The sequence below is a fragment of the Pristiophorus japonicus genome, chromosome 6 (genome assembly GCF_044704955.1).
Source record: "Pristiophorus japonicus isolate sPriJap1 chromosome 6, sPriJap1.hap1, whole genome shotgun sequence".
NCBI lineage: Eukaryota > Metazoa > Chordata > Chondrichthyes > Pristiophoridae > Pristiophorus > Pristiophorus japonicus.
Window position 1 is genome coordinate 50,626,925 of NC_091982.1, and position 144,179 is coordinate 50,771,103.

Consider the following 144,179-nt stretch of genomic DNA (forward strand, 5'->3'; position numbering starts at 1 on the left):
CAGCAGCAACATCTTGCTTCTGGCTCGGAGCACGTTCCCACCTCGGGACCTTCCTCTCCCGTATCCTTCCAAGCAGCGTTTCGGCCATCACCCCTGCTGCCCACCAATGAAGCATCGCCTGAGGAGCTCCTCGGCCAGGCAGCTTGGAGTCAGGAGGGGTAGGGGGAACGGGTAGAGGTAGGGAGGAGAAGCCGGGGGATGGGGGGGGGGGGGGAAGGGTTGGTTTGTACAGAAATACTGATGATTTCAGACTAATGTTCGGTTTAAATGTTTTCTATTTAACAAAATCTTGTAGCGCATTGGCTCAAATAGCTGCACCGTTACACGCTGGTGATTCCATATCAAAGGGTATAATTACACTTAACTTCAATCAACTTAAACTTTAACTGTCACCAAGGTGATGCCCACCATTGATGTATGACCTGCACACCGAGCAGTGTGTCAGTCTTATAAATAACACCAACGTTCTTTCAGGCAAAGCGCTCATTGATGAGCTCCTGATGCAAGGCTCTTGCAGCTATCATGCAACCACGGGCCCTTTCGTGAGGTCTACATGGGGGCGAGGGCATGGCTTCAGCGTCAGCCTGATTGTCTGGGCCGATGTCAGCGTCCGCATGCTCGTTCTCCTCTTCCTCTCTCTAGTGAAGTGGACTGTCAGACTCATCAGGCAATTCTTACAGTTGTGCAGCATAGAGCACACCACCATGAATTGAGCTACCTGGTCAGGGTAGTATTGGAGCTCGCCTCCCGAGTGGTCCAGGCATCAAAAGCGCTGCTTCAGCACTCCAATGGGTTTCTCCACGATATTGCGAGTTGCTCTGTGGCTCTCGTTGTATCACCTCACGGCTTTGGTGTGGGTGTCACGCAGGTGGGTCATCAGCCAGGTGGCGAGGCCATATCCTTTGTCACCAAGCATCTAGCATTGATCTTGTGGCTGATTGTTAAACAAGTCAGATACAGTGCTCTCACACAGGATGTGAGCATCATGGATGCTGCCTGGAAATTGAGCATTCACTGCCATTATAATTTGCTGGTTCTCAACAACCTGTTGGACATTCAGAGACTGGAATCCCTTGCGTTTCCTGAAAACCTCTGCATCCTGAAAAGGTGCCCGGATCGCGATGTGCATACAGTCTATTGCTCCCTGCACCTTGGGGAAGTTTGCAATTCTGGAGAATCCTAGAGCCCACTCACTCTGTGCCTCACTGGTCATAGGGAAGCTGATCAAGTCCCTCCTGTGTGCGTACAGGGCTTCAGTGCCCTGTCTAATGCAGTGATATGTTGCATGTTGAGAAAGTCCGCAAATTTCTTCAGTTGTGGCCTGAAAAGAACCTGAGGCGTAGAACGACAGTGCCGCGGTGACTTTGACCTCGGCGGACAGTGCAGTACTGATGGTGCTGGCAGGCTGCAGATCTGCCCTTATCAGCTGGCATACCTCAGTGATAACCTCTTTGTGGAAGCGTAGTCTCTGAAGACAGGTGGTGTCAGGCAAGTTGAGGCAAGAATGCTTCTCCTTGTACTTGCGGGGGGTATATCGTCTGGGCCTCCTCATTAGTCTGTCATGCCTTACCTTGGGCACAGTGGAGCGTACCTTCAGAAATGTCGAGTCTGCTGCATGTAATTGGTCACCAAGAGAAGGTGAGAAAGGACAGGCCTCATTGCAGTAGCTCTCTGTTTTTCACCGATTGCTCACAAAAATGGAATGTACCGATGAAGACACCTATTCAATTCCAATCGGTCACTGTATGGTCAAGATATTTGTAGAGATGTTCACATCAACTCCAACGGCCTCCAGAGTACATCCGAACTCCGCCGAGGTTTTTAAAGGATGCGACATATGATGAAGAACATGGCGTCCATAACGCTGTGATTAGTTCCGCTTAGTTCCACTTTTTCTGGGCGTTTTTTTGGGCGAGCGATATTGTGGGCGATGTGTGTGCGAGGTGGTGAAAGTGACGCTGGGCGATCTCATGGCCGCTAGTTTCGGCAAATATGCTCTTTACGACAAAAAACAGTGGGCGGGCGTTAATATTGAATCTCGGCATTAAATCAGTGTGGAAAGTAACGCTGGGCGATATTATGGGCGGTGATTTCGCCGATTCTGATGATTCCGGGCGGTAATATTTTTTCCAGTCGTTAAGCACACGAGGAAAGAAATGCTGGGCGATAAGTTCCCTAAAAATGCTCATCAGTTTCCATTTTGTGCCAAAATGGGCAATACATGGGCATTATACGTAATTTCAGCGGTAAAATGGGCGTTAAGTGGGCGTTAAGCATGCAAAAAAACTGAAGGTTCTAGCCCTATGAAACTTCTCTGTCAACGGAATGGATTTGACTCTAACCCGGCCCTTTGCTAGGAGAAAAAAGCAACCTATAAGGTACTGGTACAAAAGGAAAATACTGCAGATGCTGGAATCAGAAATGAAAACAGGGAATGCTGCAAATCTCAACGCATCAGGCACAATCTGTGGAGAGAAAAACAAAGTTAACATTTCGGCTCGACGACCCTTCGGCAGAACTGCCGAATGTTCAAAAAGATCACATTCTTAACCACTGAAAGGGGGAGGGGAAGAAAGAACAAAACGGAAGGTCTGTGATAGGGTGGAAGGCAGGAGAGATTAGAGAGACAAAAAAGGATGATGGGCGGAATTGAAATAGTAATGAAGGAAGTTAGAAAAAGGTTAATCCGAATAGGGTGCGAATGGCAGAGTAATGACCGGCTGCCATTATAGACAAAGAGAAAAATAAGGGGAAAAAAACATAAGATGGGGGGATGGGGAGCACGGGGAAGGGAGCCAAAGATGGCCAGAGGTTATGCTCTGAAATTGTTGAACTCGATGTTGAATTCAGAAGGCTGTAAAGTGCCTAAACGAAAGATGAGATGCTGTTCCTCGAGCTTACATTGAGCTTCATTGGAACAATGTAGGAGTCCGAGGACGGAAAGGTCACAGTGCAAGTAGAGCAGAAAATTAAAGTTACAGATGACCGAAGCTCAGGGTTACACTTACAGACTGAATGGAGGTGTTCACCAAAGCAGTTGCCCAATCTACGCTTGGTCTCCCTAATGTAGAGATGACCACATCGTGAGTAGAAAATACAGTATACTAAATTAAAAGAAGTACAAGTAAATCGCTGTTTCACCCGGAAGGAGTGTCTGGGGTCCTGAATAGTGAGAAGGGAGGAGGTAAAAGGGCAGGTGTTGCATCTCCTGCGCTTGCATAGGAAGGTGCCGTGGGAAGGGGAGGGGGTGCTGGGGGTGACTGCGGAATGGACCAGAGTGTCACGGAGGGAGCCGTCCCTTCGGAACGCTGAGAGGGGAGGGGAGGTGACGATGTGATTGGTGGTGGGATCATGCTGGAGGTGGCCGAAATAGCGGAGGATGATCCGTTGAATGTGGAGGCTGGTGGGCTGAAAGGTGAAGTCAAGGGGAACCCAATATATTATATAACATACTGGACCGGGCTTTGGCCAGCATTCAGCAGAGTAAAGCACCAACCCTTGTCTCAGGTTTGGGTGGCAAGGAATATCCTCAAGATGTATGGTAGTGTGATAGACATGGTAGATAGAGAGGTCTCTTTGCCAGATATGAACACAATGCTGATAGAATTTCAAAACACAGTGGCATTGACAATGTTCCCCATTTTGAAGCAACTCTCGCTTTCCTAGCTAGATTAAATTACATCTGCGTCACTGGCAAAGGCCAACTGGTTTATTGCTGGTTAGTAAACGGTTTCATTTGTTATCTTATGTTAAAAATGCATACGCGATCCTGGGCTTTACGAATAGAGGTTTTAGCAAAGAAGTTATGATGAATCTTTATAAATCACTGTTTCGGCCACAACTGGAGCATTGTGTCCAATTCTCAGTACCACACTGTAGGAAGGATGTGAAGGCTTTAGAGAAGGCGCAGAAAAGATTGACAAGAATGGTTCCAGGAATGAGGGAGTTCAGTTAGGTGGATAGACTGGAGAAACTGGTTGCTCTCCTGAGAGCAGAAAAGATTGAGACGAGATTTAATAACAGTATTCAAATTCATGAGGTGTCCAGGCAGAGAGAAACTGTTCTCATTAGCGGAAGGGTCAAGAACCAGAGGACACAGATTTAAGGTGATTGGCAGAAGGTCCAAAGGCGACATGAGGGAAAACTTTTTTACGCAGCGAGTGGATAAGACCTGGAATGCACTGCCTGAGATGGTGGTGGAGGCAGATTCAATCATGGCTTTCAAAAGGGAATTAGATAAGTGCCTGAAAGAAAAAAAATTGCAGGGTTACAGGGAAAGGGCGGTGGAATGGGACTGGCTGAAGTGCTCTTTCAGGGAGCCGGCACAAAGTCGATGGGCCGAGTGACCTCCTACCGTGCTATAACCATTCTATGATTATATATCTATGTCCCATTGTGTGGCCAAATGTATTGCCAAACACAAATGAAAATGAGGAAAAGCGCTAACGTTTGGGTTAAATGTTCTAAGTGTCCTGCATTTACTGCCCAAAAACCCTCAATGACTGCAGATAGATTCATTCTTAATCAATCCATTCTCTTACCAGTTTTAATCCCTGTATCAAGTTTAGGAAAAAACTCACAATGGTTTCAAATGGATTGCGATTACAGTCCAGTAAGAATGGTCACACAGATGTTATGGATAACTGAAAGCGTATTTATGCCATTTGCTTCATAACAGTATACACATTACAGTGCAGCACAACAAATCTTTCAACAAAGGCTGTGGTACAAATTGTTCAGTGATTTCACTCTGGAAAACTTCTGTCCCATTCAGCATTGCAATTACTTTCACCTCATCAGCAAGAGAAAGAACTTTCTTCATTAGAGGTGGCATTTCCATTAGCTACAGTTTGTTGACAGAGTTTGTATGCTGCTAAAACACAGGTTAACTATAAGCATCACAAAGCTTTTGCATTAACACCTGATTTTCACACCTAAAGATAACTGTTTGTCACATTGATTGCCAAAAGTGTTTGGGCTCGATGTTCACTGCCTTCGCCTGGTGTTAATTACCTCAAATTTGGGTTAGTAGCCTTAGCCGGTAACACTGGCGACGTGGCCAACTCCATTCTGAAAGGGGCCTAGCACCGGGTGTCCAAAGTACCTGCCTGATTCAGGTGATAGACCCCTTTTAATACAAGCCGATGAAATAAATAGGACTCAGATTGCCATTTTGGGTCGGAACTGGTGCAGGCTACGACCAGTTCCACGAGCAATGGAACCGAAGAAATCACAATGCATCGAATTATTTTTGTGGGCTGCGGAGGAGCAATATTGACTCTCCTAGTCCACAAGAATAATATTGGCCTCTGCCATTGACTTCAGTGGAAATGAAAATAGGGACAGATGCATAACGGGCAGTTAAATCGGCATCATCCATTTTCCACTGTCGGCCAAAGTCAAAATGAGCCCCCATTGAATGTCTTCCTTCAATGCAATCTGGTCCTTGGGGTATTGCTAGTGGACTGCCACTCACTTCCAGGTTTTTTGGCTGAGGATTTTTAAGGAACTCCTGCCCACCTTGTGAGAAAAGCTCTTCCCTTATGGTCCTGACCTCTGCCAACAGCACCTCCAGGGATTGGGAGCGTCAGAGAACCTGGGGATACAACCTTTCCTCTCATTGTAGTGTGTTCCAACGTCCAACAGAATCAAACTCTGAACTACAATGCAGTCGTATTGTGAAGGTGCGTCGGGAGTCGCGCCGGTGGGTCGGCTGGCAACCTGCTGCTGACATGATTGGCCCGGCAACCTACCAATCAGAAAACGAGGCTCCGCCGAAAACGAGGTCGTCCGTTGCACCGTCCGGCCCACCCCCTCCCGCAAGGATCCAACTCGCCGCCAAACGCCCCTCATTAAAATCAAGCAGCAATATCTAAATTATCAGATTCATTTCCCTCATAGCTCATCCAAGACCTAAATATTCGTAATAATCGACATTATAATTTTGAGAAACAATTAAAATAGGGAAAGAGGATAGTTTTAAAAATAAATATAAGGCCGAATTCGCAGGGGCTGAAATTATCCAGAGAGGTTAATATAAAGATTACGTTTACTTAAAGGGTAGATCGAGTCACCTCTCATTTTATTTTTCTTCACTGTGAAACTGATGGAAGATCCTGTGCATGCTCTGGTGATCTGCAACCATCCAGTTCTTTGATTGTAAGATTAGAATTGCGTAAGGTCTTTGCGTCCAGTTAACTCATTTTGTTTGAAATGCTATCGCTTTCGCTTCATTATTCCAAAGTTGCACCTCATTTAAATTAAAGTGATAGGTCCTGAATCAACAGTAACATGGTGGTTATGGACTGGGCTAGTAATCCAGAGACCTGGACTCGTAATCCAGTACACCTGGGCTAGTAATCCAGAGACCTGGACTAGTAATCCAGTAGACCTGGGCTAGTAATCCAGAGACCTGGACTAATAATCCAGAGACTTGGGTTAGTAATCCAGTAGACCTGGACGAGTAATCCATAGACCTGGGCTAGTAATCCAGTAGACCTGGACTAGTAATCCATAGACCTGGGCTAGTAATCCAGTAGACCTGGACTAGTAATCCAGAGATTTGGGTGAGTGATCCATAGACCTGGGCTAGTAATCCAGAGACGTGGGCTAGTAATTTAGAGACCTGAACTAGTAATCCATAGACCTGGACTAGTAATCCAGAGACTTTGGTTAGTAATCCAGTAGACCTGGGCTAGTAATCCATAGACCTGCGCTAGTAATCCAGTAGACCTGGGCTAGTAATACAGAGATTTGGGTTAGTAATCCAACAGACCTGGGCTAGTAATAGAGACTTGGGCTAGTAATCCAATAGACCTGGGCTAATAATCCAGTAGACCTGGACTAGTAATCCATAGACCTGCACTAGTAATCCAGAGACTTTGGTTAGTAATCCAGTAGACCTGGGCTAGTAATCCAGAGACTTGGGTGGGTAATCCATAGACCTGGACTAGTAATCCAGTAGACCTGGGCTAGTAATCCAGAGGCCTGGACTAATAATCCATAGACTTGGGTTAGTAATCCAGTAGACCTGGACGAGTAATCCATATACCTGGACTAGTAATCCAGAGACCTGGGCTAATAATCCAGAGACTTGGGTTAGTAATCCAGTAGACCTGGGCTAGTAATCCAGAGACCTGGACTAGTAATCCAGTAGACCTGGGCTAGTAATCCAGAGACCTGGACTAATAATCCAGAGACTTGGGTTAGTAATCCAGTAGACCTGGACTAGTAATCCATAGACCTGGGCTAGTAATCCAGTAGACCTGGACTAGTAATCCATAGACCTGGGCTAGTAATCCAGTAGACCTGGACTAGTAATCCAGAGATTTGGGTGAGTAATCCATAGACCTGGGCTAGTAATCCAGAGACGTGGGCTAGTAATTTAGAGACCTGAACTAGTAATCCATAGACCTGGACTAGTAATCCAGAGACTTTGGTTAGTAATCCAGTAGACCTGGGCTAGTAATCCATAGACCTGCGCTAGTAATCCAGTAGACCTGGGCTAGTAATACAGAGATTTGGGTTAGTAATCCAACAGACCTGGGCTAGTAATACAGAGACTTGGGCTAGTAATCCAACAGACCTGGGCTAATAATCCAGTAGACCTGGACTAGTAATCCATAGACCTGGACTAGTAATCCAGAGACTTTGGTTAGTAATCCAGTAGACCTGGGCTGGTAATCCAGAGACTTGGGTTGGTAATCCATAGACCTGGACTAGTAATCCAGTAGACATGGGCTAGTAAGCCATAGTTCTGGGCTAGTAATTCAGAGATTTGGGTTCGTAATCCAGTAGACCTGGACTACTAATCCATAGACCTGGGCTAGTAATCCCGTAGATCTGGACTAGTAATCCATAGACCTGGGCTAGTAATCCAGTAGACATGGACTAGTAATCCAGAGACCTGGACTAGTAATCCAGTAGACCTGGGCTAGTAATCCAGAGACCTGGGCTAGTAATTTAGAGACCTGAACTAGTAATCCATAGACCTGGACTAGTAATCCAGTAGACCTGGGCTAGTAATACAGAGACTTGGTCTAGTAATCCGGTAGACATGGACCAGTAATCCAGAGACTTGGGTTAGTAATCCATAGACCTGGACTAGTAATCCATAGATGTGGACTAGTAATCCAGTAGACCTGGGCTAGTAATCCAGAGACTTGGGTTAGTAATCCAACAGACCTGGGCTAGTAATCCAGAGACATGGGCTAGTAATCCAACAGACCTGGGCTAGTAATCCAGAGATCTGGGCTAGTAATCCAGAGACTTGGGTTAGTAATCCAACAGACCTGGGCTAGTAATCCAGAGACTTTGGCTAGTAATCCAACAGACCTGGGCTAGTAATCCAGAGATCTGGGCTAGTAATCCAACAGACATGGACTAGTAATCCAGTAGACCTGGGTTAGTAATCCAGAGACCTGGACTAGTAATCCAGTAGACCTGGGCTAATAGTTCAGAGACCTGGGCTAGTAATCCAGTAGACTTGGGCTAGTAATCCAGTAGACCTGGGTGAATAATCCAGAGACCTGGGCTAGTAATCCAACAGACCTGGACTAGTAATCCAGAGACCTGGGCTAGTAATCCAGAGACCTGGGTTAGTAATCCAATAGACCTGGGCCAACTATCCCCAAAGAACGTGAGTTCAACTCTCACCATGGCAGTTTGAGAATTTGAATTCAGTTTTAAATTTTGTGAATAAAGAACTAGTATCAGTAACAAAAAATGACCATGAAGTTGTCTGGTTTTGTGATAAAAACTCAACTGGTTGACTAATGTCCGTTAGAGAAGGAGACCTGCCGTCCTTACCTGGTCTGACCTATATCAGACTCCAGCCCCACAGTGTAGATGACTCCTAACTGCCCCTCTGAAGTCACCTGCCACTCGATTGTATCAAACTGCTGTATTACAGAGCAATCGGGAAAATGAATTACATTTTTTAAAAGTAACGATGTCTTGGACGCACATTTCCTTTTGAAATTCCTCTCTCCCATATTTCTCCAGCAGCACTAATGCATTTCCCATTTCAATAAAAGGAATTGGCATAGCAAAGTGAGGAAGTTCAGATACTGGTATCAAGCATTTGTGTCCAATTATTCCATGGCGTCATTTCGGGGCCTTAGGGTTGCTTAAATTGTAGCATCTTCTCCCTGTCCTTGGAAACTATGCAGCAAGGAGTGAAATCCTCATTTGGATAAATCCACGGTCAGTTATCCGATGATTGAATAACTGATGAACTACTGTGCGTTATTTTAATCTAGACTCTGCCTTCAGCACTGATTACAGAGTTCATGAATTGTTTTATACATGAGGTCTGAAGGATTAGGAAGATAAATCCGCACATTAAGCAGCCTGAAAGGTTGTCTGTGAAGAAAATGGAAATTAGGCTCATAATTAAATCTTGGAGCAAAGAACATGGATTTCTTTTTTCAGATGTCATTAAATTCACTGGGATTAAACTGTAACAACTCTGGACGATAGTCGCTTATCAGAAACTTTCAGCAAAGAGGAGTCAGGCTGCAATCCATTCTCTTAACCGTATCAATTCTTCATTCTCCAGTACAAGATCGGGAAATACAAACCCGAAAAAGCTGTAAATCTCAGCGGGTCAGGCAGCATCTGTGAAGAGAGAAACAGAGTTAACATTTCGGGTCTGTGACCCTTTTGTCAGAACTGGCAATAGTTCGAAATGTAACAGATTCTTAAGGAAGTGCTGTGGCCCTGAAAGAACAAAAGGGAAGGTCTGTGATAGGGTGGAAGGTAGAAGAGATTTGAGAGACAAAAGGGATGATGAGCCAAATTGAGATGGTAATGGCACAAGTTAAGAAACAAAGGATCAGTCTAGACAGGGTGTGAATGGCAGAGTAATTACCAGCTGCCATGGGAAACAGAGAAACAAAATAAAAACAAAAAGGGGGGAGTTTTTGTTAAAAAAAAGGGAGGAAAGGGAACAAAATATGGACAGAGGGGTTGTGGCCTGAAATTGTTGAGCACGATGTTGAGTAAAATGCCGAAACGAAAGATGAGGTGCTGTTCTCTGAGCTTGCGTTGAGCTTCATGATGTCGGGAAAGTTGGGTGTAGCATTGTAGAAGGATTCGCAGGCGATAAACCTGACAGGGTCTGCAATGTGAACTCTCCTTCTATGCACGGTCAAAGGATCTGCAGACAAAGCCACACAAGCTATCTTTTGATCCAGGGGAATCTCTTCCAACAGAAGCCAGCGAGACTTGGCCTACTTGGCGGTGTCTCAATCGCCTCAGGACTGGTGTCGGCCGCTGCGGAATCCTCGTGCAGAAGTGGGGATACAACCAAACTGAGACGACCCACTGTGACTGCAGAGAGGCATCTCAAACAACGGAGCATCTCCTAGATTGCCCTCTCAATGCAGACCTAAAGATCTGAGGGACTTCAACTCTCAAGTCAGAGCCTGCGGGGAACAATGGCGAGGGAAGGTGTAATGACATGACACGACGACGACGGTATCAATGCTGCTAACTGTTCCACTTTTTCTCTCCCTAAAATAGAATCAGCGAACCTTATAGCACAGAAAGAGGCCATTTGGCCCAGCGTGGCTGTGCCAGCTCTTTGAAAGAGCTGATCATAGGGCTACCCTCTATTTATTGGCTTGGAGAAAGCTATTGAACCTTATTTCCATGCAATGTTATCTGTATTCATGGTAAAAGGATACATTTATCATTATTATCATTGTTCTCCTTAGAGCAGAGAAGGTTAAGAAAGAAAGAAAGACTTGCATTTATATAGCGCCTTTCACGAGCACCGGACATCTCAAAGCACTTAACCATTAATGAAGTACTTTTGGCGTGTAGTCACTGTTATAATGTGTGAAACTTGGAGATTTAATAGCGGTGTTCAATATTATGAGGGGTTTTGATAGAGTAAATAGGGAGAAACTGTTTCCAGTCACAGGAGGGTCAGTAACCAGAGGACACAAGGACACAGATTTAAGGTTATTAGCAAAAGGACCAGAGGGGAGATGAGGAGAATTTATTTTACACAGTTTGTTACTATGATCTGGAATGCACTGCTTGAAGGGATGGTGGAAGCAGATTCAATAGTAACTTTCCAAAGAAAGACTTATATTTCTATAGCGCCTTTCACAACCACTGGACATCTCAAAGTGTTTTACAGTCAATGAAGTACTTTTGAAATGTAGTCACTGTTGTAATGTAGGAAATACAGCAGCCAATTTGCACACAGCAAGCTCCCACAAACAGCAATGTGATAATGACCAGATAATCTTTTTTTAGTGGTGTTGATTGAGAGATAAATATTAGCCATATCACCCCTGTTCATCTTCGAAATAGTGCCATGGGATCTTTTACATCCACCTGAAAGAGCAGACAGGGCCTTGGTTTAACGTCTCATCCGAAAGATGGCACCTCAGACAGTGCAGCGCTCCCTCAGCACTGCAGTGTCAGCTTAGATTTTTGTGCTCAAGTCCAAAGAGTGGGACTTGACTCCTCCACCTTCTGACTTAGAGGCAAGAGTGCTACCCACTGAGCCACAGCTGACACACGAATAGCAAAAGGGAATTAGATATATACCTGAAGGGAACAAAAATTACAAGGCTATGAGCAGGAGAGTGGGACTAATTGGATAGGTCTTTCAAAGAACTTTCAGAGGCACGATGATCCGAATGGCGTCTTTCTTTACTTTATCATTCTCTGATTCTCTCGGGTGAACTCACAAAGCTGTACTTTGCTAGTCAGGTGCACAGTTCAGAATTAAGGCTGCAACACTGCAGCACAGTGTTCTGACCTGCATTCCCATCCAACAAGGTTCAGTGCTGGGAGCACAGCATCACTGAATTTACATATACAATCCTCATCTGTTCATTCAAAAATATTTTAATTCTAATTACTGAATGATCCAAATTCAAATTAAAAAAGTATTGTCCTTAACGTGGATTTCTGGATAATTTGGGGGTTTTCGTAGTGCAGAAGACAACTTCAAATTAACAGGAATAAACGGTATATAATTTGATTCCTAATAGGGAGGGCTGCACTGTCAGAGGTGCCGTCTTTCAGATGAGACGTTTGTAAGAATTTGGCGAAAACACTTTTGGGAGGGGTGATTCGAAACCACAGGGGCAAAAACATCTACACTTTAAACCAAGACCCTGTTTGCTCTCTCAGGTGGACATAAAAGTTCCCATAGCACTATTTTAAAGAAGAGCAGGTTAGTTATCCTTCAACCAACATCTGAAAAACAAATGATCTGGTCAATTTATTTAATTGCTGTTTGTGGGAGCTGGTGTGAGCAAATTGGGTGCTGCATTTTCCACATTACAACAATGACTGCAATTCAAAAGTACTTCATTGGCTGTAAAGTGTTTTGGGAAGTCCTGAGGTCGTGGAAGATGCTATATAAATGCAAGATGTTTCTTTCTCTCTGTAGTAGCCCAGTAAGTAAGCAGCCCTGAGCTCTCGGTGGTGGATGCATTCATTTGCTCTCTGATTGCCTCATAGGAAAGGCGTGAGGCAACCCAAAATCTTTACATTTTACTTGACTTTATTTCACAGAAAACCTTTACCCGGTGAGATTTATACCAGCCTAAAACTCCAGACACAAAGATGAGTGGTAAATGATAAATGTGAAATGTCATAATGTTGAATGGGCGCAGCATGAGTGTGGTAACTGTGTAGCAAAGTGACAACCAGCATTGTGGTGGACCTCAGTGAACAATTAGCGAGCTGAAAACAAAATTCTCTGCTTGCAAGCAACATCTTAAATCTTCGATCCTTCACTGATCTGAGGAAAGCAAAGATTCAAGTTCCTCTTTAGGATTTTTTTTCCTTCAGGGAAAATCCAAACATTGTCTTTTTCACATTTGTACCTCAGTACAGAAGATAATAAGCACCGAGGAGCTGTGAAAACAGAAGCTGCGATTTTGTGTGATGACACAACTCCTGACTGGATTTGACATTTAATTCTTTCCCCTTCACATCTCACTAGGTGCAGCAGAGCCAGTAAATTATATGCACTTTTCTAGTCATCCCCAATCTTGAAACAATGATTAAATGCCATGACAGCTCACCTCCATCTATATCACACAGGGTGAAGAAAGGATTTCAACTTCAGAACAGCAAATTAGACTGTAAAGTTTGCAAAGATTTGTTTTTGAACTGTTCTTGCACAGTTGGATCAAAAGAAGCAATACATATCTAACATCGAGGAGACATTTGGGGCTCTATTTCCTTCAGTATGAAAGAAATCTGGAAGGATTGGCTTATTTTTCTTTTGGTTTGAAATGTGCACGTCATGAGTATGGAATGTTTCACGAAGAATGAGAAAAAATAGCAACTGGTAACAAAGCACCTATAACAGTTTCTCAAACAGGCAATGAACCAATTAGCTGGTATCAATTTACATTTTTTTAATTCACTGTGAAGTATCCATTATTTCTTAAATAACTCAACGATAATTCAAAAAAATATCCCAATTAGAAATGAAATAAAAGAAAGGCTTGCATTTATACAGCACTTTTCATGAACTCAGGATGTCCTAAAAGACTCGACAACCAATAAAGTTCTTTTGAAGCATAGTTACTATTGTAATGTTATCCACAAGATCTTCAATGCCAGTATTAATTTCAGTCACGGTTCAGCGCTGCTTCCCTTTCCTACTAATACAAAAGCAAAATACTGATGACGCTGGAAATCTATAACAAAAACATCTCTAACTTTTCCAGTTCTGATGAAAGGTCATCGGCCTGAAACGCTAACGCCGCAGATGCTGCCTGATTTGCTGAGTATTTCCAGCATTTTCGGTTGAAATTCCCTTTTCTGCATTCAGTTTTAATTTCAGAACAGTGTAATTAGCCTTGAAATTCCACAGGTTGCCTTTTGAGAGTGAACCTGGGGCCTTGTGACCCATTTTATAAGGACCCCCCCTTCTCCCACCCCCCCGCACCCCAACGCACTGAATGCCAGGGACACACAGGCACTGCACTGTGTTCACAGCACTGTTAGGATGAAAATGCTGGGAAATATTTCACATAATACTTTTAGGAACAAGAGAAGATCATTCCGCCTCTGGAGCGTGCTCCGCTATTCAATTAGATCATGGCTGATCTATACCTCAACTCCATTTAACTGTCTTCGCTCCATATCCCTTGATACCCTCCGCCTAACAAATATCTATCGATCTCAGGCTTAAAAGCTCCAGCTGATTCAACATCCACAGCCTTTTGGGAGAGGAGAAGTTCAGAGTTCTACTACCCTTTGTGTGAAAAAGTGCGTCCTGATTTCCCTCATTTGTATGTTATTATGAACCCTCCTGGGCAGCTATATTATGATTATGCACCTAAAATAGAGAGGGGCCAGTCATAACAAGGTCCCACTCAACTTTTTGCTCCTGCCTACCCAGATTACACCATTTGTATGCTGGATTAATTGAGGAAATTCAGAGCCAAGTGCCTCGGAATTGGATCGGACCCAAATCGGGGCATAATCCTGATGTTGCACATGTCTAATGACACTGGTGGCAGGACGAAGGGAAATTGATTTGCTAGCCGTATTTGTCTGAAGGCTCAAACCCACTGTCCTCCTTTCTCCTCCTAGCTCTACATCTTCCTGTATAACCTAACAACAGCAATGTGCATTTGTATATTGCCTTTAACATCATAAAACGTCCCAAGGTGCTTCATAGGAGCGTTATCAAACCGAATTTGACACCGAGCCACATGAGGAGATATTATGGCAGATATTGGCCAAAGAGATAGGTTTTTAAAAATTCGTTCATGGGATGTGGGCGTCGCTGGCAAAGCCAGCAGTTATTGCCCATCCCTAATTGCCCTGAGAAGATGGTGGTAAGCTGGCTTCTTGAACCGCTGCAGTCCGTGTGGTGAAGGTTCTCTCACAGAGTTGTTAGGGTCCAATGACAATGAAGGAACAGCGGTATATCTCCAAGTCAGGAAGGTGTGTAACTTGGAGGGGAACGTGGGGGTGGTGGTGTTCTCATGTGCCTGCTTCCCTTCTGCTTCTAGGTGGTAGAGGTCGCGGGCTTGGGAAGTGGTGCGCGAGTTGCTGCAGCACATCTTGGAGATGGTACACACTGCAGCCCAATGGTGGTGGAGGGAGTGAATGTTTAAGGTGGTGGATGGGGTGCCAATCAAGCAAGCTGCTTTGTCCTGGATGGTGTCGAGCTACTTGAGTGGTGTTGGAGCTGCACTCATCCAGCCAAGTGGAGAGCATTCCATCACACTCCCGATTTGTGCCTTGTAGCTGGTGGAAAGGCTTTGGAATCAGGAGGTGGGGCACTCACCACAGCATACCCAGCCTCTGACCTGCTCTTGTAGCCACAGTATTTACGCGGCTGGTGCAGTTAAGTTTCTGGTCAATGATGACCTCCAGGATGTTGATGGTGGGGGATCAACGATGGTAATGCCGTTGAATGTCAAGGGGAGGTGGTTAGACTCTCTCTCGTTGGAGATAGTCATTGTCTCAAATGTTACTTGCCACTTATCAGCCCAAGCCTGAATGTCATCCAAGTTCATTATCTGTGGAGTTGTTAATAGAACTGAACACTGTGCAATCATCAGCAAACATCCTCAACTCTGACCTTATGTTGGAGGGAAGGTCATTGATGAAGCAGCTGAAGGTGGTTGGGCCTAGGATACTACCCTGAGAAACTCCCGCAGGGACATATCTTAAACGAGGAAAGACGGGTGCAGAGGCGGAGAGGTTTAGGGAGGGAATTCCAGAGCTTAGGGCCTCAGCAGCTGAAGGCACGGCTGGAAAGAGTGGAGCATTTAAAATCAGAGATGAGCAAGAGGCTAGAATTGAAGGAGCGCAGAGATTTCAGAAGGTTGTAGGGCTGTAGGAGGCTACAGAGATAGGCAAGGCCATGGAGGGATTTGAAAACAAGGATGGGAATTGAGAAGTGTCGACCCCTCTGAGGTCTAGCTCATATCTAGTAATTATTGACTGTCGATTGGGTGTACTGTTTGTAGTGCATCTATGCTGCTGTCAACAATGAAATAGTTGCTGGGAAGACAGTCTTGGCTCCGATGCCCCAGCTTCAACAACGTGGCATTATTAACAGGTCTCTGGTCCAACCGTTCACCCGCTTCAGAGCTCAGGTGAGCACAGGTATGAACTGTTAGTTGTACAAAGTGTTGACCCATTGCCAATGAAGTGACACCTACGGTTGTGTATCTGTAAAGCATGCAGTCCCATGTTCCGCCAACATGGAGTGCATCCCCTGAAGTCCCAAGGGATCCAAGCATCCCTTGGGAGCACTGTATATAAGCCGGCCCCTAAGGCCTGTTCCTCACTCTGGAGTGTCTTAATAAAGACTGAGGTTACTGTTACTTTAACCTCCCTGTGTGCAGTCTCATCTGTGTTAGGAACACTAATACCTGGCGACGAGTATACGAATCCAATGCAAAGATGCAGCAAACTGTGGGCATCCTGGAGAAGTTCTCAGAGGGTGAGGACTGGGAAGCCTATGTTGAACGGCTAGACCAGTACTTTTTAGCCAACGAGCTAGACAGAGAAGGAAGCGCAGCAAAAAGGAGAGCAGTCCTGCTCACGGTCTGCGGGGCACCGACCTACAGCCTCATGAAGAATCTTCTGGCTCCGGTGAAACCCACAAATAAGTCGTATGTGAAGCTGTGTATACTGGTTCGGGAGCATCTTAACCTGAGGGAGAGCATACTGATGGCAAGATATCGTTCTACACGTGCCAGCGATCTGAAGGTCAGGAAGTGGCGAGCTACGTCGCCAAGCTAAGGCGACTTGCAGGACAATGTGAGTTTGATGGCTACCTGGAGCAGATGCTTACAGACTTTTTTGTACTGGGCATTGGCCACGACACCATCCTATGAAAACTTTTGACTGTAGAGAGACCGACCCTCAGTAAGGCCATTGCAATAGCACAGGCGTTCATGTCCATCACTGATAACACCAAATAAATCTCTCAGCACACAAATGCTAGCAATGTTCATAAATTAACTGGAACTGTGTTTGCGAGCAGAAATGTACAGGGCAGAAACCACGAGTCTGCAACTGCCAGCAGGCCTCAGGTGACCCAGATGACTCAGAGTCCGCAACAAAGGATGAATGCAAGGCAATTCATACCTTGTTGGCGTTGTGGAGGCATCCATTCAGCCAATTAATGCCGCTTCAAAGGGTTATGTTTTCAAGAGCTGTGGAACAATGGGGCACCTCCAACAAGCTTGCAGACGAGCTGCAAGCTTTGCAAAACCTGCTAACCACCACGTGGCAGAGGAAGATCGGTCCATGGTGGATCAAAGCAATTTCGAGCCTCAGAGAAAGGAGGCAGATGCTGAAGTACACGGGGTGCACACATTTGAGACGAAATGTCCACCTATAATGCTAAATGTAAAATTGAATGGCTTACCTGGAGCCATTGAACTGGACACTGGCGCTCGCCAATCCATCATGAGTAAAAAGATGTTTGAGAGACTGTGGTGCAACAAGGCATTCAGACCAGCCCTGAGTCCCATCCACACAAAACTGAGAACGTACACCAAAGAGCTCATCACTGTCCTGGCAGTGCCATGGTCAAGGTCACCTACGAGGGCATGGTGCATGAACTACCACTCTGGATTGTCCTGGGCGATGGCCCCACAGTGCTTTGAAGGAGCTGGCTGGGCAAAATCCGCTGGAACTGGGATGATATCCGAGCACTATCACATGTCGATGAGGCCTCATGTACCCAGGTTCTTAACAAATTTCCTTCCCTTTTTGAGCCAGGCATTGGAAACTTTTCTTGGGCGAAGGTGCGGATCCACTTGGTCCCCGAGGCACGACTCATTCACCACAATGCATGAGCGGAACCTCACATGATGAGGGAGAGAGTGGAAATCGAGCTGGACAGGCTGCAACACGAGGACATCATCTCCCTCGTGAAATTCAGCAAGTGGGCCAGACCGATTGTTCCAGTATTCAAAAGTGATGGCACGGTCAGGATTTGCGGCGATTATAAAGTAACTATTAATCGTTTCTCCTACAGGATCAATAGCCGCCACCTAAGGCAGACGACTCATTTGCGACGCTGGCAGGAGGCAAGACGTTCACCAAGCTCGACCTGACTTCGGCGGACATGACACAGGAGCTGGAGGAGTCTTCGAAGGGCCTCACTTGCATCAACACGCACAAGGGACTGTTCATCTACAACAGATGCACATTTGGAATTTGATCGGCTGCAGCGATCTTCCAGAGAAACATGGAGAGCCTACTCAAGTCGGTACCACGCATGGTAGTTTTTCAGGACGACATATTGGTCACAGACACCGTCGAGCACTTGTAAAACCTGGAGGAGGTCCTCCAGTGACTGGATCGCGTAGGGCTGTGGCTGAAGAGGTCGAAATGCGTCTTCATGGCAACAGAAGTGGAGTTTTTGGGGAGAAAGATCACGGCGAACGACGTTCGGCCCACAGACGCCAAGACAGAGGCTATCAGGAACGCGCCCAGGCCACAGAACGTTACGGAGCTGCGGTCGTTCATGGGACTCCTCAACTATTTTGGTAACTTCCTACCGGGGTCAAGCACCCTCTTAGAGCCCCTGCATGTGTTATTACGCAAAGGTTAAAATTGGGTATGGGGGAAAAAAAACAAGTAATTGCTTTTGAGAAAGCCAGAAACATTTTATGCTCCAACAAGCTGCTTGTATTGTATAACCCGTGTAAAAGATTTGTGCTAGCATATGAAGTGTCGTCGTACGGAGTCGGGTGTGTATTACAACAAGCTAACGTTGCGGGGAAGTTGCAACCTGTCGCCTATGCTTCCAGGAGCTTGTCTCAGGCAGAGAGGGCCTACAGCATGATTGAGAAAGATGCATTAGCGTGTGTGTTCGGGGTAAAGAAAATGCATCAGTACCTGTTTGGCCTCAAATTTGAGCTGGAAACCGATCACAAGCCCCTCATATCCCTGTTCGCTGAAAACAAGGGGATAAATACTAATGCCTCAGCCCGCATACAAAGGTGGGCACTCGCGCTATCAGCATATAACTATATCATCCGCCACAGGCCAGGCACCGAGAACTGTGCAGATGCTCTCAGTCGGCTACCATTGCCCACCACGGGGGTGGAAATGGCGCAGCCTGCAAACTTGTTGATGGTAGCGCAGCCAGCTGACTTGTTGATGGTCATGGAAGCGTATGAAAATGATAAATCACCTGTCACAGCCCGCCAGATTAGGACTTGGACCAGCCAAGATCCTCTGCTGTCCCTAGTAAAAAAACTGTGTACTGCATGGGAGCTGGGCCAGCAACCTCGTTGAAATGCAAGAGCTAATCAAGCCGTTCCAGCGGCGAAAGGACGAGCTGTCCATTCAGGCAGGCTGCCTGTTGTGGAATAACTGCGTAGTGCAACCCAAAAAGGGCAGGGAGACGTTCATCTCGGACCTCCACAGCACACACCCGGGTATAGTAATGATGAAAGCGATAGCCAGATCCCACCTGTGGTGGCCCGGTATCGACTCTGACTTAGAATCCTGTGTATGGCAACGCAGCGTGTGTGCTCAATTGAGCAACGCGCCCAGAGAGGCACCACTAAGTTTGTGGTCCTGGCCCTCCAGACCATGGTCGAGGATCCATGTCGACTATGCGGGCCCGTTTCTCGGTAAAATGTTCCTGGTGGTGGTGGATGCTTTTTCAAAATGGATTGAATGTGAAGTAATGTCGGGAAGCACTGCCACCGCCACCATTGAAAGCCTGAGGGCCATGTTTGCACCCACGGCCTGCCTGACATACTGGTCAGTGACAATGGGCCATGTTTCACCAATGCCGAATTTAAAGAATTCATGACCCGCAATGGGATCAAACATGTCACCTCGGCCCCGTTTAAACCAGCCTCCAATGGGCAGGCAGAGCGGGCAGTACAAACAATCAAACAGAGCCTTAAATGAGTCACAGAAGGCGCACTCTAAACCCGCCTGTCCCGAGTACTGCTCAGCTACCGCACAAGATCCCACTCGCTCAGAGGGGTGTCCCCGGCTGAACTACTCATGAAAAGGACACTTCAAACCAGACTCTCGCTGGTTCACCCCAACCTGCATGATCAGGTAGAGAGCAGGCGACAGCAACAAAATGTAAACGATGGTCGTGCCACTGTGTCACGGGAAATTGATCTGAATGACCCTGTGTATGTGCTAAACTATGGACATGGTCCCAAGTGGATTGCGGGCACGGTGATAGCTCAAGACGGGAGTAGGTTATTTGTCGTCAAACTAGACAATGGACAAATTTGCAGAAAGCACCTGGACCAAACGAGGCTGCGGTTCACAGACTGCCCTGAACAACCCACAGCAGACACCACCTTTTTTGAGCCCACAACACATACCCAAAGGATCAACGACACCACCCCGGACCAGGAAATCGAACCCATCACGCCCAATAGCCCAGCAAGGCCAGGCTTACCTAGCAGCCCTGCAGGGCCAACAACATGCCAGCCAAAACACCAGAACAGACATTTGTACCGAGGCGGTCCACCAGGGAAAGAAAGGATCCCGACCGCCTCACCTTAGAAATAGTTTTCACTTTGACTTCGGAGGGGAGTGATGTTGTGTATCTGTAAAGCATGCACTCCCCTGTTCCGTCACTAGGGAGTGCATCCCCTGAAGTCCCAAGGGATCCCAGCATCCCTTGGGAGCACTGTATATAAGCCGGCCCCGAAGGCCTGTTCGTCGCTCTGGAGTATCTTAATAAAGACTGAGGTCACTGTTACTTCTATCCTCCTTGTGTGCAGTCTCATCTGTGTTAAGAACACAATACCTACAGCCCTAGATTCACTAATAGCGATTGTAATACCTGTGATAACTCCTGTGGTGTGATGACGGCACCTGCTGACTCTGAGATTGTGTTTAGGAAGTGTACAGAGATATCATCCATCAAAATTCCGCATAGCGCTCCTCACCTATGCTTTCAATATTGTGTATTTATTCACAGGAAGGCACTCACACAATGAACCAGCAAACAAAACAATTTAAGAACTGAACTGTCTGGAAATAAAAATAAACAAATCCATCATCAGCATCATCATAGGCAGTCCCTCGCAATCGAGGAAGACTTGCCTCCACTCTAAAAGTGAGTTCTCAGGTGACTGCACAGTCCAATACAGGAATTACAGTCTCTGTCACAGGTGGAGCAGACAGTGGTTGAAGGAAAGGGTGGGTGAGGAGTCTGGTTTGCCACACACTCCTTCCGCTGCCTGCCCTTGTTTTCTGCATGATCTCGGCGACGAGACTCGAGGTGCACAGCACCCTCCTGGATGCTCTTCCTCCACTTCGGGTGGTCTTTGGTCAGGGACTCCCAGGTGTCGGTGGGGATGTCGCAATTTATCAGCAAGGCTTTGAGGGTGTCCTTGAAATGTTTCCTCTGCCCATCTGGGGCTCACTTACCGTGTAGCAGTTCCGAGTAGAGCGCTTGCTTTGGGAGTAAATCCACAGGTTAGCTCCAGAACTTCAGGTAACCTTTACGAATAGAATGAGGAAAACAGAGCAAAGAGAGAAGGAAATAAGACGAAGTTCTAAGGAAGAAGTTAAGCTAAAAAATGAGAAGGATAGACAGGGAGGACACAAAAGAGGAGGGAAACACAAGGGTAGCTTTAAAAGCAAGGCAAAACTACACAAAACTAAGTCTGAGACATCAGTGGGTCCTCTCATCTCCTCATTCAGCCCCTTCAGTGAGTGGATCCTGACTCTCTTCCCCTTTATCTATCTCCTTAATTCATTTGTAATGATCAACGAGCAACCGCCACTAGGATTTAATGTGATAACAACACTTGCAGAAATATACCTGAAATAAACCAAGACAGTCAAGAGCATTTAAGTTGCTGCAAACATTTCTATAATGACCTCTCACGAGGTTCATCATTTGCAGGATATTATTTCACCTCAGAGCCTCCAGTTAGAAACAGAGAAACATAGAAAATAGGTGCAGGAGTAGGCCATTCGGCCCTTCGAGACTGTACCACCATTCAATGAGTTCATGGTTGAACATACAACTTCAGTACCCCATTCCTGCTTTCTCGCCATACCCCTTGATCCCCCTAGTAGTAAGGACTACATCTAACTCCTTTTTGAATATATGTAGTGAATTGGCCTCAACAACTTTCTGTGGTAGAGAATTCCACAGGTTCACCACTCTCTGGGTGAAGAAGTTTCTCCTCATCTTGGTCCTAAATGGCTTACCCCTTATCCTTAGACTGTGACCCCTGGTTCTGGACTTCCCCAACATTGGGAACATTCTTCCTGCATCTAAACTGTCTAAACCCGTCAGAATTTTAAACGTTTCTCTGAGATCCCCTCTCATTCTTCTGAACTCCAGTGAATACAAGCCCAGTTGATCCAGTCTTTCTTGATAAGTCAGTCCCGCCATGCTGGGAATCAGTCTGGTGAACCTTCGCTGCACTCCCTCAATAGCAAGAATGTCCTTCCTTAAGTTAGGAGACCAAAACTGAACACAATACTCCAGGTGTGGCCTCACCAAGGCCCTGTACTAACTGTAGTAACACCTCCCTGCCCCTATACTCAAATCCCCTCGCTATGAAGGCCAACATTCCATTTGCTTTCTTAACCGCCTGCTGTACCTGCATGTCAACCTTCAATGACTGATGTACCATGACACCCAGGTCTCGTTGCACCTCCCCTTTTCCTAATCTGTCACCATTCAGATAATAATCTGTCTCTCTGTTTTTACCACCAAAGTGGATAACCTCACATTTATCCACATTATACTTCATCTGCCATGCATTTGCCCACTCACCTAACCTACCCAAGTCACTCTGCAGCCTCATAGCATCCTCCTCGCAGCTCACACTGCCACCCAACTTCGTGTCATCCGCAAAATTTGGAGATACTACATTTAATCCCCTCGTCTAAATCATTAATGTACAATGTAAACAGCTGGGGCCCCAGCACAGAACCTTGCGGTACCCCACTAGTCACTGCCTGCCATTCTGAAAAGTACCCATTTACTCCTACTCTTTGCTTCCTGTCTGACAACCAGTTCTCAATCCACGTCAGCACACTACCCCCAATCCCATGTGCTTTAACTTTGCACATTAATCTCTTATGTGGGACCTTGTCGAAAGCCTTCTGAAAGTCCAAATGCACCACATCAACTGGTTCTCCCTTGTCCACTCTACTGGAAACATCCTCAAAAAAGTTGTTATACAAGCTACAACAATTTTGTGGCAGAGGGGTTGATATTGATTAATAATAATGATGTTGGTGCGTGTGCAATCAGCCAAGGCTACAGAGAAATCCGAGACAAAAGTAGGGAGTTTGTTCAAACTATTCCCCTTGTCCAGTCTGTGAAGATGCATTCATATTTCAACATTTTCCTCTTTGATGGCCCTGACCTGGAGTGAAGTATTTTTCAAATCGAATGCAGCTGCAGAATGACATTGGAGTTCATTTTTAATGCAAGTGAAGAGCCTCTGGTTAGATAGGAATCCTTAAATCAGATCCTGAGAACACAGAAAATATATGTTAATCAATCAGCACCACAAAAACAGAGAAGCTGGTCATTCATCTCAGATGCACAACTGAAACATTAGCACATGAATCCCTTATGGTGGTTGCTCATGGATCAGTACTACTGAATGAAGGAGATAGATAAAGGGGAAGAGAGTTGGGATGCACACACTGAAGGGGCTGAATGAGGAGATGAGAGGACCCACTGATGTCTCAGACTTGGTTTGATGTGGTTCAGCCTTGATTTTTGAAGCTTTCTTTTTGTTTCCCTTCTTTTTCATGTCCTCTGCTTCCCTATCTTTTTCACTGCTTCCTCTTCCTCTTTTGAGGAAGACTTCACATCCTGTTTCGAACTTTCTTTTACTTTCTTTCCTTTGCTCCATTTTCCTTGTTCCAAAAGCGAGGGTTACCTGCAATGGAGGAGCTAACCCATGGATTCATTTATTTTCAATTTTGGACAGCTGAGTTCTTAAATTAATTTCTTTGTTGGTTCATTCTGCCATCCTGTGAATTCAATGTCAAGGGCAAGAAATTGGCCTCCTTTACGCCTCGCGTCAGCAGCTCTAGGGGGCGCTAACGGGGCGCTACCGATCCTGTAACCGTGTGTGGCGAGAGTACCGACGCTCGCAAACTTGCTGTGCAGGCTAGTGGAGGCGGTAAACCCGAACACCACCACCTCCTGCACCCCGGAGATCATGTGGCCATCCAGTGCACAGCGCCCCAGTATCGCCCCGGATGCAAACTTCACTTCCGCCTCCTGCAGCATTGCCGGGCGTCAACACCAGCAGCTGCAGGTAGTCTTGTGAGGTCGGCTGACCGCAAGGGATTGCCGGTGAGGTAAGTGAAAAAATCTTTTATGAACTCTCTGTGCATTTTTTTTAGGTTTTCTTTCGCTGCGATTGATGAGCCCTGCATTCTGTTCGAGTGCTTGGGGCTGATCATCAAGGATCACGGGTGCCATCGATGAGCAGGGGATTCAATTTCTTGCAGAGCCCGTAGCAATGCCCCTTCCCATTAAGGGAGGGAAGAAACCTCTGATCCCGGCAGCACTGCACTGGACATGGTGGAGCGATCCAAGGGAAGCACTTGATTTAGCACTCCACGTCCCTCCTGGAGCACTAAACCAGAAGTTTGCATCTGCTGTAATTGGGTAGCGCGGGGCAATACTTTTGTGCTACCGCAAAAGTTATCGCCCCAAATGGAGCGCTACGTAATTTCTAGCCCCAAGTGTTTTGGAGCACAGCACCACTCAGTGACTTATAGGTCAGTGGAATGACCACCATATCAGGCACATTGTGTTACGCAAGAAAGAGTAGAAATATAAGAAAATGGAGCAGGAGTAGGCCATTCTGCTCCTTGAGCCTGCTCCGCCAATCAATACGACCATGGCTGATCTGATCTTGGCCTCAGCTCCACTTCCCTGCCCGCTCCCCATAACCCTTCACTCCCTTATCAAACAAAAATCTCTATCGCCGCTTAAATATATTCAATGACCCAGCCTCCACAGCTCTCTGGGGCAGAGAATTCCACAGATTTAAAACCCTCTGAGAGAAGAAATTCCTCCTCATCTCAGTTTTAAATGGGCGACCTCTTATTCTGAAACTATGACCCCTGGTTCTAGATTCCCCCATGAGGGGAAACATCCTCTCTACATCTACTTTGTCGAGCCGCCTCAATATCTTATATGTTTCAATAAAATCACCTCTCATCCTTCTAAATTCCAATGAGCATAGACCTAACCTACTCAACCTTTCTTCATAAGTCAATCCTTTCATCTCAGGAATCAACCTAGTGAACGTTCTCTGAACTGCCTCCAATGCAAGTATATCCCTCCTATACCTCACCATTACCCTGCACAGTTGTAGCAGGACTTCTCTGCTTTTATACTCGAGACTTTTGCAATAAAGGCCAACATTCCATTTGCCTTCCTGATTACTTGCTGTACCTGCATACTAACTTTTTGTGTTTCATGCACAAGGACCCCCAGTGTTGTGGAGTATTACAAAGATACTCAACACACGTCTGCTTTGGAGAAAATAATCATTTATTATAAAGTTCTCAGCTTCTATATGAATTCAGTAACTCAGTGTTCCAAGCAGCTGTTCTCACCAAGCAGCTTCAGACTGTTATTTTTATACAATGAAAATACATACAAAATCATGAAGCATACGTGCAGAAGTTTTCCATTGGTTGTTTCCCTTAACACATCACAAATCCTTGCCTAGTTACAATTTTATTGGTGCATACAATTTCATTTCCGTGCGCCTGTTATCTGATTAGTTAAGTGCTACATCATTACTTTTCTACGGTTAAGTAATTCCTACAAATTTCTTCCCAGACCTATTTGTCTTTGACTATATTTTTTGTTATTGACAGACAAGCTGGAGTGTTTCAATTCTTCTTTGTATCGTTATCTTATACCATGCTATGTGAACTAGCTGTTCTTACAGCTTGTTTTTGTACAATAAGCCTGCTTTCCCATCACATAGAAACATAGAAACATAGAAAATAGGTGCAGGAGTAGGCCATTCGGCCCTTCTAGCCTGCACCGCCATTCAATGAGTTCATGGCTGAACATTCAACTTCAGTACCCCATTCCTGCTTTCTCGCCATACCCCTTGATCCCCCTAGTAGTAAGGACCTCATCTAACTCCTTTTTGAATATATTTAGTGAATTGGCCTCAACAACTTTCTGTGGTAGAGAATTCCACAGGTTCACCATTCTCTGGGTGAAGAAGTTCCTCCGCATCTCGGTCCTAAATGGCTTACCCCTTATCCTTAGACTGTGACCTCTGGTTCTGGACTTCCCCAACATTGGGAACATTCTTCCTGCATCTAACCTGTCTAACCCCGTCAGAATTTTAAATGTTTCTATGAGGTCCCCTCTCATTCTTCTGAACTCCAGTGAATACAAGCCCAGTTGATCCAGTCTTTCTTGATAGGTCAGTCCCGCCATCCCGGGAATCAGTCTGGTGAACCTTCGCTGCACTCCCTCAATACTACATTCTTGAGAATTACAAGCTTAGCTACAATACTTTTTAGAAAATACTATGGGCTAGAAACTCCACTTTTATGCTCATCACCCAAAAATGGGCAATATTTCCGGCATGGGCGGTAAAAAAGGGTTTTCAGATCGCCGGCTTCTCGTCCATTCTCAAAGCGCCTAGACTCCATTTTTGAAAATGGGCGTTACCGCGAGCGATATGAATTGGGCGTTAGCATTAAATTTTTTTGACCTACTGCCATAAAGTGTCGCCGTCCTTAGCAACGGCATGGCAACGCCTGATCCCTGTGATTCAGGAGGTCAAGGGTCATCATGACATGCACAGAGAGAGGGAGCTCAGAGGCACTGAAAGCGCATGTGGCTGTGTTGTGTGCTTGTCTGGCTGTTGTGGGAGGCACGAGGGAGATTCACCAGCAGCAAAAAGCTTAATAAGCACCAAGAACACAGTTGACACTGAGTTTTTGTCCAACAAATAAGATATAACATGGAAGGGATGGAGGAGGCCCTGGAGCTGGTAGCCAGGAACAGTGGTGGCAGAGAGCTCCAAGTGGTCCCGGAACACGGCACTGTACCCTAAGGTGCCGCATCCCCATTGCCAACCACACGAGAGCCAGCAGCAACATCTTGCTTCTGGTTCGGAGCACATTCCCACCTCGGGACCGTCCTTTCCCATATCAGTCCAAGCAGAGTTTCGGCCGTCACACCACCCTCCCCCACCATCCCTCCAATGAAGCATCGCCTGAGGAGCTCCTTGGCCAGGCGGCTTGGAGTCAGGAGGGGAAGGGGAAGGGGTAGAGGTGGAGTGGTGAAGCTGGGGGGGTGGGGGAAAAGGGTTGGTTGGTTCAGAAATACTGATGATTTCAGACTAATGTTCAGTTCAAATGTTTTCTATTTAACAAAACCTTGTTGTGCATTGGCTCAGATAGCTGCACTGTTACACGCTGGTGATTTCCTTAATATCAAAAGGGTATAATGACACTTAAGTTCAATCAACTTAAACTTTAACTGTCACCAAGGTGATGCCCACCATTGAAGTATGACCTGCACACTCAGCAGTGTGTCAGCCTTGTAAATAACATCAACGTTCTTTCAGGCAAAGCGATCATTGATGAGCTCCTGACATAAGGCTTTTTTAGCTATCATGCCACCACGGGCCCTTTCATGTGGTCTACAGGGGGGTGAGGGCATGGCTTCAGCATCAGCCTGATTGTCTGGACTGCTGTCAGCGTCCGCCTCCTCATCCTCCTCTTCCTCTCTCTGGTGAGTTGGACTGTCAGACTCATCAGGCAATTCTTGTCCCCTCCTGATAGCCAAGTTGTGCAGCATGGAGCACTCTACTACGAATTGAGCTGCCTGCTCAGGGTGGGATTGGAGCTTGCCTCCTGAGTGGTCCAGGCATCTAAAGCACTGCTTAAGCACTCCAATGATTTTCTCCACGATATTGCGAGTTATTCTGTGGCTCTTGTATCACCTCTTGGCTTTGGTGTGGGTGTCATGCAGGGGAGGTCATCAGCCACGTGGTGAGGCCATACTCTTTTATACCAAGCATCCAGCATTCACCTTGTGGCTGATTGTTAAACAAGTCAGATACAGTGCACTCACATAGGATCCCGGAAATTGAGCACTCACTGCCAGTATAATTTGCTGGTGGATGACAACCAGTTGGACATTCAGAGAGTAGAATTCCTTGTGGCTCCTGAAAACCTCAGCATCCTGAAAAGGTGCCCGAATACACCAGTCTATTGCTACCTGCACCTTGGGGAAGTTTGCAATTCTGGAGAATCCTAGAGCCCTCTCACTCTGTGCCTCCTTGGTCACAGGGAAGCTGATCAAGACCCTGCTGCAGGTGTACAGAGCTTCAGTGACCTATGCAATGTGTGGCATGTTGAGAAAGTCCGCAAAAATCTCCAGCTGTGGCCTGAAAAGAACCCGAGGCATAGAGCGACAGTGCCGCGGTGACTTTGACCTCGACAGACAGTGCAGTACTGATGGTGCTGGCAGGCCGCAGATCTGCCGTTATCAGCTGGCATACCTCAGTAATAACGTCTTTGTGGAAGCGCAGTCTCCAAAGGTAGGTGGTGTCGGGCAAGTCGAGGTAAGAATGCTTCTCCTTGAACTTGCAGGGGGTGTAACGTCTGGTCCTCCTCATCAGTCTGTCATGTCTTACATTGGGCACGTAATGCAGTGGAGCGTACCTTCGGCGATGTCGAGTCTGCTGCAAGTAATTGGTCACAAGGAGAGGGTGAGAAAGGACAGGCCCCATTGCAGTAGCTCTCTGTTTTCCATCGATTGGCCACAAACAAGGAATGTCCTGACGAAGACATCTATTCAATTCCAATCGGTCACAGTATGGTCAAGATGTTTGTAGAGATGTTCACATCAATCCAACGACATCCAGAGTACATCCGATTTCCGCTGAGGCTGAAGCACAACAGCCTTTTAAAGGATGTGACATGTGATCTAGAACATGGCGTCCATAACGCTGTGATTAGTTCCAGTTAGTTCCACTTTGTCTGGGTGTTTTTTTGGGCGAGCGATATTGTGGGCGATATGTGTGCGAGGTGGTGAAATTGACGCAGGGTGATCTCATGGTCGCTAGTTTCGGTAAATATGCTCTTAACGACAAAAAAAGTGGATGGGCGGTATTATTGAATCTCGCCGTTAAATCAGTGCGGAAATTAACGTTGGGCTATATTATGGGCGTTGATTTCGCCCATTCTGATGATTCCGCCCCAAAAAAGTGGGCGGGTGGTAATATTTTTTCCCGGCATTAAGCACATGGGGAAAGTAATGCTCGGCAATACGTTTCCTAAAAATGTCCGTCAGTTTCCATTTTGTGCCTAAATGGGCGATAGATGGGCGTCGTATGTCATTTCAGTGGTAAAATGGGCATCAAGCATGCAAAAAAAGTGGAGGTTCTACCCTAATGGTTTTAAATCATATGGTTAATCTAATCCAACGTGACCAATCATTCACTTCATCTGATTCATGTGTACTCCGCCAGTCTCGGTGATCAGGCAATAGGTTGGGAATCACCCACAAATCATATCAGGTATTCATTCTGCAACAATTTGACTAGTTCCCTAGATTGTAGCTTTGCTTGGGTATACTTCTTCTGCCTTTTAGAAACATAGAAAATAGGTGCAGGAGTAGGCCATTCGGCCCTTCCAGCCTGCACCGCCATTCAATGAGTTCATGGCTGAACATTCAACTTCAGTACCCCATTCCTGCTTTCGCGCCATACCCCTTGATCCCCCGAGTAGTAAGGACCTCATCTAACTCCTTTTTGAATATATTTAGTGAATTGGCCTCAACAACTTTCTGTGGTAGAGAATTCCACAGGTTCACCACTCTCTGGGTGAAGAAGTTCCTCCGCATCTCGGTCCAAAATGGCTTACCCCTTATCCTTAGACTGTGACCTCTGGTTCTGGACTTCCCCAACATTGAGAACATTCTTCCTGCATCTAACCTGTCTAACCCCGTCAGAATTTTAAATGTTTCTATGAGGTCCCCTCTCACTTGTTACATAACATCACCAACCAACTCAAGGCTATAACTATCTGTACTGCCACTAGGGTGTGTGAAAGGATCCTTATCCACAGATGCATTTAAACGTTCATTCCCCAAAGCCATAGTCTCAAGTACCAAGGCGGGTTTTTCAGGTTATCCTTTATTTCACTGTCCAGTTCTTTGCCTTTAACCTTTAGCTCATAATATCTTTTAATGTTATTTCATATTGGTCCTTTGAGTTCGGTTAAATCTTCAGGTAACAGGGGAATTGGTGGTGCTTGCTCTTCCATGTAATTTTGCTTAATCTCATCACTTATATTTAATGTCATTGTCTTCCTAGCGTGTACGTCATGCGTGCTCTTCCCCTGATACACTGGGAGTAAAGCAAAAGTTAGGGAATTGTAAAGTTACAAGTCAAGCCGCCATCATTGTAAGTTCCCAGGCTAGTTACCACACAATATTCTCCTCGTCCTTGATAGGTATAATGCGTGGGTTCGTTTCGGGCAAGATTTATTTCAATGACACATCCTTCCGTAGTATTGTCAAACCCACAGCTCTCTTCGCTCCTGTCTCCCATTGGGTGAGGGCATATAGTTAGTCTTCCTTCTCTCCAGCACCTGGATAAAGATATTCCCCTTATGTTTCCATTCTTTTTGACCGCATCGGGTAATGGCGGATGTACTCTTCCCCTTATATTATCCCTATGTTTTCAACTTCATATTGAGGACATGGGTATGAGTCTTGGTTTATTACAGGGATCACTAGTATTATCCCAACCATAGGGGTTTGTTTCCCCTCACATCCTCCTGTAACCACATACACCCTAGTCATTCCTTCAGGGTGCAGGCATCTAATGGCCCAGTGTGCTGTGCCATTTCTTTCAATTGGGTGCTATTTATCCAATCTAGGACTTGTCCGGTTTGTATCTGATCCATATTGTGTCTCACCTGACTGATCATCCATCCCCATAGGCATGACATGTGTCTCTTTTCCTGTCCTCGGTATCATCTTCTCATTCCTGCTTATTTCACTCGTTAATTGTTCGTGCATGGCCTTCTAATACGGATATACCCTCTAGCAGTATTTTGGATGTTTTAGATCCTAACTCTGAAGATTCTATCCTATCCCAGCCTGCTTCTGCATTAGGACCTCCATCATTCCCCTCAAACTATCTACTGCTGTTTGGATTGCCTGTATATCTAGTGCATTTACTGGAGAGATCCCTGTATTTACTCCAGTTAATACGTCATTTACTATCGATCTCCTCTGTCTTCCTCCTGTGTGTCTCAGCTGCTTGTGATACTCCCTTGCTCCTGATGCATCCCTAGCTTTTCTCAGGACTGTGTCTAGCAACCGCGTGCATAACGCTTTAGTCTTGGGGCTACACTTTTCTGGCAGGTTAAATTAATGATCACAGGTAACATTTCATGCTGCACATTGTCAAATAACAACATTCTCTCCGATCTCATCACCAACCCGCCGGGCGGACCTTCAGGAAGGAGAGGGCAAATAATCCGTGGGAGTGTTGTTAGCCCTGGGGTGTGACTACAGGTTTTTGCCAATAGATCACCACTGCTGGACCTGAACACTTTCTCTCTTCCCGACACATGAAGCATTCTATCGCTTTTAACGAGGCGGCCTTAAAACCTTGTTCCTGCCTGGGTTCGGACAATGTACGTTTATTGTTGTTCCGGTTCAATCACCACGCGCTTCCCCGAGGTTAATTCCCATAAACATTCCTGACACTCGGATGTCGCCCCCCTAGGGGCTGCTTTACGTAGTTGTTGTACCCTCTGATTTGGGTATATGCTTCTGTGGTAGCTTGTCCTTGTCCTTGTCGAATCATAAAGGCGGTGGTGATCACGTTTATATCATCATCATAGGCCGTCCCTAGGAATCGAGGAAGACTTGTGTCCACTCCTGAAGTGAGTTCTTTTGTGGCTGAACAGTCCAATATGAGAGCCACAGACTCTGTCACAGGTGGGACATACATTCACTGAGGGAAGGGTTGGGTGGGATTGGTTCGCCGCGTGCTCCTTCCGCTGCCTGCGTTTGACCTCTTCACGCTCTTGGTGTTGAGATTCAAAGAGCTCAACGCCCTCCCGGATGCACTTTCTCCAATTAGGGCGGTCTTCGGCCAGGGACTCCCAGGTGTTAGTGGTGATGTCGCACTTTAGCAGGGAGGCTTTAAGGGTGTCCTTGTAATGTTTCCGCTGCCCACCTTTGGCTCGCTTGCCGTGAAGGAGTTCCGCATAGAGCATTTGCTTAGGGAGTCTCGTGACTAGCATGCGAACCATGTGGCTTGCCCAACGAAGGTAATTGAAAGTGGTCAGTGCTTCAATGCTGGGGATGTTAGCCTGGACAAGGACACTCATGTTGGTGCGCCTGTCCTCCCAGGGGATTTGCAGGATCTTGCGGAGACATCGTTGGTGATACATCTCCAGTGACTTGAAATGTCTTTTGTACATCGTCCATTCCTCAGACCCATACAGGAGGCGGGTATTACTACAGCCCTGTAGACCATGAGCTTGGTGGTAGATTTGAGGGCCTGTCTTCAAACACTCTTTTACTCAGGCGGCCGAAGGCTGCACTGGAGGCGGTGTTGAATCTCCGCATCAATGTCTGCTTTTGTTGACAAGAGGCTCCCACTGTGTGGGAAATGGTCCACATTGTCAAGGGCCGTGCTGTGAATATTGATGATTGGGGGGCAGTGCTGTGCAGCGAGGACAGGCTGGTGGAGGACCTTTGTCTTACGGATGTTCAGAGTAAGGCCCATGCTTTCATATGCCTCGGTGAATACATTGACTATATCCTGGAGTTCAGCCTCAGAATGTGCGCAGATGCAGGCGTCATCCGCGTACTGTAGCTCAACAACAGAGGTTGGGGTGATCTTGGAGTTGGCCTGGAGGCAGCGTAGGTTAAACAGCTTCCCACTGGTTCTGCAGTTTATATACATTCTGTTGATAAAACACATCCTGGATATTCCAGGTTTTTAGTTAGATTCTTACCATTTTTACTTCTACCGGTTCGTTTGTTCTGTTTCTCCGTGCATGTGACCTTTCTTAGATCCATTTTATTATGGCAATTACCACTAGTATTGCAAATATTAATCCTAATATCCCGAAAAGTCCATCTATCAATGCATCCCTCCACTCCTTATACTCTAAGGCGTATCTTAAGGAGTAGATTACCGGGAGTATATCATGTTCCGCCATCAGCCATACCCTTATATTCCTTCAGCTGGGACCAATGTTTCCATCGGCCCCCATCTTTCATACTTATACACATACATGTGTCACCACTGATTAACACTTCATATGGCCCACTCCATCGTGGGGTGAATCCAGGGTTTTCCTGGCAATTCTCTAACCATTACCTTCGCTCCAACCTCCAGCACTACGACAAGAGCTTTGTCCCTTTATCTTCATCCTCGTCCCTTTGTCTATCTCTTACTTCCTCTTTCAGTTGATTACTCAATTCCATCACATTCTTCCTGATTCTATCTCATAATGGTCCTAATTCTGCCCCTCCTGTAACTATCCCCTCGGGTATCCTCATAGGGGGTTAATCCTGTCGTTCAATTTGGTGTGGCATGTAACCTCATCAGTATCGTGGGTAGTAATTCTGGCTAGGATTGTCCGGTTTCCTGTATTTCAAAAACAAGTGATAGTTTATAAACTATCTTAACATACAAGTGCTCACAATTCAAGTTCTCGCAGATCATTTCTAAGGTTACTTCCATATCTTATCTCATCTCCCCCAAATGTCATTTCTGTCTCTCATCAGACAACACTACAAAGGGTTAAAAAAAACTTTCAGCTCTCTGTTTGAAAAAGTGGGTAGAGCTAAAACAAACATACAGACGCACGATTTTTCTTTTAAAAGACAGGTTTTCAGACAAATGAAAAATTCATTAACTCCCACCTCAAATATTCCACAGTCAAGAAAACTTCCACACAAACACTTTCATTTAAAGACAAACATTCACACCAACTTTTCATTCAACAAAGCTTATCTTTCTCTTTCTCGGCACAAAAGCTGAAGCTTCTGTGTCAGTTTTATTTTTCAGCAACTTATTCTCAAACTACTCACTTCTACTTAATCTCCGTAATTCCTCTAACTGTGGTCTTGCCATGGCTTTGTATTGAAGGCACTGACTTACTACCATTAATCCTGCTTTGGTGGTTTTCTTATTTTTCTGTTTTTCCCACCATAATTTCTGTTTGGCTGGCTCTATTTTGGGATCCCACCCGCCACTTAACATAGTCATTATTAATTTCTTATGCTCATCCGCAAAGTATCGACTGAGCGACCCTTCTGGTCCCCAGTCCAACAGATCCTTGCATGCCATCTCTCGACTGGGTACGTCTATCCCTCTACTGGCTTCCGCGTACTGTCTCCAAGCCCTTGGACTCCTCTAACGTCCAACCGGACTAACAATACTGATTGCCTCCCTAATCTGGATCCTCAAATCTAGAGTCTGCAACCACTACCGGTTTCTCACTTTGACTTATATAGTGACGGATATACAACACATTTAAATTATCCCCAAGTCTTTAACACCATGACAGACCCTTCTTACAAGTTCGGACCAACACGTTTCATGGCAGATTACATCAGATTTATGAGTGGTATTTAAAATATATTCACTCGCGATGGTCTTCAAACGTCTGTCTGTCTTTCGCCCGGATCTGTCCTGCCAGACTATGCCATTTGTTGTGGAGTATTACAAAGATACTCAACACAGGTCAGTTTCAGAGAAATGAATCGTTTATTATAAAGTACTCAATCAAGGGAGAAGCAGCTTTTACACGAGTTCAGTAACTCGGTGCCCCAACCAGCCATTCTCACCGAGCAGGCATGACAGGCCAATGGCCTCGTTCTGAGCTGTAAGTTTTTATGATCCTATGATCTCATTACTGTTTATGGAACCTTGATGTGGGTATTATGGCTGCCATGTTTCCCTACATTAGAACAGTGAATACACTTCCAAACATACTTCATTGGCTGTTAAGCACATCTTGAGGTCTTAAAAGATTGTTACATAAATTGTCATTCTTTTGTCTTTCTTTGCCTGCAGTTTCCACTGGCATTTACTGCCCTGTTTACGCAGGGAGGATGTTTCCTCTGGCTGGGGAGTCTAGAACCAGCGGTCACAGTCTCAGAATGAAGGGTCAGCCATTTAGGACTGAGTTGAGGAGAAACTTTTTCACTCGGAGGATTGTGAATTCTCTACCCCAGAGGGCTGTGGAGGCTCAGTCTTTGAGTGTATGCAAGACAGAGATCAATAGATTTTTGAATATTAAGGGAATCAAGGGATATGGGGACAGTGCAGGAAAGTGGAGTTGAGGTAGAAGATCAGCCATGATCTTATTGAATGGCGGAGCAGGCTCGAGGGGCCGAATGGTTAACTCTTGCTCCGAGCTCTTATGTTCTTACGTCTCATTTTTCATATAATGATTTGGCAGAAAAAAAATCATTGATTCGCCTTCCCCGCCCGATCCCCCAGAATTGTTACCTTGTACAAACCTTATGTTACCTTGTACCTTATGCTGCTCTATACATTTTGTTGTGCTTTCCAGTACAGACATCCCACTACCTATTAGCAACCTCGTCATTGTATGAAACCACCCCAGCCTCTGTGTCATGAAGTAACCACTTGGGACTATTTAATTATGAATCTATTAGTAACAGTTAACTACCTGCTTGATTAAATGTTAATTAGCAATGAAAATATGATTTGATTGCTATGACAATCGTTTGAGAATAGTTTCATTGAAGAGGTAATTGATATTTCAGAAATGCATGTCTGACTTTGTAAAAGGGGAAAAACAACTTTCTCATCCTGTTTAAATATGTAAATTACAGTAACTCACGAATATATTCTCCATTCAAGCAAAAATACACAAGTAATTACCAAATTACATTTTCTAATTTAATTTACATATGTAACAAAAATCAGTGTGCAATTGATCACATTTTCTTCCCTGTGTGACAGTTTCATTAAGATATGATTTACAACCTTTGATCAATAGGGAGAAAAAAAACCGACTTTTCAATTAACTTAGTTTACAACCACTCAACCTTTGCTGTTTGCCAGTAATCGGTTTATGAAGCAAAAGCTTTCAAACTGTGTCTGGAAGTAGAAACTCTCCTGTTCCCCTGTGGACAGGCTTCTCAAAGGAACACATCCAGCCTTGCAAAATGCTCTGCTGTGGCTATTACCACTGAATAACAACGATACATAACACATCACATTAGAATAGGAAGGAAAAGAAGAAAGGAAGAAAAAAAGAAGGAAGGAAGGAAGGAAGAACATACATTCATACAGCGCCTTTCACAACCTCAGAACATTGCAAAGATCTTTACAACCAATTAAGTACTTTTTTGGAAGTGTTATAAAATAGGGAACATGGCAGGCAATTTGCACACAGCAAGATCCCACAAACAGATCTACCAAAGGTATAATTTAGGGGCTAGACAGGCAAGTCCAGGTACTGGTAAATCATACAGAGGGTAATCTCCACAGTCAGTGACTCATGGGTATGGGAGGGCAAAAAGACCTTCATAATATAGTCAAAAACAGAGGTCAAGATAGTCATAGGGTGAGAAAGTGGGGTGGTTTGTGCCTCCCATTAGTGCTCACGGTGGGTATTAAATTGACGCAAACAACTTTTCGCCCTGGGTGTGGCACCGCTAACAACTATTGCTAAATTCCGCGGGATTAGTGATGGCGGTAACAAGTAGCGCCCCGTTCTGCTGCACTGGCAATGATGACGTCATCACTGTGTGCAACGACACGTTTTCGCCCCGGAGTGAACATTGGGGAGCACTCCCTGAAACTGCGGCGGGCGATGACAGCGACAGTTTCAGGGGGCGCATAGCAGGCTATAGGCCGCTCCCCGGGTGCTAGTTAAAGGGGAGGTGGCGCTTGGAATGAAAATAAATTGTCTGACTTACCCGTCGCGGCCCGTTGCATGGTGGATCGTGGGGTCCGTGCGCGATCTAGCAACCCGTCACTCCGCCTCAGTGCTGGGCTGATGCCATGGCACCCCACTCCCCAGTGGTTAGGGACCCGCAGAGTCGGCAGCTTGGCCTTCTCCTTTAATGAAGGGGAGGGCCCTTTCTACGTGATAGCGATATGCATCCCACCGCTTCGAGCTGCACCCCTCTCGAATTCCTTCCACCCCGCTTGTGCCCCATACCGGAAGTGGAGCGCTCCACTTGCTCTCAAGGGCGGTCACCCCAATGTCGCGAGTGGGGCAGAAACTCCCAACTCACGGCTGTTAACCACCATCAAACGGGGCACTACGCAAGTTTCCTCCCATAAAGTGCTAAAGTTGATTGGAATATTAAAGGAGCAACAATGAGAACATTTGACTGGAGTATACAGAGTCAATGTGGTTCGGGTGTTGGATTGTTCAAATAGTGAATTGTTACTGCGGGAAGAGGAAAAATGGATAAATATGTGAATACTTCCATTTAAGAGCTATCAACCGGTCCTAATGATATGAGTTTGTGACTGCATCCTGTACTTACCAAATCCAATGCATTTCTTCCTCTTGGCAAAGGTGTGATTGGTTACTTTTACATATTGCAATCTGCAACATATATTATTACCATCAGTATATCCTCCTCAAGTTTCTTCACAAGAACATAAGAATTAGGAACAGGGGTACACCATCTAGTCACTCGAGCCTGCTCCGCCATTCAACAAGATCATGGCTGATCTGGCCGTGGACTCAGCTCCACTTACCCGCCCGCTCCCCATAACCCTTAATTCCCTTATTGGTTAAAAATCTATCCATCTGTGATTTGAATATATTCAAAGAGCTAGCCTCAACTGCTTCCTTGGGCAGAGAATTCCACAGATTCACAACCCTCTGGGAGAAGAAATTCCTTCTCAACTCGGTTTTAAATTGGCTCCCTCGTATTTTGAGGCTGTGCCCCCTAGTTCTAGTCTCCACGACCAGTGGAAACAAACTCTCTGCCTCTATATCCTGTCTATCCCTTTCATTTAAAATAATGTTTCTATAAGATCACCCCTCATCCTTCTGAACTCCAACGAGTAAAGACCCAGTCTACTCAATCTATCATCATAAGGTAACCCCCTCATCTCCGGAATCAGCAGAGTGAATCGTATCTGTACCCTCTCCAAAGCTAGTATATCCTTCCTTAAGTAAGGTGACCAAAACTGCACGCAGTACTCCAGGTGCGGCCTCACCAATACCCTATACAGGTGCAGCAGGACCTCCTTGTTTTTGTACTCCATCCCTCTCACAATGAAGGCCAACATTCCACTCGCCTTCCTGATTACCTGCTGCACCTGCAAACTAACTTTTTGGGATTCATGCACAAGGACCCCCAGGTCCCTCTACACCGCAGCATGTTGTAATTTCTCCCCATTCAAATAATATTCCCTTTTACTGTTTTTTTTCCCCCAAGTTGGATGACCTCACATTTTCCAACATTATATTCCATCTGCCAAACCTTAGCCCATTCGCTTAACCTATCTAAATCTCTCTGCAGCCTCTCTGTGTCCTCTACACAACCCGCTTTCCCACGAATCTTTGTGTCATCTGCAAATTTTGTCACACTACACTCTGTCCCCTCTTCCAGGTCATCTATGTATATTGTAAACAGTTGTGGTCCTAGCACCGATCCCTGTGGCACACCACTAACCACCGATTTCCAACTAGAAAAGTACCCATTTATCCCGACTCTCTGCTTTCTGCCAGCCAGCCAATTCTCTATCCATGCTAATACATTTCCTCTGATTCCACGTACCTTTATCTTCTGCAGTAACGTTTTGTGTGGCACCTTATCGAATGCCTTTTGGAAATCTAAATGCATCACATCCATCGGTACACCTCTATCCACCATGCTTGTTGTATCCTCAAAGAATTTCAGTAAATTAGTTGCACGTGATTTCCCTTTCAGGAATCCATGTTGCATCTGCTTGATTGCATTATTCCTATCTAGATGTCCCGCTATTTCTTCCTTAATGATAGCTTCAAGCATTTTCCCCACTACAGATGTTAAACTAACCGGCCGATAGTTACCTGCCTTTTGTCTGCCCCCTTTTTTAAACAGAGGCGTTACATTAGCTGCTTTCCAATCCGATGGTACCTCCCCAGAGTCCAAAGAATTTTGGTAGATTATAACGAATGCATCTGCTATAACTTCCGCCATCTCTTTTAATAACCTGGGATGCATTTCATCCGGACCAGGGGACTTGTCTACCTTGAGTCCCATTAGCCTGTCCAGCACTACCTCCCCAGTGATAGTGATTGTCTCAAGGTCCTCCTTTCCCACATTCCCGTGACCAGCAATTTTTGGCATGGTTTTTGTGTCTTCCACTGTGAAGACCGAAGCAAAATAATTGTTTAAGGTCTCAGCCATTTCCACATTTCCCATTATTAAATCCCCCTTCAAGGTGTTGCGAAGTTATAAAGTATGGCACATTCCACAATTTACATGCCTTTAAGGCTTTTTCAGCCCCCATTAACATCTCCAAGCAGCAGAATCTAACTGATTGTGCTATAAATGCTATCCAGTGATGCTCCTGATATATGGGCATTGGAATAGGACTTTACTGACACTTGCAGATTATTGAAGAGAGCCATATTTCAGGAATCTGACCCACAATTAATGTCATCTGTAGATATGAAAGGAAATACATTATTCCTATAGAGGCAATTTTTCCATTGTAGTTGTTTGATGCATTGTTTCATCTTTGCTTTATATTCCAAAATTTGTGGTGTTACATTTCTTCAATTTATTGTCATAGTTAAATGAGAAAATAATTGCAGCATTACATTGCTTTTTTTTTTTAAATAGTTTTTTTTTCAATTTACGAAACTCACACCGATCATTTCTCACACTGTCACAGAGATTATTTTTAATGTTAAATCGTCAATCATACCACTTTTCAAGAGGTTTCAATTCAAGGTCGAGATTTAAAAATGTCCTTTAGTAATGCCATTAAATGTCAACTCATTCCTTCTACTGTGCAATAAAACAAACATTAAATCACCATATAATCTAAGAAACATTGCAGAAATCAATGGGGTTTTCAAGCATAGTCACGTAGCTATAGGTACATCGGTCCTTGGAGTCTGGTAGCTTTAAACCCAACATCATGGGCTCAATTTTCCCCAAGCCTATTTTCTATCATAATGCCAGAGTTAGTTTCCCCGATGTGTAATTCAAATTGGCGCCGTTCAGCGTGTCCAGTCGCCTCGAGGGGTGGAGCCTGCTGTCTGCGCCGAAAAAAACGATGTCGTACCTTCTGCGCATGCATGACAAAAAAAGTGATGTTTTTGACATTATTGCAATGCTCAGTACAGCTCCAGGTTGGCGATCGTCCATTTTTAAAGAGCCAGTTGTGTGTGTGAGAAGGAGTGCTGTGTGTGAGCATTGGGAAAATCGGATCTGCAGCAATACAAGATGCAACGCAGTGCAAGGACCAAGAATTTCTTATAGGATGAAGTTGAGGCACTAGTTACTGTGATTGAGACTAGATGGAAGGAGCTGGACATCAGTAGAGGTCACATAAAAGTTCCACCCAAAGAAGTAAAGAAACGCTGGAACCAAGTTGCAGAAGATTACTGTGCAATGGTGACCACCACGAGGGCAGTGTAAAAAGAAGTGGCAGGACCTTGGTCAAGTAGTTAGTGTAAGTAATATTTTCATATATTCAATGGAATTGCAATTGTAAATGTGACCAGCTACATATGTCCCACCCTCTCTAAAAAGTTGCATTTTTATCTTTGCAATGGAAGGTGGCACATAATAAAAGGGAAAGAACTCGAAAGGCCTGGCAAATCTGCAGGCACTGACATCCCTGGAAAAGAGGGCCGCTGCTTTGATGGATCCTGCCGCTGCACAAGCTGGGCCCACACTCGAGGGAGAGGGTAAGTTCTGCAAATTCCACAGTCTGGCTTTGCTAAATGCTAAGTACTGCGTGGGCTAGCCATGCTTCGGTTCATGGGGATATCTCTATCAGCTACGCTTCGGTTGATGCAGTGTGCTATCATTCATTGTGGTCCTTCAAATCTGCCTGCTGCCTGCGCTGTGTGAGCTTACTCATGTCACCCACCCTGCCCCCTCCTCTGCTGCTAACCATTTGTCTGTTCTGTTATATTTTGAAGAACTTGAGGCCAACCATAACGATGCACAAGAAGAGTCAGACGCAGATGAGCCTGAAGAGGAGAACATCTTCCAATCCCACCCTCCAGACCAAGAGCATGGGGGTGAGGGGGAGGGGGAAGGGATGGAAATGGATGAAGCCCCCCCTGTTTTACTGATATTGGTAGAGGTGCAGGTGCCGCCCATTGAGGTGCCAGCCCCTTCTGTGACTTGTGGTTTGAGTATTGGTGGGATATTCCCTGGTTTCCTAATGTCTGAGGCTGTGGGTTCCAGTAGTGGGGTGCGAGACACACCTGTGGGGAGGAGGGGAAGGAGAGCTCGACAGCGCTTTCCTGAGGTGCAGGATCTAACAGATGTGCTTCAGTTGTTGGCAATGAGTGGGGAGAGCATTGACCTTACGCGATCACTCTTGGACACCATCAGTGGGGTGGGTGATGAAGTAGCGGGACTGTCGGGAGAAGTAACAGCAATCTCACGAGAAATGGGAACAATGTCAGTGACCATGAGGGAAGGAATGTCAGAGATGGTGCAAACACTATCACTGAACAGGAGGGAGGGAATGGCGCAGGTTGTTGAGACATTGTCAGGGGGCATGAGGGATGACATGTTGGAGTTAGCTGCTGCAATAAAGGGAACACGCCCAGACCCCACGCCCATTGACAGAATCAACTGCCACTCCCACTCCAATCCCCAGACCAGCCTCTGAAGAGGCCCAAGCCGGGCCCCCCACATTGCCGCCTGGCACCGCCTCCACCCCCCAACAGGTGCGCATTACCTGAGATCTTAGAAAGAATAAGCTTGGTACCAAACCCCAGAAACACTGCGCCACGCCTGCGGGCAGGGGTGGAGTCACCAAGAACAAGCGTGGCGGCCAGTCTTAGAATATGGTGGAGAAGAGATGGGTGCCGCCTTTCTTTGTTGCTGCTGTTGTTGTTGTTGTTGTTATTGTTACTGTTGTAACTGTTGTTCTCAAATTAAAAGATTTTTGTAAGTTATGTAAATTTACAAGTTTAAAAGTTAGGAAGTGATCTGAAAGTTTTTAAGTGATCTTAGAGTTTGTAAGTGATCGTAACTGAAGACTATAGTTTAATATAAGAATAATTGTAATAAAGTGAAGTTAAGTACAAACTGTTCGTTAAACTTTTGAATAAAATATATTTTATATTAAATCTGAATCATTTTCATTTGTTCCATTATGAACACAGCAGGGTCTTTATTCTCTCTCTCCAAGGTCTGTATGGATGGACTTCTCTTCCCCCCCACCCACCCCAACTCATTGCAGTCTTCTGACTGCTCCCCTTCGCACCCCCTCCCCCAAACTCATTGCAGTGTTGTGGCAATGTAACAGCCTTCCGATCACCACCTCTCCCCCGCCCCCCCCACTTGTTTTCCAGCCAAGCCCTGAGCCCCTGTGTCCGAGCGTGGGGCCGATTCTGATGGCCGACGCTACGACCCTCCTCCAGCTCTGTTTGAAGACGTTCGGTGGTGGCAAGTGAGTTAAAAAAAAAAATGCAAACTTCAGAAATCCAAGAAACTTCCATAAATCTGTTGAAAGGTAAAAAAAGTTGAACTTTATTATGGATATTTTAAAAACTTTGATGACAAGCAATGGCGTCTTTTAGCGCCAATTTTTCAATGTGCGCTGCTTTCTGTTAACTCACCAGAAGGTTTTTCGGAAATGGCCAGATACGCCGGCCTAGGATAAAACATTTTTGGGCAAACTGTGAAAAATGCTGAAAACTGGCACAGACATGAGGGATGAGACATGAGAGGTCAAAAAAACCTAACCTAGAAAAATCGTTGCTAAAGCAATTATGCTGGCGCAGTTTCCAGGGGGAAACTTTGAATTAAATAATTACGCCAGAAAAAACTGCACAAAATACCCAGGAAAATTGAGCCCATATCATCACTCAGACCGTTTACTTCCACATCCACAATACTGCCTGATTCTGCTCTTGCCTAATCCACAGTGCCACTGAAATCTTCACCCGTGCCTTTCCCAACTCTATATTTGATTGCTCCAATGCCGTCCTTGGTGCCTACCCATCACTCATCCCCTAAAACGCCAACTTGTTCAAAATTAGCTGCTTGCAGACTGTCCTGCTCACTCATTATTTCTGTTCTCCTTGACCTACATTGGCTCAAAGATAATGGCCCAGATACTCGCCGTTCATTACGCTTACAGCTGTTCACAGACTTTTTGTGGGCTTTTATGCGGCAACTTACATTCATCGGAAGTCCGATACAGACTCCCGATATCCTCCATAGGGGATCTGTGCATGTGTGAACAGGCTAAGCAACAGCGTGTCTCCTCAACCAATCAGATGGAAGAATCATTAATGAGCAGCGCAGAATCTAAGCCTGGAAGTGTAAGTAATATTCAATTCAACATAAAATCATGAACAGAAAGCAAAATAAAGAGGTAGAGAAAGCTGCGATTATGAGAAAGAGAAATAAAAGAGACAGCAAAAAAGTTTGAAGAAACATTATTTTAATTTCAAATTTCTTTTAAGTCATAGAATCATAGAAGCATAGAAATTTACAGCACGGAAGGAGGTCATTTTGGCCCATCGTGTCCCAGCTGGCCAACAAAGAGCTATCCAGCCTAATCCCACCTTCCAGCTCTAGGTCGGTGACCCTGCAGGTTACAGCACTTCAAGTGCATATCCAAGTACTTTTTAAATGTGATGAGGGTTTCTGCCTCTACCACCCTTTCAGGCAGTGAGTTCCAGACCCCCACCACCCTCTGGGTGAAAAAATTCCACCTCCAATCCCCTCTAAACCTCCCCCTAATTACTTTAAATCTATGTTCCCTAGTTGTTGACTCCTCCGCTAAGGGACATAGGTCCTTCCTATCTACTCTATCTAAATCTCCAACAATAATTAAAATCTGAGGGAATGAGACTCCACACTTGTAAAAGTAAATTTTCAGTGCCAGAGAGATTGTTTGGCATTAATTAAGACTTATCACGACGATAAAAATTCACTTACACTTGAATGGACAAGCCCTAATACTTTCTGGCATGGTTAGTGGGAAATATCTCAACTTCATGTACTTCCATGTGTTTCAATGCCGAATCACTCGGTGAGGTACAGGGAGAACAAAGCATGTGGAGCAGCAGGAAACTCGGCCAGCAACTTTGACTTTCACATTTAACTTCGGAAGTTGCTGTCTGATTTATTCCATAATAACGGTGATAGCCTCACTTTTATTCACAATGCGAAAATGTTAAATTCTCGTCTTCAAACCACTCCTTGGTTCACCTTCCCTAGCCTCTGCAATCTCCTTTAGCCTTACTTCCACTCTCTCATCCTTCAGCGGTAAGGTTTGCACTTACTTTCTCCCTCTGTAGAAAGAAGTTGTATTTATAGAGCAGCTTTCAGAGTCTTAGGATGTCCCAAAGGGCTTCACAGCCAATGAAGTACTTTTGAAATGCAGCCACTGTTGTAATGTAGGAAACACAGCAGCCAATTTGTACACCGCAAGGTCCCATAAACAGCCTTAAGTTAGATGCCCAGATGATCTGTTTAGGTGTTGGTTGAGGAATTATCAGGAATTGGCCTGATTATCAACAGAATCCACCCTGCTCTTTTTCTAACCAGTGCCATGGAATCTTTTGCATCCACCTGAAAGGGCGAATAAGCCCTTGGTTTAACGTCTCTTCCAAAAAATAATGCCGCACATTTGTTATTACACTCAAGTGTCAACTTAGATAATGTACACAAACAAGTCTCTTGAGCTTGTATCTTCTGACTCAGACATTTGCTGACACCTTAGGCATGCCTCTGTTTCGATGGCGATATGATATTAAAGAAATTCTGCAGTAATTGTTACTAACTCTTCATTACTAAGCTCATATTTTTTTTTAAGTATTAAAAGGTATACAGGATAAAAATCAAAGATCTTTCCATCGAGTCAGAGAATGACACAGCATAGGAGGCCAATCGGCCCACCGTTCCTGTGCCGGCTCTTTGAAGCAGTTATTCAATTAGTCCCAATCCCCCCTGCTCTTTTTCCTTTTCACGTATTTATCAGATTCCCTTTTGAAAATTACTTTTGAATCTGCTTCCACGGTCCTTTCAGGCAGTGCATTCCAGTGCCGAGCCACTGTAAATCAGATGGAAGGGCCAGGATTAGGCAGCGACACAGATCAATTGGATTCAGGCCTTCTTTGTCAGTTTCTGTGGGGGCATCATTTGGGGCAGAGAAGGCCAGAACCCATATAAGAGGGGGCATGGCATCGTTGAATTTCTGGGTCATAGACTTTGGTCCCAGCCACAAATGCCAGCCTCTTGCCACTGATTTCATCACCACCTGTGACCATTGTCTCAAGTTAAACCAGACTAATCGCAACATTGGCATCCTATTTGACCGCATACTTCCACTTCCATAACCTCGTCCACCTTGGACACTACATCTGCCCATCTTCTGCTGAAACCCTCATCTGTGCCTTTGTCACTTTCATACATCCAACATCCCATCCTCCAATCTCTGTACACTTCAGGTCATCCAAAACTCTTCCCGCGTTTTGTGGCACTACCACCGTGCTAAATGGGTTAGATTCAGGACAGATCTAGCAGCTGGAAATTGGGCATCAGGAGAAACAGAGCAAAGCGATCTCACAATCAACGGATCAGATCAAAGCTCTGCAGTCCTGCCACATCTAGTTATGAATGGTGGTGGACAATTAAACATCTAATGGGAGGTAGAGGCTCCCTGATAATTCCCATCATTAATGATGGCGGAGCCCAGCACGCAGGTGCGTAAGACAAGGCTGAAGCATTTGCAACCATCTTCAGCCAGAATTGCTGAGTGGATGATCCATCTTGGCCTCCTCCTGAGGTCCCACCATCACAGAAGCCAGTCTTCAGCTAATTCGATTCATCCATGTGATATCAAGAAACGGCTGAGCACACTGGATACAACAAAGGTAATGGGCCCCTACAACATCCTGGCTGTCATGATGAAGACCTGTGCTCCAGAACTAGCCGTGCCTCGAGCCAAGCTGTTCCAGTACAGCTACAACACCGGCCTCTAGCCAACAATGTGAAAAACTGCCCAGATATGCCCTGTCCACAAAAAGCAGGACAAATCCAAGTCAGCCAAATACCGCCTCATCAGTCTAGTCTCAACCAACCGAATGATGGAAGGTGTCATCGACTGTGCTATCAAGTGGCATTTACTCACCAATAATCTGCTCACCGATGCCCAGTTGGGTTCCACCAGGACCACTCAGCTCCAGATCTCATTACAGCCTTGGTCCAAATATGGATAAGAAAGATGAATTCCAGAGGTGAGGTAAGAGTGACTGCCCTTGACATCAAGGCAGCATTTGACCAAGTGTGGCATCAAAGAACCCTGGTAAAATTGAAGTCAATGGGAATCAGGAGGAAAAATGTTCACTGGCTGGAGTCATACCTAGTACAAGGGAAAATGTTTGTGGTTGTTGGAGGCCAATCTTCTCAGCCCCAGGATAAGCTGCATGAGTTCCTCAGGGCAGTGTCTGAGGACCAAACATCTTAAGCTGCTTCATCAATGACCTTTCCTCCATTATAAGGTTAGCAATGAGGCTGTTCACTATTGATTGCAGCATTCCAACTCCTCAGATAATGGAGCTGTCCATGCTTGCTTGCAGCAAGACCTGGATAACATTCAGACTTGAGCTGATAATTGGCAAGTAACATTCGCGTCACACAAATGCCAGGCAATGGCCATCTCCAACAAGGAAAAGTCTATTCAACTCCTCTTGACATTCAATGGCATTACCATCGTTGAATCCCCCACCATCAACATCCTGGGGATCACCATTGACCAGAAACTCAACTAGACCAGCCACATAAATACTGTGGCTACAAAAGCAAGTCAGAGGCTGGGTATTCTGCATCAAGTGACTCACCTCCTGATTCTCCAAAGTCTTTCCAACATTTACAAAGCAGAGGTCAGGAGTGTGATTGAATACTCTCCACTTGTAACTAGTGAGGTGCCACAGGGATCGGTGCTGGGGCCTCAACTATTTACAATCTATATTAATGATTTGGATAAAGGGACCGAGTATAATGTAGCCAAGTTTGTTGATGATACAAAGATGGGTGGGAAAGCAAGTTGTGAGGATGACACCAAGAAATCTGCAAAGGGATATAGACAGGCTAAGTGAGTGGGCAAAATATTGGCAGATGGAGTATAATGTGGGAAAGTGTAAGGTTATCCACTTTGGCAGAAAAAGTAAAAAAGCAAATTATAATTTAAATGGAGAAAAATTGCAAAGTGTTGCAGTACAGAGGGACCTGGAGGTCCTTGTGCATGAAACACAAAATGTTAGTATGCAGGTGCAGCAAGTAATCAGGAAGGCAAATGGAATGTTGGCCTTTATTGCAAGGGGGATAGAGTATAAAAGCAGAGAAGTCCTGCTACAACTGTACATGGTATTGGTGAGGCCACACCTGGAGTACTGCGTACAGTTTTGGTCTCCTTATTTAAGGAGGGATAAACTTGCGTTGGAGGCAGTTCAGAGAAGGTTCACGAGGTTGATTCATGAGATGAAGGGTTTGACTTATGAGGAAAGGTAGAGTAGGTTGGGCCAATACTCATTGGAGTTCGGAAGAATGAGAGGTGATCTTATTGAAACATATAAAATAATGAGGGGGCTCAACAAGTGAATGCAGAGAGGAAGTTTCCACTCATGTGGGTATCTAGAACTAGGGGGCATCGTTTCAGAATAAGGGGTTGCCCATTTAAAACTGAGATGAGGAGGAATTACTTCTCTCAGAGCATTGTAAATCTTTGGAATTCTCTGCCCCAGGGAGCAGGGGGAGAGGTTGGAGGAAAGCCCTTTTGAGGCGGTAGAGGTTTGACAAGTTCTGGGGGCGCAAGAAGGATAGGGATGAAGTGGATTGACTAAATTGGGAACTGAAGGTTATAAAAATTTAAAAGATTTTGGGAAGATGGGAAAGAAGGTGGTTGAAAGTGCAAGGAAGAGCAACTGGTGAGAGCTCTTATGCTATCTAAACTATGGTGCTTATTGATGGTGGAGGATATTCTTGAGTGGGTGGAAAAGTCTATCCAAGAGGCTTACATAAAAACCAAAGAACATCAGAAATAGGAGCAGGAGTAGGTCATACGGCCCCTCGAGCCTGCTCCACCATTCAATAAGATCATGGCTGATCTGATCATGGACTCAGCTTCACTTCCATGCCCGCTCCCCATAACCCCTTATCCCCTTATCGTTTAAGAAACTATCTATTGCTGTCCTAAATTTATTCAATGTCCCAGCTTCGACAGCTCTCTGCTGCAGCGAATTCCACAGATTTACAACCCTCAGAGAAGAAATTTCTCCTCATCTCAGTTTTAAATGGGCGGCCACTTATTCTAATATCATGCCCCCTAGTTCTAGTCTCCCCCATCAGTGGAAACATCCTCTCTGCATCCACTTTGACAAGCCCCCTCATAATCTTATACGTTTCGATAAGATCACCTCTCATTCTTCTGAATTCCAATGTGTACAGGCCCAGCCTACTCAACGTTTCCTCATAATTCAACCCTCTCATTTCCGGAATCAACCTAGTGAACCTTCTCTGAACTGCCTCCAAAGCAAATATATCCTTTTGGAAATATGCAAACCAAAACTGCACGCAGTATTCCAGGTGTGGCCTCACCAATACCCTGTATAGCTGTAGCAAGACTTCCCTGCTTTTATACTCCATCTCCTTTACAATAAAGGCCAAGATTCCATTGGCCTTCCTGATCACTTGCTGTACCTGCATACTATCCTTTTGTGTTTCATGCACAAGTACCCCCAGGTCCCATTGCACTGCAGCACTTTGCAATCTTTCTCCATGTTGTGTATCTGTAAAGTATGCACACGCATCTTCCACCACCAGGGAGTGCATCCCCTGAAGTCCTAAGGGATCCCAGCATTCCTTGGGAGCACTGTATATAAGGCGGACTTAAGGCCTGTTCCTCACTCTGGAGTGTCTTAATAAAGACTGAGGTCACTGTTACTTTAACCTCCCTGTGTGCAGTCTCATCTGTTAGGAACACCATAACTGGCGACGAGTATACGAATCCAACGCAAAGATGCAGCAAACTGTGGGCATCCTGAAGAAGTTCTCGGAGGATGAGGACTGGGAAGCCTATGTCGAACGGCTAGACCAGTACTTTGTAGCCAAAGAGCTGGACAGAGAAGGAAGTGCTGCAAAAAGGAGAGCGGGCCTCCTCACGGTCTGCGGGGCACCGACCAACAGCCTCATGAAGAATCTTCTGGCTCCAGTAAAACCCACAGATAAGTCATATGAGGAGCTGCGTACACTGGTTTGGAAACATCTTAACCGGAGGGAGAGCGTGCTGATGGCAAGGTATCGGTTCTACACGTGCCAGCGATCTGAAGGTCAGGAAGTGGCGAGCTACGTCGCCGAGCTAAGGCAACTTGCAGGACAATGTGAGTTTGATGGCTATCTGGAGCAAATGCTTGAAGACTTTTTTGTCCTGGGCATTGGCCACGAGACCATCCTACGAAAACTTTTGACTGTAGAGAGACCGACTCTCAGTAAGGCCATTGCGATAGCACAGGCGTTTATGTCCACCACTGATAACACCAAACAAATCTCTCAGCACACAAGTGCTAGCAATGTTCATAAATTAATTAACAAGCAGAAATGTACAGGGCAGAACCCAGGAGTCTGCAACTGCCAGTAGGCCTCAGGTGACCCAGATGACTCAGAGTCCGCAACAAAGGATGAATGGAAGGCAATTCACACCTTGTTGGCGTTGTGGAGGCTTCCATTCAGCCGATTCATGCCACTTCAAAGGTTAAGTTTGCAAGAGCTGTGGAACAATGGGGCACCTCCAACGACCTTGCAGACGAGCTGCAAGCTCTGCAAAACCTGCTAACTACCACGTGACACAGGAAGACTGGTCCATAGTGGATCAAAGCCATTTCGAGCCACAGAGAGAGGAGGCAGATGCTGAAGTACATGGGGTGCACACATTTGAGACGAAATGTCCACCTATAATGCTGAACGTAAAATTGAATGGCTTACCCGTAGCCATGGAACTGGATACTGGTGCTAGCCAATCCATCATGAGTAAAAAGATGTTTGAGAGACTGTGGTGCAAAAAGGCACTCAGACCAGCCTGAGCCCCATCCACACAAAACTGAGAATGTACACCAAAGAGCTTATCACTGTCCTGGGCAGCGCCATGGTCAAGGTCACCTACGAGGGCACGGTGCATAAACTGCCACTCTGGATTGTCCCGGGCGATGGCCCCACACTGCTTAAAGGAAGCTGGCTGGGCAAAATCCGCTGGAACTAGGATGACATCCGAGCACTATCACATGTCGATGAGGCCTCGTGTACCCAGGTTCTAAACAAATTTCCTTCCCTTTTTGAGCCAGGTATTGGAAACTTTTCCGGGGCGAAGATGCGGATCCACTTGCTCCCAGAGGCACGACCCATTCACCACAAGGTGCGAGCGGTACCTCACATGATGAGGGAAAGAGTGGAAATCGAGCTGGACAGGCTGCAACGCAAGGACATCATTGCACCAGTGCAATTCAGCGAGTGAGCGAGCCCGATTGTTCCAGTACTCAAAAGTGGTGGCACGGTCAGGATTTGCGGCGATTATAAAGTAACTATTAATCGTTTCTCGTTACAGGACCAATACCCGCTACCTAAGGCAGACGACTTATTTGCAACGCTGGCAGGAGGCAAGACGTTCACCAAGCTCGACCTGACTTCAGCCTACATGACGCAGGAGCTGGAGGAGTGTTCGAAGGGCCTCACCTGCATCAATACGCACAAGGGGCTATTCATCTACAACAGATGCCTGTTTGGAATTCAGTCAGTTGCAGCGATCTTCCAGACAAACATGGAGAGCCTACTCAAGTCGATACCACGCATGATGGTTTTTCAGGACATATTAGCCATGGGTCGGGACAACGTCGAGCACCAACAAAACCTGGAGGAGGTCCTCCAGCGACTGGATTGCGGAGAGCTGCGGCTGAAGAGGAGTGCAGACTCGAAGGGGCAAATGACCTACTCCTGCACCTATTTTCTATGTTATTTTCTATGCAAGAGGTTGAAATGCGTCTTCATGGCAAAAGTGGAGTTTTTGGGGAGAAAGATCGCGGCGGACGGCATTCGGCCCTCAGACGCCAAGACAGAGGCTATCAGGATCGCGCCCAGGCCACAAAACGTCACGGACCTGCGGTCGCTCCTGGGACTCCTCAACTATTTTGGTAGCTTGTTACCGGGGTTAAGCACCCTCTTAGAGCCCCTACATGAGTAATTGCGTAAAGGTGAGAACAGAGTATGGGGAAAAAAACAAGTAATTGCTTTTGAGAAAGCTAGAAACATTTTATGCTCCAACAAGCTGCTTGTATGGATAACCCGTGGAAAAGACTTGTGTTAGCACGTGATGCGTCGTCGTACAGAGTCGGATGTGTATTACAACAAGTTAATGTTGCGGGGAAGTTGCAACCTGTCAGTTATGCCTCCAGGTGCTTGCCTAAGGCCGAGAGGGCCTACAGCATGATTGAGAAAGATGCATTAGCATGTGTGTTCGGGGTAAAGAAAATGCATCAGTACCTGTTTGGCCTCAAATTTGAGCTGGAAACCAATCACAAGCCCCTCATATCCCTGTTTTCTGAAAACAAGGGGATAAATACTAATGCCCCTCAGCCCGCATACAAAGTTGGGCACTCGCGCTATCAGCGTATAACTATACCACCCGCCACAGGCCAGGCACCGAGAACTGTGCGGATGCTCTCAGTCGGCTACCATTGTCCACCACGGGGGTGGAAATGGCGCAGCCTGCAAACTTGTTGATGGCGGCGCAGCCCGCAGACTTGTTGATGGTCATGGAAGCGTTTGAAAATGATAAATCACCTGTCACGGCCCGCCAGATTAGGACTTGGACCAGCCAAGATCCTTTGCTGTCCCTAGTAAAAAAGCTGTGTACTGCATGGGAGCTGGGCCAGTATCTCGGTGGAAATGCAAGAGCTAATCAAGCCGTTCCAGTGGCGAAAGGACGAGCTGTCCATTCAGGCAGACTGCCTGTTGTGGGATAACCGCGTAGTGCTACCCAAAAAGGGCAGGGAGATATTCATCTCGGATCTCCACAGCACACTCCCGGGTATAGTAATGATGAAAGCGATAGCCAATCCCACATGTGGTTGTCCGGTATCGACTCTTGTGTAGGGCAATGCAGCGTATGTGCTCAGAGAGGCACCACTAAGTTTGTGGTCCTGGCCCTCCTGACCATGGTCAAGGATCCATGTCGACTATGCGGGCCCGTTTCTCGGTAAAATGTTCCTGGTGGTGGTGGATGCTTTTTCAAAATGGATTGATGGTGAAATAATGTCGGGAAGCACCGCCACCGCCACCATTGAAAGCCTGAGGGCCATGTTTGCCACCCACGGCCTGCCTGACACACTGGTCAGTGACAATAGGCCATTTTTCACCAGTGTCGAATTTAAAGAATTCATGACCCACAATGGGATCAAACATGTCACCTCGGCCCCGTTTAAACCAGTCTCCAATGGGCAGGCAGAGCGGGCAGTACAAACAATCAATCAGAACCTTAAACGAGTCACAGCAGGCTTACTCTAAACCCGCCTGTCCCGAGTACTGCTCAGCTACCGCACAAGACCTCACTCACTCACAGGGGTGCCCCCGGCTGAGCTGCTCATAAAAAGGACACTTAAAACCTTACCTGCATGGTCAGGTAGAGAGCAGGCGGCAGCAACAAAATGTAAACGATAGTCGCGCCACTGTGTCATGGGAAATTGATCTGAATGACCCTGTGTATGTGCTAAACTATGGACATGGTCCCAAGTGGATCGTGGGCACGGTGATAGCTAGGAGTAGGGTGTTTGTAATCAAACTAGACAATGGACAAATTTGCAGAAAGCACCTGGACCAAACGAGGCTGCGGTTCACAGACTGCCCTGAACAACACACAGCAGACACCACCTTTATCGAGCCCACAACACACACCCAAAGGATCAACGACAGTATCCCGGACCAGGAAATTGAACCCATCACGCCCAACAAGGCCAGGCTCATCCAGCAGCCCTGCAGGGCCAACAACACGCCAGCCCAGCGAGGGCACAGCCAACTAACCAGAACAGACATCTGTACCGAGGCGGTCCACCAGGGAAAGAAAGGTTCCCGACCGCCTCACCTTGTAAATAGTTTTCACTTTGACTTTGGCAGGGGAGTGACGTTGTGTATCTGTAAAGCATGCACTCCCATCTTCCGCCAATAGGGAGTGCATCCCCTGAAGTCCCAAGGCATCCCAGCATCCCTTGGGAGCACTGTATATAAGCCGGCCCCAAAGGCCTGTCCCTCACTCTGGAGTATCTTAATAAAGACTGAGGTCACTGTAACTTTAACCTCCCTGTGTGCAGTCTCATCTGTGTTAGGAACACAATACTCCATTGAATTAATAACTTGTTCTTTGATTTTTTTCTGCCAAAGTGCATGACCCCATACTTTCCAAGATTATACTCCATCTGCCAAATATTTGCCCACTTACTTGGCCTGTCTATGACCTTTTGCATATTTTTTGTGTCCTCCTCACACATTGCTTTTTCTCCCATCTTTGTAGCGTCAACAAACTTGAATACATTACACTCAGTCCCTTCTTCCAAGTCATTAATATAGATTGTAAATAGTTGGGGTCCCAGCACTGATCCCTGCGGCACCCCACTAGTTACTGATTGCTCACCAGAGAATGAACCATTTATCCCTATCTGTTAGTTAACCAATCCTCTATCTATGCGAATATATTACCTCCAACCCCGTGAACTTTTATCTTGTGCAGCACCTTTTATGTGGCACCTTGTCAAATGCCTTCTGGAAGTCCAAATACACCACATCCACTGATTCCCCTTTATCCAACCTGTTTGTTACATTCTCAAAGAATTCCAGCAAATTTGTCAAACATGACTTCCCCTTCATAAATCCAAGCTGACTTTGCTTGACCAAATTTTGCTTTTCCAAATGTCCTGCTATTGCTTCTTTAATAATGGACTCCAACATTTTCCCAACCACAGATGTTAGGCATCCTGGTCTATAGTTTCCTGCTTTTTGTCTGCCTCCTTTTTTAAATAGGGGCGTTACATTTGCAATTTTCCAATCTGCTGGGACCTCCCCACAATCCAGGGAACTTGGTAAAAGTTTTTATGGGAAAGGAAACCAGCCTTGGTTGCTTAAAATACCATCATTGGACAGTGAAATCAGGGAGGACTCAATTTCCCAGATATTGATTTGAAGAAAAAATCCTTTAGAATTAAATGGTTGAAGAGATTTCTTCAGAAGTCAAATACAAGTTTTTGGAAGAGTTGTTTCCAGCATTTTTTTAATTAAGTGGGATCGGAGGACAGGGCATATTTAATATGGAATACAACAATGTGTTTTTGAAATTGATTAAACCTCTCCCTAAGTTTTATAAGGGGGTTGTAAACACATGGGCCGATTTTTTTAAATTATGCAGTTTATGCTCAAAGGTGCTGAGGAATGTTTAGAGCAGTCCTTATTTTTGAACAGGTGGATCAACATTGAAGGAGATGTAGTATTTAATCAAGCTTTTATAAAAGCTGGTGTTATATATGTGAAAAATGTAGTTTATGAGGTCATCATCATAGGCAGTCCCTCGAAACGAGGATGACTTGCTTCCAGGCCAAAAAGGGATGAGTGCACAGGTGTTTCAATGAAGAACCTAATATTCCAGATCCCGAACTGCATTGTGAAGGGTGGAAGATGCCTGAGCGTGGATTTTTTCAACATGTGGCGGCCAGCACACCAGCCACCACACGGGCTTGACAGAGCTAGGTCTTGGTCCAGTGGCAAGGATTAACCAAGATGACTGGAGACCAGCACTGCTGCACGGACTTAGCGCACGCACATATCGCAGTGTGGGCTTCCCCGTGCTGCCCCTGGGCCCTTGCCTCTTCTGGGCCCCAAACGCACGCCTCTCCTGGGCCCCAATCGTATCCCTCTATGAACTCTTGCTGCTCCTCCGCCCAACCTCGCCGCTCCTGCTGTACAGCAAGTTAAGGTACCAGACAATTCACCAGGATGGTACTGTAAATGCCGACAGAACAGATTTTTGGGCATCACCGGGATCACGCGCTAAATCAGATGTAATCCAATTACTAGGCCAAAATGTTCTATCACTGGATCGATTTGCTATATATTAAACTAAGTATATAGAATGGTTCATTTTACAAATTTGGGTTTACTGTACATATCTTCCTGAATACAGTGGTGTCATTGGCTCCCTGAGGAATTACTTTTTATGAAATTTAATTCCCACTGACCTCTGACTATTAGTGTGGTAGTAGGTCCCAGGAATATAACAACAGAACGTGTTCTAGATTGAATTTCTTATTCCTTCAATCTCTCTGAAGGCAGACCAAACTAATATTGGGTGATGCACGGTTTGGGTCGAAATGCAATCTTTCATAGTAGGAAAAACATACAGAACAATAAGATTGTTGAAAGGCACTTGATACAATTGGTGTAACTTCTGTTCGCGTACCGTTATAAAAATAAAGAAAAAGCAAACCGCCAGTCCATTCCATTGAGTCATCTATCTCAATTTAAATGCAAATTCCCTCTGTACAGAGTCCTACTGTCCTAGATAGTGATTTGCTCCCTTTGTAACCTTTTGCTGTTCAATTAACTATTTGGTGCTAATGTTCTGATTTTTTAAAGCCTCTATCCCTGGTCCACGGAGATCCAAAGAATTCTTCAACATCAAGGTGGTGGTGGGGGGCAGGGGGGGGAGGGCCGGGGTGAGAGGGTGAACTTGGTCTTGGCCAGTAGCACAAGATGGGCGATAACCAATCAGCCTGCTTTACACTCCACTCGATTTTCAATTCCATTGATTTAGGCCAAAGCGATCTTGCAGTGGGTGTCTCAAACAGGTGTGAGCTGAGCTTCCAATCACATATCCTTTTCATCACCAAGACCACCTTCTTCCACCTGCTTGATATCAGCAGTGTCTGCCCCTGCCTCAGCCCATCGCTGCTGAAACCCTCCAGAGAGTCCAGACTCAACTATTCCAAATCTCCCCTGGCCAGCCTCCCATCTAGAAACTCAAGTTTGTAAAAAATTCTGCCTGTATCCTGACACTCACCAAGTCTTGTTCACCCTGTGCTCGCTGACCTATATTGGCTCCTGATCCCTGACGGCCTCGGTTTTTAGATTCTCATTCTTGTGTTTAAATCCCTTCATGACCTCGCCCTTCCCTATCACTGTAACCTCTTCAAGCCCTACAGTTCTCCGGGACTTCCTCGTTCCTTCAATTCTGGCCTCTTGAGGTAATTCCAAGTTGGTTGCCGGAAGCAGTAGTGAGGGACATGGTTTGGGAGGAGGATCAGGAGGTAGAGGAAAAAGCAATTAAGATCATTTATGAGAAGATGGTGAGGGCAATACCACAGGATTGGATGGAAGAACTAAATACGCAAATCTCCAAAGGCGGTATAATGTGTCCCGCTTTTCCAAACTTTCTGCTGGAGAAAGGGGAGGAGCTGGTCCAAGTTGACAACTGTAATACTCAAGATTTCTATGGGGTATTGAGGGAATGGAGATTTAAGACACCTGCTGGTCAGGAGTTTTGGCAGAATATATACCCACAGCTGGACTTCAACAGGATTTGGAAGGGAGTGTGGGTGAATTTTAAATGTCCAAAGTGGATTGAACTGGATTTCAAACTGGCTCATAAACTGATTTTTACAATGATAGTCTTATGTAAGATTGGGCGATAGAGGTGGCAACTTGCCCAGTGTGTGGGACGCGGGATGAGACTCTGTCCCATTTGCTGGTGTTATATCTGCAGTTAAAAGATTTTAAGTACTATGTTCGACAGTTGTGTGAGGTTTTCTTGCTGGATGAGGACCGAGGAGCAAGAATGGGAATCCCATGGGACTCAATTTTGAGATGGGGATTGCAGGAGAGTCTGCCCGAGTCTAGTGGAGCGGCAATTCATTTAATGTTCAGTTTGGCTAGATTTATGATTATGCAAAGAAGGAATGCTCTGTTTTTTTAAAGTGAGGAGAATAAACCGAAAAGAGTATTTTAAATATAAATTAAAAGATCATTATATGTCTCTGTGGATGTTTTATTCAGAAAAAAAGATTAAAGGTCGTATTTTATGAGCAATTTGTAAAGTACAATAGATTATTATATGTTGCAGGAAACAAATTAAACTTCAGGTTTTGATGTTAATATGTGTTAGATGAATGGCTGTGCAGAGTAGAGGAATGGATTTGTATGATACAATGGAATGATCACGATGTTGTAAATGTTCTTAATGTTCAATAAATATTAATATTTTTTCAAAAAGTGGGTTGCACTCTCGCCTCTGAGTCAGGAGGTTGTGGGTTCAAGTCCCACTCCAGGGACTTGAGCATAAAAATCTATGCTGATACTCCAGTGCAGTGCTGAGGGAGTGCTGCATTTTCGGAGGTGCTGTCTTTCAGATGAGACATTAATCCGATATCCTGTTGCTCTCTCAGGTGGACGTAAAAAATCCCATGACGTTATCTTGGAGAAGAGCAGGGGAGTTATACTTGGTTCATACTTGGAGTTATACTTGGCAGAGAGGGAGCAGCAGCCGGAGGAGGAGCAGCGGTGACCTATAAAGGCCCAGCGGCAGTCTGGGGTCAGCAGCAGAGAGGGAGCAGTGGCTGGAGGAGGACCAGCTAGCTGCAACAGTGTCAAAAGTAAGAAAGAAGTAAAAAGTAATCGAAGGGTAATGTCACAGCCAAGAGGGCAAGTGATTGGCTGGTTGAGTGGTGAGTAGTTTTCCTTTTCTTTATCTTTTTTCTTGTTCTTAGCAGTAAGAAACCTTTGGCATTGTTGCCAAATTAAGTAATTTAAGGGTTAAGTCATGGCAGGAGAGCCCAGACCCGTATCATGCTCCTCCTGTGCTATGTGGGAAGTCAGGGATGCTTCCAGTGTTCCTGACGACTACATGTGCAGGAAGTGTATCCAGCTGCAGCTCCTGACAAACCGCATTGCGGCACTGGAGCTGCACATGGATTCACTCTGGAGCATCTGCAATGCAGTGAATATCGTGAATACCACGTTTAGTGAGTTGGTTACACCGCAGGTAAAGGTTACACAAGCAGATAGGGAGAGCAGTGGAAGGAAGGTAGTGCAGGGGTCACCTGCGGGCATCTCCCTCCAAATTGCAGGATAGCTCAGCTAAATGCGTGGCTTAAGGAATGGTGCAAGGGGGAGGGATTCAAATTCCTGGGACATTGGAACCAGTTCTGGGGGAAGTGGGACCTGTACAAACCGGACAGTCTGCACCGGGGCAGGACCGGAACAGATGTCCTCGGCGGAGTGTTTGCTAGTGCTGTTGGGGAAAGTTTAAACTAAAAAGGCAGGGGGATGAAAATCTAGTCAGGGAGGCAGAGGGAAGTAAAAAGGGGGCAGAGAAATCAAGGGCAAAAATAAAAAATGGGCAACATTACAACATAATTCTAGAAGGACAAATAGTGTTTAAAAAGCAGGCCTAAAGGCCCTGAGTCTCAATGCGAGGAGCATTCGTAATAACATAGAAAATTGGTGCAGGAGTAGGCCATTTGGCCCTTCGAGCCTGCACCACCATTCAATAAAATCATGGCTGATCATTCCTTCAGAACCCCTTTCCTGCTTTCTCTCCATACCCCTTGATCCCTTTAACCATAAGAGCCATATCTAACTCCCTCTTAAATATATCCAGTGAACTGGCATCAACAACTCACTGCGGCAGGGAATTCCACAGGTTAACAACACTCTGAGTGAAGAAGTTTTTCCTCATCTCAGTCCTAAATAGCCTACCCCTTATCCTAAGACTACGTACCCTGGTTCTGGACTTCCCCAACATCGGGAACATTCTTTCCGCATCTAACCTGTCCAGTCCCGTCAGAATCTTATATGTTTCTATGAGATCCCCTCTCATCCTTCTAAACTCCAGTGAATAAAGGCCCAGTTGATCCAGTCTCTCCTCATATGACAGCCCAGCCATTCCTGGAATCAGTCGGGTGAACCTTCGCTGCACTCCCTCAATAGCAAGAACGTCCTTTCTCAGACTAGGAGACCAAAACTGAACACAATATTCCAGGTGAGGCCTCACTAAGGCCCTGTACAACTACAGTAAGACCTCCCTGCTCCTATACTCAAATCCCCTAGCTATGAAGGCCAACATACCATTTGCCTTCTTTACCGCCTGCTGTACCTGCATGCCCACTTTCAGTGACTGATGAACCATGACACCCAGGTCTCATTGCACCTCCCCTTTTCCTCGTCTGCCGCCATTCAGATAATATTCTGCCTTCGTGTTTTTGCCCCCAAAATGGATAACCTCACATTTATCCACACGAGAGATTAATGTGCAAAGTTAAAGCACATGGGATTGGGGGTAGTGTGCTGACATGGATTGAGAACTGGTTGTCAGACAGGAAGCAAAGAGTAGGAGTAAATGGGGACTTTTCAGAATGGCAGGCAGTGACTAGTGGGGTACCGCAAGGTTCTGTGCTGGGGCCCCAGCTGTTTACACTGTACATTAATGATTTAGACGAGGGGATTAAATGTAGTATCTCCAAATTTGCGGATGACACTAAGTTGGGTGGCAGTGTGAGCTGCGAGGAGGATGCTATGAGGCTGCAGAGCGACTTGGATAGGTTAGGTGAGTGGGCAAATGCATGGCAGATGAAGTATAATGTGGATAAATGTGAGGTTATCCACTTTGGTGGTAAAAACAGAGAGACAGACTATTATCTGAATGGTGACAGATTAGGAAAAGGGGAGCTGCAAAGAGACCTGGGTGTCATGGTACATCAGTCATTGAAGGTTGGCATGCAGGTGCAGCAGGCGGTTAAGAAAGCAAATGGCATGTTGGCCTTCATAGCGAGGGGATTTGAGTACAGGGGCAGGGAGGTGTTGCTACAATTGTACAGGGCCTTGGTGAGGCCACACCTGGAGTATTGTGTACAGTTTTGGTCACCTAACCTGAGGAAGGACATTCTTGCTATTGAGGGAGTGCAGCGAAGGTTCACCAGACTGATTCCCGGGATGGCGGGACTGACCTATCAAGAAAGACTGGATCAACTGGGCTTGTATTCACTGGAGTTCAGAAGAATGAGAGGGGACCTCATAGAAACGTTTAAAATTCTGACGGGGTTAGACAGGTTAGATGCAGGAAGAATGTTCCCAATGTTGGGGAAGTCCAGAACCAGGGGACACAGTCTAAGGATAAGGGGGAAGCCATTTAGGACCGAGATGAGGAGGAATTTCTTCACCCAGAGAGTGGTGAACCTGTGGAATTCTCTACCACAGAAAGTTGTTGAGGCCAATGCACTAAATATATTCAAAAAGGAGTTAGATGAAGTCCTTACTACTAGGGGAATCAAGGGGTATGGTGAGAAAGCAGGAATGGGGTACTGAAGTTGCATGTTCAGCCATGAACTCATTGAATGGCGGTGCAGGCTAGAAGGGCCGAATGGCCTACTCCTGCACCTATTTTCTATGTTTCTATGTTTCTATACTGCATCTGCCATGCATTTGCCCACTTACCTGACCTGTCCAAGTCACCCTGCAGCCTCTTAGCGTCCTCCTCACAGCTCACACCGCCACCCAGTTTAGTGTCATCTGCAAACTTAGATATATTACACTCTATTCCTTCATCCAAATCGTTAATGTATATTGTAAAGAGCTGGGGGCTCCTAGCACTGAGCCCTGCGGCACTCCACTAGTCACTGCCTGCCATTCTGAGAAGAACCCCTTTATCCCGACTTTCTGCTTCCTGTCTGCTAACCAGTTCCCTATCCACGTCAGCATATTACCCCCAATACCATGTGCTTTGATTTTGCACACCAATCTCTTGTGTGGGACCTTTTCAAAAGCCTTCTGAAAGTCCAAATACACCACATCCACTGGTTCTCCCTTGTCCACTCTGCTAGTTACATCCTCAAAAAATTCCAGAAGATTCGTCGAGCATGATTTCCCTTTCACAAATCCATGCTGACCTGATCCAATCCTGTCACCGCTTTCCAAATGCGTTACTATTTCGTCCTTCATGATCGATTCCAACCTTTTCTCCACAACTGATGTCAAACTAACCGGTCTATAATTACCCATTTTCTCTTTCCCTCCTTTTTTAAAAAATGGTGTTACATTAGCTACCCTTCAGTCCATGGGAACTGATCCAGAGTCGATAGACTGTTGGAAAATGATCACCAATGCATCCACTATTTCTCGGGCCACTTCCTTGAGCACACTGGGATGCAGACTATCAGGCCCCAGGGATTTGTCGGCCTTCAATCCTATCAATTTCCATAACACAATTTCCCGCCTAATAAGGATATCCTTCAGTTCCTTCTTCTCACTCGACCTACTGTCCCCTAGTACCTTCGGAAGGTTATTTGTGTCTTCCTTCGTGAAGATAGAACCGAAGTATTGGTTCAATTGGTCTGCCATTTCTTTGTTCCCCATTATAATTTCACCTGAATCCGACTGCAAGAGACCTACGTTTGTCTTTACTAATCTTTTTCTCTTCACATATCTATAGAAGCTTTTGCAGTCAGTTTTTATATTCCCTGAAAGCTTCCTCTCATACTCTATTTTCCCCCTCTTAATTAAACCTTTAGTCCTCCTCTGTTGAATTCTAAATTTTTCCCAGTTCTCAGGTTTGTTGCTTTTTCTAGCCAATTTATATGCCTCTTCCTTGGCTTTAACACTATCCTTAATTTCCTTTGTTAGCCATGGTTGAGCCACCTTCCCAGTTTTATTTGTACTCCAGACAGGTTTCTACATTTGCTGAAGTTCATCCATGTGATCTTTAAATGTTTGCCACTGCTTATCCACCGTCAACCCTTTTAGTATTGTTTGCCAGTCTATTCTCGCCAATTCACGCCTCATACCATCGAAGTTACCTTTCCTTAAGTACAGGACCCTAGTTTCCGAATTAACTTTGTCACTCTCCATCTTAATAAGGAATTCTACCATATTATGGTCACTTTTTCCCCAAAGGGCCTCGCACAAGATTGCTAATTAGTCCCTTCTCATTACACAATACCCAGTCTAGGATGGCCAGCTCCCTGGTTGGTTCCTCAAAATATTGGTCCAGAAAACCATCCCCTAATACACTCCAGGAAATCCTCCTCCACCGCATTGCTACCAGTTAGGTTAGCCCAATCAATGTGTAGATTAAAGTCGCCCATGATTACTACTGTACCTTTATTGCACACATCCCTTATTTCTTGTTTGATGCATCTCCAACCTCACTACTATTATTTGGTAGTCTATACACAACACCCACTAGCGTTTTCTGCCCTTTGGAATTCCGCAGATCCACCCATACCGATTCCACATCATCCAGGCTAATGTCCTTCCTTACAATTGCATTGATTTAATCTTTAACCAGCAACGCCACCCCACCTCCTTTTCCTTTCTGTCTATCCTTCCTAAATGCTGAATACCATTGTATGTTAAGTTCCCAGCCTTGGTCCCCCTGGAGCCATGTCTCCGTGATGCCAATCACATCGTATCCGTTAACTGCTGTCTGCGCAGTTAATTCATCTGCCTTATTCTGAATACTCCCCGCATTGAGGCATAGGGCCTTCAGGCTTGCTTTTTTAACACACTTTGCCCCTTTAGAATTTTACTGTAATGTTACCCTTTTTGTTTTTTGTCTTGGGTTTCTCTGCCCTCCACTTTTACTATTCTCCTTTCTATATTTTGCTTCTGACTCCATTTTGTTTCCCTCTGTCTCCCTGCATAGGTTCCCATCCCACTGCCACATTAGTTTAACTCCTCCCCAACAGCACTAGCAAACAGTCGCCCTAGGACATTGGTTCCGGTCCTGCCCAGATGCAGACCGTCCGGTTGGTACTGGTCCCACCTCCCCCAGAACTGGTTCCAATGTCCCAGGAAATTTAATCCCTCCCGTCTGCACCACTCCTCAAGCTACGTATTCATCTGAGCTATCCTGCGATTCCTACTCTGACTAGCACATGGCACTGGTAGAAATCCTGAGATTACTACTTTTGAGATCCTACTTTTTAAATTTAGCTCCTAGCTCCCTAAATTCACCTCGTAGGACCTCATCCCATTTTTTACCGATGTCATTGGTACCTATATGCACCACGACAACTGGCTGTTCACCCTCCCTTTTCAGAATGTCCTGCACCCGCTCCGAGACATCCTTGACCCTTGCACCAGGGAGGCAACATACCATCCTGGAGTCTCGGTTGCGGCCACAGAAAATTCTATCTATTCCCCTTACAATTGAAACCCCTATGACTATCGCTCTCCCACTCTTTTTCCTGCCCTCCTGTGCAGCAGAGCCAGCCATGGTGCCATGAACTTGGCTGCTGCTGCTCCCCACTGATGAGTCATCCCCCGCAACAGTACTCAAAGCGGTGTATCTGTTTTGCAGGGGGATGACCGCAGGGGATCCCTGCACTACCTTCCTTGCACTGCTCTTCCTGTTGGTCTTCCATTCCCTATCTGGCTGTGTACCCTTTACCTGCGGTAAGACCAACTCACTAAATGTGCTATTCACGTCATTCCCAGCATCGTGCATGCTCCAGAGTGAATCCACCCGCAGCTCCAGTTCCGCAACGCGGTCCATCAGGAGCTGGAGGCGGATACACTTCCCGCACACGTAGTCGTCAGGGACACCGGAGGCGTCCCTGATTTCACACATAGTACAGGAGGAGCATAACACGTGTCCGAGCTCTCCTGCCATGACTTAACCCTTAGATACATTTAAATTGGCAACAACAATGTTAAAAGTTACTGACTGATAAGGTGGATGAATTGACTGCGTAGATAGTTGTTAACGGACATGATGCAATTGGGATTGCGGAGACATGACTCCAAGGTAACCAAGGCTGGGAACTCAACATCCAGCGGTATATAATATCAGGAAGGGCAGACAGGAAGGAAAAGGAGGTGGGGTAGCATTACTGGTTAATGAGATTAACGCAATAGTAAGGAAGGACATAGCGTGGATGATGTGGAATCTATATGGGTAGAGCTGCGAAACACGAAAGGGCAGAAAACATTAGTGGGAGTTGTGTACAGACCACCAAATAGTATTAGAGAGGTTGGGGATGGCATGAAACAGGAAATTAGGGGCACGTGCAATAAGGGTACAGCAGTTATCATGGGTGACTTTAATCTGCATATTGATTGGGCTAACCAAACTGGTAGCAATACTATGGAGGAAGATTTCCTGGAGTGTATAAGGGATGGTTTTCTCGACCAATATGTTGAGGAAGCAACTAGAGAGCAGGCGGTCCTAGACTGGGTCTTATGTAATGAGAGAGGATTACTTAGCAATCTGTTCGTGCGGGGCCCCTTGGGGAAGAGTGACCATAATATGGTAGAATTCTTCATTAAGATGGAGAATGACACAGTTAATTCAGAGACTAGCTTCCTGAACTTAAAGAAAGGAAACTTCGACGGTAGGAGACGTGAATTGGCTAGGATAGACTGGAGAATGAAAATTAAAGGGTTGACGGTGGATAAGCATGGCAGCCATTTAAGTGTCACACGGATGAACTACAACAATTGTACATCCCTGTGTGGTGCAAGAATAAAAAAGGGAAGGTGGCTCAACCGTGGCTAACAAGGGAAATTAGGGAAAGTGTTACATCTAAGGAAGAGGCATATAAATTGGCCATAAAAAGCAGCAAACCTGAGGATTGGGCAAAATTTAGAATTCAGCAGAGGAGGACTAAGGGTTTAATTAGGAGGGGGAAAATAGAGTATGAGAGAAAGCTTGCTGCGGACATAAAAACTGACTGCAAGAGCTTCTATAGATATGTGAAGAGAAAAAGATTAGTGAAAACTAATGTAGGTCCCTTGCAGTCAGAATCAGGGGAATTCATAATGGCGAACAAGGAAATGGCAGACCAATTGAACAAATACTTTGGTTCTGTCTTCAATAAGAAAGACACGAATAACCTCCTGAAAATACTAGGGGACCAAGGGTCTAGCAAGAAGGGTGAACTGAGACAAATCCTTATTAATCAGAGAGAACCAGTGGATGTGGTGCATTTGTACTGTCAAAAGGCTTTTGACAAGGTCCCACACAAAAGATTAGTGTGCAAAATTAAGGCACATGGTATTGGAGGTAATGTATTGATGTGAATAGAGAACTGGTTGGCAGACAGGAAGCAAAGAGTGGGAATAATCGGGCCCTTTTCAGAATGGCAGGCAGTGACTAGTGGGGTGCTGCACGGTTCAGTGCTGGGACCCCAGCTATTTACAATATTCATTAATGATTTAGACAAAGGAATTAAATGTAATATCTCCAAGTTTGCAGATGACACTAAGGTGGGTGGCAGTGCGAGCTGCGAGGAGGATGCTGGGAGGCTGCAGGGGTACTGCACAGGTTAGGTAAATATATGGCAAATGCAGTATAATGTGGATAAATGTGAGGTTATCCACTTTGGTTGCAAAAACAGGAAGGCAGATTATTATCTGAATGGTGACAGATTAGTAAAAGGAAAGGTGCAAAGAGACCTGGGTGTCATGGTACATCAGTCATTGAAGGTAGGCATGCAAGTACAGCAGGCAGTAAAGTTGGCCTTCTTAGCGAGGGGATTTGAGTATAGGAGCAGGGAGGTCTTACTGCAGTTGTACAAGACCTTGGTGAGACCATACCTTGAGTATTGTGTGCCGTTTTGGTCTCCTAATCTGAGGAAGGACATTCTTGCTATTGAGCGAGTGCAGCGAAGGTTCACCAAACTGATTCCTGGGGTGGCAGGACTGACATATGAAGAAAGACTGGATCGATTAGGCTTATATTCACTGGAATTTAGAAGAATGAGAGGGGATCTCATAGAAACATATAAAATTCTGACAGGATTGGACAGATTAAATGCAGGAAGAATGTTTCCGATGTTGGGGAAGTCCAGAACCAGGGGTCACAGTCTAAGGAGAAGGGGTAAGCCATTTAGGACCGAGATGAGGAGAAACTTCTTCACTCAGAGAATTGTGAACCTGTGGAATGCTCTACCACAGAAAGTGATTGAGGCCAGTTCGTTAGATATAATCAAAAGGGAGTTAGATGTGGCCCTTACGGCTAAAGGGATCAAGGGGTATGGAGAGAAAGCAGGAATAGGGTACTGAAGTTGCATGATCATCCATGATCATATTGAATGGTGGTGCAGGCTCGAAGGGCCGAATGTCCTACTCCTGCACCTATTTTTTATAGCCCCAAGTTTCGCCATGATTTGCTCCTGATTTTTAGGAGCAACTGGTGTAGAACGGAGTATCTTAGAAATCGGAATTCTCGCCATTTAATTTGCTCCAGTTCTAGTCAGTTAAAACAGTTTCACTTTGGAACAGAATTTTATTTTCAAAAGGGGCCGTGTCCGGCCACTTACGCCTGTTTTCAAAGTTTCGTCAGTGAAAACTTACTCCAAACTAACTTAGAATGGAGTAAGTGAAGATTTTTGTACCCTCGAAAAAACCTTGTCTAGACTTTAGAAAATCAGGCATTGGTTACAAATCAGGCGTAGGGAATTGGGGGGGGGGTTGTTTAAAGGGAAGTTTACAAACATTAAACATTTCAGTTTTACAAATAAAGAGCCATCATCAATAATAAATGATAAAAACATCAATAAATCAACCAATAAATCAATCAAAAAAATTAATAAGAAATAATTTTTTTTTTAAATCAATAAATAAAACATTTTCTACTTACCGACTGCAGCACCGGGAGCCCTCCAACAGGTGCTGGGATGTCCCCCCCACTGTGTCTCTGTCAGTGTCTCTATCTATTTGTCTGTCTGTCTGTGTGTGTCTCTCACTCTCTGTCTGTCAGTGTCTGTGTTTCTGACAGCGAGGGGAGGGGGAGGAGGGGGGGTAGAGGGAGAGAGGGGGGGAGCAGAGGGAGGGAAGGGGGAGGGATAGGGAAGAAGGGGGAAGGGGGAGAAGGGGGAAGGGGGGGAAGGAGGAAAAGGGGGGGGAAAGGAGATGGGGAAAAGGAGATGGGGGGGAAAGGAGATGGGGGGAAAGGAGATGGGGGGGAAAGGAGATGGGGGGAAAGGAGATGGGGGGAAAGGAGATGGGGGGGAAAGGAGATGGGGGGAAAGGAGATGGGGGAAAGGAGATGGGGGGGAAAGGAGATGGGGGGAAAGGAGATGGGGGGGAAGGAGATGGGGGGGAAAGGAGATGGGGGGGAAAGGAGATGGGGGGGAAGGAGATGGGGGGAAGGAGATGGGGGGGAAAGGAGATGGGGGGGAAAGGAGATGGGGGGCAAAAGGAGATGGGGGGCAAAAGGAGATGGGGGGGAAAGGAGATGGGGGGGGAAAGGAGATGGGGGGAAAGGAGATGGGGGGGAAAGGAGATGGGGGGGAAGGAGATGGGGGGGAAAGGAGATGGGGGAAAGGAGATGGGGGGGGGGGAAAGGAGATGGGGGAGGGAGGCTGAACGGGCCAGGCCCGAGACTTCGGGCAGGGCCCGTCCCCAGCACCAGAATTACAGGTAGGTGGCGTTGGGTCGGGTCGGGATCACGGGTCGGGTCGGGGGGAGCACGGGTCGGGGTCGGGGGGGTGGTGGGAGGGAGGTCAGTTCGGTTCGGGTCGGGGGGAGGGAGGGAGAGGGAGGTCAGGTCGGGGGGAGGGAGGTCAGGTTGGGTCCAGTCGGGGGGGGGGTAAGCGGGAGTCGAGTCGGGTCGGGAGGAAGCAGGAGCTGGGCGTGGGAGGAGCCTTATTCACGCAGCCCCAGTGAGGCCATTCGGCCAGGTCTAGGGGCTGCGTGCTTCGGCCCCTCCCACACAATTTTGGGCGCCTAAAGCAACTGCACATCAGCGCAGGGACCTGGCTCCGCCCCCTACAGCTCCTGCTGCGCTGCGCCAAGCTGCAAACGACCTGCAGGGAGCTGGAGAATCTGGAAGTTTTTTTTAGGCGCACTTTGTGGCGCGAAAAACGGGCGTCCAGGTCGGGACATCACCGTTCTAGGCGCGGCTCGAAACTTGGGCCCTATGTTTCTATGTTTCCTGGATCTATATTTATCTCTCAATCAACATAGCAAAAACAGATCATCTGGTCATTGTCACATTGCTGTTTGTGAGAGCTTGCTGTGCACAAATTGTCTGCCGCATTTCCTACATTACAACAGTGACTACACTCCAAAAAGTATTTCATTGAAAGAAGAAAAGAAAGACTTGCATTTATATAGCGCCTTTCACGACCAGTGGACATCTCAAAGTACTTTACAGCCAATGAAATAGTTTTGGAATAGTCATGAAATAGTCAAAGAATTTCCTCTAGAACTCCTCCCAGGTCTACTGAGTCCCAGGTATTGTGTTTAATTTGCCAGTGATGCACAATTACACATAGGCCCTCCTCTGATGTTGAGAGCTTGATACCCTCCCATCTCCCCATTGGGCCATTAATTAAGACATACCAGGAAATTAAGACATGCAGGAAATTAGCCTCATTAACCCATCCCTGCCATTGTCATAAAGAGTTGCACACTCCATCACTGGCTCCTTCAATTTAACAGGAGTCAAAGAGTTCATTAGAAGATAATCATTATTGCAGGCTCATCATGAAACTCTTTTGGAGTTTACCTGAAAAAACATAAACATTAAACCGTGCCACCCGCCCTGGATGACACAGCAGACATTTTCAAGGCCCCTTTTTATTTCCCTTTTATGTGGTTTTATTTTCTTCTTTTTTTGGGGTTTTTTTTTTGGGCGCTAAAATCACATTTTTCCAAGTGCCCCCTATAAAAGGGGAGGGGGACACTAAAAGCACCGGCAATTAAAACAAATTAAACTTTAAAACGTAAAATCAAATTAAAATTTGGTTGCCGGGCGTGATGATGCACTCCAGTCCCTCCGGTGCCCACCTCTCGCGGAAGGCCGCGAGCGTACCGGTGGACACCGCGTGCTCCATCTCCAAGGACACCCTGGACCGGATGTAAGAGCGGAAGAGAGGCAGGCAGTCAGGTTGAACGACCCCCTCGACTGCCCGCTGCCTGGACCGGCTGATGGCACCCTTGGCCGTGCCCAGGAGCAGTCCTACGAGGAGGCCTTCAGACCGACCCGCTCCCCTCCGCACAGGGTGCCCAAAGATCAGGAGAGTGGGACTGAAGTGCAGCCAGAATTTCAGGAGCAGCCCCTTCAAATAATAAAACAGGGGCTGCAACCTTGTGCATTCCATAAAAACATGGAACACGGACTCTTCCAGACCGTAGAAATTGCAGGCGGCCTGGGAGTCCGTGAACCGGCTTAAAGATTTGTTGCACGGCACTGCTCCGTGCACCACCCTCCAGGCCAAGTCCCCGATGAATAGTGGGAGGACCCCTGCGTAGAGTGCCCTCCATCGGGGACCCCCGCCTCCTCCGGACGGCAAGATGGTACGCCATGGCGTGTCCGGACGGCAGGCGAGGATGGCAAAGTTGAGAGTGTGCAGGAGCAGCCCGTACAAGAAACCCCTCCGCGTGGAACTGAAAGGCACGGAGGGGATTTCCCCGAGGCGGCTCAAGTTGTGAGGCGCCGGCCCCCGAGGGAGGTTCCGGGGTTTGGCGCCGATGAGGAATTCCGTCCGGACGGGGGTCAGTTCGGACGGGATCTCCCCACGTGCTTGCAGGCTCATCATGAAACTCTTTTTGGAGTTTATCTGCAAAACAAAACACATTAAACCGTGCCACCCGACCTGGGTGACACACCAGACATTTACAAGGCCCTTTTTTTCCTTTTTTTTGTTTTTTTTTTTGTTTTTTTTTTTTCCTTTTCTTTTTTTTGGTTTTTTTTTGGGGCGCTAAAATCAAATTTTTTCCGGTGCCCCCTATAAAAGGGAAGGGGACACTAAAAGCACCGGCAATTAAAACAAATTAAACTTTAAAACGTAAAATCAAATTAAAATTTGGTTGCCGGGCGTGATGATGCACTCCAGTCCCTCCGGTGCCCACCTCTCGCGGAAGGCCGCGAGCGTACCGGTGGACACCGCGTGCTCCATCTCCAAGGACACCCTGGACCAGATGTAAGAGCGGAAGAGAGGCAGGCAGTCAGGTTGAACGACCCCCTCGACCGCCCGCTGCCTGGACCGGCTGATGGCACCCTTGGCCGTGCCCAGGAGCAGTCCTACGAGGAGGCCTTCAGACCTACCCGCTCCCCTCCGCACAGGGTGCCCAAAGATCAGGAGAGTGGGACTGAAGTGCAGCCAGAATTTCAGGAGCAGCCCCTTCAAATAATAAAACAGGGGCTGCAACCTTGTGCATTCCATAAAAACATGGAACACGGACTCTTCCAGACCGTAGAAATTGCAGGCGGCCTGGGAGTCCGTGAACCAGTTTAAAGATTTGTTGCACGGCACTGCTCCGTGCACCACCCTCCAGGCCAAGTCCCCGATGAATAGTGGGAGGACCCCTGTGTAGAGTGCCCTCCATCGGGGACCCCCGCCTCCTCCGGACGGCAAGATGGTACGCCATGGCGTGTCCGGACGGCAGGCGAGGATGGCAAAGTTGAGAGTGTGCAGGAGCAGCCCGTACAAGAAACTCCTCTGCGCGGAACTGAAAGGCACGGAGGGGATTTCCCTGAGGCGGCTCAAGTTGTGAGGCGCCGGCCCCCGAGGGAGGTTCCGGGGTTTGGCGCCAATGAGGAATTCCGTCCGGACGGGGGTCAGTTCGGACGGGATCTCCCCACGTGCTTGCAGGCTCATCATGAAACTCTTTTAGAGTCTACCTGCAAAAACATAAAACATTAAATCGTGCCACCCGACCTGGGTGACACACCAGACATTTACAAGGCCCTTTTTTCCTTTTTTTTTTGTGTTTTTCATTTTTTTGGGGGGTTTTTTTGGGCACTAAAACCACATTTTTCCAGTGCCCCCTATAAAAGGGGAGGGGACACTAAAAGCACCGGCAATGAAAACAAATTAAACTTTAAAACGTAAAATCAAATTAAAATTTGGTTGCCGGGCGTGATGATGCACTCCAGTCCCTCCGGTGCCCACCTCTCGCGGAAGGCCGCGAGCGTACCGGTGGACACCGCGTGCTCCATCTCCAAGGACACCCTGGACCGGATGTAAGAGCGGAAGAGAGGCAGGCAGTCAGGTTGAACGACCCCCTCGACCGCCCGCTGCCTGGACCGGCTGATGGCACCCTTGGCCGTGCCCAGGAGCAGTCCTACGAGGAGGCCTTCGGACCTACCCGCTCCCCTCCGCACAGGGTGCCCAAAGATCAGGAGAGTGGGACTGAAGTGCAGCCAGAATTTCAGGAGCAGCCCCTTCAAATAATGGAACAGGGGCTGCAACCTCGTGCAGGCTCATCATGAAACTCTTTTGAGTTTACCTGCGAAAACATAAAACATTAAACGGTGCCACCCGACCTGGGTGACACTCCAGACATTTACAAGGCCCTTTTTTTTTTTTCCCCCCCCTTTTTTTTTTGTGTTTTTCTTTTTTTTTGCAGGCTCATCATGAAACTCTTTTGAGTTTACCTGCAAAACATAAAAACATTAAATGGTGCCACCCGACCTGGGTGACACAGCAGACATTTTCAAGGCCCCTTTTTTTTTTTTGTTTTTTTGTTTTTTTTTGGGGGCGCTAAAATCAAATTTTCCAGTGCCCCCTATAAAAGGGGAGGGGGACACTAAAAGCACCGGCAATTAAAACAAATTAAACTTTAAAACGTAAAATCAAATTAAAATTTGGTTGCCGGGCGTGATGATGCACTCCAGTCCCTCCGGTGCCCACCTCTCGCGGAAGGCCGCGAGCGTACCGGTGGACACCGCGTGCTCCATCTCCAAGGACACCCTGGACCGGATGTAAGAGCGGAAAAGAGGCAGGCAGTCAGGTTGAACGACCCCCTCGACCGCCCGCTGCCTGGACCGGCTGATGGCACCCTTGGCCGTGCCCAGGAGCAGTCCTACGAGGAGGCCTTCGGACCTACCCGCTCCCCTCCGCACAGGGTGCCCAAAGATCAGGAGAGTGGGACTGAAGTGCAGCCAGAATTTCAGGAGCAGCCCCTTCAAATAATGGAACAGGGGCTGCAACCTTGTGCACTCAATAAAAACATGGAACACGGACTCCTCCAGACCGCAGAAATTGCAGGCGGCCTGGGAGTCCGTGAACCGGCTTAAAAATTTGTTGCACGGCACTGCTCCGTGCACCACCCTCCAGGCCAAGTCCCCGATGAATAGTGGGAGGACCCCTGCGTAGAGTGCCCTCCATCGGGGACCCCCGCCTCCTCCGGACGGCAAGATGGTACGCCATGGCGTGTCCGGACGGCCGGCGAGGATGGCAAAGTTGAGGGTGTGCAGGAGCAGCCCGTACAGGAAACCCCTCCGCGCGGAACTGAAAGGCACGGAGGGGATTTCCCCGAGGCGGCTCAAGTTGTGAGGCGCCGGCCCCCGAGGGAGGTTCGGGGTTTGGCGCCGATGAGGAATTCCGTCCGGACGGGGGTCAGTTCGGACGGGATCTCCCCACGTGCTTGAGCCTCCTCGATGCACCTAACGGAGTCAGGGCCCAGAGCTGTTTTTAGCGACTCGATGGCATCGGCCGCGTGGCGGACGTTGGCAGAGTTTAGGCGCCGCGCCAGCGTGTCTGGCGCCATCCAGCCCGCTCCTCCGCCATCGAGCAGGTCCCTGACCCTGGTCACCTCACCAGCCACAGCCCTCTCTTCCGACCGCCACATGAAGCCTCGGCCGTGGAGGTACGGATTCCCGAGCAGCGGCTCCTGCAGGACGGCCGCCACTCCAGCCGGCGGAGAGCTGCGCTTGGTGGAGACTTTGTTCCAGACCCTGATGAGTTCCCTGTAAAAGACAGGCAGCTCCCGGAGGGCGGTCCTGGCACCCCCCAAGTTCACAAACAGGAGCTGCGTGTCATAATTGAGGTCGAGCTGCTGGCGGAAGAAATACCTCGCCAGAGCGCACCACCTAGGAGGGGGCTCGACGTAAAGGTATCTCTGCAGGGTCTGAAGACGGAAAGTCGCGAGCCGGGCGCTGACGCACACCAACGACTGACCGCCCTCCTCAAGCGGGAGACTCAAGACCGCGGCAGAGACCCAGTGCTTCCTGTTGTTCCAGAAGAAGTCCACCAGCTTCTTCTGTATCTTGGCGACAAACGCAGGGGGAGGGGTCAAAGTGACCAGCCGGTACCACAGCATTGCGGCCACCAGCTGGTTTATGACTAGCGCTCGACCCCTGTAGGACAGCACTCGGAGCAGTCCTGTCCAGCGCCCTAGGCGAGCGGCGACCTTGGCCTCCAGCTCCTGCCAGTTCGCCGGCCAGGCTCCCTCGTCGGGGCTAAGGTAGACTCCCAGATAGAGGAGATGGGTCGTGCTCCAGGCAAAAGGCCTGAGCTCCTCCGGCAGGGAGTCCACCCGCCACTGACCCACCAGGAGTCCGGAACATTTCTCCCAGTTGATCCTGGCGGAGGACGCGGCCGAGTAAATCTCCTGGCACTCACGCATCCTCCGCAGGTCAGCGGGATCCTCTATCGCGAGGAGCACGTCATCGGCGTAAGCCGAGAGGACGACCTCCACGCCCGGCCCTTGCAGAGCCAGTCCCGTCAACCTCGTCCGCAAGAGGCGCAGGAAAGGCTCCACGCAAACGGCGTATAACTGGCCGGACATGGGGCATCCCTGGCGCACCCCTCTCCTAAAGCGAAGGGGCGCCGTCAAGGACCCGTTAACCTTAATCAGACACTCCGCGGCGGCGTACAAAAGTCGGATCCGGGCGACGAAATGCGTCCCGAACCCGAAAGCGCGCAGAGTTCCGAGCAGATAGTCGTGATCCACCCTGTCGAACGCCTTCTCTTGGTCGAGGGATAGGAAGGCGACCGACAGACCAGCCTCCTGGGCAGGCTCATCATGAAACTCTTTTGAGTTAACCTGCAGAAACATAAAACATTAAACGGTGCCACCCGACCTGGGTGACACTCCAGACATTTACAAGGCCCTTTTTTTCCCCCCTTTTTTGTTTTTTTTTTGTTTTTTCTTTTTTTTTGTTTTTTTTTGGGCACTAAAATCACAATTTTTCCCCAGTGCCCCCTATAAAAGGGAAGGGGACACTAAAAGCACCGGCAATTAAAACAAATTAACTTTAAAACGTAAAATCAAATTAAAATTTGGTTGCCGGGCGTGATGATGCACTCCAGTCCCTCCGGTGCCCACCTCTCGCGGAAGGCCGCGAGCGTACCGGTGGACACCGCGTGCTCCATCTCCAAGGACACCCTGAACCGGATGTAAGAGCGGAAGAGAGGCAGGCAGTCAGGTTGAACGACCCCCTCGACCGCCCGCTGCCTGGACCGGCTGATGGCACCCTTGGCCGTGCCCAGGAGCAGTCCTACGAGGAGGCCTTCGGACCTACCCGCTCCCCTCCGCACAGGGTGCCCAAAGATCAGGAGAGTGGGACTGAAGTGCAGCCAGAATTTCAGGAGCAGCCCCTTCAAATAATGGAACAGGGGCTGCAACCTTGTGCACTCAATAAAAACATGGAACACGGACTCCTCCAGACCGCAGAAATTGCAGGCGGCCTGGGAGTCCGTGAACCGGCTTAAAAATTTGTTGCACGGCACTGCTCCGTGCACCACCCTCCAGGCCAAGTCCCCGATGAATAGTGGGAGGACCCCTGCGTAGAGTGCCCTCCATCGGGGACCCCCGCCTCCTCCGGACGGCAAGATGGTACGCCATGGCGTGTCCGGACGGCCGGCGAGGATGGCAAAGTTGAGGGTGTGCAGGAGCAGCCCGTACAGGAAACCCCTCCGCGCGGAACTGAAAGGCACGGAGGGGATTTCCCCGAGGCGGCTCAAGTTGTGAGGCGCCGGCCCCCGAGGGAGGTTCCGGGGTTTGGCGCCGATGAGGAATTCCGTCCGGACGGGGGTCAGTTCGGACGGGATCTCCCCACGTGCTTGAGCCTCCTCGATGCACCTAACGGAGTCAGGGCCCAGAGCTGTTTGTAGCGACTCGATGGCATCGGCCGCGTGGCGGACGTTGGCAGAGTTTAGGCGCCGCGCCAGCGTGTCTGGCGCCATCCAGCCCGCTCCTCCGCCATCGAGCAGGTCCCTGACCCTGGTCACCTCACCAGCCACAGCCCTCTCTTCCGACCGCCACATGAAGCCTCGGCCGTGGAGGTACGGATTCCCGAGCAGCGGCTCCTGCAGGACGGCCGCCACTCCAGCCGGCGGAGAGCTGCGCTTGGTGGAGACTTTGTTCCAGACCCTGATGAGTTCCCTGTAAAAGACAGGCAGCTCCCGGAGGGCGGTCCTGGCACCCCCCAAGTTCACAAACAGGAGCTGCGTGTCATAATTGAGGTCGAGCTGCTGGCGGAAGAAATACCTCGCCAGAGCGCACCACCTAGGAGGGGGCTCGACGTAAAGGTATCTCTGCAGGGTCTGAAGACGGAAAGTCGCGAGCCGGGCGCTGACGCACACCAACGACTGACCGCCCTCCTCAAGCGGGAGACTCAAGACCGCGGCAGAGACCCAGTGCTTCCTGTTGTTCCAGAAGAAGTCCACCAGCTTCTTCTGTATCTTGGCGACAAACGCAGGGGGAGGGGTCAAAGTGACCAGCCGGTACCACAGCATTGCGGCCACCAGCTGGTTTATGACTAGCGCTCGACCCCTGTAGGACAGCACTCGGAGCAGTCCTGTCCAGCGCCCTAGGCGAGCGACGACCTTGGCCTCCAGCTCCTGCCAGTTCGCCGGCCAGGCTCCCTCGTCGGGGCTAAGGTAGACTCCCAGATAGAGGAGATGGGTCGTGCTCCAGGCAAAAGGCCTGAGCTCCTCCGGCAGGGAGTCCACCCGCCACTGACCCACCAGGAGTCCGGAACATTTCTCCCAGTTGATCCTGGCGGAGGACGCGGCCGAGTAAATCTCCTGGCACTCACGCATCCTCCGCAGGTCAGCGGGATCCTCTATCGCGAGGAGCACGTCATCGGTGTAAGCCGAGAGGACGACCTCCACGCCCGGCCCTTGCAGAGCCAGTCCCGTCAACCTCGTCCGCAAGAGGCGCAGGAAAGGCTCCACGCAAACGGCGTATAACTGGCCGGACATGGGGCATCCCTGGCGCACCCCTCTCCTAAAGCGAAGGGGCGCCGTCAAGGACCCGTTAACCTTAATCAGACACTCCGCGGCGGCGTACAAAAGTCGGATCCGGGCGACGAAATGCGTCCCGAACCCGAAAGCGCGCAGAGTTCCGAGCAGATAGTCGTGATCCACCCTGTCGAACGCCTTCTCTTGGTCGAGGGATAGGAAGGCGACCGACAGACCAGCCTCCTGGGCAGGCTCATCATGAAACTCTTTTGAGTTTATCTGCGAAAACATAAAACATTAAACGGTGCCACCCGACCTGGGTGACACTCCAGACATTTACAAGGCCCTTTTTTATTTTTTTTTCCCCTTTTTTGTGTTTTTTTTTGTGTTTTTTCTTTTTTTTTTGTTTTTTTTTTGGGCACTAAAATCACAATTTTTCCCCAGTGCCCCCTATAAAAGGGAAGGGGACACTAAAAGCACCGGCAATTAAAACAAATTAACTTTAAAACATAAAATCAAATTAAAATTTGGTTGCCGGGCGTGATGATGCACTCCAGTCCCTCCGGTGCCCACCTCTCGCGGAAGGCCGCGAGCGTACCGGTGGACACCGCGTGCTCCATCTCCAAGGACACCCTGGACCGGATGTAAGAGCGGAAGAGAGGCAGGCAGTCAGGTTGAACGACCCCCTCGACCGCCCGCTGCCTGGACCGGCTGATGGCACCCTTGGCCGTGCCCAGGAGCAGTCCTACGAGGAGTATTGTGTACAGTTTTGGTCTCCTAACTTGAGGAAGGACATTCTTGCTATTGAGGGAGTGCAGCGAAGGTTCACCAGACTGATTCCCGGGATGGCGGGACTGACCTATCAAGAAAGATTGGATCAATTGGGCTTGTATTCACTGGAGTTCAGAAGAATGAGAGGGGACCTCATAGAAACGTTTAAAATTCTGACGGGTTTAGACAGGTTAGATGCAGAAAGAATGTTCCCAATGTTGGGGAAGTCCAGAACCAGGGGTCACAGTCTGAGGATAAGGGGTAAGCCATTTAGGACCGAGATGAGGAGAAACTTCTTCACCCAGAGAGTGGTGAACCTGTGGAATTCTCTACCACAGAAAGTAGTTGAGGCCAATTCACTAAATATATTCAAAAGGGAGTTAGATGAAGTCCTTACTACTCGGGGGATCAAGGGTTATGGCGAGAAAGCAGGAAGGGGGTACTGAAGTTTCATGTTCAGCCATGAACTCATTGAATGGCGGTGCAGGCTAGAAGGGCTGAATGGCCTGCTCCTGCACCTATTTTCTATGTTTCTATGTTTCTATGTCTTCGGACCTACCCGCTCCCCTCCGCACAGGGTGCCCAAAGATCAGGAGAGTGGGACTGAAGTGCAGCCAGAATTTCAGGAGCAGCCCCTTCAAATAATGGAACAGGGGCTGCAACCTTGTGCACTCAATAAAAACATGGAACACGGACTCCTCCAGACCGCAGAAATTGCAGGCGGCCTGGGAGTCCGTGAACCGGCTTAAAAATTTGTTGCACGGCACTGCTCCGTGCACCACCCTCCAGGCCAAGTCCCCGATGAATAGTGGGAGGACCCCTGCGTAGAGTGCCCTCCATCGGGGACCCCCGCCTCCTCCGGACGGCAAGATGGTACGCCATGGCGTGTCCGGACGGCCGGCGAGGATGGCAAAGTTGAGGGTGTGCAGGAGCAGCCCGTACAGGAAACCCCTCCGCGCGGAACTGAAAGGCACGGAGGGGATTTCCCCGAGGCGGCTCAAGTTGTGAGGCGCCGGCCCCCGAGGGAGGTTCCGGGGTTTGGCGCCGATGAGGAATTCCGTCCGGACGGGGGTCAGTTCGGACGGGATCTCCCCACGTGCTTGAGCCTCCTCGATGCACCTAACGGAGTCAGGGCCCAGAGCTGTTTGTAGCGACTCGATGGCATCGGCCGCGTGGCGGACGTTGGCAGAGTTTAGGCGCCGCGCCAGCGTGTCTGGCGCCATCCAGCCCGCTCCTCCGCCATCGAGCAGGTCCCTGACCCTGGTCACCTCACCAGCCACAGCCCTCTCTTCCGACCGCCACATGAAGCCTCGGCCGTGGAGGTACGGATTCCCGAGCAGCGGCTCCTGCAGGACGGCCGCCACTCCAGCCGGCGGAGAGCTGCGCTTGGTGGAGACTTTGTTCCAGACCCTGATGAGTTCCCTGTAAAAGACAGGCAGCTCCCGGAGGGCGGTCCTGGCACCCCCCAAGTTCACAAACAGGAGCTGCGTGTCATAATTGAGGTCGAGCTGCTGGCGGAAGAAATACCTCGCCAGAGCGCACCACCTAGGAGGGGGCTCGACGTAAAGGTATCTCTGCAGGGTCTGAAGACGGAAAGTCGCGAGCCGGGCGCTGACGCACACCAACGACTGACCGCCCTCCTCAAGCGGGAGACTCAAGACCGCGGCAGAGACCCAGTGCTTCCTGTTGTTCCAGAAGAAGTCCACCAGCTTCTTCTGTATCTTGGCGACAAACGCAGGGGGAGGGGTCAAAGTGACCAGCCGGTACCACAGCATTGCGGCCACCAGCTGGTTTATGACTAGCGCTCGACCCCTGTAGGACAGCACTCGGAGCAGTCCTGTCCAGCGCCCTAGGCGAGCGACGACCTTGGCCTCCAGCTCCTGCCAGTTCGCCGGCCAGGCTCCCTCGTCGGGGCTAAGGTAGACTCCCAGATAGAGGAGATGGGTCGTGCTCCAGGCAAAAGGCCTGAGCTCCTCCGGCAGGGAGTCCACCCGCCACTGACCCACCAGGAGTCCGGAACATTTCTCCCAGTTGATCCTGGCGGAGGACGCGGCCGAGTAAATCTCCTGGCACTCACGCATCCTCCGCAGGTCAGCGGGATCCTCTATCGCGAGGAGCACGTCATCGGCGTAAGCCGAGAGGACGACCTCCACGCCCGGCCCTTGCAGAGCCAGTCCCGTCAACCTCGTCCGCAAGAGGCGCAGGAAAGGCTCCACGCAAACGGCGTATAACTGGCCGGACATGGGGCATCCCTGGCGCACCCCTCTCCTAAAGCGAAGGGGCGCCGTCAAGGACCCGTTAACCTTAATCAGACACTCCGCGGCGGCGTACAAAAGTCGGATCCGGGCGACGAAATGCGTCCCGAACCCGAAAGCGCGCAGAGTTCCGAGCAGATAGTCGTGATCCACCCTGTCGAACGCCTTCTCTTGGTCGAGGGATAGGAAGGCGACCGACAGACCAGCCTCCTGGGCAGGCTCATCATGAAACTCTTTTGAGTTTATCTGCGAAAACATAAAACATTAAACGGTGCCACCCGACCTGGGTGACACTCCAGACATTTACAAGGCCCTTTTTTATTTTTTTTTCCCCTTTTTTGTGTTTTTTTTTGTGTTTTTTCTTTTTTTTTTGTTTTTTTTTTGGGCACTAAAATCACAATTTTTCCCCAGTGCCCCCTATAAAAGGGAAGGGGACACTAAAAGCACCGGCAATTAAAACAAATTAACTTTAAAACATAAAATCAAATTAAAATTTGGTTGCCGGGCGTGATGATGCACTCCAGTCCCTCCGGTGCCCACCTCTCGCGGAAGGCCGCGAGCGTACCGGTGGACACCGCGTGCTCCATCTCCAAGGACACCCTGGACCGGATGTAAGAGCGGAAGAGAGGCAGGCAGTCAGGTTGAACGACCCCCTCGACCGCCCGCTGCCTGGACCGGCTGATGGCACCCTTGGCCGTGCCCAGGAGCAGTCCTACGAGGAGGTCTTCGGACCTACCCGCTCCCCTCCGCACAGGGTGCCCAAAGATCAGGAGAGTGGGACTGAAGTGCAGCCAGAATTTCAGGAGCAGCCCCTTCAAATAATGGAACAGGGGCTGCAACCTTGTGCACTCAATAAAAACATGGAACACGGACTCCTCCAGACCGCAGAAATTGCAGGCGGCCTGGGAGTCCGTGAACCGGCTTAAAAATTTGTTGCACGGCACTGCTCCGTGCACCACCCTCCAGGCCAAGTCCCCGATGAATAGTGGGAGGACCCCTGCGTAGAGTGCCCTCCATCGGGGACCCCCGCCTCCTCCGGACGGCAAGATGGTACGCCATGGCGTGTCCGGACGGCCGGCGAGGATGGCAAAGTTGAGGGTGTGCAGGAGCAGCCCGTACAGGAAACCCCTCCGCGCGGAACTGAAAGGCACGGAGGGGATTTCCCCGAGGCGGCTCAAGTTGTGAGGCGCCGGCCCCCGAGGGAGGTTCCGGGGTTTGGCGCCGATGAGGAATTCCGTCCGGACGGGGGTCAGTTCGGACGGGATCTCCCCACGTGCTTGAGCCTCCTCGATGCACCTAACGGAGTCAGGGCCCAGAGCTGTTTTTAGCGACTCGATGGCATCGGCCGCGTGGCGGACGTTGGCAGAGTTTAGGCGCCGCGCCAGCGTGTCTGGCGCCATCCAGCCCGCTCCTCCGCCATCGAGCAGGTCCCTGACCCTGGTCACCTCACCAGCCACAGCCCTCTCTTCCGACCGCCACATGAAGCCTCGGCCGTGGAGGTACGGATTCCCGAGCAGCGGCTCCTGCAGGACGGCCGCCACTCCAGCCGGCGGAGAGCTGCGCTTGGTGGAGACTTTGTTCCAGACCCTGATGAGTTCCCTGTAAAAGACAGGCAGCTCCCGGAGGGCGGTCCTGGCACCCCCCAAGTTCACAAACAGGAGCTGCGTGTCATAATTGAGGTCGAGCTGCTGGCGGAAGAAATACCTCGCCAGAGCGCACCACCTAGGAGGGGGCTCGACGTAAAGGTATCTCTGCAGGGTCTGAAGACGGAAAGTCGCGAGCCGGGCGCTGACGCACACCAACGACTGACCGCCCTCCTCAAGCGGGAGACTCAAGACCGCGGCAGAGACCCAGTGCTTCCTGTTGTTCCAGAAGAAGTCCACCAGCTTCTTCTGTATCTTGGCGACAAACGCAGGGGGAGGGGTCAAAGTGACCAGCCGGTACCACAGCATTGCGGCCACCAGCTGGTTTATGACTAGCGCTCGACCCCTGTAGGACAGCACTCGGAGCAGTCCTGTCCAGCGCCCTAGGCGAGCGGCGACCTTGGCCTCCAGCTCCTGCCAGTTCGCCGGCCAGGCTCCCTCGTCGGGGCTAAGGTAGACTCCCAGATAGAGGAGATGGGTCGTGCTCCAGGCAAAAGGCCTGAGCTCCTCCGGCAGGGAGTCCACCCGCCACTGACCCACCAGGAGTCCGGAACATTTCTCCCAGTTGATCCTGGCGGAGGACGCGGCCGAGTAAATCTCCTGGCACTCACGCATCCTCCGCAGGTCAGCGGGATCCTCTATCGCGAGGAGCACGTCATCGGCGTAAGCCGAGAGGACGACCTCCACGCCCGGCCCTTGCAGAGCCAGTCCCGTCAACCTCGTCCGCAAGAGGCGCAGGAAAGGCTCCACGCAAACGGCGTATAACTGGCCGGACATGGGGCATCCCTGGCGCACCCCTCTCCTAAAGCGAAGGGGCGCCGTCAAGGACCCGTTAACCTTAATCAGACACTCCGCGGCGGCGTACAAAAGTCGGATCCGGGCGACGAAATGCGTCCCGAACCCGAAAGCGCGCAGAGTTCCGAGCAGATAGTCGTGATCCACCCTGTCGAACGCCTTCTCTTGGTCGAGGGATAGGAAGGCGACCGACAGACCAGCCTCCTGGGCAGGCTCATCATGAAACTCTTTTAGGAGTCTACCTGCAAAACATAAACAACATTAAACTGTGCCACCCGACCTGGGTGACACAGCAGACATTTTCAAGCCCCTTTTTTTTTTGGTTTTTGGTTTTTTTTTGGGGCGCTAAAATCAAATTTTTCCAGTGCCCCCTATAAAAGGAGAGGGGGACACTAAAAACACCGGCAATTAAAACAAATTAAACTTTAAAACGTAAAATCAAATTAAAATTTGGTTGCCGGGCGTGATGATGCACTCCAGTCCCTCCGGTGCCCACCTCTCGCGGAAGGCCGCGAGCGTACCGGTGGACACCGCGTGCTCCATCTCCAAGGACACCCTGGATCGGATGTAAGAGCGGAAGAGAGGCAGGCAGTCAGGTTGAACGACCCCCTCGACCGCCCGCTGCCTGGACCGGCTGATGGCACCCTTGGCCGTGCCCAGGAGCAGTCCTACGAGGAGGCCTTCGGACCTACCCGCTCCCCTCCGCACAGGGTGCCCAAAGATCAGGAGAGTGGGACTGAAGTGCAGCCAGAATTTCAGGAGCAGCCCCTTCAAATAATGGAACAGGGGCTGCAACCTCGTGCACTCAATAAAAACATGGAACACGGACTCCTCCAGACCGCAGAAATTGCAGGCGGCCTGGGAGTCCGTGAACCGGCTTAAAAATTTGTTGCACGGCACTGCTCCGTGCACCACCCTCCAGGCCAAGTCCCCGATGAATAGTGGGAGGACCCCTGCGTAGAGTGCCCTCCATCGGGGACCCCCGCCTCCTCCGGACGGCAAGATGGTGCGCCATGGCGTGTCCGGACGGCCGGCGAGGATGGCAAAGTTGAGGGTGTGCAGGAGCAGCCCGTACAGGAAACCCCTCCGCGCGGAACTGAAAGGCACGGAGGGGATTTCCCCGAGGCGGCTCAAGTTGTGAGGCGCCGGTCCCCGAGGGAGGTTCCGGGGTTTGGCGCCGATGAGGAATTCCGTCCGGACGGGGGTCAGTTCGGACGGGATCTCCCCACGTGCTTGAGCCTCCTCGATACACCTAACGGAGTCAGGGCCCAGAGCTGTTTTTAGCGACTCGATGGCATCGGCCGCGCGGCGGACGTTGGCAGAATTTAGGCGCCGCGCCAGCGTGACTGGCGCCATCCAGCCCGCTCCTCCGCCATCGAGCAGGTCCCTGACCCTGGTCACCTCACCAGCCACAGCCCTCTCTTCCGACCGCCACATGAAGCCTCGGCCGTGGAGGTACGGATTCCCGAGCAGCGGTTCCTGCAGGACGGCCGCCACTCCAGCCGGCGGAGAGCTGCGCTTGGTGGAGACTTTGTTCCAGACCCTGATGAGTTCCCTGTAAAAGACAGGCAGCTCCCGGAGGGCGGTCCTGGCACCCCCCAAGTTCACAAACAGGAGCTGCGTGTCATAATTGAGGTCGAGCTGCTGGCGGAAGAAATACCTCGCCAGAGCACACCACCTAGGAGGGGGCTCGACGTAAAGGTATCTCTGCAGGGTCTGAAGACGGAAAGTCGCGAGCTGGGCGCTGACGCACACCAACGACTGACCGCCCTCCTCAAGCGGGAGACTCAAGACCGCGACAGAGACCCAGTGCTTCCTGTTGTTCCAGAAGAAGTCCACCAGCTTCTTCTGTATCTTGGCGACAAACGCAGGGGGAGGGGTCAAAGTGACCAGCCGGTACCACAGCATTGCGGCCACCAGCTGGTTTATGACTAGCGCTCGACCCCTGTAGGACAGCACTCGGAGCAGTCCTGTCCAGCGCCCTAGGCGAGCGGCGACCTTGGCCTCCAGCTCCTGCCAGTTCGCCGGCCAGGCTTCCTCGTCGGGGCTAAGGTAGACTCCCAGATAGAGGAGATGGGTCGTGCTCCAGGCAAAAGGCCTGAGCTCCTCCGGCAGGGAGTCCACCCGCCACTGACCCACCAGGAGTCCGGAACATTTCTCCCAGTTGATCCTGGCGGAGGACGCGGCCGAGTAAATCTCCTGGCACTCACGCATCCTCCGCAGGTCAGCGGGATCCTCTATCGCGAGGAGCACGTCATCGGCGTAAGCCGAGAGGACGACCTCCACGCCCGGCCCTTGCAGAGCCAGTCCCGTCAACCTCGTCCGCAAGAGGCGCAGGAAAGGCTCCACGCAAACGGCGTATAACTGGCCGGACATGGGGCATCCCTGGCGCACCCCTCTCCTAAAGCGAAGGGGCGCCGTCAAGGACCCGTTAACCTTAATCAGACACTCCGCGGCGGCGTACAAAAGTCGGATCCGGGCGACGAAATGCGTCCCGAACCCGAAAGCGCGCAGAGTTCCGAGCAGATAGTCGTGATCCACCCTGTCGAACGCCTTCTCTTGGTCGAGGGATAGGAAGGCGACCGACAGACCAGCCTCCTGGGCAGGCTCATCATGAAACTCTTTTAGGAGTCTACCTGCAAAACATAAACAACATTAAACTGTGCCACCCGACCTGGGTGACACAGCAGACATTTTCAAGCCCCTTTTTTTTTTGGTTTTTGGTTTTTTTTTTTTGGGGCGCTAAAATCAAATTTTTCCAGTGCCCCCTATAAAAGGAGAGGGGGACACTAAAAACACCGGCAATTAAAACAAATTAAACTTTAAAACGTAAAATCAAATTAAAATTTGGTTGCCGGGCGTGATGATGCACTCCAGTCCCTCCGGTGCCCACCTCTCGCGGAAGGCCGCGAGCGTACCGGTGGACACCGCGTGCTCCATCTCCAAGGACACCCTGGATCGGATGTAAGAGCGGAAGAGAGGCAGGCAGTCAGGTTGAACGACCCCCTCGACCGCCCGCTGCCTGGACCGGCTGATGGCACCCTTGGCCGTGCCCAGGAGCAGTCCTACGAGGAGGCCTTCGGACCTACCCGCTCCCCTCCGCACAGGGTGCCCAAAGATCAGGAGAGTGGGACTGAAGTGCAGCCAGAATTTCAGGAGCAGCCCCTTCAAATAATGGAACAGGGGCTGCAACCTCGTGCACTCAATAAAAACATGGAACACGGACTCCTCCAGACCGCAGAAATTGCAGGCGGCCTGGGAGTCCGTGAACCGGCTTAAAAATTTGTTGCACGGCACTGCTCCGTGCACCACCCTCCAGGCCAAGTCCCCGATGAATAGTGGGAGGACCCCTGCGTAGAGTGCCCTCCATCGGGGACCCCCGCCTCCTCCGGACGGCAAGATGGTGCGCCATGGCGTGTCCGGACGGCCGGCGAGGATGGCAAAGTTGAGGGTGTGCAGGAGCAGCCCGTACAGGAAACCCCTCCGCGCGGAACTGAAAGGCACGGAGGGGATTTCCCCGAGGCGGCTCAAGTTGTGAGGCGCCGGTCCCCGAGGGAGGTTCCGGGGTTTGGCGCCGATGAGGAATTCCGTCCGGACGGGGGTCAGTTCGGACGGGATCTCCCCACGTGCTTGAGCCTCCTCGATACACCTAACGGAGTCAGGGCCCAGAGCTGTTTTTAGCGACTCGATGGCATCGGCCGCGCGGCGGACGTTGGCAGAATTTAGGCGCCGCGCCAGCGTGACTGGCGCCATCCAGCCCGCTCCTCCGCCATCGAGCAGGTCCCTGACCCTGGTCACCTCACCAGCCACAGCCCTCTCTTCCGACCGCCACATGAAGCCTCGGCCGTGGAGGTACGGATTCCCGAGCAGCGGTTCCTGCAGGACGGCCGCCACTCCAGCCGGCGGAGAGCTGCGCTTGGTGGAGACTTTGTTCCAGACCCTGATGAGTTCCCTGTAAAAGACAGGCAGCTCCCGGAGGGCGGTCCTGGCACCCCCCAAGTTCACAAACAGGAGCTGCGTGTCATAATTGAGGTCGAGCTGCTGGCGGAAGAAATACCTCGCCAGAGCACACCACCTAGGAGGGGGCTCGACGTAAAGGTATCTCTGCAGGGTCTGAAGACGGAAAGTCGCGAGCTGGGCGCTGACGCACACCAACGACTGACCGCCCTCCTCAAGCGGGAGACTCAAGACCGCGACAGAGACCCAGTGCTTCCTGTTGTTCCAGAAGAAGTCCACCAGCTTCTTCTGTATCTTGGCGACAAACGCAGGGGGAGGGGTCAAAGTGACCAGCCGGTACCACAGCATTGCGGCCACCAGCTGGTTTATGACTAGCGCTCGACCCCTGTAGGACAGCACTCGGAGCAGTCCTGTCCAGCGCCCTAGGCGAGCGGCGACCTTGGCCTCCAGCTCCTGCCAGTTCGCCGGCCAGGCTTCCTCGTCGGGGCTAAGGTAGACTCCCAGATAGAGGAGATGGGTCGTGCTCCAGGCAAAAGGCCTGAGCTCCTCCGGCAGGGAGTCCACCCGCCACTGACCCACCAGGAGTCCGGAACATTTCTCCCAGTTGATCCTGGCGGAGGACGCGGCCGAGTAAATCTCCTGGCACTCACGCATCCTCCGCAGGTCAGCGGGATCCTCTATCGCGAGGAGCACGTCATCGGCGTAAGCCGAGAGGACGACCTCCACGCCCGGCCCTTGCAGAGCCAGTCCCGTCAACCTCGTCCGCAAGAGGCGCAGGAAAGGCTCCACGCAAACGGCGTATAACTGGCCGGACATGGGGCATCCCTGGCGCACCCCTCTCCTAAAGCGAAGGGGCGCCGTCAAGGACCCGTTAACCTTAATCAGACACTCCGCGGCGGCGTACAAAAGTCGGATCCGGGCGACGAAATGCGTCCCGAACCCGAAAGCGCGCAGAGTTCCGAGCAGATAGTCGTGATCCACCCTGTCGAACGCCTTCTCTTGGTCGAGGGATAGGAAGGCGACCGACAGACCAGCCTCCTGGGCAGGCTCATCATGAAACTCTTTTGAGTTCACCTGTGAAAACATAAAAACAATAAACGGTGCCACCCGACCTGGGTGACACTCCAGACATTTTCAAGGCCCTTTTTTTCCCCCCTTTTTTTTTTGGTTTTTTTTTTGTGTTTTTCTTTTTTTTTGGTTTTTTTTTTGGGCACTAAAATCACAATTTTCCCCAGTGCCCCCTATAAAAGGGAAGGGGGACACTAAAAGCACCGGCAATTAAAACAAATTAAACTTTAAAACGTAAAATCAAATTAAAATTTGGTTGCCGGGCGTGATGATGCACTCCAGTCCCTCCGGTGCCCACCTCTCGCGGAAGGCCGCGAGCGTACCGGTGGACACCGCGTGCTCCATCTCCAAGGACACCCTGGACCGGATGTAAGAGCGGAAGAGAGGCAGGCAGTCAGGTTGAACGACCCCCTCGACCGCCCGCTGCCTGGACCGGCTGATGGCACCCTTGGCCGTGCCCAGGAGCAGTCCTACGAGGAGGCCTTCGGACCTACCCGCTCCCCTCCGCACAGGGTGCCCAAAGATCAGGAGAGTGGGACTGAAGTGCAGCCAGAATTTCAGGAGCAGCCCCTTCAAATAATGGAACAGGGGCTGCAACCTTGTGCACTCAATAAAAACATGGAACACGGACTCCTCCAGACCGCAGAAATTGCAGGCGGCCTGGGAGTCCGTGAACCGGCTTAAAAATTTGTTGCACGGCACTGCTCCGTGCACCACCCTCCAGGCCAAGTCCCCGATGAATAGTGGGAGGACCCCTGCGTAGAGTGCCCTCCATCGGGGACCCCCGCCTCCTCCGGACGGCAAGATGGTGCGCCATGGCGTGTCCGGACGGCCGGCGAGGATGGCAAAGTTGAGGGTGTGCAGGAGCAGCCCGTACAGGAAACCCCTCCGCGCGGAACTGAAAGGCACGGAGGGGATTTCCCCGAGGCGGCTCAAGTTGTGAGGCGCCGGCCCCCGAGGGAGGTTCCGGGGTTTGGCGCCGATGAGGAATTCCGTCCGGACGGGGGTCAGTTCGGACGGGATCTCCCCACGTGCTTGAGCCTCCTCGATACACCTAACGGAGTCAGGGCCCAGAGCTGTTTTTAGCGCCTCGATGGCATCGGCCGCGCGGCGGACGTTGGCAGAATTTAGGCGCCGCGCCAGCGTGACTGGCGCCATCCAGCCCGCTCCTCCGCCATCGAGCAGGTCCCTGACCCTGGTCACCTCACCAGCCACAGCCCTCTCTTCCGACCGCCACATGAAGCCTCGGCCGTGGAGGTACGGATTCCCGAGCAGCGGTTCCTGCAGGACGGCCGCCACTCCAGCCGGCGGAGAGCTGCGCTTGGTGGAGACTTTGTTCCAGACCCTGATGAGTTCCCTGTAAAAGACAGGCAGCTCCCGGAGGGCGGTCCTGGCACCCCCCAAGTTCACAAACAGGAGCTGCGTGTCATAATTGAGGTCGAGCTGCTGGCGGAAGAAATACCTCGCCAGAGCACACCACCTAGGAGGGGGCTCGACGTAAAGGTATCTCTGCAGGGTCTGAAGACGGAAAGTCGCGAGCTGGGCGCTGACGCACACCAACGACTGACCGCCCTCCTCAAGCGGGAGACTCAAGACCGCGACAGAGACCCAGTGCTTCCTGTTGTTCCAGAAGAAGTCCACCAGCTTCTTCTGTATCTTGGCGACAAACGCAGGGGGAGGGGTCAAAGTGACCAGCCGGTACCACAGCATTGCGGCCACCAGCTGGTTTATGACTAGCGCTCGACCCCTGTAGGACAGCACTCGGAGCAGTCCTGTCCAGCGCCCTAGGCGAGCGGCGACCTTGGCCTCCAGCTCCTGCCAGTTCGCCGGCCAGGCTTCCTCGTCGGGGCTAAGGTAGACTCCCAGATAGAGGAGATGGGTCGTGCTCCAGGCAAAAGGCCTGAGCTCCTCCGGCAGGGAGTCCACCCGCCACTGACCCACCAGGAGTCCGGAACATTTCTCCCAGTTGATCCTGGCGGAGGACGCGGCCGAGTAAATCTCCTGGCACTCACGCATCCTCCGCAGGTCAGCGGGATCCTCTATCGCGAGGAGCACGTCATCGGCGTAAGCCGAGAGGACGACCTCCACGCCCGGCCCTTGCAGAGCCAGTCCCGTCAACCTCGTCCGCAAGAGGCGCAGGAAAGGCTCCACGCAAACGGCGTATAACTGGCCGGACATGGGGCATCCCTGGCGCACCCCTCTCCTAAAGCGAAGGGGCGCCGTCAAGGACCCGTTAACCTTAATCAGACACTCCGCGGCGGCGTACAAAAGTCGGATCCGGGCGACGAAATGCGTCCCGAACCCGAAAGCGCGCAGAGTTCCGAGCAGATAGTCGTGATCCACCCTGTCGAACGCCTTCTCTTGGTCGAGGGATAGGAAGGCGACCGACAGACCAGCCTCCTGGGCAGGCTCATCATGAATAGCTGATGCTCTTTTGTCACCTGTTAATTAAATTACTTTCTCACAATTTGGACATTTACAAGGCACACGTGGCTGCAAATGTGATAGGGCTAGATTTTACACTTTTTTTGCATGCTTAATGCCCACTTAACGCCTGAGGAGGTAAATTCTTAATAATATTCTTAATTGTGCAATTTTGAAATGGAGCTAACAGATTTTAAAAAATGGGACCCACAGACTGTTGGAAACATTCCAGAGAAGCAAATGTTCTAGTTCACAGACCAAGGCCTTGGGAGGCAAAGTACAGAGAGAGACAACATAGAAATTGAACTGAATAACAAGATAAGAGTAGAATAGAATGAATAATAAGGCATGTATCCTTATTACCATTTAAGGCATATGGAAGCCTGAATGGAAGAAGTGCTGTACCAATGTATTAATCTATTATTATGTATTAATTGTAACTTGCGTAATTACGTAATGACTTAATCTGAAATTGTATCGAGGAAGATGCCTCCGGCCACTTCTTTGATCGTTCCTTATGGAATAGCTCTCTTGCCGGCTTGTATCTATTAATTAATAAAAACTGCATTTACTTTAAGGCTAACGGACTCTGAGTGGTGGTTTGAAGTTAACCCTAATAACATCCATTTTACCACTGAAATTACGTATAACGCCCATATATCGCCCATTTAGCCACAAAATGGAAACTGCCAGACATTTTTCGGGAACTTATCACCGAGCATTACTTTCCCCATGTGCTTAACACCGGGAAAAAGTAATACCGCCCGGCCAACATTTGGGGGCGAAATCAACGCCCATAATATCGCCCAGCTTTACTTTCCACACGAAATTAACGCCGAGATTCAATAATACCGCCTGCTCACCTTTTTTTGTCGTAAAGAACACATTTGGCGAAACTAATGCCCAGGAGATCACCCACCCTCACTTTCACCACCTTGCACACATACCGCCCACAATATCGCTCGCCCAAAAACATCGCCCATAAAAAGTGGAACTGTTCTGAACTAACATCAGCGGTGTGGCTGCCATTTTTTAAATCGCAGGTCGCTTCATTCAAAAGGCTGCTTCAACTTCAGGGGAGTTTGCATTTACTCTGGCGTTCTTGTCAGGTGAAGTGACTATCTCAACAGACATATTTTCAGACTCTGGACTATTGGGGGTTTACTCTAAGTGTATTTTAGTGAGGAAATCATTGCTTCTGATCAATCGCTATTATACTTTCATTGCAATGGGGCCAGCCATTTCTTAACCTGTATCGATTGATACGCAGATACTGCAGAGTGCTAATGACTCAATGTCTAATGCACATCATTATGTCCTCACTTTAAGACATGCAAGAATGAGGAGGAGGGCCAGACCATACACACCCCATACATACAAGGAAAAGAGGTCTTACCTCGACATCTCCGACCACACCTGCCTTCAGAGACTGCGCTTCCACAAGGTGGTGATCAATGAAATATGTGAGCTCATCAGGTCACATATGCAGCCTGCCATCAGGACATCAGTGTCGGTCGAGGTCAAGGTCACCGTGGCACTGTCTTTCTACGCGTCCGGTTCCTTTCAGGCCTCCATGGTCGAGACTTGCCCTCTGTCTCAACATGCAACACATTGCTGCATTGGACAGTCATGGAGGCCCTGTACACGCGTAGGATGGACTTTATCAGTTTCCCCATGACCACGGAGGCTCAGACTGACAAGGCTGGAGCATTCTACCGCATTGCTAAGTTCCCCAGGGTGCAGGGAGCAATACAGTGCACTCCATCGCCATGCAGCCACCTTCTCAGGACACACAGCGTTTTCGTAACAGAAAAAGATTTCATTCCCTGAAGGTCCAACTAGTTGTCGACCACAATCAGATCATAATGACAGTGAATGCCAAATATCTGGGCACCTTCGATGAGGCTCACATCCTGCATGAGAGCGCTGTCTCTGACATGTTTAAGAGTCAGCCACAAGGACAATGCTGGATGTTTGGTGATAATCTGATAATCGATATGGCCTTGCCACCTGGCTGATGATCCCCCTGCATGACACCCACACCGAGCCAAGAAGCGATACAACCGGAGCCACAGAGACACACGCAATGTGGTCCAGAAAACAGTTACTGTGCTTAAACAGCGCTTCAGAGGTCTGGACCACTCAGGAGGGGAGCTACAATACAACCCTGAGTAAGTAGGTAAAGTTGTGGTTGTGTGCTCGATGCTGCACAACCTGGCTATCAGGAAGGGCCAAGAATTGCCAGAAGGCACTGATGCTCCACCTCAGGAGAGAGAGGAAGAGGACGACGAGGGGCTGGATGCTGACCTAGGCCAGAAAATCAGGCTGGCTATGCAACCATGCCTACAACCCCTTCCAGACAGCAGGAAGGGGACCATGGTGGCTACATAGCTGCATGACTCTTACATGAGGAGCTGATATCTGAACGATTTGCCTGAAAGAACGTTGATGTGAGTGACAACGCTGGCACACTGCTGTGTGTGTGCAGCTCAGACATCAATGGTGCCCATCACCTTGGTGCCAGTTAGAGTTTACGTTGATTGAAGTTAAGTTCTATTTAACCCTTTCATGTTAAGGAATGTGTGATTCCTTAACGGTCCAGCTATCTGAGACAATGCGCAACAAGGTTATGTTCAAGAAGAAAATGTTTATACCAACATTGGTCTGAAATCATAAGTATCACAGGCAATAACACCCAACCACCACCCACACTCCACTTGTCCCACCATTAACATCAATCAAATGTTCAACATGTCCAGCAACACAGAATACAAAGGCAAAGCAGGAGCATGGTCCCCAGCCCCCATATATTACAACAAATTGCTTACACCCAGATGGAGATATAACACAGCCATCAGCTGCGGACATGCACCTCACTTTGCTTATCCCCCCCTCCCCTTCTTCTCCCCACCTCTACCCCTTTCCCTCATCGCTCCATGGTGCCTGGCCGAGGAGCTCCTCAGGCAGTGCCTGATTGGGGGAATGAAGGCAGATGCGGCGATTGCACAAGTAAGGGAACGGGGGGGGGGTGGGGGGTGCCGAGGGGGCAGCATTTTCTGATGCAGAAGCAGGATCTTGGTCCTTACTCTCATCTGTCGTTCGCAGTGGTGGTGCAGAACCGAGGGGTGGAGTGCCGTGCTCTGGGAGGCCTGTGGCAGCAGTGTTCCTGGCTATCGCATCCAGGGCCTCCGCCATCCGCGGAATGTACTCAGTCATGGTGGCCAGGTGTCGGGATATGCCCCCCAATGCTTCGATGAGCTGGTCACCAATGTCTACAGTCCTCCTGGACAACTGTACCCTCTCTCCGCTCTCATGTGGCGCTCGTGGAACAGACCTGCCGCGCCCACAAGGCCTCCATGGGCTCGGTGCCATCCTGGGGACAAATGGGGTGCCCTATGGCGAGGTGCTTGGGGCCAGTACCTCCAGAGTAGAGGTGGGAATTACCGGAGGAACACTAGATGGCCTTAGGGTGGAATGGCTTCTGGAATGTGGCGATGAAGTTTCCTCGAAATCCGCGCTCTCATCCGTGGAGAACAGACCCAGTGGATTGACGGGCGAGAATCGGAGCTCCTCAGCACCAGATGTAGGATCGTCCGGAGAGTCGGGCCCCGCGCCCCCACCTTCTCGCCTCTCTGGCCTCGTCTGGGGCCGCGCTGCTGGCTGAGCTGCAAGGCACAAATGAGGCTATTAGAGGAGAAGGGGGTGCTAGGGTGACAAGGTGAGTCCAGCGCTGCACACAGATTATGCACCAACGCTCTCAAAATCATCGCAGACATCACATTTCATGACCATCAACACATTTGCATTGCAATGATTTTCATTCGGCCAGCATTATTTCTATGATAATTTTAGAAGTCATCTATCATATTTGATTGTTCGGATATGAGTGGGTGTATAGCATCTATTGACTTTACACCACGCAATGGTGTAAGCTTTACTCACGTGGCATCACTTCAGGGTCTGCAGATGCGTCCGTGGCTGTCCGGGGGTGCTTCCCCACGAGTGCGAGCACTCGCTCCTCCATCTGTGATGTCACTGGGGACTGGTGGCCCCCCACCTGTTCGCCTCTGCATGGACCTCATCGTCATTAGTTTCTTCTATAAAAGGTGACAGGACATGGCATGAGATCATTGCTCTCAAAATCATCGCAGACATGACATTTCATGATCATCAACACATTTGCATTGCAATGATTTTCATTAGGCCAGCATTATTTCTATGATAATTTTAGAAGTCATCATTGCACATTGCTAGGTGCTATCACAGAGACTGATACAACACATAATAATCATGATTACATCTGCAGTTATGAAAATTATTATTCTTTACCTAAAGACATGCACTGTGACCGCAGGCTTTGAGTAAAACATTCCCAGTAAAAGTGAAAGACCTCACATCTGCTGATAGTCACTCATTACTGTTACAAAGCAAATTATATAAATACATATTTGCGGATCCCACAAGGTCGTTCCATTGTTTGCGGCATTGGTTGCCCTCACAAACCTCATTGGTCGCCGACCTCTGCTATCTCGGTCCATATCTTCTGGTAAGCTTTTGGGGTGGGCTTCCCACGCCCTCCCTGTGTCAAATCACCCCAGCGTAACTCGACCTCCTGCAGGAGGGAGGCATTTGCCTCATCCAAGAACCTCGTGGTTCTTTTGCGACCTCCAATGTGCTCCTCTCCCACCTCACTGCTCTCTCCAGCGTCAGTCTCCACAGCGTGCTGTGATGTCTCCTCCTCTCCCTCCATTATAGGCCAAATTCAGTCAAATATGTGGCTGGTAACAGCTAATTTTTGTTTCCCTATTTGTTGTGAAGCTCTAAAGTCTCCGTCCTTCCTCTCAAAACAGCCACACCACAGCCACACATGCCTTCAGTCCCTCTCAGCTGCCTCTCTCCCGGTCTCCTCTTCTGCGCATGTCACGATAACCTGACCTCCTGAATCGGGAATCGAGCGTTGCCATGCCGTTGCTAAGGACGGTGACACTTTACGGCAGAAGTTCAGTGAGATTTAACGCTACCGCCCATTTCATATCGCTCGCGGTAACGCCCATTTTCAAAAATGGAGACTAGGTGCTTTGAGAATGGGCGAGAAGCCCGCGATCTGAAAAAATATTTTTACTGTCCACGCCGGAATAACGTCCATTTTGGGGCGATAAGCACAGAAGTGTAAAATCTAGCCCTTAAGTGTTAAAAACATTGTAAAATTTGCCTTTTTCATATTTACTTCCAAAGACCAGTGACAGCTTCCAATTAGCATAACAGCATTAATTTGGAAAACTAAATAAAGAACATATCCTTGATTACAGCAAATTCACCATTTCATCCATTAACTACATCAAAAAAAGAAAGACTTGGATTTATATAGCTCCTTTCATGACCACCGGACATCTCAAAGTGCTTTACAGCCAATGAAATACTTTTTGAAGTAATGTTGTAATGTAGGAAACACGCAGCCAATTTGCGCATAGCAAGCTCTCACAAACAGCAATGTGATAATGACCAGATAATCTGTTTTTGTGATGTTGATTGAGGGATAAATATTGGCCAGGACACCGGGGATAACTCCCTTGCTCTTCTTCCGTGCTGCCTGCTAAAATCTGCAAATGTTATTTTATTATTTGAGCTTACACATTTAGTGGCATGCAGACAATGCATTCTTTTAAAATTCCTCTCTGCACTATTTTTTGCAGCGGTGTTATCCCATTTATTTGAAAGAGATGAACACTTCCATTAAAGTAAAGATCAGGAATTTTAGCAGAATGTGATAAGCAACTCTTCGGAATAGTGCCATGGGATCTGTTATGTCCATTTGAGAGAGCAGACGGGGTCGTAATGTCATTGGCTGTAAAGTGCTTTGGGATGTCCAGTGGTCGTGGAAGGTGCTATATAAATGTAAGTATTTCTTTCTTTTTAAAGGAGTCCTGCTTTTATTTGTAACTGTGCTTTCTGAAATAGCTGTATATGATCTGGTTTTGACTTGAGTACTTACAAAATGCAGCATCCAATGCCCTGAAGTTACACCATGAGGTATTACAGTAAAGTTGCTTATCACATTCTGCTAAAATTCCTGATCTTTACTTTAATGGAAGTGTTCATCCCTTTCAAATAAATGGGATAACACCACTGCAAAAAATAGTGCAGAGAGGAATTTTAAAAGAATGCATTGTCTGCATGCCACTAAATGTGTAAGCTCAAATAATAAAATAACATTTGCAGATTTTAACAGGCAGCACGGAACACCTTTGCATGACATTCTTCTGTTTGATATTTTAATTCAGATATAAACCTATTTATCTTCAATGGATTAATGTCTCTGATATCCACTGGTATTGGGATAATTCTATGCTGAATTTACACATTGGCAAGTTGCCATTTTATTTAAGAAAAAGTGATTGCTTATATATTTTTTGCAATATCCGAGGGAAGGGTTCCCGCTGTGTATTGTGTGTTGTAGGTGTTGCGTATTGTGTTGGAAATGCAGTTATTACAATGTGGTTATGATGTTGCTTTATGGTGCACAGAGGACATCTCTACATCCCACTGTGTTGATAAGCAATTGCACTAAGTGCTCACTACACATCTTGGAACATTGGTATGTCTAAATGACTCTCTTTCTACAGTTCTTTTGGCACACAGCATTATGGCCGCAGTGGTGTTTACGTGAAGTATATTGTTTACAAAGAGTCCATTTGAAGCTTTCAACTTTGGGCACAGGAACAAGCTCACACTGCCATTTGAATTCGGGCCATCATCCCTTTTGTCTCTCTAATCTCTCTTGTCTTCCAACCTATCAGTGATCTTCTATTTTGTTCTTTCTTCCCCTCTCCCTTTCAGTGCCTATTAAGAATCTGACCTTTCCGAACACTCTCCAGTTCTGACGAAGGGTCATCGACTTGAAACGTTATCTCTGCTTCCTCTCCACACATGCTGCCTGACCTGCTGAGATTTCCAGCATTTTCAGTTTTTATAACAAGCTTGCACTGCTTTGTACCCTCTATAATCATTCAGCTAGGGAATAGGTTTCAGAACAGCACCCCTCCATATTATTCGTGCATTTGAAGCTCTGAATATTTGAGGCTTTTAAGCAAAGTACAACTGAACTTTTGGAAAACCATGTCCCCTTGTGATATCCTTCAATATTGCAACTTAAATGTCACAGAAGTCTTCTTCAAAATCTTATTGAAGATCTTTGGCATATGAGGAGGTAATTTTTAGAAAGTAGGAGTTTGCGTTTATAATGGAAATAAATGGCATAGCATCTCTGCCAAGGGAACTTTCAGACAAACCCTTTAAGCTTTTATACTCTTGTATCAGTATTGTAGCGTTAATGCTGTAGTATTGAAGATAAGGAAGAAACAGGCATTGGCATAAGGGAATGTTTTTTTTTTAAAAAAGCTGTACATTTATATCGTGCCTTTCATGACAATCCAAGTCACTTCACAGTCAACAAATTACTTTTGAAATGCAGCCACTTATATATGGCATCTACTATTTCCCTTAGTGTCTTTAGTCCTCCACTTATAAGGGCACCACTTGAAGTGTTCATATCTTTCAGCTCTTTCCATATTGTCTCATCACATTCCCAGAATGATTCTGTCTCTACACAGTTCCAGTTCCTAACCATTCTCCCAAACATCTCATTTTGTTTTGCATTCAAAATTGAAGGCCCTGATGTGCCTACACTTCTACCTGCATTTCTCTGATTATTCACGTACAACATTACCACTAATGTAGGCAAACGTGACAACCAATTTCTGCATAGCAAGGTCTCACAAACAGCAATGATTAGTTGATCTATTTTGGTGGAGTTGGTTGAGGGATGAATGTTGGTCAGGACACCGACAGAACTCCCCTTTTCTTTGAACAGGGCCATGGGATATTTCACAACCATCTGTACAGGTAGACAGGGCCTGAGCACCTTTGGCAATGTAGCACTCCCTCAGTACTCAACTGAAGTGTCAGCCTAGATAATGTGCTCGAGGGCTGGAGTGGGACTTGAACCCACGACCTTCCGACTTGGGAGTTTAAATGGTAGACTGTAGATTTTACATTTGTTTTGATGTTTTTATCCTATCTTGTAAAAGTGATAATTATTTTCCTGCATTATTTTAGCATTAATCTATTTGAAATAACTGGTACAACACTGCCACCAAAATAGCATATAGGGAACAAACTAAGCGTGTTCTTGTATCAGTAATGTAGCTTTACGGCTGTAGTGCTGAGGAAAATTAATCATTCAGGTGTTAATAATTTTCGCAAATAGTATGCATTATATAAAAATAAAAGATTTATTGCTATCAACTTAAGCAGGTGATAATCTCACTATTAATCTCACCAGCACTTTCCCAACACTTCAGCACAACTCATGAGTATTAAGAAAGAGATTTGGGGATAGGGCAGCAAAGTGGAGTTGAGGTAGAATGAGAGGTGATCTTATTGAAACATATAAGATTCTGTAGGTGGATGCTGAGAGGATGTTTCCTCTCATGGGGAAATCTAGAACAAGGAGATGGAGGAATTTCTTCTCTCAGAGGGTCGTGAATCTTTGGAATTCTCTCCCCCAGAGAGCTGTGGAAGCTGGGTCATTGAATATATTCAAGGCTGAGATAGACAGATCCTAGGACTATAGGGGAGTCAAGAGTTATGGGGAGTGGGCAGGAAAGTGGAGTTGAGGCCATGATCTTATTGAATGGCGGAGCAGGCTCGAGGGGCCGTATGGCCGACTCCTGCTCCTATTTCTTATGTTATGTTCTAAGAGACCAGTCGATACCTCTTGCAGGTTACTTGTGTAGCTATCCTTTACTATTGTAAAGTAGGTGTGTATACTTTTACTTACTTTATCATAAATGTTTGAAGGTGGCAGGACAAGTTGCTAAGGCTGTTGAAAAAGCATATGGAATCCTTGGGTTTATAAATAGATACACAGAGTTCAATAGCAAAGAAGTTATGGTAAACTTTTATAAATCACTGGTTAGGCCTCTGCTGGAATATTATGTCCAATTCTGGGCACCGCACTTTTGGAAGGCCTTGGAAACGGTGCAGAGGAGATGTATGAATGGGAATATCCCAAAAAATACACCTAGTCATCAAATAAATACCCCCAAAAATTACATTTGAAATTGATTAAATTGGCATTTATTTAAATATTTAAAACAAACATGTAATTTTTTGAAAAATAAGTGTCTATGTTTTAACGGGGCTAAAAAGTAAACGTACCTTATTGCATAAGGTTCTTAATGCATAAATGATTTATTAAATTTCATTCTTATGTTTTTTTTAAACTCTTACACTGGTAAAGGCAGGCCTTATGCCTACTTTTACCAGGCAAAATAATTTCATGGGCATTCGCTGGGCAGAAGTTGAGCAAACAGCCCAACTTTTCGGCCGTGGAGAACCTTCTCCCAGGGATGCGTGCGATCTGTCAAGTTCCGTATTTTGGCGCGTACGCAGTGCATGCCTAAACCTGGAACTTGTGCAGTCCCTACAGGCACATGTGCACCTGCGCGCAAATTACAGCCCAATAACTTTCAAAAAGGAATTGGATATCTACTTGAAGAGGAAAAAGGGGCCATCAAACTACTTGGATAGCTCTTTCACAGAGTCGGCACAGGCACAATGGGCCGAATGGCTCCCGTCTGTGCTGTATGATTCACTGATTCTATCCCACAACAGAACTCTGCTGCAAAATCACACTTGGCTGAGTTCAACTGTACAAAATCCCACAATAAATATCGGCAATAGTTGATCAGATAGACAGCCCAGGTGGCATTTTAATAAATGAGATTACTATCCACAGTTCAATACTGTAATTGTTCTGTTGTATCAGCTCTGCCAGCCAGTGGCTCAGTGGGTAGCACTCGCCTCAGGGTCAGAGGTTGTGGGTTCAAGTCCCACTCCAGGAACAGGGACTTGAACACAATAAAATCTAGGCTGACTGTCGGAGGTGCTGTCTTTTGAATGAGACATTAAACTTCAGGTGGACGTAAAAGATCCCATGTCACTATATTTTGAAGGAGTGCAGAGATATTATCCTCATTGTCCAGGCCAATATTTATCCCTCAATCAACATAACAAAAAAACAAATCCGACTCCAAGGGGCCAGCATCGCGAGAGGAGCAGTGCGGGAGGATAAAGGACGGCAGCAGCGAGTGAGAGCGGCGGCAGTCTGAGGGGCCAGCATCGCGAGAGGAGCAGTGCGGGAGGATAAAGGACGGCAGCAGCGAGTGAGAGCGGCAGCAGTCTGAGGGGCCAGCATCGCGAGAGGAGCGGTGCGGGAGGATAAAGGACGGCGGCAGCGAGTGAGAGTGGCGGCAGTCTGAGGGATCAGCATCGCGAGAGGAGCAGTGCGGGAGGATAAAGGACGGCGGCAGCGAGTGAGAGCGGCACCAGTCTGAGGGACCAGCATCGTGAGAGGAGCAGTGCGGGAGGATAAAAGACAGCAGCAGCGAGTGAGAGCGGCAGCAGTCTGAGGGGCCAGTAGGTGCAGCTGCAGCAGGCAGAGAAGGCAAAAAAGTAGAAAGAAATCAAAGGGTGATGTCATAGCCAAGGAGGTAAGTGATTGGTGAGTAGTTTTTCTTCTTTTCCTTTTTCTTTATCAGTAGGTAACCTTTAGCATTGTTGCCAAATTAAGTTAATCTAAGGGTTAAGTCATGGCAGGATAACTCGGACACGTGTCATGCTCCTCCTGTGCTATGTGGGAACTCAGGGACACTTTCAGTGTCCCTGACGACTACATGTGCAGGAAGTGTATCCTATTGCAGCACTTGACAGACCGCATTGCGGCACTGGAGCTGCAGATGGATTCACTCTGGAGCATCCACAATGCTGAGGATATCGTGAATAGCACGTTTAGGGAGTTGGTCACACCGCAGGTAAAGGTTACACAGGCAGATAAGGAATGGGTGACCAGCAGGAAGAGCAGTGGAAGGAAGGTAGTGCAGGGGTCCCCTGCGGTCATCCCCCTCCAAAACAGACACAACTGTTTTGGGTATTGTTGGGAGGGATGATTCATCAGGGAAGGGCAGCAGCAGCCAAGTTCATGGCACCATGGGTGTCTCTGCTGCACAGGAGGGCAGGAAAAAGAGTGGGAGAGCTATAGCGGCAGGGGAATAGATAGGCATTTCTGCGGTCGCAATCGAGACTCCAGGATGGTATGTTGCCTCCTTGGTGCAAGGGTCAAGGATGTCACTGAGCGGCTGCAGGACATTCTGGAGGGGGAGGGTGAACAGCCAGTTGCTGTGGTGCATATAGGTACCACGATATAAATAAAAAACGGGATGAGGTCCTACAAGCTGAATTTAGAGAACTAGGATTAAATTAAAAAGTAGGACCTCAAAGGTAGTAATCTCAGGATTGCTACCAGTGCCACGTGCAAGTCAGAGTAGGAATTGCAGGATAGCCAAGATGAATATGTGGCTTGAGGAGTGGTGCAGAGGGGAGGGATTCAAATTCCTGGGACATTGGAACCGGTTCTGGGGGAGGTGCGACCAGTACAAACCGCACGGTCTGCACCTGGGTAGGACCGGAACCAATGTCCTCGGGAGGGTGCTTGCTAGTGCTGTTGGGGAGGGGTTAAAACAATACGGCGGGGGGATGGGAACCTATGCAGGGAGACAGAGGGAAGTAGAATGGGGGCAGAAGCAAAAGATAAAAAGAAGAAAAGTAAAAGTGGAGGGCAGAGGAACTCAAGGCAAAAATCAAAAAGGGCCACATTACAGCAAAATTCTGAAGGGGCAAAGTGTGTTACAAAGACAAGCCTGAAGGCTCTGTGCCTCAATGCGAGGCGTATTCGTCATAAGATGGATGAATTAGCTGCGCAGGCAGCAATTAACGAATATGACATAATTGGCATCACGGAGACACGGCTGCAGGGTGACCAAGGCTGAGAACTCAACATCCAGGGGTATTCAACATTCAGGAAGGATAGACAGAAAGGAAAAGGAGGTGGGGTAGTGTTGCTGGTTAAAGAGGAAATTATCGCAATAGTAAGGAAGGACATTAGCCTGGATGATGTGGAATCTGTATGGGTGGAGCTGTGGAAAACAAAGGGCAGAAAGTGGGAGTTGTGTACAGGCCACCAAACAGTAGTAGTGAGGTTGGGAACAGCATCAAACAAGAAATTAGGGATTCGTGCAATATAGGTACAGCAGTTATCATGGGCGACTTTAATCTACATGTAGATTGGGCTAAGCAATACGGTGGAGGAGGATTTCCTGGAGTGTATTAGGGATGGTTTTCTAGACCAAAATGTCGAGGAACCAACTAGTGGGCTGGCCATCCTAGACTGGGTGTTGTGTAATGAGAAAGGACTAATTAGCAATCTTGTTGTGCGAGGCCCCTTGGGGAGGAGTGACCATAATATGGTAGAATTCTTTATTAAGATGGAGAGTGACACAGTTAATTCAGAGACTAGGGTCCTGAACTTAAGGAAGGGTAACTTCGATCGTATGAGATGTGAATTGGCTAGAATAGACTGGCGAATGATACTTAAGTGGTTGACGGTGGATAGGTAATGGCAAACATTTAAATATCACATGGATGAACTTCAACAATTGTACATCCCTCTCTGGAGTAAAAATAAAACAGGGAAGGTGGCTCAACCGTGGCTAACAAGGAAAATTAAGGATAGTGTTAAATCCAAGGAAGAGGCATATAAATTGGCCAGAAAAAGTAGCAAACCTGAGGACTGGGAGAAATTTAGAATCCAGGTGAGGAGGACAAATGGTTTAATTAGGAGGGGGGAAATAGAGTATGAGAGGAAGCTTGCTGGGAACATAAAAACTGACTGCAAAAGCTTCTATAGATATGTGAAGAGAAAAAGATTGGTGAAGACAAATGTAGGTCCCTTGCAGTCAGAATCAGGTGAATTTATAATGGGGAACAAAAAGTGGCAGGCCAGTTGAACAAATAATTTGGTTCTGTCTTCACGAAGGAAGAGAAAAATAACATTCCGGAAATACTAGGGGAACGAGGGTCTATTGAGAAGGTGGAACTGAAGGAAATCCTGATTAGGCGGGAAACTGTGTTAGGGAAATTGATGGGATTGAAGGCCGATAATTCCCCAGGGCCTGATAGTCTGCATCCCAGATTACTTAAGGAAGTGGGCCGAGAAATAGTGGATGCATTGGTGATCATTTTCCAACAGTCTATGGACTCTGGATCAGTTCCTATGGACTGGAGGGAGCTACTGTAACACCACTTTTTAAAAAAGGAGGGAAGAGTGTAAACGGGTAATTATAGACGGGTTAGCCTGACATCAGTACTGGGGAAAATGTTGGAATCAATAATTAAAGATAAAATAGCAGCGCATTTGGAAAGCAGTGACAGGATCGGTCCAAGTCAGCATGGATTTATGAAAGGGAAATCATGCTTGGCAAATCTTCTGGAATTTTTTGAGGATGTAACTAGTAGAGTGGACAAGGGAGAACCAGTGGATGTGGTATATTTGGACTTTCAAAAGGCTTTTGACAAGGTCCCACACAAGAGATTGGTGTGCAAAATTGAAGCACATGGTATTTGGGGTAACGTGGATTGAGAACTGGTTGGCAGACAGGAAGCAGAGAGTCGGGATAAATGGGTCCTTTTTAGAATGGCAGGCAGTAACTAGTGGGGTGCTGCAGGGCTCAGTGCTGGGACCCCAGCTATTTACAATATACATTAATGATTTAGATGAAAGAATTGAGTGTAATATCTACAAGTTTGCAGATGACACTAAGCTGGGTGGTGGTGTGAGCTGTGAGGAGGATGCTAAGAGGCTGCAGGGTGATTTGGACAGGTTAGGTGAATGGGCAATTGCATGGCAGATGCAGTATAATGTGGATAAATGTGAGGGAAATTGGGGAAACTTTTATAACGTATTATTGATTTACATCTTAGACTTTTTAACAACTCTTAGAAACTTTTGAAATAAATTGGGAATCTTTATCAACTTTTAACTTTTAAAATAACTTTGGAAGTCACCTTCCTAATGCCTGCCCCCCAACCAAGCCCCCGGCCATCTACCATCAATGGCGTTACTCGTCGCCGAGCTTGCAGCCAACATTTTGCCGTAGGCAATTAGGCTTATAGAGCTGTGCCTTATCTCCAGTTGTCTTGGACCACCTTGCCACTGGACCAAGACCTTGTTCAGCTAAGCCCGTGTGGTTGCCGGTGTGTCGTGGCCACACCACGTTAAAAGAACTCACGTACAGGCATTTTCCACTTTGCCAGTATGAAGTTCGGGACCTGGAACATCATGACCCTCATGGACAATCCCAACAGCAACAGGACGGAACGCCGCACCGCCATAGTTGCCCGGGAACTCAGACGTTTTGACATTGATATTGTCGCCCTAAGCGAGAGCCGACGGGCAGGGTAAAGCCAGTTGAAGGAACATGGTGGAGTTTACGCCTTCTTCTGGAAAGGGAAACCAGAGGCAGAACGCCGCCTTCATGGAGTCGGCTTTACCGTCAAGAATGAGCTGGTTGACCGCCTCAAAGACTCCCCCTGTGGGGTGAATGAATGCCTCATGACTCTTCGTATTACCTTATCTCGGAACCAATGCGTCACAGTCATCAGTGTGTACACCCCTACATTCGATGCAACAGACGAGGCTAAAGAGGGTTTTTATTCCAACCTCGAGACATCTTTGTCCCACGTCTCCATGGGCGACAAATTCCTCCTCCTGGGTGATTTTAATGCCAGGTTCAGCAAAGACACAGCCTCTGGGGAGGCATGATTGGCAGAGAGGGGGTAAGGAAAGGCAACTCCAGTGGTACCCTACTCCTGACAAAATGTCTAGAACATGAATTCTTCATTATGAACACCCTGTTCCACCAGAGGGACAAATACAAGGCATCGTGGCAACACCCTCGCTCCAAACGTTGGCACTTGCTTGACTATGTCATCGTCCGAGCCAGGGATCGCAAGGATGTGCGCATCACCAGCGCCATGACAGGAGCTGATGACTGCTGGACGGACCACCGCCTAATCCGATCCATCATCAATATTAACATTGTCCCAAAGCAGAGGGGACAGCAGAAACTGCTCCGCAAAAAAGTTAATCCCAGGGCACTTAGAGACCCCGCTAAGAGAGCCCTATACAGCCAGCACCTCACAGCCAATCTGGTGTGCCTTGATGACCCTGAAATGCTGAATGCCAATAGTGCTTGGTCTGCACTCCAGGCCTCTATAACCAGTGCCTGTGAAGAGACACTTGGTCACTCAACCAGAAAACATCAGGACTGGTTTGATGAAAATGATCAGGAGATCGAAGAACTAATAGATCGCAAGCGCAAAGCATTTCTGAGCCTCAAGCAACAACCCAACTCGGGAACTGCAAAACAACATTACAGACGGCTCAAGGCTGAGGTCCAACAAAAAACCCATGACCTAAAGAACAGGTGGTGGATGGAGAAAGCACAGGAGATACAACAACTGGCCGAGAAGCCACGATATGAGAGGATTCTTCGCTGCAGTCAAGACCACCTACACTCCAAACTCTCAAGACCCCACCCCACTTCTGGCCAAGAACAGGGAAACACTCATCAAGGACACCAAGGCTGTCAGGGCCCGATGGAAGGAGTACTTTGAAGATCTCCTCAATCGAGACTCTGCCTTTGACTCGAGTGTTCTCGACTCCATCCCGCAGCATGCGACCCACCACCAACTCAGTGAAACTCCAACGTTGCACGAGGTAGGCAAAGCCATAAAACAGCTCAAGAATAACAAGGCTACGGGTGCGGAAGGAATCCCTGCTGAGGCGCTAAAGTATGGCGGAGAGGCGCTGTTGGCGCGGATACATGACCTCATCTCTCTCATCTGGAGGGAGGAGAGCATGCCGGGAGATCTGAGAGATGCAGTGATCGTGACCATTTTTTAAAAAGGGGACAAGTCTGACTGTGACAACTACAGGGGAATCTCCCTGCTATCAGCCACTGGGAAAGTTCTCGCTCGAGTTCTCCTCAATCGTCTTCTCCCTGTGACTGTGGAGCTCCTCCCGGAATCACAATACAGATTTCATCCCCTACGGGGCACAACAGACATGATCTTTGCAGCGCGACAGTTGCAGGAAAAATGCAGCGAGCAGCGACAGCCCTTATACATGGCCTTTTTTGATCTTACAAAGGCCTTTGACACTGTCAACTGTGAGGGTCTATGGAGCCTCCTCCTCCGTTTCGGATGCCCCCAAAAGTTTGTCAACAGCCTTCGCCTGCTTCACGATGACATGCAGGCCCTGATCCTTACCAACGGATCTATTATTGACCCAATCCACGTCCGGACCGGTGTCAAACAGGACTGCGTCATCGCTCCAACCCTCTTCTCAATCTTCTTCATTGCCATGCTCAATCTCACAATCAACAAGCTCCCCGCTGGAGTGGAACTAAACTACAGAACCAGTGGGAAGCTGTTTAACCTACGCCGCCTCCAGGCCAGGTCCAAGATCAACCCAACATCTGTCGTTGAGCTGCAGTACGCGGACAACGCCTGCCTCTGTGCACATTCAGAGGCTGAACTCCAGGATATAGTCAATGTATTCACTGAGGCATATGAAAGCTTGGGCCTTATGCTTAACATCCGTAAGACAAAGGTCCTCCATCAGCCTGTCACCGCTGCACAGCACTGCCCTCCAATCATCAAGATCCATGGCGCGGCCCTGGACAACGTGGACCATTTCCCATATCTCGGGAGCCTCTTATCAACAAAGGCAGACATTGATGCGGAGATTCAGCATCGCCTCCAGTGCGCCAGTGCAGCCTTCGACCGTCTGAGTAAAAGAGTGTTTGAAGACCAGGCCCTCAAATCTACCACCAAGCTCATGGTCTACAGGGCTGTAGTAATACCCGCCCTCCTGTATGGGTCTGAGGCATGGACAATGTATAGAAGGCACCTCAAGGGTCGCTGGAGATATATCACCAACGATGTCTCCGCAAGATCCTGCAAATCCCCTGGGAGGACAGGCGCGCCAACATCAATGTCCTCGACCAGGTTAACATCCCCAGTATTGAAGCACTGACCACACTCGATTAGCTTAGTTAGCCACATAGTTCGCATGCCAGATACGAGACTCACTAAGCAAATGCTTTATGTGGAGCTCCTTCATGGTAAACGAGCCAAAGGAGGACAGCGGAAACGTTATAAGGATACCCTCAAAGCCTCCCTGGTAAAGTGCGACATCACTACTGATCCTGGCCGCAGACCGCCCGAGGTGGAGAAAGTCCATCCGGGAGGGCGTTGAGCTCTTCGAGTCGCAACGCAAAGAGCATGAAGAGGCCAAGCGCAGGCAGCGGAAGGAGCGCGCGGCAAACCAGCCCCACTGACCCCTTCTCTCAACGAATGTCTGTCCCACCTGTAACAGGGTCTGTGGCTCTTGTATCGGACTGTTCAGCCATCAAAGAACTCATTTTGGGAGTGGAAGCAAGTCTTCCTCGATTCCGAGGGACTGCTATGATGATGAATGTGGATAAATGTGAGGTTATCCACTTTGTTGGCAAAAACACAAAGGCAGAATATTATCTGAATGGCAGCATAGGAAAAGGGGAGGTGCAACGAGACCTGGGTGTCATGGTACATCAGTCATTGAAAGTTGGCATGAAGGTACAGCAGGCGGTGAAGAAGGCAAATAGTATGTTGGCCTTTGTAGCTCGGGGATTTGAGTATAGGAGCAGGGAGGTCTTACTGCAGTTGTACAGGGCCTTGGTGAGGCCTCACCTGGAATATTGTGTTCAGTTTTGTTCTCCTAATCTCAGGAAGGACGTTCTTGCTATTGAGGGAGTGCAGCGAAAGTTCACCAGACTGATTCCCGGGATGGTAGGACTGACATATGAGGAGAGACTGGATCGTCTGGAGTTTAGAAGGATAAGAGGGAATCTCATAGAAACATATAAAATTCTGACGGCACTGGAGAGGTTAGGTGCAGGTTCCCGATGTTGAGGAAGTCCAGAACTAGGGGACACAGTCTAAGAATAAGGGGTAAGCCATTTATGACTGAGATGAGGAGAAACTTCTTCACTCAGAGTTGCTAACCTGTGGAATTCTCTACCGCAGAGAGTTGATGATGCCATTTCATTGGATATATTCAAGAGGGTGTTAGATATGGCACTTACGGCTAAAGGGATCAAGGGGTATGGAGAGAAAGCAGGAAAGGGGTACTGAGGTGAATGATCAGCCATGATCTTATTGAATGGTGGTGCAGGCTCAAAGGGCCGAATGGCCTACTCCTGCACCTATTTTCTATGTTTCTATCTGGTCATTATCACATTGCTGTTTGTGGGAGCTTGCTTGTGTGCAAATTGGCTGCCACGTTTCCTACATTACAACAGTGACTACACTCCAAAAGTGCTGAAAAGTGCTTTGAGATGTCCGGTGGTCATGAAAGGCGCTATATAAATCCAAATCTTTCTTTCTTTTGATGTAGTTAATGGATGAAATGGTGAATTTGCTGTAATCAAGGATATGTTCTTTATTTAGTTTTCCAAATTAATGCTGTTATGCTAATTGGAAGCTGTCGCTGGTCTTTGGGAGTAAATATGAAAAATGCAAATTTTACAATGTTTTTAACAATACACATTTGCAGCCACATGCGCCTTTTAAATATGCACATTGTGAGAAAGTAATTTTTTAAACAGGCGACAAAAGAGCATCAGCTATTCATGATGTGCCTGCAATAATGATTATCTTATGCTTCTGAAGCATCTAATGAACCCTTTAAATTGAAGGAGCTGGTGATGGAGTGTGCAACTCTTTATGAAAATGGCAGAGTCAGGTTAATGAGGCTAATTTCCTGCATGTCCTAGTTAATGGCCCAATGGAGAGATGGGAGGGTATCAAGCTCTCAACATCAGAGGAGGGCCTATGTGTAATTGTGCATCACTGGCAGATTGAACACAATACTGGGATTCAGTAGACCTGGGAGGAGTTGTAGAGGAAATTCTTTGACTATTTCATGAAAAAGGCATAAAGATAAGGCCTGAATATTACAGTGAAATTGGAGCACAATGTATAAACATACATGGGACAAAGTTGCAGTTGTCGAAGAGAAGTAGAAAATAATAACTGCACTGAGATGGAAAATATTATTGAGAACGTAACAAATAAGGTACAGTATTATATACACGGTGCCCATGTTAGAAAATAGTGTTCATACTATACAGTGACTTGGCTTCATAAACACAACATTGCAAGGTAATATGGAAGTCTGCCATTGAGCATGTGGAAAAACTACTGGCACCTTTTCCAACAGTTGCGGAGTCGAGGATGAGGGGCCACAGATTGAAGATTAAACATAAAGGGCTGGATTTTCCGGTCTTTTGCACTCCAGGTTTTGCCCCGGAGCGGTGTGAATGGCGGCAGTGAGGTCTCCAGCGCCCCGCCACGATCCTCCGGTCGGGTTTTGCGATGGCGCTGAGTAGCACCGCCGGGAAGAGCTGCGCCGGGTGTGTAACGCCCCTGGTTGCGACACCGGCGCGAGTTTGAGCTCCTGCCCAATCCGCCCGCCCAGTAGTGCACTTCGCAACGACTGCCTGGGAAATCAGAGCAGTCCTATGATCCCGTCAGCGGAGAGATTGCTAATGGAGTCCTAAGGTAAGTGTGATTGTTTTATCTTTAAATGTTTTCAGCGATGTGTGTTGCGGTGGTGTGGGCAATGTTTCGGGAATGTTTTTGTGGGGTTTTTCCAGTTCCCCCCCCGCCCACCAAATGTCTCTCGGAGTGCTCCCGACCCGGCTCCTTAGCTCGGGAGTTTCCCATCTTTGCGTCACGAGAGGTGTACAACGTCTCCCTTAGCGCTGCACCCCCTGACATAGGGCCCAGATGCCAAACTTAAATACTAAAGCGTAAACTATTCCTGGCCGCTAAGTTTCCTGCCCCATCGCCATTATCGCCCTAAAAACATAAAAGCCAAAAATCCAACACAAAGAATTTCGAACAGAGATACGCACTTCCAGGTTAAGTGGTTCAGTCATCGACAATGTCAACATTCAAGATTAGATTGGACAGGTGGATGAAGGAAAAAAGGGTTGAAGGGGAACAGAGTGGGTAAGCTTGATCAGAACTGTGTGCTCGTATGGAAGGTAAATCCTGACATGGGCTGGTTGGGCCATTGGCCTGTTTCTGTATTGTAACTTCGATGTATTTCTATGCGGCAGACTCCTCACTTGCAAAGACCATAGGCGCAATAGAAGCCTCTCACATGACTACTCACATTGTTGCTATGGAAACATTGGGGTCAATACTCCAAGAAGGAGTCATCGCCAGCTTCAACACACTCGAAGAATGCTTGCAGACAACTATAAGCAGTGCCATGACCGGAGCAGTACAGGTTCAGTCAGTTGGCATTTATGCCATTGGCAGCTCTGTGCCACCACATCGCCCTACACAATTGGCAAGTACCACCTGGGAGAGTACTGAGCCCACATTGAATACAGCACCAGCGCCCATTGATGTTGATATAGCTTGCTTCCGGCTTAGTCACAGATTCAGGTAGCAGGCTTCTGATTCCCAGACAGCTCCATATTTGCCGCAATAGTATTCCAGAGTACTTTTCCTTCCATTGGTGAATGAGACATGAGGTCCCAAACCCTCGACCTCTACCGCCTAGAAGGGCAAGGGCAGCAGGTGTGTGGGAACACCACCACCTCCAAATCCCTCTTAGAGGTCACACACCATCCCGACTTGAGCATTTATCACACCATTCCTGCATTGTCATTCTGTCAAAATCCTGGAACTCCCTACCTAACAGCATGGGAGCACTTTCACCACATGGACTGCAGTGGTTCTAGAAGAATGACAAAAAAATTATAAAACCAAAATGGAGAACTACACATTAGGTAATGGGGTTATTCGGTGCACACATGCAGTCAATGATGTCGTGGAAGCCAACCATTAGCAAATACTGTTTCTGCCTGTTCTGCTCTTCGTTACTGCTGAAGTGGATGTGAACAGATGCAGGGTGATACACGGCTTCAGATACTTCCTTAATGCCCTGGCAAGTGGCAATGTGGATGACTCCCGAGGTGCCAGGAAAGTGAAATGCAGATGGTTGGCCCACCTTGCTGGCACACCTCAGTCAGATCCATTCTGTTCAGCCTGAGGTCCTTCACTCTGTTCCTTCATCATGGTCAGCTAGCTATCTCTTTGTAAAAGACCTGTTGCTAGGTACCAAACTGTTACAACAACAACAACAACTTGTATTTATACAGCGCCTTTAAACGTAGTAAAATGTTCCAAGGTACTTCACCAAAATCTTTTTACACTGAGCTACAAAAGGAGATATTAGGACAGTTGACCAAAAACTTGATCACTAACGTGGGTTTTAAGGAGATTTTTAAAGCAGTAAAGAGAGGTAGAGATTTAGGGAGCGATTTCCTGTACTTATGGCTGAGGCAGCTGAAGATACGGCTGCCGATGGTGGGACAAGGAAAATCGGGGATGCACAAGAGGCCAGAAATGGAGGAATGCAGAGATCTGGGAAGGTTGTAGGGCTGGAGGAAGTTGCAGAGATAGGGAGGGGTGAGGCCATAGAGAAATTTGAAAACAAGGATGAGAAGTTCTGTTGTGTATGTAAATAAACAAACTAACTGAAACAAGAGTAGTGTAACTAACTGATTCCTTTATAGCAACTCTCAAAATGGCGTCCAAAACCAGCATGTTTACAGCAGGCGTGAATAGCCCCCGCAGGGTCCTGATGCCTGTCTAGTGAGAGTTCGTGTAACCAACAAAGAGTATGAACACAATGTATTTCCCCCCTTCTAAAAAACAGTCTATAAACAAAGTCCTTGAGACAGACAGGCCGTGTTCTGATACGCTAAGACCAGCATGAATCTTGCGGTGTTTGATCGAGGTTTTCAGTGGAGAAACAGAATGGTGCCTCTATTCCATCCTGCTGGTCTGCTGGCCTGTGAGTTGGGATCAGTCTACGAGTGTTCCATCGAGTTCCATCATCGAGCTCGTAGGTGTGAGGGGTGACCTTTCGTCCAATCTGTTTTTGAAGCGAAAGTGAAGATGCGAGCTTATGACTCCGGTCTGGGCACTTAACTCTGACCCAATCTCCGGTCTTCAGTTGGGGCTTTTGAGCGCATCATTTTGTGTCAGTGTACGACTTCGCTTTTCATTGGCGTTCCGAAATCTGGGATGCGAGTGAGTTGTCTTCGCGCTAGGTTTGGCTGGGGGTTGGAGAAAGTCCAATAGCCAGCAAAGGTTTCGCCCAATCATGAGCTCAGTGGGTGTCTTCCCCATTAGCGAGTGCTTTGTCGAACGGTATGTGTGGAGAATGGTTTGAACCGCTTTGTCGAATGTTTGGCCTGCTGTGAGGTTGGCTTTCAAACCCTCTTTGATGATGCGGTTAAATCGCTCAACATCCCCGTTGCTTTGAGGTTTGGACCGAGCAGTAAGGCGATGCTCAATAGCATGATGAGTGAGGAAATCCACAAACTGGTCGGACACAAACTGTGATCCATTGTCAGTGATTATGACCTCTGGGAGGCCCCACTTCTTGAACATAGCCTGCAGAATCTTGACGATCGTTGATGAGGTCACTGATCTTCTTGTAGCGATTTCTGGCCATTTGGAATGCAGGTCATGTACTACAACAAGGAAACGCTGGTGCTGTGGAGCTGCTTCAACTGGACCAAAGATATCCAACTGAAGTTGTTGCCATGGTCTTTGTGGCCATGGAATAGGTGTTATTGGCGCTGGTTGGATGTTTGTGGCCTTTTCGCTCAGACTGCATGTTTCGCAGTGTAAGACAAACTCCTCGATGCGAGTGTCAATCCCAGGCCACCATACTGAATCCTGACATCTCTGCTTCATGCGGAAAATGCCAGGGTGTCCATCGTGTGCCAATGACAGAATGCATTGTTGAAGCGACTTGAGAATTACCTCTCTATCGCCACAAGCTAGGCAGCCATCATTCCAAATGGAAACTTAATCGCGAAGTCTGTGGAAAGTTTTCAGCTCTTCCGGAATTTGCTTAGGCTACTCAGCCTGGAAAAAGTGGCACATGTGCTGGAGCGTAACATCACGCTGTGATTCAGTTTTGATTTTATGTTTTAAAGTTTAATTTGTTTTAATTGCCGGGTTTTAGTGTCCCCCTCCCCTTTTATAGGGGGCACTTGTAAATTATATGATTTTAATGCCCTAAAAAAAAAAATCACAAAAAAAACCTACAAAAAAATACAAAAAAAACTCCCAAAAAAACAAAAAAAGAGGGCAGTTAAAAGTGTCTGGGGGGCACTTGATTTAATGTTTCATTTTGTTTACCCTAAAAGAGTTGTGGAGCTGTTGAGTTGGGAGTGGCTTGCCAGCAATGTGATGTTCACAAGACTCAATAAAACCCCAGCCAGTTGGCTTACGGGGGTCCACGATGAGGCAGGTGGTGGTGAGCCTGGTGGATGAATTGGTAATGTGCAGTGTGATTGTTAAACCTTTTGTTAATAAACCAACTTAACCTTTTCTTAATACCAATGTGTTGAATTCTTAAGCAAAGAACCCATGAAGCAAATACATCACACCAATCAAGCGGGCTGCTTTGTCCTGGTTGGTGTCGAGCTTCTTGAGTGTTGTTGGAGCTGCACTCTTCCAGGCAAGTGGAGAGTATTCCATCACACTCCTGACTTGTGTCTTGTAGATGGTGGAAAGTCTTTGGGGCATCAGGAACAGGGACACTCGCCACAGAATACCCAGCCTCTGACTTGTTCTTGTTGCCACAGCATTTATATGGCTGGTCCAGTTAAGTATCTGGTCAATGGTGACCCCAAGGATGCTGATGGTGGGGGATTCGGCAATGGTAATGTCAAGGGGTGGTGGTTAGATTCTCACTTGTTGGAGATAGTTATTGTCTGGCACTTGTGTGGCACGAATGTTACTTGCCACTTATCAGCCCAAGCCTGAATGCCACCCAGGTCTTGCTGCATTCGGGCATGGACTGCTCCATTTTCTGAGGAGTTGTGAATGGAACTGAACACTGTGCAGACAACTGCGAACATCCCCACTTCTGACCTTATGAGGGAAGGAAGGTCATTGATGAAGCAGCTGAAGGTGGTTGGGGCTAGGACACTGCCCTGAGGAACTCCTGCAGCAATGTCCTGGGGCTGGGATGATTGACCTTCAACCACCACAACCATCTTCCTTTGTGCTAGGTCTGACTCCAGCCCCTGATTCCCATTGACTTCAGTTTTACTAGGGCTCCTTGATGCCATACTCGGTCAAATGCTGCCTTGATGTAAAGGGCAGTCGCTCTCACCAAACCTCTGGAATTCAGCTATTTTGTACATTTAACTACCATTATAAATTTAGCTGTGGCTGGGCGAGTTTCTCAGGCTTCAGGGAAACCGCCAGCTAAAGTAAGTGGAGGACTGTTGCAACTGCTGGTCTGAGGTACTGCTGGAAGTGAAAAGACACTTACCACCTGGATCCAGTATCCTTGCCTCACCCACCCCTCATGATCGGAGACCCCTACCAGGCCTCCGATTGCACCCTCCGAGGTCTCCGATCCTCCACCCCACGAGGTCTCCGATCCTCCTCCCCCGGGACCTCCGATCTCACTCCCCCGAGTTCTCTGACCCCCCTCCCCATACGGTCTCCAATCTCCCCAGAGATCTCCGATCCCCCTCCCCATGCGGCCTCCGATCCCCTCCCCCGAGGCCTCCGATCCCCCCTCCCCCGAGGCCTCTGGTCCCCCCTCCCCCGAGGCCTCCGGTCCCCCCATGCGGCCTCGGATCACCTCCCCTGCCCATTGATGGTTGCTCAGGCTGGCCAAGGTGCTTCCACTCTCCCTGTCCCCACTGATGATGGATTTTAAAACCAGCAGTAAAGCCAGAGATCGCCCCCTTAAACATGATATAGTTTAATGTTCCTGATCTTTATAAGCAGCATATGCACTGACTTACCACAAGCAATGCAACATAGAAAAGAAAGACATGTATTTATATAACATCTCTCAAGACCACCAGATGTCCCAAAGCACCTTACAAGCAATTAAGTACTTTTTGAAAATAGTCACTGTTGTAAAGTATGAAACGTGGCAGCTAATTTGCGCACAGCAAGCTCCCACAAACAACAATGTGATAATGACCAGATAATCTGTTTTAGTGATGTTGATTGAGGGATAAATATTGGCCAGGACACCCAGGATAGCTCCCCTGCTCGTCTTTGAAATAGTGCCGTGGGATCTTTTATGTCTGAGAGGGCAGACATCCATTTAATGTCTCATCCAAAAGACGGCACCTCCCACAGTGCAGTACTCCCTCAGCACTGCACTGGAGTGTCAGCCTAGATTTTTGTGCTCAAGTTCCTGGAGTGGAACAACCTTCTAACGTGGTACCCACTGAGCCACAACTAATTCACAGGGAGATTTCCTAGTGTTTAATAAAATACGACTGATACATTATTTAGTTGTACTATAATATGCAGGGTATAAATGTTCCTGTCCACGCTATAATTGCTGCTATCTTATAATGCCAATCATTCAATAGTCCTGCAGCCAATTACTATAAATGGTGCAAGATAGGAAAAGAGTCATTTACCTGTTACAGTGGAATAGAAACTGCATACTTAAGGTTTAAGGATATTTGATACAAATGATACCAGTTGAAATTACAAGCTAAAGGTTCTTCTGTGCAGATAGTGAACTATTTCATGTGAGACTGTGATGGAGTGTAATTAACTGTACTTCTGTGTCAGTTCTCAGAAAACTGTCAATGGTACTAACCATAATCCAATCCGTAAATCCCAGGGATTTTACAGAATCGCATTCTGTTGTTCTCATGGGACAAGCCAGTTCATTCTAAATTATGACAAAAAAGAAAACTAATTATTTTGAAAATGCAATTAGCTTCTGCCGGGCTTCTGTATCTATGTCATGCATCATCCCTGAATGTGTGAAGTTTAGAAGCAATGAGCCATGTGGCTGCGAAAGATATGGAGAAATTACATAAATTCAGATTTTGGTAACAAAAATGGGAAGTGCATACTGTGTAATAGCTTTTTTTTTGTTTATGAAATGTACAAGCAAACATCACTATGAAACAGTAACAGAAACAAAAGGTCGTGGTATGAAAGATTATGAAAACAACATTATAACAAATATAACATTTAAATTAAAAAATAATAACAGATGAACTAGGACATCTTACCTCTATAGTACTATACATTATATAAGAACTTGCATTTAGATAGCATCTTTCAAAACCTCAGGACATCCCAATGAGCTTCACAAGTACTTTTGAAGTATAGATCGTGAGTTTTCAGATCTCGGCAGGTCAGTGGCGAGCAATGTCGATGGCGGGTCACAACCCTGCTGCTGGCTCCATCCCTTTGTATGAATTAAGCCTCGCCCAGCGCCGTCAGGAAGAGCTGTGCCGGGTGTGTAACGCCTCTCGGTTGCGACACCGACAGGAATTTGGACTTCCCCCTCCGCCCCAGTCCTTCCACCTGGAAGTTCACCCGCAATGTCTGCCTGGGAAATCAGAGCGGTGCAGCATAACTGGCGGCGGAGAGGAAGGGAAAGTACTAAAGTTAGTGCGCGTGTTTTTTGTTTACATTTTTTGTGCGATTTGTGTTGCGATGGTGTGGGCAATGTTTTAGGAATGTTTTTGGTTTTGTTCCGCCCCCCTGCCCCCCAGGCCTCTCTCGGAGTGCTCCCGGCCCAGCTCATTAGCTCGGGAGTTTCCCATCCTTGCACCACGAGAGGTGCACAACGCCTCCCTTAGCACTGCACCCGCTGACACAGGGCCCAGATAGCCAAACTTAAATACCAAGACGCAAACTATTCCCAGCCACTAACTTTCTCGCCCCGCCACCATTATCACCCCAAAAACAGAAAAGTCGGAGTATTGTGTACAGTTTTGGTCTCCTTACCTAATGAAGGATATACTTGACATAGACGAAGTGCAACGAAGGTTCGCCAGTCTGATTCCTGGGATATTGGGGGGGGGGGGGGGCTAGAGGGGCGCGAATGCCTTACCGCCCGGGCGTGGCGCTGGTAATGACTCTCACCATATTGGGCGAGACTTTAGCACCCGACACCAGGTCTCGCACCTCCCAACTGTTACCGCCTCCAAATGGGGCAGTAATTAATTTAACTCCTCGAGTCGCCTCTGGTTCTTTTGCAAATTACCTTAAATCTGCGTCCTCTGGTTACTGACCCTTCTGCCACTGAAAAGTTTCTCCTTATTTACTCTTATCAAAACCCTTCATGATTTTGAACACCTCTATCAAATCTCCTCTTAACTTTCGCTGCTCTGAGGAGAAGGACCCTAGCTTCTCCAGTCTCTCTCCACATAACTGATTAAATGAGTGCATTTCCAGGATGTTCTGACCATTCCTGTCACATTTACTCCATTATCTCAAGTTTGTATAAAGTTCCCAGTAGGCCTGCCATTAATTGAGCATAACATGACTAATGGCATTGAGCACGATAGGGTATATTTCCTGTTCTACATGGAAAATTATGCCATTGTGGGATGGACAAGAGGAACTGGGAAATATGCTGTTAAACGTTGTGGAGGTCGATGTTAACTCCTCCCGTCCAGCGGAAAGTGGGTTTGGAGCATTTCGAATGGCATGGGGGTGGGGGGAGACTTAACCAATCCGTTCCCGTCCCTACCCGGCCGATTGCAATTTTAAATATCAGGCGGCAAGTTCACCTGCTGGAAGGCGGCAGGTTCATTCTTTAAATGTTCAAATCAGCCTCTGATGATGTCGCCGGGGCCCAATTGCTGATTTTACCTGTGGCCTGAGCAAGGGGGACCAGTGGTGGCTTCCCTGTCAGACCCATGCTATCCGGATCCAGATCCACAGCCAGACGAGGCCCAGATAAGTGTGCATTATAAACATTTTCACAGGTGTGCTCCTCTGGGCTTCAGATGCTAACCTTGGGCCTCTACTGACCATGCTCCCCGCACCCGCACCCCCACCCCCGCCCAGCCCAGCACTGACCGTGATTCCCCTCCCCGAGCCCTCCAATGCACTTATCTTGTGCCGGAGACCATTCGCTCTGAACCGCCCAATTTTAATGTCTGGTCAGCTATTTCCATCCGATTTTGGTTGGAAAATCAGCAAGCGACATGCAAATTAAGCCGGCTTGTTAAAATTAACTAAGCCTCCCGACAATGGCCCCCCCCGCCCCCAACGTTAGAACCAGGGACCCCTCTCTCCAGCGGATCTGAGAGTAGACCCCAGCATGTTCAGATTGTCTGTAACCAGATTTCTGTATTTGTTAACCTACTGGCACATTATTCCTATTGCTGGTTACTAATAACAAAACATCTTCGACAATAATTGACATTGGCCCTGAAATTGCAGTCTCCGTGACAGTTTTCTCTCATAGAAACATAGAAACATAGAAAATAGATGCAAGAGTAGGCCATTCGGCCCTTCGAGCCTGCACCGCCATTCAATTAGTTCATGGCTGAACATACAACTTCAGTACCCCATTCCTGCTTTCTCACCATACCCCTTGATCCCCCTAGTAGTAAGGACTACTAGGCCCTGCAACTTCTGGATTTGCACAAAATCTGGAACTTGCAATCTTTCAAGGTACGCCTTGACAGATCATCCAAACCGCCTGGAACATGAGTATTGCTGGTGCTCTTACGGCTGGTAAAAGCAAGCGTAGGGCCAACTTGCATCAGTGTAAGGGTATATGTAATGCTTCAATAAAATATTTAAAAAACAAACCTAATGCACATATACTTTAATTGAGTTTATGCAAATATTGGCCCGGAATAAGATGTTTAAGATTATTTATCAAAAATGTTAATTTTTATTGAGGTTAGTGTAATGAAGGAACTTCTGAATACATTTGACATTCAGTACATTGTTTAACTATTAAAATTCTGTACATTTTATGATTATTTACAGATTCCATTGCATATCATTAGGGAATTCCCTTCATAAATGATTGCAATGGAATTCTCATTTGTCATGGGAGGACCCGGCCCATGTGATCCCAGGGACGCTTCCGAACCGCCTACGTCCCTGGGATCCGCGGGTCTTTACATTGCCCTCCGCCCCAAGGCCCGAGACTGCAACTCTTCACAGCCTGGGCGCCAGGAACTACTTTTGGAATTGTTTTGCGGGTCAGAGGTGTACTCCAAAGATATGCCTCTGACTGCAATTTCCAAACCATTGAAGCTAGAATATGAGATTTCCAGGCATCTGTCAATTTTTACAGCTGGTCCACAAGAGTTTGCCAATATTTTTGTTCCCCCCAAGCAGAAATATTTAAGAGCCAATGTATTACAGCATGCTGAATCTGCATTACATTCAGAATTCAAGTGAGCCTGTCACATTGTTAACACTGCATACTGTGCAGTATGTCGGTAATTATCATGACAAATTTCCTACTGTTCTTTAATTACTTTCATTTAGGATTTTGGCGATATTTTCAGCATGTGTTGCTTCCAACAGTACCTGCTTTATGGGCTAAGACAGTGTTTTAATTAGATTTTCAATGTGCTTTTAATAAACTAGGGCATTTTGTGCCAGTTACTGATTAGAGTGATTACATTAACTCATTTCTCTAGTGTACTGACCATCACTGTCATTTACATTTCAATGGGCCATACTTTGCGGCCCTACGGGCACATACGAGATGCACATGCCCGTAGGGGCCGCGCAATTTCCTGGTATAGGTATGCGCTGCACATGTGCTAAAACCTGGAACTTACGATCTGTCAAGAATTCTCTTACAGAGAGATGGCACGGGCTTGAGGGGCCGAATGGCCGAATGACCTCCTCCTGTGCTGTAACCATTCTATGATCCATGAAAGGCTGGAAATACTCCGCAGGTCAGGCAACATCTCTGGAGAGAGGAACAGAGTTAACTTTTCAGGTCACTGGCCTATTGTCTTTGCGATGAGGTGGCCTTCCGACTGATTTTCTCCACTTTGACGTTTGAAGTCGGTGATAATGGGGGCGAAAGTGCGGCGATAAGTCCTGGTGAGGGGCGATAGTTGGGGTGGGACCGAGTCGCCGCTGCTGTCAGTCAGTGGCAGAGCGGTGGTGATGTCACTGCGCGTGTGCATCCCCTCATTTAAAGGGGAGAGAATCGGCGATTCTTTAGGGTCGGCCACTGGGACACCAAGAAGGGTTTTGGCCAGGCCAGCAGCCTGGCACCCAAGAGGGGGTGCCAGGCTGCCTATTGGCAGCCCAGTCGAACCCGGGGAAATAACTGGCCGGCAGAAATAAAAACATGGCGGCTGCGGCAGTGCGCCCTCCCCTTCAAGGGCCGCTGCACTGCCATGCCGCACACATACAGACAATAAGGTACACTGACAAAAAATGCTGCCGGGGGCAACGCGCGGCGGAGCAAAGATTTTGACAGGCACATTTCAGAGTGTTCTGGAGGTGCGGGAGATCGGCAATGCGTGCTTTGATGACGCGCTTGCGGCAGTCGGCAGCAATGGGGCGGAAGTGGGGACAGGCCGAAAAATCCCCGCGCTGAATTTGGGTCATGGCGGCCACTCGATTCGGCCGCATGGCCGCTGCAAAACGACGGTGACGGGCCTTATCACAACTCTGAATTTCAGCCCCTCCTTGTCTAGACAGCCTGCACTATCTCCATGCACTAATTTCCTGGTTCAGTCAAGCTCATCCTAATTCCTCTGACTCTCTACCATATCAATATCGTATTGGCTCCGTCAGTGTTAATTTCCAAATGCTCTGGTATCACTCACACGAGCTGCCCCAATTCTGCAGGCACAGGAAATCCCCGGAGTTAAACAATAAACTATGTAAGTTATTGTGTCGAGTATTTGATTAGCAATTCAACTAATTTAAAAAGGAGTAAATTCTTTCCTTTACTGTGTTTAATAGAATAGAATGGGCCTATATTTTCTGGAGTTTAGAAGAATGAGGGATGATCTTATCGAAACTTACAGAATAGTTCGAAGGTTTGACAGGGTCGATGCAGGAAGGATGTTTTCCCTGGCTGGAGAGTCTAGAACTAGGGGTCACAATCTCAGGATAAGGGGCTGGGCATTTCGGACTGAGATCAGGAGAAATGCCTTCACTCAGATAGTTGTGAATATTTGGAATTCTCTACCCCAGAGGGCTGTGGATGCTCAGTCATTGAGTATATTGAAGACTGAGAACAATAGATTTTTGGACACTCGGGGAATCAAGGGATATGGGGATCGGGCGGGAAAGTGGAGTTGAGGTAGAAGATCAGCCATGATTTTATTGAACGGGGGAGCAGGCTCGAAGGGGCCTTATGTCGACTCCTGCTCTTATTTCTTATGTTCTTATGTTCATCATTTCATTCTAAGAAGTGCTATGCAAATAAAATGCAAGCCTTTTAATATTGCCCTTTTTTTTTAAGTATCGGCCATGAAAAGCTGCATCTCAGACCAGCAATGAAGTGCTTTAACAAATGCGTTCAGTGCCCTTGCTATTGATAGATTATAATAAGAATTTGTGAAAATATGTAACACACATGCTATTTCCCACCTGTGTAAATCTGACTATTTCCCCAGACCCTACAATGACCATATCTACTTGTATCCTTCCCCCTTCTGAGGCAGTTTCAGTTTTTGCATGTAACTATGGTTATCTCTACAAAATTTCATAGCTGCCATTTATTTTTCACGGCTGTTAAGAAACTGTTTGTTAAACTGTGAAATAATGCGGTGCTGTGAAATCATTAACACTGGCACTGAACCAATGGGCTCAATTTTTCCCAATGCCGTTTTTTGGCATATTGCCAGAGTTACACACTTTTTTTTGGCCCCAACTACTCCAAAAAATATACTACCAAGTTTCCCCATTCTATTTAATGAAATTGGCGACGCACAGCCTGTCCTGTAGCTTCGGGGAGTGTGCCGAAAAAATGATGCGCCACCCACCCCCCCCACCCTTCTGCGCATGCGCGAAAAAAAGGATGTTTTTGATGCGATTGCTGTGGGCGCGCATGCCCAGTACAGCTCTCGGTCGGCATTCAGCCATTTTTAAAGAGACAGTTGTGTGTTTAATTCTCAGTGGAAAAAATCGGAGCAGCAATACAAGATGCAACACGGCTCCAGGACCAAGCATTTCTTACAGGATGAAGTGGAGGCACTAGTTACTGTAATTGAGGCCAGATGGCATGAGCTGGACACCAGCAGAGGCCACATAAAAGTTCCACCCAAGGAAATGAAGAAATGCTGGAACCAACTTGCACAAGATTACCGTGCAATGGTGACCACCCCAAGGTCTGGAGGACAGTGCAAAAAGAAGTGGCAGGACCTTGGTCAAGTAGTTAGTGTAAGTAATATTTTCATTTACAATTGCAATTCCATTGAATAAATGTCACCAGCTGTGTATGTCCTACCCAGCAGAACGACACCCTCTCTAATAAGTTGCATTTTCATCTTTGCAGAAGAAGGTGGTACACAACAAATGGGAAAGAACTTGAACAGGAGGAGGCCCGGTAAATCTGCAGCCACTGACTCCTCCAGGCTACATTTGATGCTGCTTGCTGAATAGTGTAAGGGTTCTCATCCCTTCAGTTCAGCTTCCACACACCATCACCACCTCCCCCCGGGCTTCTTTTCAAGTCAAGCCCCGAGCCCATGTCCGGTCGAGGGACTGATTCTGCCGGCCGACGCTCCGCCCCTCGAGCCCGGTGAAGAGACATTCGGTGGTGGCGTGGCAAATCAAAAAAAATCAAAACTTAAAGAATTGCGTGAAACATCCATTCTCTGTGTTTTCAGCTTGATGATGCATATTTATGTGTTCTTGACTCCCTCCAAAACTTTGCACAAAAACAATGGCGTCTTTCTGCGCCGATTTTTTGATGTGCGCTGGTTTTTCTTATGTAAGAGGGTTTTCTGGGAGTGGTCACGTACGCCGCCCAAGGAGAAATGCAAGTTAGCCAAACTTACATAACTGTGGAAAAACTGCCATAGACGTCAGGTTACGCCACTTTGACGCAAAAAAAAAACGAACTAAAAAAATCGTAACTAATTGAATTACGCTGGCGCACAATCTTTGGATTTTTAAATTTAGGCCAAAAAAAGTGGCGAGTGCCAAAAAAACAATACAAATCAGTGGGAAAAATTGAGCCCCATTTGTGTGCCTGGAATTGTCTAATTTATCATTGATAACACAGACCCAGTGCTTTTCCAAATACACGACATTTTCATTGACAGCATTTATGAATGTTAATGTATACCAACTCAAAGAACTGAATGCATCAAGGAAATTTAAGATTACTTTATAATGAAATACTGATTGCTTCATATACATCGATTACTGGACAAACTACTCACGTTGCATAGATCGAACTGATATATTTTTGAAATGAGCCTAAAATACTGACTATAATATATAAATAATATGCAATGCAAGCAATGTGATTTTAATAATTGCTCTATTAGTTGTCAGCAAAGTCACTGATAATTTTGAACCGATTAAACCTTTAATCTAATTTATTGAAAATATTTTCTTGTTTCTTTCCGACATACATTTTATTTAAAATGGCTAAATATCATATAATGGAGCTCACCCTGGATTATGGCTTTTCGTTAAAATGGCGTCATGTTGGTGACTCTTCCGCATTCATAGCTTTATTTGTCATTTTCTGCTTCGTATTTGTTCCATGATGTTTTCTTTTCAAACAAAGTATGGGGGTGGATTGTGCCTCTGTTCGCGCCCAGGAGAGGCGTTAAAGGGTGTCGAAATGCTTACCAGCTTCCGGTGCCCCGCCGGGAAATTCGCTGACGGTTTTGCGCCGGTGCAAGACACTATCACCTCGCTCTGTAGTTTCATTCAGATTATGATGTCAGTCATCGTGCAACATCCCCGCTAGCGCCCCGGTCGCTAAATTAGGTGGTAATGCCGCATTTAATATCTGCCCCAAATCACATCTGAACAACCAGGCGGTCCCATGCCCGAATAGGCGCTATTTGCATCATATTTAAGGTTAAGGAGGATGATCCTAAATCAGAGGTCACATTGAGTGCAGCGTTTTCACACAGCACGCTGCGTGAACCTCTGTCATAAAAGCGGTAGATTTATCTGCCATTACAGGGTCCTTACAACTTCAGTGAAATAATTTAATGGGGGCATTACTAGTTTGCCAGCGCCTCCGACTCCACGTTCTTGTTAGGTGGCGTCAAGACAAAAGGGCTGTTGGCTATGTTGGGCCACGGATGAGGAGAGGCCGTAGATGTCTGGACAGGAGGCCTTACCCCCCCCATGAGTTTACAGGCAGCAACGCCCATACCTCCAACTCTCTGAGGAGCAGTGGGTGAGAAGGCTGCGCTTACGAAAGGAAGTGCTGACAGAGTTATGCCATCTCCTACAGGCAGACCTGCAGCCTCACATCGGCACCAGGACTGCGTTGCCCATCGCAGTGAAGGTCACTTTGGCACTGGCCTTCTATGCCTTCGGCTCCTTCCAGGCAGCAGCAGGGGACATATGCAGCGTCTCTCAGTACACTGCACATCGCTGCATTTGCTACGTCACAAAGGCTCTCTATGCCTGCAGAATGGACCATAATGTTCCCAATGAGCAGGGAGAGCCAGAATGAGCAGGCATGTAGCTTTGGCAGGAATGCGGGCTTCCCGAGGGTTCAAGGAGCCATTGACAGCACGCACGTGGCCTTGCAAGCATTATTCCACAATGCAGAGATATTCAGAAACCGAAAAGGATACCACTCCCTAAATGTACAGCTGGTGTGCGATCATACGCAGTGCATCCTCGTAGTGAATGCCTGCTGTCCAGGGAGTGCTTTCATCCTGCGTAAGAGCACTGTGCCATGATTGTTTCGGCCACCCTGGGAAGGGCTGGCTGCTCGAGGACAAAGAATACAGCCTAGCTTCCTGGCTAATGATACCTGTAAAATTTCTAAATCTCTGGCAATAAATTGACAGTGAGACGATTCTTTTAAAACAATTTGGAACAGTTTATTAAAAACACACACACATGCACATCTAACAGTTGTCGTCAATTATCCTACGGATCTACCTTAGTTACAACAGAGATACAATGAGGTTATAATAAATTGCGATATACTTTACTTCCCTCTGGCTGCCTGGATGAGCACATGGCCTGCTGTTTTGGCTGGTCTTTGAGTGGGAGGTTTTGCCCCGTGTCCAGGAGAGAAGGAAAGAGAGTGAAAAAGTCTTTGGCTGAGTTCTTATACTCCTGAAGTCCATTGTTCCTCAGAAAGCCCCAGGATTGGATCTTGGTTCCAGGGCAGTTCCTTATTGGCTCTCCTCACACATATGGCTTTTGGACTCACCCAGCCATCTTTTGATACGTTTAATTGTGTATTGTATTAATTGGAAAGCAAACAGGCCATGCTGGAAGCCTGCGAGCGTCCATTTTGTTTTAACACTGCAGCCTTTCCGTATTAACTACACTTTTAACATTCATACATACACAGAATTAATGTCATTATTAATAAACACTTTTATTCTTATATACCCCTCCACCATCCAACACAGAGGCAGAGCATCGCTACAATAAGAGCCATGCGGCCTCCCGCAACATCATCGAACAGACAATAGGGGTGCTCAAGCAGCATTTCCAATGCCTGGACCGCTCTGGAGGCAGCCTTCAATACTCACCTCAACACGTGTCAGAATTCATTGTGGTGTGCTACATGCTGCACAACTTGGCCATCGTGAGGGGACAGGCATTGCCAGTGGGGATTGCAGCCCCCACCTCAGGAGGAGGAGAACGAGGAACAGGAGCCTGGTGAGGCCCTGAATCGCCATCCACACCAGGAGGAGCACCATCTGTAAAGTCCTGTCCTCTCATTACAGATTCACACGAGGCATGTAGTGAAGTCAAGGTCACTCTGGACCTGCACCTTTATTTCACAGCTCTGGAATGTCGCACTTGCCTGAGATCTGTCCTTATATACCTGTCTCTTGTAAGTGCGCCCCGGTGGTAAGGTATGCTAGTGGTTACAGGTCATATCTTATTACAGTCATGTATAACATGTTGGGATACAGTTATAAAGAATAATGTAAGATACATGACACCATCCATGGAGGAGGCGGCGTCGCGATGCTGCTGGACCAAGAGCCCTCATAATGGATCGGTTCTCCTGAATGGGGGAAACTGAGGGATGCAGCTAATACTGACCGCGCTATGTACCAAGATAATGGCACATCTCCTTAAAACTCTACATTGATGCACAAGAAACCAATGCAAAATAGTCAAAAGTCCCCCGGCCCCAGCAAGTAACAAAACAAGCACAATGAAGTGCAACAATGTAACGACATATTTACACCTATTATTTATATTGGGATTACATCTGTCCGTGGTGGGCAAAGTCATTAGTCAAACTTTACCTGACATTTCCCACCCCTCACCTTTAACCCCCTCTCGCACTAATGTTCCTCCTCAATATGGCCTCGGTGCCTACAGCAAGGTTGCTTGAGGGCTGCTGTGTGTGGGGCAGACAGTACAGATGCCCTACCAGGATGCCCTGGACCAGCTCTGGGCCTGGAAGGCCCGGCTGCAGACTCCACTACCTCAGCATCAGCGGCAGCAATCTCTGATGGTGGGAGCCGGAATGCTGTCATATTGAGGGAGGACAACACCTTCCATTTCCAGGGGCCCATTGCCACTCACATGGGACGGAGTGTCAGCATCCGGAGCACGATGTGGGAGCACAACTTGGTGGCCTGCTTTGGCACCGTCTCTTCTCCGTGGGGAACACAGAGAGGATGGCAGCAGTCAGTGATTGCATGGCATTGCACGGAGACCGAGTCAGAGCACGCTGAGCCTGAAACGCTTCTGAGAGTTCATGCCAGCAATCACTGACAGCATCACATCACAAAGTTCTTGCATGGCTTGGGCCCGTGATGCAATTTTTGCAGCCATATCAACCCTGGCACGCGCCATTCCCTCTGCGACTCCACTATAGCTGGTTGAGCCCATCTCCCTCTGTAAGTGGGCAAGGATGGGCTTGTTGGACTCCTGAGAGGCACAGGCAATGCTTGAGATGGCCTCCGCCAAACACAGCAAGTGCATTGATGCTCTGCGGGACCCTCTCCAATGCGCCCCATGAGGTTGCGGGGCATTTACATGTTCTCCCTGGACACAGCCACCAAGTCCAGGTTCACGTCTGCCTGTCTCTCAGTGGGACTCCTGGGCTGACTCATCCTCTGGGGAGCTGACCTCCAAGCTGCCCCTCCCCCTGGGCATTGCTGTAGGCCACTGGGACCAGGAGTATCAGAGTCCTCAAACCCCTCAAAATCAGGCTTGTTCACCAACGTGATGTCCTCACTCGCTGGGATTGATGGTGTCTCCCGCTCAGTGAGCACACTCTCGTCCACTCCCTCATCATCTCCCCCATTGCCCAATGTTAACAGCGCAAGGGCTATAAGCACAAAGCAACAGACATGTGGTTAGCAGCAGTGGAAGGGGGAGGGAGATAAGAGGAAGGTGCTATTGGACATCTATATGTAAAGGGAGGTAGGCCACTGGATATCAGGGGTCAAGGCACTCACATAAATCGCTAACGCCATTTACATACCGTCACTACTCATAGAGGGCTCTGCCTCGCCGGACGCCACCGCGCGAACTGGGGTGCCCAGGAGGGCCGACACTCGCTGCTCCATCTCAGTGAGGTCCTGTAGGTCAGGCTCTCCACCTCCGATACACTGCTGCTCCTGGCGATTGTGCACCAATTTCACCTACAATAAGAGCAAGAAGAAGGTGTGAGTGAGTGTGCAGCTCATCGTGTGGCACATGTGCCTTCCATAGTAGAGTAGCTGCTACTGTCTGGAAGTGTAAAGTTGTGCATTATAATCTGTGTGGCTGTGCACTGAGCAAGTGGGAAGGCTGGCAGGAGGTGAGAGTCAGCTAGAATTTCGGCTCAGGGTGATGTTTGCCAATCGCATTTCAAGAGTCAAAGGGTAGTGCGAGGAGGGGTGAGAATGAATAGGGTCCATGCCACCTGAATGCACAGGGCATGGCTGGTGAACTGAGCCTCCAGCTTTCAGGTGGCTTCACCAACCCACACCATGGCCTGGAACACAGAGAAGGGGCAGCTTCCGCAAAGACTTTACATTGTGTGAGACAGTGATTTTGCAACCATGGCAGGGGTGCATTAATGTAAAGGGTACTCACCCTGATGACTCTCGTGAGGTCGTTACACTTCTTGCAACATTGGGTGGCAGTTCGAGGCACCGTGTCTGTCACAGACACCTCTTGTGCAATCTAGCTCCAAATCCTCCAAAACACTCTTGGCAGGGGCCTCCTTTCTCCAGCAAGATGCAAGGCAGGCCACCTCCCCTCTGTGGCCTGTATGTGCCTCAGCGGCCGTGGCTGAGAAGCAGCCTGCTCTCTGGCATCCTGCCTGCTCCTCCATTTTTCCGCTCTGCTCAAAGTGCACAGGTGGAGCTGTGCATGCACAAACTTATGGTGCCGCGCCCTGTACATTCGGCTGGGCTCGGGAACTGTAGCGGGCTTCTGCTCATGTGCAAGTAAAGTTTTTGCGCAGCAGTTTTCGGTTGGGGCGGCCGAGCACAGGTGTGTAACACCTGATTTAGCGCCCCCGATCATTGCCATTGACTTTTGGGCGAATTTTTACAGGGTGCAAAATTTACCGCCCCGCCACCATTAGCGCCCTAAGAATCCTCCAACCGAAAATCCAGCCTCTGAAGTTTCCAAAACACCGACAGTACCAGCCGTGGCTCAGTTGGTAGCACTCTCACTTCTACAGTGGAAGGTTGTGGGTTCAAATCGCACTTCAGAGACTTGAGCATATAGTCCAGGCCGACACGCCCAGTGCAGTACTGAGGGAGCACTGCATTGTCAGAACTGCCATCTTTTGGACGAGATGTTAAAATTGAGGAGTCCTTGCCTGCTCTCTCAGGTGGACATAAAAGATCCCATGGCACTGTTTTGAAAAAGTGCAGGGGAGTTATCCCCGGAGTCCTGGCCAATAATTATCCCTCAATCAACATCACTAAAACAGATTATCTGGTCATTATCACGTTGCTGTTTGTGGGATCTTGCTGTGCACAAATTGGCTGCATTGTTTCCCACATTACAACAGTGACTACACGCCAAATGTACTTCATTGGCTGTAAAGTGCTTTGAGACATCCTGAGGTCACTATATAAATGCAAATCTTTCTTTATATAATGGTGTTGAATTATCATATAAATAACCTGGGAAATGTGGCATAACAAGAATTTGCCCTCACCAGTTCCTTAATTTTGGTTTCTAATAGCAACAGGATCATTTTTTGACGTTAAATACACACATGCAGATAACAGAACATTAAAGAATCTTACAAGTTTCTCTTTTAATCACTGGATTTTGAAATATTTCCAAAGGTTATAGGATGTATTGTTCATAATTCTAATCATAAATGATATTCATACTTTCTTTTCACACTTCAAAGACAATTTTAACACAAGGTAATAGAGTGTCCCATAGAAAAGCTACTAGTCACTGTACTTCAAAGACAGTGCGCATCAAAGTATGCTCAGTGCTGGAGACATTTCTGAGAGATATGATAAGGCAATACATAAATGCATTTCTTTCCTTAAGCAAGTAGCATAAACCTGCGAGCCTGTGAGTTGTGCCTTGAACTAATTCATGTAATTCAGAAAATTGTTCAAAGGTCAGTTGCTGATAATGGAAAACCTGTCTTTTTGAGGATGTTTCCAGTAAAGTGGACAAAGGAGAACCAGTTGATGTGGTATATTTGGACTTTCAGAAGGCTTTCGACAAGGTCCCACACAAGAGATTAATGTGCAAAGTTAAAGAACATGGGATTGGGGGTAGTGTGCTGACGTGGATTGAGAACTGGCTGTCAGACAGGAAGCAAAGAGTAGGAGTAAACGGGTACTTTTCAGAATGGTAGGCAGTGACTAGTGGGGTGCCGCAAGGTTCTGTGCTGGGGCCCCAGCTGTTTACATTGTACATTAATGATTTAGACGAGGGGATTAAATGCAGTATCTCCAAATTTGCGGATGACACTAAGTTGGGTGGCAGTGTGAGCTGCGAGGAGGATGCTATGAGGCTGCAGAGTGACTTGGATAGGTTAGGTGAGTGGGCAAATGCATGGCAGATGAAGTATAATGTGGATAAATGTGAGGTTATCCACTTTGGTGGTAAAAACAGAGAGACAGACTATTATCTGAATGGTGACAGATTAGGAAAAGGGAAGGTGCAACGAGACCTGGGTGTCATGGTACATCAGTCATTGAAGGTTAGCATGCAGGTACAGCAGGCGGTTAAGAAAGCAAATGGCATGTTGGCCTTCATAGCGAGGGGATTTGAATACAGGGGCAGGGAGGTGTTGCTACAATTGTACAGGGCCTTGGTGAGGCCACACCTGGAGTATTGTGTACAGTTTTGGTCTCCTAACTTGAGGAAGGACATTCTTGCTATTGAGGGAGTGCAGCGAAGATTCACCAGACTGATTCCCGGGATGGCGGGACTGACCTATCAAGAAAGACTGGATCAACTGGGCTTGTATTCACTGGAGTTCAGAAGAATGAGAGGGGACCTCATAGAAACGTTTAAAATTCTGACGGGTTTAGACAGGTTAGATGCAGGAAGAATGTTCCCAATGTTGGGGAAGTCCAGAATCAGGGGTCACAGTCTGAGGATAAGGGGTAAGCCATTTAGGACCGAGATGAGGAGAAACTTCTTCACCCAGAGAGTAGTGAACCTGTGGAATTCTCTACCACAGAAAGTAGTTGAGGCCAATTCACTAAATATATTCAAAAGGGAGTTAGATGAAGTCCTTACTACTTGGGGGATCAAGGGTTATGGCGAGAAAGCAGGAAGGGGGTACTGAAGTTTCATGTTCAGCCATGAACTCATTGAATGGCGGTGCAGGCTAGAAGGGCTGAATGGCCTGCTCCTGCACCTAGTTTCTATGTTTCTATGTCTTTACAGTAACATTGAACAAGAGTTTTCTCATCAGGAAGTTAGAGTGATACATTACAGCTGCGAAGGGAGATAGTCTATTTGTTCTTGGGATGTGGACAACACTGGCAATCCTGAAGTTATTGCCAACATAAACTGTGAGCAAATCATACTGTGATCAGGTCAGACCGACCACACCTGGTCCACTGCAACCAGCTCTGGTTGCCGAGAAACAAGTCAATGCAGAGAAGAGCCAAGAGGTTGATACCTGGGGTCAGAGGACTGACTGGAGAGATGTCGGCTTCTCAGTCTGGAAAGAGAAGTCTGAGAGGCTTCCTCCCAGAGACAGAGAATCGTAGAAATTTACAGTACAGAAAGAGACCATTCCACACATCGTTTCATTGCTCTCGATCCGTTGCCCTGTAGGTTACGGCACTTTAAGAACATATCCTAAAGTATTTTTTAAATGCGGTGAGTGTTTCTGCCTCTGCTACCCTTTCAGGCAGTGCGTTCCAGACACCTATCACCCTCTTGATCAAAAAAGTTATTCTCGACTCCCCTCTAATCCGTCTACCAATAATCCTGACCCTTTCTCCTGTCTTCAGGCTCCCTGATCCAATCTAACCCTCTCTCTGGCCTCCCACCCTCTCTTGATCATTGTACTAAGAATTGCCAACATGATATCGGCCATATAAGTTTCCCCACTCCACTCACTCACTCTAATCAATCTCCCTCTGAAGTTGCAATTCCCTCACGTCCTATCTGGACAGCATTATCAAACCTGCTGACAATGATGGGCATTGCTGTTTTTTAATTTATTCATCCATGGGATGTGGGCGTCGTTGGCAAGGCCAGCATTTATTGCCCATCCCTAACTGCCCTTCAGAAGGTGGTGGTGGGCCGCTTAATACAAATGGGTGGCTTGCTAGGCCATTTCATAAGGCTGTGGGTGTGGCATCACATATAGGCCAGACCGGGTAAGGCGGCAGATTTCCTTCCCTAAAGGGTATCAATGAATCAGATGGGCTTTTACGACAATCCAGTAGTTTCACGGTCACCATTACTGACACCAGATTTTTATTCCAGGTTCTTTTTTTTTTTATTTAATTGACTAAATTTAAATTCCCCACCTGCCATGGTGGGATTTGAACACAAGAACATAAGAAATAGGAGCAGGAGTAGGCCATTTGTCCCCTCAAGCCTGCTCCGCCATTCAATAAGATCATGGCTGATCTGATCAGCTCCACTTCCCTGCCCACTCCCCATAACCCTTTACTCCCTTATCGCTCAAGAATCTGTCTCAGATTTGAACTCAGGCCTCTGGATTACTAGCCCAGTAACATACCCATGATGCTTACATACCCAGTAAGTGCTGTATGACAGATGGACCTGAGAGGTGTTCATATAGAGATATATAAGATAGTAAACTAAGTGGTAAAGGTTAATCTGGAATGCTAATTTAAATTAAACAGTGGGAGTAGGACAAGGGGACACAAGTTCGAAAGGTAACTTTAAGACTGGGATCAGGCGGTTTAGCCTCACACAGAGTGATCAGCACATGAAATGGACTTCCAGGCAGAGCGGTTGAGGCGAAAACCCTGGAATCACTCAGTAACAATTATATTCAGCAACAGGGTGAGTATTGGATTGTTCTGAATGGATGAATCAAGATGAGCCAAATGGCCTTCCTCCTCCGCAAATATCTTATGATCATACTTAATTATCCTGACAACTGAGTAGGTTGTTAAGCTACAGTCAACCACATAGCTTGGGGCTGGAATCACATGTAAGCGGTTGCAGCTACTAGCACATAAATTAATACATTTATTGAATACAATTTCACAATTTTCAATAGAATTTGAGTTTATGTCCTCGCAGCTGCTAATCCAGCAGGAAAACTATCACACTAGCAGACCCAATAATTGTGGGAAAAAACACATTATTTATACAGAGATTGTTCATGTTCAGGGAGCAGTGTGAGCCAGTCCGGGGGGGCGGATGGCCGTGAAGAGGGCGACTGGATTGGAGGTCACCATAACCCAGGTCGGTGATTGGAGCGTGGGCAGTTGCAGCAGGAGCGGCGAGGTCGGGGCGAAGGAGCGGCGAGAGATTGCAGAGCGATGTGATCGGGGCCAAGGGGAGGCGTGAGTTCGGAGCCTCGAAGAGGCGAGGGTCCAGGGGCTGCATTGGCCAGTCCACACTCCGATATGTCTGCTCACTAGGTCCATTCAGCAGAGCAGGTCTCCAGTCATCTTGGTTAACCTTTGCCACTGGACCAAGACCGAGCTCTGTCAAGCCCGTGTGGTGGCTGGTTTGCAACGGCCACCCCACGTTAAAAAAATCCACGCACAGGCATCTTCCACCCTTCAACATGTAGATCGGGACCTGGAATATTAGGTCCTTTATTGAAACACCTGTGAACTCATTGAACTCATCCCTTTTTGGCGTGGAAGCAAGTCATCCTCGATTCGAGGGACTGCTTAAGAGAGGAGAGAGTTCATGTCAGTTTGGTTGGGAAGTAATGAAATCGGTAATAAAGACAATTATTCACTTAACTATAATTTTATAATTCAATTCAGTTAACTAGATTATCCGAAACACTTTCCCCCAAAAAGCTGTTGAGGCTGGGGGTGAGGGTCAATTGAAAATTCCAAAACTGAGATTGATAGAGCTAAAAATTCAGTATAGCCCAGTTTGAGGTGGTGACACCGCCTGGTCACTAACTTTAGCGCCGGGCGATGTTTACTGCCCCCAATAGGGACATTCAGTTTTAGTGCCTCAAAAGGGGTTTGGAGCGCTAACTGAAGAGGAAGTGAGCTGAAACTGGCAAATACTGCAAAGAGATGAAAGAAACGTTCGCAACAGTCTTCGAGGTCAGAAAGGTAAGTAACTGTAAACAAAGTGTAATCTGAACACTAACCAGGTCAGTTAAACATAAGAACATAAGAACACAAGAAATGAGAGCAGGTGTTAAGTCCTAGTTCGGGTGGTCAGCTGCATTCGACAACAATCGAGTCAGATACCTTTAATCTTTACGTCTTTATTGAAGCAGCTTCGGACCTGTTACCAAACTGCCAGTACAGTCTACAGATTCCGAGGCAGGCAGACAAAAGGTCTGCCTATCCTTACAGACGCATCCTTTTTATTCTTACAAACTAGAGGAGGTATGGCCCGCTTCATCAATCACAGTGTGTTACTAGGGCTTAAGGAATTGACAGCCTGTTTATCTTTAGAGCACTTTATACTTTTACGAGCGGAATAGCCCAGCTTAATCACACTAGGCAAATGTGTTCCTTATCAAGTCATGGCCATAAACCCTTGTTTATCAGTGATGGTCACACAAGCTACTTTATCCCCTACTTTCTCACAAGAAACCAATTCTGTCTTTTCTTATTTTCTTATTGATTCGTAGAACCATTTTATTAACCCTTTCATGATTCTTCCACCTACATTTACACAGGAGTAGGCCATGTGGCCCCTCGAGCCTGCTCCGCCATTTTGTACGATCATGGCTGATCCAATCATGGACTCAGGTCCACTTCCCTGCCCGATCCCCATAACGCCTTATTCCCTTATCAGTAAAGAAACTGTCTACCTCAGTCTTAAATCCATTCAATGACCCAGCTTCCACAGCTCTCTGAGGCAGCGAATTCCACAGATTTACAACCCTCAGAGAAGAAATTCCTCCTCATCTCAGTTTTAAATGGGCGGCCCATTATTCTAAGAATATGCCCTCTAGTTCTAGTCTCCCCTATGAGTGTAAACATCCTCTCTGCATCCACCTTGTCAAGTCCCCTCATAATCTTATACATTTCGATAAGATCACCTCTCATTCTTCTGAATTCCAATGAGTAGAGGCTCAACCTACTCAACCTTTCCTCATAAGTCAACCCCCTCAGATATCACCCCGGGATCCTCTTTGCAGCACCTGCTTTCCCTGTCAGGAGCAGCGGCAGGCGCTGCGGCAAGCGAAAGCGGTCAAGTTGGTGAACGCCGCACTAAGAGGGCGTTCCACGTGCGTGACATCACCAAATGGGTGGCGCTAGATTGTGCAGCGCTCAATGAAGTTCGCGGCAGGCTGTCGGGCGCTAACAGATGGCATTAATTTCTAGCCCAAAATGGATTTTTATTAGACAAGGACACTCAGGGTTATGGAACCAAGGTGGATAGATGGTGTTAAGTTACAGATCAGTAACTTAATGGCAGCACAGGCTTAAGGCTGAATGGCCGATTCCTGTTCCTACATTCAAGAAAGAAGCAGTGACAATTAGAAGGGAAAAGAATTGATAAAAGTTTCAAAAGATGTCCAAATACAGTTCAACCTTTCCCAACTTAAAATCTTTGGAATTACCTAACAGAAATTTATCAATCTCAGTTTTGAAATTTTCAATTGACCTAAACTCAACAGTTTTTTGGGGGGAAGAGCGTTCCATATTTCCACCACCCTTCATGTGAAGAAGTGCTTTTTGACTTCATCCCTGCACGGCCGAGCTCTAATTATAATGTTATGCCGTCCCTTGAAATGAATTAATTAGCCATTCATTTAATTTGCTGTGTGTAGGACCTGTGTGTAAATGTGTTATCAATGTCATTATCAGAAGCGGTCCCTCGAACGAGGATGACTTGCTTCCACATGAGTTCACAGATGTTTCAATGAAAGCCCCGATGTTCCAGACCTGAACTCCAGGAAGATGCCTGTGCGTGGATTTTAACGTGTGGTGACCATTGCACACCAGCCACCACACGGGCTTGACAGAGCTAGGCCTTTATCCAGTGGCAAGGGTTGAACCAGGATGACTGGAGACCTGCTCTACTGCACGGACCTAGAGCGCACACATATCGCAGTGTGGGCTGGCCTGTGCTGCCCCTGGGCCCTCGGCTCTTCTGGGACCCATACCCTCATTTGCCGCACCTCTGCCACGATCTCTCGCCGCTCCTCCCAAATGCCAGATTAAAATACCCGGCTCTCACAAAGGAAGGATTTGCCATTCCTATACCCAGGTTACACTATTGTTTGACCAGATATTGGACAGTAAAGGTAAACTCCCAACAGTAAGGAGCGTAGGGTATCAGCTTATGAGAGAGATCAGTGACTCTGAACCAGCATGAATAGCTAGTGCAGAGCCGTAATTTGTAACAGCAGACCTGGGTATGGAATGTGAGGCCTGTACCCCACTGAACAAAATTAAGCAGGGAATTTAAATGATCTGCTTTTGTAAACACTTCAAGTACCAAAAGCAACAAGTAAACCCATAAGCTTGAACGATCAAACTCTTCCTGGATGCTTATTACACATTTGGGATGTTTTACGGAATGTACAAATTTTTGTCTCTCCCATGTATAATGCGCCGGTTGCTTATTGCTCTGTCAAAAAATCATGTTGCCAAAGATAGATTTAGACCCCACTCCAGACCTCATAAATCACCAATTGATGTGTAGCTGACACGACAGTATTAATGTGCAATAGTTCTGAGCCACAGACCCAGCCAAGCAAGGATCTTCCTGCTGCCTGTATACAGCCCCCCGCCACGACTCCTCCTGTATTGGCAGCTTCATGCTGCAGTGTCTATAGCCATATTGCACCGCACATGGTTTTATTTCCTCGGCTCTGCGCCTGGAGCAAGCTTTTTAACAGAAGGAACAGGGCATGACAACCAAATAATACTCAGCTGGCAGTTGCAAGAGAAAGTTAAACAACAAAGCACTCTGTGATACTTGGACTACAGGCTATGCGTGGTTCTGCAGCAGAAACTGTGCAACAGAAATAGTTCAATGACGTAGCTTTCTGTGCTACTTGCCTTGTGCCAATGTGATTTTTCAGAGAAACTAGGATAGTTTGGCACAAATCACAATCACAAAATTGGTTTTTCAATGTATCCACATAACAGTGACAGCATTTGAAAAAAATAATTCATTATCTGTAAAGTACTTTAGGACATCATTCTTTCTTGTCATCCAATTCTTATTGAGTTTAAACAAGTGGAGTATGACCCTGAATTTCCTCACCTGTTATAACAGTAAACTTGAGCAACCTGGGTGGCCGAGGGGTTGGGAATTGAGTGGGTAGCCATTCTGTCAGCTCCCTCATCTGAGGACAGTACTTCTGGAATTTTCCACCAGAAGTGATGTGGGGGATTCCATCCAAATACAGGCAGGCGTATTGTAATGAGAGGCAAATGAAGCTCTAGCAAGATTAGCATAAGGGGACATCTGTGCCCCCTGACATTGGCTGTTGCTAAGGGACATTGATGGAGGCTGGGGGGGGGGGGGGGGGGGTGGGGTGGTTTAAATTTTACTTGGCCAATTTTCATGAGAAGTGGGCCATTCATGCAGACACACCCAGCGCTGTCATAAATGGCCACATTGCCCAAACTGATTATGGCGAGGGCCCCTGACCTCCAAGAATGGGTCAGGTGAAGGTTGGAAGTGACAGGCAGCCAGCAGTGCCACTCTGCTGCCCTATTGGTGGTGGAGCAGAACTCTGGGAAATTCAAGGCCTACAGTCGATGGTTCAGCAGCGAGCTCTCTTTATAAAATACAAGCTTGATTTTGTGTGTCTATACATTTTTGCAAAGGGATGGCACAACATATCTTAAAGCATTTCACACTGCTTCTTAAATTTGCATTGTATTTTTTATTTTAATTATTTTGGCATCTGTATTTTAATAAGGAATAATGGCCAAAACTGTTATCTTTAAGTAAATCTTTATGTTACATTTGCAGATCTGTAAATAATGCATCTGGACACTTATTGGGCTGGAAATTAAGTTGATGGCTTTTTGAAGCGTTAATATCAGGCGGTGGATAAATTTAGCGCCGGGAAATGGTTTGCGTCGGCAGCCAAAGAATTCAGCAGCTGGGCCCTGACAGTGGAGTGGAGCGCTAAGGAAATCATTTCACACTTCTCTTCGGGCGCTAGGCCGGGTGAGCAACTGTATATCTGTTGCTAAAGAGCCGTCTTCCTGGAGCCCTAAGAGAGGCCTCTCTCCAAAAAAAATAAATCGGAACAAAAACATTCCCTATGCATCACTCACCCCAAATAAAATTAAATCGCAAAAATAAAATAAAAACAATGACACTTACCTCACGCAGTCATTCCTTCCCTCATCGCCACCGCGCGTGCTCTGCAGGCCAGCTTTCTCTGCCGAGGGTCACTACGGGGCACTATGGGTTCAGCACAAAGCAAATTCTGAAAGCGAGTCGATGCCGGGGACGTTGCACACCGGCGCGATGCTCCCGGGCGGGACTGCTCTGCACCGCCGGCACTGGCTCACTGAAATTACCGAGCGGAGCGAATGCCGCCACTCGTCGCTGCCAACCCTTTACCGCCCCTGTTCTGATCCTCGCGAAAGGGCGGTGTCCCAGCAAATTTCCAGCCCGTTGTGTCAAGTCTCTAACCAACATAATACATTATAGATGTCTCGTGGTACACCTCCAAATTTGAACTAAACTTTCTCAACTACAGTTAATACAGTTCCCAGCTGTGGCAAAATTGCATTGCAGAGTATATATTTTTTTTAAATGTCACTATGCTTGATTCTGCAATATGTAGCAATATGTAGTGTCTATATTCATGCCAGTTTGAATTACAAGTTTATTTACACTACTTATTTTACATTCTCAACTCTGTGCAGATATCGCCAGCCAAAGATTGGATTCATTAGAAATACAAAATATAGCATATTTTCAATTTTTGCAAATGATTCACAAAAGTGGAAAAAAAAGGTATCACTGATGAGGAAAAAAGTTAATGGAATAACCTCCATGGCCTCAGTCACTAGGGGAATGAAGTGCGGAATGTCATATTACAATTCTACATTTAGAACAACTGCTGCATTATTCAAGTGGCTTAAGTAGATCAGAAAAATGAATTCTGTCTCTTTAAAATTGTTTCCAACTAGGACGGCAGCATTGCACTGACATTCTCTCTAGAAAGAAAAACACACATTGATTATGATTTGATCATGAATTAAGCAGGATAATTATGCTCGTGATGGGATGGAATTAGACAAGTTAATTTATTTGTCATGTTCATAAAATCCAGTCGATCTTGTACTAAGTCATGTTCTTCAATTGTTCCTGCCTGCCTAAACACAAAAGGACATTGCAATTACCAAACTAATATTTCCATCAGGAAACAGTTTTCGAACATCAACCCACCCAAGCCATATCAACTTTAACGAGCCCGACAAAATATTACAAAGGATTGTGAACAGATTGGGCGGCAAGATTAGAACACTGAAATCATATAACTGGCCACTGTTTTCAACAGAGGTTAGACAGAGAGAAGAGAGAGCGAGGAGAGAGAGGAGAGGAGAGGGGAGGGAGGTGGTTGCTACTACCTCATCAAGACAAGGAGAGAAATCAACGCGACAATTGTAAAACTAACTTCTCCAGCCTCGAAGTTTTGAAGTTCTGAAGGAAGGAAGAACATCACCGTCTACCATTAACTATCAAAAGGATTGGTAAGCATAAGTCCCTGCCTGCCCTGAAGTCTAACCTAGCGAGAATTAGGTATTGGGAGGTGGGAGGTATAATTTTACTGCAACCCCCTTTGAATGTGTAGTGTATGGTTCTTTATTAGTGATTTTAAGTTTGACCTTGTACTTTTCCTTGTATTGTTCTTTATTAGAGTGATTGTAAGTTTGGTCGTGTATTTTCTTACTAGAGTAATAAGCCTGTATATTACCTTGACTATAATAAAACCAAAGTCCTTTGCATCAAACCAGTGTCCTCTGCACTTTTGTCACCCCCCCCCGCCCCCAAAATAAATCCAGAGTACAGAACCCAAGGGAGGGGGAGCGATTCGAAACCGCTCAAGTTGGCAAGTTGGTCAGAAGGGAACCTGACCCCCCACCCCCCCCACCGCCTTGACAGAATACATCTGCACGTTTGTGTCAGACAACATGGGGGTGAACTTCTGCAGAGGTTCTCCTGTATGTCTTCAGAGGAAGAGCCGCGGAAACCCCAGGAAAAAAAACGGTGGAAAACACCTCTGCGGAACTTCAGTGTCTGTGACCGTGCTTGCCTGCTAACGCCAAGACTAGCCCATCGTCAGGATGTATATCGGAAAGTCAAGTGGAGTGTACGCGCTCCAGCCAGGCGAGGGGAGCTCACCGTCGGAAAACTCTTCCTCTTAAGACATGTTTAAAAAAAAAAACGACATATAAAGTAGATAGAATGCCAGTCTGCTCTCGAGCTGACCTGAGGATCTGCTGAAGAACAAGTAGCCTCTGAATGACCCAGAACAGCATAAGAGATACATCTTGTGGTCTCAAAGGGACACGCTGTTATACACACAGCAGCACTTTAACAGTGGATTAATGCACCATGCATTGCCTATTAACACGGTCCACTCTTTATGAACAAGATGGATTACATTTTTGACTTGCAGATCAGGTGTTAACCTGGCATTGAAAATAAGCTGCCAATTTCTATCAACTTGCCCAATTTCTATCAAAGGCAGTTTCTATAACACTAGATTTACGTCTGGGTTGCAAGCTGAAAATCTATCTCCATACCTTCTGAACTAGTGTGGGCAGCGAAATGGCAGGCTTACTAGTGTTGGAAGGCAAGAACATCAGAACAGCTGTTGGCCATTTGTGCCTGTTCAATGAGATCATGGTGGTTCTGGACTTTGATTTGGGGAATGAAGAGGGGCAGGTGGAAGGGGTATCAGTGGGAAAGCATTTTGGTGCTAGTGATCATAATTCAGTAAGATTTAGGGTAGTTTTGGAAAAGGACAAAGGGGGACCATGAATAAAAGTTCTCAATTGGGGAAAAGCCAATTTTGCTGAGCTGACATGGGATTTGGCCAAAGTGGACTGGATACAGCTACTTGATGGTAAATCAGTGTCAGTGCAGTGGGAGGCATTCAAGGAGGAGATCCTGAGGGTATACACTAAGGACATCCCTTAAAAAAAAAAGAGGGGGCTAACAAATCTAGAGCCCCTTGGGTGTCAAGGGGCATACAGGGTACGATAAAGAAAAAAAGGGATGCTTATGACAGATACCGGGAACCCAATACTACAGAAACTCTAAAGGAGAATAAGAAGTGCAGGGGTGCAATTTAAAAAGATATCAAGAAAGCAAAGAGAGAGCATGAAAGAATGTTAGCAAGAAAATGAGGGAAAACCCAAAGCTGTTTTATAAATACATTGGGCTCAATTTTCCCCAATGCAGTTATTTGGCGTATTGCCAGAGTTACGCTCGGTTTTTCTGGTCCCAACTATTCCAAACAAAAGTAGCAAGTTTCCCCGTTCTATTTTTTTTTTAAATGGTGCCACGCAGCCTGGCCTTTAGCTTCAGGGGGTGGAGCCTAATGTCTGCACCGAAGAAACGATGCCGCCCCCCACCCCCAGTCCTGCGCATGCACGGGAAAAAAAGGATGTTTTTGACGTGATTCCTATGGGCACGCATGCCCAGTACAGCTTCCGGTCTGCATTCGGCCATTTTTAAAGAGCCATTGTGTGAGGGAACTTTAATTCTCATTGGAAAAACCGGAGCTGTAATATAAGAGGCGAGGACCAAGAATTCCTCTCAGGATGAAGTAGAGGCACTAGTTGCTGTAATTGAGGCCAGATGGCACGAGCTGGACACCAGCAGAGGTCACATAAAAGTTCCACCCAAAGAAATGAAGAAATGCTGGAACCAACTTGCAGAAGATTACTGTGCAATGGTGACCACCCCGAGGTCTGGAGGCCAGTGCAAAAAGAGGTGGCAGGACCTTGGTCAAGTAGTTAGTGTAAGTAATATTTTCATTTATTCAATGGAATTGTAATTGTAAATATGACCATCTGTCTATGTCCCACCCAGCAGAAAGACACCCTCTCGAAAAAGTTATATTTTCATCTTTGCAGAGGAAGGTGACACACAACAAACAGGAATGAACGCGAACAGGAGGGGGCCCGGCAAATCTGCAGCCACTGATACCCTTGGAAGACAGGGTCGCTGCTTTGATGGGTCCTGTCTGGAGAAAAGCAACCACCACTGCACAAGCTGGGCCCACACTTGAGGGAGAGGATAAGTCCTGCAAATTCTACAGTCTGGCTTTGCTAAATGTTATGTACTGCGCGGGCTAGCCATGCTTCGGTCCATGGGGATGTCTCCGTCAGCTACGCTTCGGTTGATGCAATGTGTTATCATTCATCGTGGTCCTTTAAATCAGCCTGCTGCCTGTGCTGTGTGAGCCTACTCATGCCACCCACACTGCCCCCTTCTCTGCTGCTAACCATTTGCCTGTTCTGTTATATTTTGCAGAACTTGAGGCCAACCCTGACGAGGCTGAAGCCGATGCAGAAGAAGATTCAGACGAGGACGAGCCTGAAGAGGGGAATATCTTCCAATCCCACCTTCCAGACCAAGAGCATGGGGGTGAGGGGGAGGGGGAGGGGGAGGGAGAGGGGATGGATGAAAGCTCCCACTGTTGTACTCATTTTGGAGGAGGTGCAGGTGCCGCCCATTGAGGTGCCAGCCTCTTCCCTGAGTGGTTTGAGTATGGTGGGACATTCCATGGTTTCCCACAGTCCGAGGCTGAGGATTCCAGTGGGGTGCAGCGAGGTACACCCAGGGCCCCACTGTCCGAGGCTGTGGGCCCCAGTGGTATGCAGTGAGCCAGACCCAGGTTGAGGAGGGGAAGGAGAACTCGACAGTGCTCTCCTGAGGTGCAGGATCTAACAGATGTGGTTCAGATGATGGCAATGAGCGCGGAGAGCATTGACCTTACGCGATCACTCCTGGACACCATCAGTGGGGTAGGTGATGAGGTATCGGGACCATCGGGAGAAGTAACAACACTTTCACGAGAAATGGGAACACTGTCCGAGCACATGAGGGAAGGAATGTCTCAGTCAGCCGAAAGAATGTCGGTGCACAAGAGGGAGGGAATGTTGCAGGTAGCTGATGTGCTGTCAGTGAACATAAGGGAGGGAATGTTGCAGGTAGCTGAGACACTGTCGGTGAAAATAGAAACATAGAAAATAGGTGCAGGAGTAGGCCATTCGGCCCTTCGAGCCTGCACCGCCATTCAATAAGATCATGGCTGATCATTCCCTCAGTACCCATTTACTGCTTTCTCTCCATGGCCCTTGATCCCCTTAGCTGTAAGAACATAAGAACATCATAAGAATTAGGAACAGAAGTAGGCCATCCAGCCCCTCGAGCCTGCTCCGCCATTCAACAAGACCATGGCCGATCTGGCCGTGTACTCAGCTCCACTTACCCGCCCGCTCCCTATAACCCTCAATTCTCTTATTGGTTAAAAATTACACCTGGAATCATTCTGGTAAATCTGTGCTACACCCCGTCCACGGCCAACACATCCTTCCTGAGGTGTGGCTCCCAAGGGGTGAACACCATACTCCAGGTGGGCTCTGGCCAAGGCTCCATACAATTGAAGAATCACTTCATCCACTTTGTATTCCAAACCCCTTGAGATAAAGGGCAACATTCCATACGCATTTTTAAATTAATTTTGTATCTGTCCACCAGCCTTTACTGATTTCTGTAAATAGGAAGACATGGAGGAGCTCAGTAATGTGGCCAGCATCAAGGGGGTGGCTTTTTTTTTAACAAAACGGAGGGGTTTAGTAAGCAAACTTTATAAAGCCAGATAGCGAAAGGCTACATTAATGTCAGACTGGAGGGAGAGATAGGGAGGGACAGAATAAAGAGGTGGAAGTATGGAGGGCATGTGCTTCAATAATGTAGAGATAGGTTAGGAGGGAGGGGTGGTAAGGCACACGATAAAGAGGTGAAAGAGTGGAGGAACAGAGGAACAGGAGGAGGAAATTCAGTCCCTCGAGCCTGTTCCAATATTCAATGAGATCATAAGAACATACATAAGAAATAGCAGCAGGAATAGGCCACATGTCCCTCAAGCCTGCTCCGCCACCCAACACGATCATGGCTGATCCAATCATGGACCCAGGTCTACCTCCCTGCCCGCTCCCCATAACCCCTTATCGGTTAAGAAACTGTCTCTATCTGTCTTAAATTTACTCAATGACCCAGCTTCCACAGCTCCCTGAAGCAACGAATTCCACAGATTTACAGCCTTCTGAGAGAAATTTCTCCTCATCTCAGTTTTAAATGGGTGGCCCCTTATTCTAAGGTTATGTCTCCTAGTTCTAGTCTCCCCTATCAGTGGAAACATCCTCTCTGCATCCACCTTGTCTGTTGTATATGCATACCTGTTTACTGTGTGATGTCTGTAACACTGTTATGCAACACTGAATGTACCCTTTCACTGTACACACCTTATTTGTACACCAGAGGGTGCTGCTGTTGGAAACCTAAGGGTTACCTGCACACTGCAGGTAACCCAGTATAAAAAAAAAAGAGCTCACAGCTTGGTGTCCTCACTCGAGGAGCTGCAAATAAAGGACTACAGGTCTACACAGTTTTAATATCATACCCTGCCTCGTGGAGTCATTACCCGTGGTATCTACACACACTACAACTGCCGACGAGGATACGAGGTCACGAACTACACAATCAACATGTCTAACCTCAGCAACACAGAGGGGGAAGATTGGGATGCTTTCGTAGAAAGATTGGAACATTTCTTTATAGTCAATGACCTGGATGGAAACACACCGGCTACATGACCAATCAAGCGCAGGGCCATCCTGCTCAGCAGTTGTGGGCCCACCATCCATTGTCTCATCAAGGACATGCTAGCCCCAACGAAGACAACCACCAAAAGCTATGAGGAACTTTTAACAATCATACAGGAACAACTAAAACCAAAAGAAAGCATCCTCACAGCCAGGCACCGTTTCTACACTTACCGGCGACCTGAGGGCCAAGAAATTACTAAGTATGCTGCACACTTAAGAAGACTAGCTGCACCGTGATTTTGGAGACCACCTAAATGAAGCCCTAAGGGACATATTCTTCATTGGAATCAGCCACGAGGGCCTCCTGCACAAGTTGCTCTCTTCTGACATCACGGTCACGCTGCAGAAAGCAATTCAAGTGAGCCAGGCCTACATGGTTTCGGCCGGCGACTCCAGGCAAAAACTGACCGAGGACTCTAAACCAGCGAGCGCAGTGCACCACACGGATACTTTGAAAGGCAGGAAGGCTGCCCCGAGTCCAGCAACCCAGAGTCCGCCACATGGGGCAAACCGGATGGCCCCGTGCTGGCGCTGTGGAGGAAGCCACAGGGCCCACCAGTGCTGCTACAAAAACGATGCATGCAAAGACTGCAAAGAGAAAGGGCACCTCCAAAGAATGTGCAGAAAAAGCTGTAATCACCGCATCTCTGATGAGTTGGCTGATCACCGGGGCTCCGACAAAGGTGAAGGTGAAGTTGCTCAAACCCTGGAAG

General features: G+C 47.8%; 1 long non-coding RNA gene across 1 annotated transcript; it reads right to left on the minus strand.

Annotated features, from left to right (window-relative positions):
* Positions 1-91,963: 91,963 nt before the first annotated feature.
* Positions 91,964-93,442, minus strand: LOC139265144 (uncharacterized). The gene is made up of 3 exons (XR_011593475.1): positions 93,368-93,442; positions 92,981-93,135; positions 91,964-92,703 (listed from the first exon to the last, which is right to left on the minus strand). It is a non-coding gene; the product is annotated as an uncharacterized lncRNA (long non-coding RNA).
* Between the last annotated feature and the right edge of the window lie 50,737 nt (positions 93,443-144,179).